At 40.5% G+C, this 144,179-nt stretch overlaps 3 protein-coding genes across 7 annotated transcripts; 2 read left to right on the top strand and 1 right to left on the bottom strand.

Annotated features, from left to right (window-relative positions):
• The first annotated feature begins 16,139 nt into the window (after positions 1–16,139).
• LOC127353771 (G1/S-specific cyclin-D1) lies at positions 16,140–23,896 on the top strand. Its single transcript, XM_051383329.1, has 5 exons — positions 16,140–16,694; positions 18,718–18,933; positions 19,317–19,476; positions 22,029–22,177; positions 22,270–23,896. The coding sequence occupies exons 1-5, from the start codon at positions 16,491–16,493 to the stop codon at positions 22,429–22,431; spliced, it is 891 nt and encodes a 296-aa protein (XP_051239289.1). The 5' UTR covers positions 16,140–16,490; the 3' UTR covers positions 22,432–23,896.
• A 3,847-nt stretch (positions 23,897–27,743) lies between these two features.
• Positions 27,744–37,686, top strand: zgc:158868 (uncharacterized protein LOC791147 homolog). Its single transcript, XM_051383334.1, has 7 exons — positions 27,744–27,996; positions 29,519–29,573; positions 30,715–30,911; positions 31,009–31,066; positions 32,284–32,402; positions 35,804–35,914; positions 36,219–37,686. The coding sequence occupies exons 1-7, from the start codon at positions 27,850–27,852 to the stop codon at positions 36,330–36,332; spliced, it is 801 nt and encodes a 266-aa protein (XP_051239294.1). The 5' UTR covers positions 27,744–27,849; the 3' UTR covers positions 36,333–37,686.
• Positions 37,687–38,213: 527 nt separating this feature from the next.
• Positions 38,214–143,861, bottom strand: bcar1 (BCAR1 scaffold protein, Cas family member). 5 transcript variants are annotated; one of them, XM_051383153.1, is made up of 9 exons: positions 143,339–143,858; positions 115,901–115,969; positions 73,334–74,074; positions 51,732–51,881; positions 44,917–45,012; positions 43,583–43,969; positions 42,033–42,914; positions 40,805–40,903; positions 38,214–40,376 (listed from the first exon to the last, which is right to left on the bottom strand). In XM_051383153.1, the coding sequence occupies exons 1-9, from the start codon at positions 143,348–143,350 to the stop codon at positions 39,831–39,833; spliced, it is 2,982 nt and encodes a 993-aa protein (XP_051239113.1). In that variant the 5' UTR covers positions 143,351–143,858; the 3' UTR covers positions 38,214–39,830. The 5 variants fall into 5 exon arrangements, with proteins under 5 accessions (XP_051239113.1, XP_051239114.1, XP_051239117.1 ...); XM_051383154.1 differs by having other exon boundaries at positions 40,817–40,903; positions 143,339–143,857; XM_051383157.1 differs by lacking the exon at positions 51,732–51,881 and having other exon boundaries at positions 143,339–143,861.
• Positions 143,862–144,179: the final 318 nt, after the last annotated feature.

Below are 144,179 nucleotides of genomic sequence, written 5' to 3'. Positions count from 1 at the left end.
ACACTAAAACCGGAAAAGAAGCCATGGAGCATGCACTGTTTACAAACAAGTAGTAGTAGTTCGCCATTGTTGTTGTTGTTATGACACGTCTAGCGGCAGCGGCTGAGGTTAAAGGCTAGAGAGGCGGGGCTAATACGTCATTGTTTCGGGAAAAATCAGTTTCGCCGTCCTGACGACTCCGGGCAATCCGGCGTTTTTGGATTTTCCCACTCTGGGACCCGTTTCCAAAAAATGCCGTTTAGAAGTCTCTATAACTGAAAGGACTAGTGTAGGATTGAGTAGCATCTAGCAGTTAAGATGCAGATTGCAACAAACTGCTGGCGTCTGTATTTTGTCGGCCTGGGAATGAGAACGAGCTGTGAAGTGTGCAGGATCTGATTGGCTGAAGATCGCAAATGTGATAGACGTGATACACAGATGATTCATCTAATAACCTGCTGAGTATTTTTTAAAAGCGCCAGCTGTTTAAAAAAACACTTTCAAATGATGACTTCCCAGCCGTGTGTAACAGACCATCTGAAGCAGTCCAACAAATGAGTCCTCATTCTTGAAAGGCTTTCTCTTGTAAAATCAAAACAGACTTCTAATTTACCATATTACAGTTTTATCATAGTTAAACTTGCATTTTGTAATAACCACCACAATATGTAATCATTTATTACAAAACACAGGGAAATGTATTACATGTATAAAATTTTGTTGAGTTATTACATGTTGTGGTGTTGTTACAGTTTGCTTTGTACCATCTGGGCCCCAGCTTTCAGACAGTTCAATTCAATTCAATTCAATTTTATTTGTATAGCGCCAATTCATAACAGAAGTTATCTCAGGACTCTTTTCAAATAGAGTAGGTCGAGACCAAACTCCTTATAACATTATTTACAGAGACCCAACAGTACCACCATGAGCAAGCACTTGGCGACAGGGGCAAGGAAAAACTGCCTGTTAAAAACAGTATGTTTTGGTTTTGCTAGAGAAAAGACAAACATGAGGACTGAGTGGTTGGTTAGGTCAGTAGTTCCCAACCTCGGGGTCAGGACCCCCTCTATGGGTTGCCAAAGCTTCATGTGGGGTTGAGAGGCCTTTTTGTTTTTAAGGTGTGTAAGAAAGCTTAAAAAATATAGAAGGTAGGCTAATATCTCAGCATCTGGTTCATTTCTGTAAAGAAAAGTAAATGAAAAGTAAAATAAATAGGTAAATTGTCTAATAGAAAAATGGCCAAGCATCAGGGACAACAAAACACTGAATTTATCAAAATAAAACAAGCCCATTAAGTCTGTATGATTGATAAACATTATAAAAAATACTTAATAGAGATTTGTATAAAACATTTCCTAAACAGGAAATAATCTGCTCAAAGTTTGTCCAAATCACTTATTTTACGCAAACTTTTTACAGTTACTGAGTTCACAATTTGGGTTAATTGTGTAGTTTTTTATGCAATACATTTTTTGAAATATATTGTATGAATAATATAATAAAATAAAAAATATGCCACTTAGTCAGGGTTGTCAGTTTACTAAATGATAGAAATGGGGTCCCTTCAGAAAAAAGGTTGGGAACCACTGGGTTAGGCAGATAACAACAACCCAAGAACCTCCCTGGCAGAATTCCAGAGCTCTGCTGGATGGACATGAGTCAGTGTAGTTCTGCAGTGCCTTTTATAAAGTAATGCACGCTTGCATATTACTTGGCTCGCTATCAAAAGTTAGATGATATAAGTGATATCAGACTCCAGAACAGACACACTGTAGGTCCATGATGCTGTTAGGTTTAGCAGAAAGGGTGGCAGCAGTAGCTCTGTCAAAACAGAAAAAATATAGCTTACAGCAACTCCGACGCTGGTATTTTTGTCCTATCTAGTTATCCTCTGTTAGTTACCAAAACACTAATGAGTCATATAAAGGAGTTAAAACATGAAAAGTCGAAAAATGTGGATTTCAGTTCAGTTTTATGTCCTATGGTAGTTTAAGGGCTGTTTCACAAGATTTATTTGGGAATCAGATTCTCATATATTCAAAACCCTGTGCAACCAAACTCTACCACATGCTGTAACTGGGAAAATAGAAGGAGAGAGACAGACAATGATGAAAAGGGGGGTTGCTGAGAGGTTAAGGCAGAGGAGAAAGAGGTGAGAGGGAAAATGGAAGTAAAGGGTCATGGGGGAGGGCCAGGAGGGGATGAAGCAGAAAGAGGAAGGAGAGGAGTAAAGAGAGAGCAGTAGAGGGCTGATGAAGGGGGTTTCCAGCCATGTATCTCTCTCAGCTCCTAGATTCATGGCTGTCAAGGATTAGACAGAGAGACAGAAGGTCAGAGGTCACCCCCGTCCTGCCCTGACCTACCATTTGCTTCTGGGTTGAACTGCAGGAAGGGAAGGGAAAGGCTCCTTCACTCACTTTATCAAAAACATCAAACCTGGGGGACTACAAATATGGTAAATGGTAAATGGACCTGTATTTATAGCGCCTTTCTAGTCTTCCGACCACTCAAAGCGCTTTATATAAATATAACAGACACTGACAAAAGAGCAACTTCAGGGTTAATATTTGCTAAAACTATCCAGCAACAGATAATGTACAAATTACACTGCCTATCAACACACTATATCTGCCTTTACTGAATATCCACTCAGTGTGGTTCATTTCAAACCAACTATAGAATTGCTAGATTGTATACACTGTAACCTGAATTCATTTAACTAAGACATTTCATTACATATCATAGTGTTTTATCCTCTTCATGCAACTTTAAAGGTCCGGTGTGTAACATTTAGGAGGACCTAAACTGTCTGTAAACAGTACTGATGTATTATTATCTAATAATGTTGATAGTAACCAAACAGTCTACACACAGAGCAACATTAACATTCATTTGGAGTCATGCTTGTATCCACTGGATGAATGTAAGTTCAATATTCACTCTCTGGTTCGGTCTCTCCAACTCCTTAAACAAATATCTGACTATCTAGCTGCTAATAGCTATACTTAGTTTACCAGCTAGTCTCTAGCTCTGTCTGTCTGCTCTTTGCTGCTGTGCAGGTAGTGTACAGCAGGTTTAGCAAAGTGTTTTCAATGGAAACCCCTGAAAACAGCTCCCATGAACTGAAGGTAACTGCAGTGTTGAGTGACCATTCTGAGTGGGTTCATGTTGTTTGATGCAATTTTAACAAATCTGATTAGTGCTGGTTTAAAATAATAAGATTCAGTCCTGGTTTATTATGTATGTGGTTACTGGTGGTAACAGAGAGTGCATTTCAATAATACAGGTAAGGTGGAAAAGGGTAACAGGAATGGATGGTAAATGGATCTGTACTTGTATAGCGCCTTTGTAGTCTTCAGACCACTCAAATCGCTTTTACACTACATGGCACATTCACCCTTTCACACACATTCACACAGTGATGGCAAAGTCCATCGAACAGAAACTAACACATCCATACACATTCACACACCGATGCACATCATCGGGAGCATTTTGGGGTTCAGTATCTTGCTCAAGTATACATAGACATGTGGCGGGAGGAGCCGGGGATCGTACCAACAACTTTCGGATTAGTGGAAGACCCGCTCTGGCTCTGAAGTTGACCTTCCAGTGCCAGTATCTTTCCTTCTTCAGAAAGCACTGATTGTGGTACACAGTCATCATTTTTTTGCAAGACAACATAACAGACACACACAAAAACACACACCCACTGGATACCTGTCGTGTTTCCCATGATGAGAACATGGTAACCAGAAGCATTTGTAGTTTGGTGATGAGAAGGAATCCTATATAATAAAAAACGGAGGAAGACAGAGGACGATTAAATTTTACGTCGCCATTAGATCAAACATTCCTCTAACCCAGAAAAGAAAACAACAGTTGCATTCTAATTTCTATGTTGGCTTTTAGAATTGTTGTAGGGTCTCTTTGAGGGTACCTGTGCAATCAACAGCTAATTGTTTTGAAGTGCAATAAATCCCACTGAGCCTTGATACCTGAATTGCAGTGATGGTAACTGACACCTCAAGTCAAGTGTCACTAGTTACTGGTCAAGTGCTGTGCCAGTCACCAAAACAGCAAGCCTTAACAACTCAAAGAACCACTTTATATAGTAAAGTCAAATGGGAGAAGGAAGCAATCTTAACCCTGAGGAAGAGTGGCTAAATATATGTAATAAACAATCCACCATCTCCAGTTCATAAAATTTTGATAGAAGAACAACATCATGTTTTTTATTACCCCAAGAAGAAAATATTTACAAAATGGTAGACCAGATTCTGGACAATGCTGGAGACAATGTAATAACTTAATGGCTGTTTCACATATTTTGGAATTGTAATCCAATATTGGCTAGAGATAAAAACAGAAATAAAATTAATAATGGGTTTGGAGATGGATTATAGTTTTGGCACCATATTAATATGGTAACAGATAATTCAATTCAATTCAAGTTTATTTGTATAGCGCCAATTCATAACAGAAGTTATCTCAGGACTTTTTTCAAATGGAGCAGGTCTAGACCAAACTCCTTATAACATTATTTACAGAGACCCAACAGTACCACCATGAGCAAGACCTTGGCGACGGGGGTAAGGAAAAACTGCCTGTTAAGAGGCAGAAACCTAGGACAGATCCTTCGGCTCTATGTGGGTGGTTGTCTGCCTCGACCAGTTGGGGTGAGAGAGAGAGAGAGAGTGAGAGAGAGAGAGAGAGAGAGAGAGAGAGAGAGAGAGACAGGGACAGAGACAAGAGAGATTAGGTCCCACCAACAAAAGGAGAGAGGAAATTTATGAAATGGACAAAAGTATTGGTCCAAATGGTGTATACACATAAATATATATATTTTATAGAAAGAAAGGAAAGGTAAAACCTTATATTGTGAAACTAGATGGATTGCAATACTTGATACCTTGTTGGCTTTGTGTACTATAGGACTATTGGCAAGACGCACCACAAAGACACCAAAATAAAAATGCAGCCTCTGTGTTTTTTGGTGCAAACAGACTGGATCCGTTGATTTATGTTAAGTCAACAGATTTTATTTATTTTCTATGGAGAGCAGGGGATTCAGCTGCGCAGTGCATGATGGATACTGTGCGGTTAATTATGTGACGTCACTTGCAAACTTTTCCTAAATGTAAGCAACTAGTTTTTATGCCTAAACCTAATCAAACTGTAACCGTTTCAGAACGTTCATGAAAGCTTAATTTTGAAATTGAAATATAATTTAGATAATTATAACTTTTTGTCATCTTTTCTGAAACTTTCATTATATCCTGACAGTAGTAGATGAGACAAACACTGTGTGAAAAAATCAGTTTCCTCTGGGTCGCTTTAGTGCACCTAATGGTATTTGCATGAATCTTCGGGCCTGAACAAAAACTCAGAGCCCAGAAAGATGGAAGACGCTTTGGGTTGGTGGCTTGAAGATAGTTGATTGTTGAGTCTCATTCCCAGCATTGAAATGTTTACGATCTGGGCACGAATGGGCTCTGAAGTGTGTAGAAGAAACTCTGGTGGCTGCAAGAAATGTGAAAGGCGCTATAGCCAGTGTTTGGTTTGTCTGTTCTGGGCTATTCTAGAAACATGGCGGACTTGACCTGTGGTGTCTGTAGATAAACAAAAACATAACAATGCCTTTATTCTGTTAATATAGCCTATATTAGGGATTATATACTAATGCAAACATATACCTTTTAATTCTTATATTTCATTTCTGCCAATAGATTGTCCTAAATGTTACACACTGGACCTTTAATAGCTTTCTTACATTCAATCTGAACATATTAATATTGTTCTAAAAGTAGAATTTCTGGCTGAGAAGTTATGTTGTATTCCTAATAAAGTGGCCACTTTGTGCAGAATCATTTCAGGCAACAATTTCATCCCACAATATTTACCTAGACACATATAGTAGGCTACTCAATGAAACTGAATCACAGTATATTTGTGGTGGACCACACTGACTGACCAACCAGTCCTCTTTTGGAAGGTAGCGACACAGTGTGGGGCACCCATTGAGGAGTGCATTGTCTTGGGGTTTTCCTCTTGTTAGCACCCTTGGCCTCTCAGTGTGCTGTGTCACACACACACACACACACGCACACACACACACTCACTGAATCACACACTGGCGTCCACTCCACCCCCTCCCTACCCTGTCTTTTCGGATCACTTAACAGGACAATTACTCTATCCATCTTTTCATTATGGCCTATTGTGTTTGTACCCTCGGTTTAGAAAGCTTTTATGGGGAAACCATCTCTTTCTCTTCTTTTAACTCTTTCTTCTCGGCCACATTCACATTGTACCGTTTAAAACTGTGATGATACCGATTTAGGTTCAGGGTCAGTGGCAGACTTGTCAAGATTTAGTGTTTGTGTTGAAGGCATGCTTAAATGATTAGAAATTTTACATTGTTGTTTTCTACCAGTCACCTCTCAATTCATATATGAAAATAAATAAATACTGTATCTCTTGTCGGCAGTATTGTTATTATAAAATGCATTTCTTTGGTAAAGCAGTTGCTGCTAATGAGGACATGTTAACAGGTGTCTTTTGGTTTTCAGTTATGTATGCTAGCAATAAAAATTAGTGAACAATTTGGTGGTGAGTTTGGTGAAGTTCTTTATACCAAAAAGGTAACCATGGACTTACTAAAAACACTTTTTCAAAATCAACAAGAGAGTTGCTAACAATATATAATTTGTTAATGTATCAAAGTCCAATAGTTAAATTAAATTGAGGTCATTAAATTGAGCCTAAAAATGTATCTAAAGTAACAGTGAACTATTAGCCACACACGCGCTAACTGCTGATAAAACTCATACAACAATTTTTAAAACTAAAATCACAATGAAACTTCACCAGTTGATTACTTACATTACGATGATTGTGATGTATTACAGGTTTTCTAAAATGTAATGTTTAAATATACAAATGATGCATTATCTAGCTTAAAAACTGGAAGAAACTGGGAACAACTTGGACATAGGGCAAACAGCTAGGTTAGCTTCATCAAAAGATAAATGCATCTCCAAATAAACTCCAAGCTGTTTGAGTTATAGTCTTGTTTTGTAGAAATTAAAAATAAGATATTATGCTTTTTTAATTTTATTTTTATTTTTTTTTTTTTTTTTTATAATATTTTTGTTATAGCGAGTGCTTGCAACATCTCAATAAGAGGCTTGCTATAGATACCACCATAAAACTTCCCCAGTTGATTACTTACAATAAGAGCTTTACTTACTCAAATTATATGTTTAAATATACAAATGTTCCATTATCTAATGCTAACTATAGGAGAAATCTACAGACACAAATAGACAAAGTCAAGTAAAATAAACACCTAAATGTGTATTTTGGGCGTTTTCTTTCCTCTAGTGTGAAAGTTAAAGGAGCAAAAAAATATCCTGCCTGTAATGTCTCGCCTTAAAGCATCGTTGGGGTGTGTGCATCGAATGCATTGTATTTTGTACAAGGTGAAGAAGTTAATAGTGGTAGATAAGAATTTAGCTTAAAGACAGTGAAGACTTTATCTAAAAAATACCTAGAAGTGTAAGGCACCTGGACTTGCTTTAGAATCTTGAGGATGTTTTGCCTCTCATCGAAAAGGCCTCTTCAGTTTAGAATTGGATTTAGCAAAAAGAGTTTATTTAGTGGGTGGTGCAAGGTTTTACAACACATATTTCACTACTAATAGAAATATAATAATGGCACTGCCTCTGGTTCCAAATTAATTCACATAACACTTTTTTTAAATTGCTATCAATTGTTTCCTAACGTGTTGCAGTAAACTGTTTAAAGAGTTTAAATCCCCAGTGGAAAAAGCACAGTACCATCCCCCCAGTTAAGACAGGAGCTGGGGGCTGGTGGTGAGGGCTGAAGGGCAGATTCTTTGGGAAGAAACCCTGGTTCTTTCTCTGTCCTGGTGTCCAGACTTGATAGCCGTGATACCAGGCCATTGAAGGACTTAAAAGGCGCTGACGCACTTGAGAGCCACTGGGAGCGTCCTTCCTTCCCTTCACCCATACACACAAACACAAACTTTGTAGAGTGTGCAGGACACTGTCCGTTGTGTTGCACTTCTGCTTCATTAGCAGCTAATTCTATGAGCTGTTGATGCTACTAACTTCTCTGATAACTTCTCTATTTCTACAGAATTATTTTGCTGATATTGTAAGTTGCAATTATCAGTTGCACAACAAATCTTCTACATTACTTACATTGTTGAAACTGTTTTATGACGTGACAGCAGTATGGTTTAATGTTTGGCCAGGACTAAAAAAAAAAATGGTTTGGTTTTTGGGAAGAAGCATTCTGTGGATTAATTTTTGTTGGTCATGGCAACAATAACAACCAGGTGATTAAGGATATGGAAAGATCATGGGCATAACACAAACCCAACTGCAAGGCCCGAAGTTTTGCTGGTCCATCCATCCACTCAAACTTCCTCTTTCAGCGGACTTTGTGGCTTTATAATAACACCACTTGACTTCCTCTTTTGCTACCACTGGACAAGAGTAATTGACCCTTCCTGAGCCCCGCCCCTTTTGGGAACTTGGTCAACTTTCCTGTACTTATGTATGCTATGTGCTAGGCTGTCTACGTTGAAAAGACAACCACATTTGAAGATGATTAGAAGACAAAATTTATATATACAGTATAGCTATAATCACATCTTAAGTTAGCTCATGTTAGGAAAACGCTAGCTAAGAATCTCCATCACTCATTAGCTAGCTAGTTAGCTTCCATTTAGCTAAAATTAGCTATCAGATGGAACTAGCAAGCTAATGATTAACGTTTATTAGTTAGCTAGAACACTAAGCTAACTAGCTAACTAAAAAGATCATTTAATTCAATTTTATTTGTATAGCGCCAATTCATTACAAAAGTTGTTTCAGGTCACCTTGCAAGTAGAGCAGGTGAAGACTGCTGAAAACTAGCGGCGCCAGGATTTTGATTGTGAAAACTGGATGGGCCAGTTAAAATATAGCCCTATTCACACGGAACTAGTAGCCTATTACCTGGGGACTTCATGTTATTTAGTAATAATTACCCCACCACGTCTGTGTTTCGTGCGGCGCATTCGCACGGGATAAGCGAAGCCTATGCCTATGCGTAACAATAAAAAACCTAATAACTGGTGAGCTTGTTGAAAGATAGAGAAATGTTTCTTCCCGCATGCTGCCATGCATGTAATCCATCTAATTATCTTTCGAGATTTCGCTCTTCTGATGGATTTGAGCTTGCTCGTTCTGCAAATGGGTCTCCATGCTGTGTACCTAGATGAGCCTCCTGAATTTGCACCCAAAATGCTGTCAAAACTTTAATTTATAATTGCCAACGCAGCCTCCATAATTCTCGACCGGGAAAAAGGCAGAAAAAAGGCGTGGAAAACACAATAAACCTTAAAAAAAACAAAAAACGACCCCAAATCACAGAGATGCCGATTCACCCGGGACTAATATGATCGCATGACCTCTGTGTTTGGCGAAATATGGTAGTTATTTGCGGTGGAATTTTTACTTTACAAATTATGGACATGGCAGATTCTCACGGGATTAAGATCACAGACGACCTCTGCAATTATTACAAATTACTAGAGGTCCCTGGTAATACTAGTCCCGTGCGAATAGGGCTTAAGCCAAAAATGCACTGAGGACAGCGACTCAGTAGCCTACCTGTGTGGCTCTTGTGTCGCTGTCCTCAGCTCAGTGCTGAAGCGGACAAAGACATAAATAAAACGCTATCATAAGTTACCTCTGCCTACTGCCAATATTATTGTTCCCTCCAGAAAATGTGCATACAGACAGCCAGACACTAATGTTAACGTTAGCCTAACTGTTACTTGCCTTGCTGGTGTGAGGGGGTGGCTACGGGAGGACTTGATGGGGAGAGGGCGGCCGAGCTGGATCGTAACTCGTCACTCGTAACGTTACTTAAAATGGCAGGAGTTTCCTCCTCCTGCTCCTCGGAGTGTTTCTTGGTGAATTTAAATGAAAACAAGCTGCTTTGCTTTGCCATGTTGATGTTTTCATATTAGCTAATAGCTACGGTCTGCGTCTGTCTCATTGAGCTTGCTTGAAAAGCTTGCGCGCCAACGTCATTCATTTCATTGGATCACTTGCTGGTGACGATGCAGCCTGTGGGCAGGCTTAAGAGTCCACACGTGGGGTAGAAGCCGTTGATTGGCTGAGAAGCTTTCACTCAAAGCTTTCCTCAGGCTGCTTATTGGATGAACAGCTAGAATGAAAATCACTCACTACTCACTATAGGCCTGAGTCAAATTGGTGGGCCCAGGCCCCGGGCACAATAGTAACGCCGCGGGTGCTGCTGAAAGGTCTCTATCTGCATTATTTCAATTTTCAATTATTTAATTTTTTCTGTTTTGACATACTTTCATCTACCCAGCAATAAGTGCATTTTGGTAAACAGTAGAAAGATGGCGCTCAGTTATTTCTGTCCCTGCCATGTTCCTTGCTGCCCTCTCCAAATAAACATGATGTAAACGTTATATGCTCTTTACACCAACTGTGTGGTTGGCTACTTTACTCAGAAGACTTTAAGTGTCCCATTAAGTAAATTAATTTTTTGAAGGTTATAGAAGGAACACTGAATATTTGTCATTGTTTGCATGTAAATCATGTAAATTTGATGACAAGGGTTATTTGCAAAAAAGACATATCAGTTGACAGCTTCAATTCAAAAGACCCCACACCAGTGGTAAAGTAACTTTTCAACCATTACTCTCCCTTTCTGTCTCTGTAAAGTCATTCTGTCAGGTCCATTTCTTTTCATTTATCTCCAGTGAAAGATGGTAAGGTTAGATTCCTCAGCTCGGAGACCTCTGTGTGCTCTCTATAGCTGCCACCTCATTCATCTTCAGCATTATAACTAGGTTCACACACTCGCCAGCTCTGTCTCTTTCACTCTCCACCTGCTCTGGTCTTAGTTAGCATCTTTGTAAAGCTCAGAAATTTTCATTTATTCAACCTTTATTTACTTCCCAGGAATACATTACGGGATGAACCCTTCACATTAGACAACAAAAACAGAGATAAAACATAAAGAATAAAAACAATTAAAGCTGCAAGCAGCGTTGGGCAGGACCTCGCACTCCACGCAACTCAGGGCGTGCTGCGGCTGCGTCACGTGCCGTCGTAACACGTGCGGACCACGACATGAAAATGTCACGTAAATCAGCTCAATATCACCACGCAGAGCTTATTTCCTGTTCCCAGTAGGTGGCACTATCACTATGTCTGAATATTGTCATGTAGACGTGTTCAGGGCGGGACTCTTATCAAACGTGAAGTTTCGTTGAGATCAGATAATGTACACTGAAGTTGTGAGGATGTGTTAAGGCTAGGAGTGTTACAGAATATGTGAAGTTTAGTGGAGATGGACATAGTACTCAACTTCAGTGTACAATCTGTTCATGGTGAATGGTTGAAATTCAACGTAACGCCACGGGCACGCCGTTTGACCGAATGTCGTAAATAGCACAACTTTTAATCATGAATGTCTTTAGATTGTGCTGATTAAATTTAAAGTTGATCCGATAAATCACAGAAAATGAGCACGGAATTCAAAATGGCTGACTTTGATGTCACGCCACGGACACGCCCTTTAATGTACATGCACAAATAGCAAAATTTTTTGACTGTACTGACAAATTTTGAAGTAGATCCGATGAATTCCGTAGGAGGAGTTCGTTCAAATACAACGCGAAAAGTTCGCAGAAAGTGAAAATGAAAATCAAAATGGCCGACTTCCTGTGGGGCGCTACAAACACGACAAACACGAGCGCCACCTAGAGGAGGATTGTTGACACATTTTTAGCGTGCCTCAGGGAGTCATGGGCAAGCATCATACCAATTTTCATTTTAATCACACGTGCCGTTGCAGAGATATAAACTTCTTCATTTTAAAGAGTGCCACCTAGTGGTGATGGCCTGAAACTGTGCAAGATGCCTAAGGAAGACATGGGGAACTATCGACCCAAGCTTGGTGTCAATCAGACATACTAATGTGGAGAAATGGTCCACTTCCTTTTTTGACGAAAAATCTAAAGGAAGTGCTAATTTTATAACGTCCTTGATTTGGAAATATCAAAATTCTTTGAATTAGTTTTTTATAAGGACAGTCCCCAGATGCTACGTGAAATTTTTTGTGCGAATCGGATAAAGCGCATGGGGGAACACGGAAAAGTAGTTTATGGACATTTCGCGCTCTAGCGGAGAAAAATTATAGGCGGAAGTGGGCGTGGCCAATATGGGGAGATTCAGCTCTATTCACCGAACGCGTGGATACGACAAACTATGCAGAAGTTATTAGCCTAAACGCATTTGTTATGATTGTAGCGCCACCTAGTGGCCAATCCGAAAGCGACGCATAGAATATCCCCATTTTCACCATGCCTGACAACTCTGCCAAATAAAATTTAGTTTTTGTATATGTTCAGGGGGCAAAAATGCAGTCAAAGGGGGCTAAAAATAATAATAGATAAGAAGAAGAAGAAACATAGCAAATACAATAGGGACCTCCAGCAGCCGCTGGCTCAGTCCCTAAAAATGAAAAAATAATTTAAAAAAAGAAGACAGACAAACATCAACATTAGTTAAAAAACTGTTACATGCAAAATCATTAAGATTAAGAAGCTTATTTCTAAAATCTCCCTTTGTTATCAGGGAATCAATTTTTAAAGTACATCCAAAGTAAATGTATGTTTATTTAGACAATAGGTGGAATGTGATACAGAACATTCAGTTTTAATGGGTCAGAGGCACATATAAGCTAAGCTATAAGAATTTTGATACAACCATTAGAAAATTTTTTACCCTACTCACCCTAGCGTCTCCCTTTAAAATCAGCAAGTGTGCAGTTACAGTATGCATATGCCAGCTAACTTACTAACTCAAAATGTTGATGCCTATTTCCTAAAGAGAACATTATTGGAATCATTATGATGTATTCAGTAAGTCCTGGGTTGAAGCTCTGCAGGCCAAAGCTCACCCAGCAACATGAATGGACGACACAGCAGAAGGCTAGCGAAGCTGATCACCACAGATCACTCTCTATTGTAGGAAGGATCAATCACAATGAATCAATAGAATCTATAGACTGCTATTGTATGCAGTGTCCAGAGTATGACCCAGGACCCGGCCACCCTGAGAAACTGAGGTTAAAGGTCACACAACACAGACAGAGAGAGACATGGCGACATAGATCTCTGTCTCCGTCTCTCTCCCAAGACGATCTAAACCTTGAGATCAGTTCTTTCTGGTCTACAGACTGTAAAGACCAGGAGTAAAACATTAAAGAGCAATGTTACAATAAAACTTGAAGCTCCCCTCCAGTCAGAAATCAGTGTTTCTTCTTGTCCCTACACTGTGCTGTTTGAATGATGTCGGTGCAGAGTTTGACTCTAAAAGGATGTTTTCACATTCATCTGTTGAAAGTGGAAAGTTTCTCTGTGCTCAGTGACAAGCTGATTTTACCTATCTCAAATAGTTTGGAAGTCAGTCCTGGTCCAGTATCAACTTGTACAGTGTGATGTAGAAACTTGAAGCCACCAGTGCACATCCACTGAGAATGGACTTTACAGTGAAGTAAGAGACATCTTGTGTCTTAAGTCTTAAAGGGACACTGTGTAGGAATTTCTCCCATCTAGCGGTGAAATTGTATTTTGCATTCAAACGAATAGTGCTCTCTAGTGCCTCGGGTTTTCAAATGCGTATTGCAACTACGGTAGCCGTTATGTACCAAGAAGCCTACCTGTCGAGGAGAAAGCAGGCAACTTCAGCGTCCCTTTGAAAGTCTTTCTCCTTCATTAGCTTTTTCCACCTGGGAAAAGCTACCCCGATGTTTACCCTCGTTTTTTTAATTTGCCGGTCAAGTTGCCTTTTTAATTCCCTTTTTCGCTTTTTTGGCGACGAGGATTCCTTCTCCTGTGGCTCGGCATAAGGATGATCCTCCTTTATTAACTAAAGTGCAGTGCAGACTTTCGCCTCTCATTGATCTCCTTCTCCGTTATAGCTGGTTTCAGTCACGTGACGCTGGCTCTGAACGAAAACGCGTTGTGGATTAGCTAGACAGGTAGGCTAGTGCTTTATGTCCCTCTTGGCGATTATAGTTTTTCAAAAAGGCGGAACGACATGGAAGCCTCCATGGACTTGCCCATCCAATGTATATACAGATAAGAAATTCTTCGCTCACGAGGATAAGTCAGATCATTGGCAGAGGTAATTTTACACCAATAAGGACACATTTATTTTAGCTAATAAAATACTTTAAACACTACACAATGTCCCTTTAATAAGGTAGAAGGAGGAGATTACCTATCTTTAAGGGGATCTTTACTACAATCCCCAAGATGCATTTTGGTAAGAACATCCAATCTCAGAGATACAAATTCTACTTTACTTGAATATTCCCTATTTATGCTATTTTATACTTCTACTTTTCTACAATTCAGACTTTTTATTGTATTATATCTATCTAACAGACATAGATACTTTACACACAAAACATATAATCAACCAATAAAATATGATGCAGTATTCTACATTCAAGGCCCTGCACACTCACACAGGTGTTTTGAGTTATTTGGCTGATTAGACCTGATTGGGGTAGTGTAAAGTTACATATGCAGGGAATTATGTGAGATGACAGTGTACTAAGACTGATAAAGTTGTTTTGCAGTGGTAATACTTAGTAGTTAGTTAATAGCAGTTTTACTCAGTTAGAATTGTGAATGCTGGACTTTTACATGTAACATGTTACATGAGTATTCTAACATTGTGGTATTGGTAAATGAACCTGTAAATTGGTAAATGGACCTATACACTTGTATAGCCTTTCTAGTCTTCCGACCACTAAAAGCACTTTTTACACAACATGTCACACAGCAAAGTCCATTGAACCGAAACTAAGTCATTCATGCACATTCAGACACAGATGACACAGCATCGGGAGCAATTTGGGGTTCAGTTTCTTGCTTAAGGATACTTCGACAGTAGCCTCTGAGCCACAGATGCTACTTTTACTTTAGAAAAAGATCTGAATACTTGAAGACCACCTGTACTGTTAATAAATGGTTAATGGTATACAAAAGTAACTCAATGAGAGAGACCATTGTCCTTCTAAATCAAAGCAGCACACTCACAAACTGCCCTTCATAAAAAAATGGTTTTCAAATTTAAAGCCCCTACAAGGAACTTTCATTTTGAGTTGATTCTGGCAGCCCCTGTAGACAAAAATGGTAATGTTTCAACCGCCTTGTTTCCAAATTAAAGAGCAGTCTAATGATACCAGGAAGGAGGGTATTGCACAATTTAGGGGCAGAAGGCAGTCTATAATAATGTTCTAGCTGGAAAATACAACGAGAGTCATTTTTAATGACTGGTTGAAACCGGCTTGAAACTCTGCAGACTATGGCCTGCTACGTAGCTGTAGCCATTCACTCCCCCATTGACACCGGAGAGTTAGCCTCTCTGAGCCACTAGCTTAGCTAATGTCACAACACAGGTACCACTTAGAGTCTGACAGCAGCTGCTCATGGCTGGTGACCCCGATCGCCTGCTGCGTCACACACTCTGAAGCTGTGGTGTCTTTTTTAATGCTATGTCTGATGTTTTTATGTATTTCTGAAGCCTGAAAGTTATATACCTAGTGCCTTATTCATCAAAGCATCAATCAAAGATTATATTAAAAAAAATCCAGGTTGCTTTCTGCCCCTCAACTGTGCAATACCCTTCCTCTTGATCTCATTACACTGCTGTTTAATTTGTAGCTGTAGGGGGTAAAACTAAATAGTCCGAACCTGCAATAAGTTTTTCAAAATAAGTTCTCATTAGTATGTGTAACGGGAGTACAATTATATGCACCTGTTTGTGGTGATGTCAGAAATGTAATATTTAAATCTCGCACAGACCACCGAAAATATTTACATAGCAATATCACAAGTGGAAAAGTTTGTGTTTCTGTTGACTAATGCAGATGAACCAACCCCTTAAATAGACTGTATTGAAGTCATCTTCAGCGATTGATGAAAGAGGAAGCTGTATTTTATTTTGAAAGTTTGTGGCCGGACGTATTGTCAGTTTACGGTGACTTGACCCGGTCCGGTAATAAAAGAGCGCAGCAGCGGGCTGTTGATGGTAACTTCCCTCACACTGCCGGTGGAAGCACCGCTGCTGCTCTGGTTTGTCCTGTAAGTCTTGTGCAACAAAAGAAAGTAACTTATAACCCGGTGGAAAAGGAATAAACTAACCCATTGACAAAACGGAGACAAAAAAGGACATTTTTCATTCACTACATTTTCCATAACTACTCCAACCGGTAACTACATGTGCCACAAGTAAAAAGGAAGTGTGCTTTTGTCTACAAAATGTGGAGAGGCTGATAGTTGTTAGCTAAAGTCGAAATTTGTTTTAGGGTTTGTGGCACGAAGAAAACAGCTGAAACAGACAGACAGACAGATTGTTAAAGGCATAGTGAGGTAAATGGAACCTCAGTTGTTGTGCTGCGAGGGGGACAGGCCTGCTATCCGCAGGGCCTACCGGGACTCCAACCTGTTGACTGACCGGGTCCTGCACGCTCTGTTGCGGGCAGAAGACAAGTACCTCCCCGCTCCGAACTACTTCAAATGCGTCCAGAGAGAAGTAGCCCCGTATATGAGGAGGATAGTGGCTACCTGGATGCTGGAGGTGAGTTAAAGCCAATGCATTTCATTACGTGTTGTACGAACAGAAATACGTTTACAGAACTGCTGTTTTAAAGCTCCCCTGCTTGTAGGGAAAGTTATATGTACGTATTACAATAAAGTGTTGTGTATTTGTGAGTAATTGAAAGTCGCTGGTGAATTCGGCACACACGCTATAATGTGCATATATATATTCAGATGGGGAAGGGGCAGATATATGTAGTTTTTGTTCCGTAATGGATGCCGAGTTGAAGTTTTACTGCTAAAGACTCAGCAGTGCTTAGACAAGTTACATGTAATGCAGTCTTAACGATAAACAGAGAGCATTTTGGATTTTTAGTGGTATTTTTCAATGGAGTTTGGAATGAAGTTGTCAGTGGAGTAACGTGCTGGAGTTGCTATCTAACACGTTCACCATGGGCATACATACTTGTAATGTATATATCTAACTACATGTAGCCTGAGAAAGCAAAAATTACGTTGCTAAGTGTAAATGTCGTTTTTATGCCCTTTAAAAAGTACTTAAACAAACGCGACGCCGGTTTTAAAGTTAACCTTAAAATAAACGATTTCCACGCGCTCATATGCACGTTAATGGCCCACAGTGTAGAAAGGACATTCAAATCCTCAGACAATGCATAACACAATATAAAACTAAACAGCTTGAGGATATTTTTGGAAAATGGTGCGAGCTGCAGTCTGTGCAGACCACGCGCTGCCTTTGTGTTGGGGGGATCGTGAGGAGACCTAGAGCCAACAGGTCTTCAGCTTCATATCATACAGCCTCTGTGACACCTACTGTAACAAAAACACTATAGTATCACTTTAAAGAATGACTATAGAAAGACAAGAAAAAGCAGTATTACTATAGTATTTCTTTGTTTTTTACTAGTTAGTTATGTTATAGTGAAATGATATGTACACGATAGTGTTTTTATATAAAAATCACTATAGTCATTCCTGTAGTATTTCCAGGGAATTACTATAGTTCTACTATATTTTTGATACAGTATTACTATAGTATGTTCTATAGTCTTTCTGTGGTTTTTCATTCACACTATAGTAAGTGACCATAGTAATACTATTAAAATCAATATAGTAATACTATTAAAAACACTATAGTAATACTTTACATTTACTAAAGCATCATCATAGTATTACTATAAGAATGTTCTATAGTACGTTCAAAACCAACAACAGAAACAATATACAATAGTAATATTATTTCAAATAGAACAGGAATTATTACTAATTTATTTAAAATGACTAGTAAAAGCTGCTTAATCAAGTTTTTAACTAAGTTGAGATAGTGTTGCTTAAAAATTTCAGTTTACATTTTTTATTTGTCAAATTAACTCTTATAACCAATTATATAGAATTATCTTGAGTTTGTCGCCTTACCTGTTCTTTTGCTTAAAGGTTTTCATGTAATGATATGAAACCAAGAAAAGCAACAAATTCACATTTCACAGTGTTTAATTTTAGTTGCTAATTGACTTGAATTAATCAAAATTGTCTTTGTTTTAAGGGTTTTTGTGTCAATTCATGGAATTCTTCCAGTTGGTCTTAATGTTAATTTCTTAATTTTCTTCTTGTTAGGGGCTGCACAATTAATCCCAATATTATGAAAATGGCCATGTGTAATATCCAAATCGCAGAAGTTGTGAGATAAAATATGTGATAAAACAGCATTATAATGAAGTACTCTAGTGCTGCCCCGGTCCAAATTTGAGAAACAAATTTGTTTGGTACTCCAAAAATTAATTTCATGATTTTAATAGTTTTTTAGTGAATTCCACACTAATCATGAATCATTTCGCAATATCGAAAAGTCTCATCCCCAACCTGTATCCCATTCACACATTGCCATGAAAAAGTGGTAATACATAAAAACTGTATGTAAAATTCTGCAGAATCTTACACATAGAACCTTTAAACCAATGTAACCAATCATATTAACAGTACATTTTATGACACTATCAAGTAAACTTTTAATGACAGTATTGTTGTCTGATTTGCCTGTGTAGGTGTGTGAGGAGCAGAAGTGCGAGGAAGAGGTTTTCCCTCTGGCTATGAATTACATGGACCGTTTCCTGTCAGTGGAACCCACCAAGAAGAACCACCTGCAGTTACTGGGAGCTGCTTGTATGTTCCTGGCATCCAAACTGAAGGAAACAATCCCACTCACTGCTGAGAAACTCTGCATCTACACAGACAACTCTGTCACACCGTCTCAGCTGCTGGTAGGTCATTCACTGCTGACCGTCACATGAAAATGCTTTGTCTTAGTGTCCATCAGGCAGGTCTGAAAGGATTTGATGCTCCCTTGAGGATGATTCCTAATAGTTTTTTAGGCAGACAACAATGTTAGATTTTCCTGTTGACCAACAATTAGACCATGACTTGGTGGAAATGGCTGTGGACATTTATGAACCCCAAGAAGAGGATTCGTAATGGTTTTGATGACCCCACTGACCTTTTCTCCAGTGCCACCTTAAATCCAAAAATCCCATAAGTAGACACAAAAAATATCCATCCCCATCTTTGGTAACCTTGCATTTGTCTGTCTGGATCACACTTAAACCTGTCCTTCTGTTCCCATGTCTCTGTCCTCATAAACTCACAGCAAATGGAGCTGCTGGTTCTGAACAAGCTGAAGTGGGACCTGGCTTCAGTGACTCCGCTTGACTTCATTGACCACTTCCTGTCGCAGCTGCCTGTCAGGAGAGAGAACAGACCCATACTCAGGAAGCACGCTCAGACCTTTGTGGCGCTGTGTGCCACAGGTATGCATGGGTCTATACTATATACATGACTATCATAAAAGGGTCAAATTTGTCTTGTTACTCTATTTAGATGGTGCGACTTAAGGTCTTATTTGGACTTATTTGTTGTGCAGAATACTGCACACTATAGCAGGGTTACACATTGACCATGCAGCAGCATTGTTAATTAAATCAAATATGAGTTAAGGTGGAATAATTGAATAATTTGACATTTGCTTTAGGTTGACCTAATAAATAGGGGTGTAACAAAAACGAATTGAATCGGAAAATCGATTTTGATTTAAAAGATGCGAGTGCATCAGTACACGGACTAATAAATCGGTCTTAATGTAGCTTGAACCGGCCGATGGCCCGATTAAAAAGTTATAAATCGGTTTATGCAGCTGATGCAGCAGCAGCTGCTGAAAACTGCATCTCTCTCTGACCGCGAGACTTGTCGCAGTTACGTCAGATAGCACTGTGAGTTTGTGAGGGAAAGTTTAAAAAATGGCTGACTTGGGCAGGATTCACAATGCTCCGGCAAGTTTAAAGTCTAAAGTGTGGAAGAAATTCAGATTTTATTTGAAGAATAGAGTACTGGATAAAAGCGTCGCTATAATCAAAGACTGTAAAACTGCGATAAAGTACTCCGGTAGTACGACAAATTAAAAGCATTAAGCATACCTGAACTTCTTCACTGCGTGTATGGGATGAACATATAATGGTCAAGTGTGTGTGTGTGTACGTGTGAGTGCACCAAGCATACAGTGTTGGACACTGTCTCAGAAGAGTGAGAAAACTAATAGAAAATGAACGAGATGTAATTGTTTTTGATAGTTATTTAGTTTACATGTGGCAAGATGACATTTAAAAAAAAAAGAAAAAAGAAATACACTAGTAGTTACTAGTGGGGATTTTATTAAGCAGATGCATGTTAAAACAGCACTTTAAATGACTGACAATCTGCTTACTACTTACAATTAGCCACTTTGTGTTCTCTTTTCAGAAAAAAAAATGTACAAGGGATGTCTTGAAATTTTATGTTCTACCTCACTAGCTCATTGTGCCTCGATCTGAGGCTACACATATCTCTCTGTTGTTTCTTTGAATTTAATTAACGTTGGAGAGCTCTTACGTGTTGTTACATGTTAATAAACATGACAAAAACTACAAATACACTTCTTCTTTAGTCTTTGATAAATCTTTTTGAAGGAAATGCCACATTTACAAGTTAATTCATTTTATGAAATGATTGTCTACTTTCAACAAGAAATCCATTGCATCATACCCTCTCGAATACCCTACTTCATGGCTCAGAGTAGGCAGTTTGCTCTAATTCATTTTACTGAGTAATTTTGTAATTGCCATTTTATCTCAATTTACTTGAAACAGTGTTGGCTATTGAAAGTGGAACACATGAATAATGTCCATTAATTTAACATATTCACAACGTATTTACAACACTTAAAGCACCAGTGATTGTAACTCGTTGCTCCACCCTGCCCTTCCAAGCATGAAGGAGTGGCTGCAAAAGTGTTTTGGTTTGTCCCTTGTCCGCACCAGTTGGGGTGAGTGAGAGAGGGAGACAGAGACAGATAGCAACAACTACACTAATAGTAGTGACTGATGATGATGATGATGATGATGGATGAATGAATGAATGTTATGTGTTTCATACTGTCTGACTTAAGGTCCCACTTGGTTGCTTCTTAACCACTCTGCTCGGCTTTGTATACTTTCAAACTTACAGGAACCTTGGGAGTGGGGCTCAAAGCACTGAACATTTCAAATTGGTCCAAAACTCTCAGCATTTTATTTCAGCCACCATTTTTAAAAATCTGCAGCCGCAAATCAGTTTGTTTCTTGTTTGTTTTGTTGTACAGATGAAAGCGTCAGACAGATGGACCGACAACCACATTGCCTTATAGTTGCAAACAAAATGATGTGTAAAAACAGCTGTCACTTTTTCATACGTCAGAGGAATAATTTGGCTCATCGATGCCCAGGCAGTGGAACAACTGCAGGCTTTTCATACTTATTATATTATACTTATATTTCCTGGTACTGAAAGTTCGGGGTACTTTTGGCAGGGTTACCATGAGTCCTGGTAAACCTGCATTTATAGAGATGTGTTGACACCTGGAAACTGATTAAAATGACCACATATCCTTGAAATAATCAGTTTTCTTGGCAAATGTTAATTGTATGTTAGCCCCTCAGTCAGATTGCCTACATTAACCTGTACTAGAGGAGAGGAAACCTGTAGTAAACTGTAGTCAAATCACTTGAGACGCTGCAGGAAAAATTGGATGTATTTAAAACAGCTGACCACCTACCTGTGATGGACTGCATCATTAAAAAAGGAGGAATAAAATGTAAACTTAAATGTGTGCTGTCCTGTATTGTGAAGAAAAACTCCTGGAAAATAATTTCTTAAAAAGAAAGCTTTGTTTTGGTGGAGAAACGTCTTGTAAGTTTGAATTCTGAATGTTTTTATATGGTCCTCTTTATTGTTATCGGCTTTTTTAAAGGTGCCATATTAACATTAAGTTCCATTCTGATTCTCTCTTCAGATGTTAAGTTCATAGCCAGCCCCCCGTCCATGGTAGCAGCAGGCAGCATGGTGGCAGCAGTGGAGGGCTTGCAGATGAGAATGTTGGGCAACGCCATGATGTCTCAGAAACTGACAGAGCAGCTGGCACAGACCATCAGGAGCGACCCGGTGGGTACATCAGTCTGGGACATGATGGGTACATTCACACTCAACTAAAACGATCTCTGATTCTCAATCTAACCCGATCCATCCCTCTTCAGGATTGTCTCAGGGCGTGTCAGGAACAAATCGAGTCGCTGCTGGAAACCAGTCTCAGGCAGGCACAGCAACAACATAATGCAGTTACCATGGAAACTAAGAACATCAGTGAGGGGCAGGACCTCTCAACTACGCCCACAGATGTCCGAGACATAAACATCTGATTGCCAGTCATGGAGTGGGGTGAACTAGTGAAGTGGATGGTCATTTTGGACATGCTCAAATAACAAAAAGACTCGTGGCTTTTGTTTGACATGATGTAGTGTGTGTTTTCAATCGCTCCGAAGTGACTGGACTCAACAGTGTGTCAGAACTGTTAACATGAAGTCCATTATGAACTGTGGCGGAGAGGCTGACTGGACATCATCACGTCCAGGACACTGACAATGTTAAGACTGGAATTCAGCTCTCACTGCAGAAATGACTCTAAGAGTAACATGTGTTCACCTGTGGGTGACAGCTGGTGCCAGCAGGCTGCACCCACCAAGGCGTTGAAGGCCTATAGGCCGCTCTTACCCTACATCTCCTCCCAAATTGAAACCATCTAGCCTCAGAAACTGATTGTGATGTTAGACATCCATGGGCCTGTTTTTAATCAAACACATAAGAGTTACACTAAGAACGCTTTCAGCTCTGGAGTAGAAAAGTTCATTAAAAGTCTTATCAGCTGATCACTGCCTCTGCACTGCAGAAGTCGAAGACCCCAACAGGTTACTCTTAAGAGACTTTTTTTTTAAGGAGTAAAAGTGAGGTATTTCTAAAATTTGTATCTTTTATCATTTTTAGCAGTTTGATAAATATGGGCCCAGACAGTTGCCCTCTTACGGACAATAAAATGTGTTCTGTGATATAGTTAACAGTATGAGCTATGATGTTTTGCTGAAGACATGATGCACAACTGGCAAAAGAAAAAAAGAACAACAGTTGAGCTTTCCAAAATGGACCAAGAAAAGCTATTTGACTAATAAAATATACCTTAGATCACCTTTCGTCATAAGGTGCAAGTACCTAGAACAAAGTGAAACCACTGTTCTAATGTAATGTAATGCAGTGTAATGCACACTTTATACCACTAGAGGGAATGCAGATCTATGCTGATGGTGTTGTTGTTTTTGGTTGCTTGTCCCATGTCAGTCCATTGACGAGTAATGTCATTAGAAGCTATTGCAACTCTGAATGAATGCATAATGAACTGTTTAACAATCAGACTGGACAAAAATAACTTTTTAACTGCACATACAGTCTTTCTGTTCTCCAGGAAAAGCGATGAAGCAGTACTAGTTTTGTAAAGTGTACTACTGTATTTTGCCTCTCATATTTATTATTTCTCATCACTTGACTTGTACAGTGCTAAAAGTTCTTCTCAAGAGTGGAAATACTGTCAAAGACTGCTTTTCTGGATTCAGCTGCTCTATACATAAACACATAACAATGGTCCTGAATGGTCTTGAATAGAGAAGCCACAACTAAATACCTACACAGTGGAATGAGTAACATTTTATTTTTATTTTTTTAGGGTACTGCCCTCATGACATAAGCTCGTATGAGGTTAAGCTCTGTGTTGATGCACTGTTTGTCTGTCTTAGCACAGAGCATAAAGATGAATTAAAGGAAAACTGTCTTATGAGAGCCTGTTGGTGTTATACTTGTAAGAGGATACTATTGTGCAACTCTACAAAATTAAACAGAATTAAAAAAATAAAAATAATAATATTCTGGCAGCTTTTCTACAATTAAATATAGTATTAATACAGTTTACAGTTTTACAGTTTACAAAAAATCTATAATTTCTTGGCTTTTGGATATTTGCACATATAAAAATAATGAAATTACCGTGCTATAATACAAATAACCAAGCTTAAATTCAAACAAGTTATTGATGATTGATTATTGTTGATTTTTCTTATCTTAATCTGTAAAAAGAAAATTTCTTTTCTTTTTACAGTTATAGAACTATAATAAACATCATTATCTTGAAAATTACAGTAACTATTGCTATATTCAGTGATACAAAAAAGGGCTCCCTGAAGGAGAAAAGTTTGGGAACCAGTGGTATAGGGAGCAGTGGAGGAGAGAGTGTTTGTTGCAATAAACATTTTTATAAGTGACAATGTAAAAAAAGTCTATTCATGTGTCCTTTGTTATGGCTCCCTCTAGTGGGGGCTATGTGAACCACTGCATTAGGATACCAGCCCGGGGCCATTTCCAAAACCCATGTACCTCCCTCCCTCTCTTATAGTTTTTTCATATCAATTTAAAATACCCCTTCATACAAAATAAAATCACAATTAAATTTTTTAATTTTTTTTTGTTTGGCAAAAAATAAGGCAAAGGTCAAAGGTGCCTGCAAATGCGTGCAAAGACTATAAGAACAGAACAGGTTTCAGCCCTTGTTTGGCTGCAAACAATAAAGATGCTACAAAATGAATAAAACCTGCTGTTTGCCTTTTGGTTCGCAGTATGATGTTACTAACTGATTGACTGATTAGATTCGTGTCGCTAATCTAGCTCCACATGTATTTCTGTATATAAGATATGGTTCTTCTCCGTGTGTTTGAAGTAATTGAATTGGCTTCAGCTTCTGTTACAGCTTAAAGTTCTTGACTGTTTTTTTTACTCCCCTCAATGGTGGAATATGGTTTTTTAATCTCCTTTAGATGTGTAACTAGGGTGTGGCCTATATTAGACATCAGTGCCTGTGTCTCACTACGATTGTTGATCAAGAAGTCATGAATGTCATCAGCTAAATTAGAGGGCCATATTTCTATTGTACTCTGGAGCTCATCAAGACAGGCTAAAATGATCATCACTGAAATAACAAACATTGGTTCTACATAGGCTTTCACATTTTTCACGAGTTTCATGGCCACTGTACTTTCTCCTATGCATATACATATATATACATATATTGTCCAGGCCTGGTAGATTCTTGTCAATGCTACTGTCTCATGTACTACTGTCATGACACTGTCAGTTATTTTTTATAAAGGTTACCTACTGCAGCTTTAAAGGAACAGTGTGTAAGATGTATTGGTGCCTAGCAGTCTAGTTGCAGATCGCAAGTCCCTCGTTTCACCCTCCCCTTCCATGTGTGAAGTAGAATTAATGGTGGCAGCAAAATGTGCAAAAAATGCAGCACCCCTATCTAGAACCAGTGTTTTATTTGGTGTTAATCCCTTCTGGGAAACTGTAGAAACATAGTGGAGTCCATGGGCATCTGTAGATAAAAATGCTCATTCAAAGGTAACAAAAACATGATTCCTTTAGGTGATTATACACTAATAAAAACATACCATAGGAATATTAGCTTCCATTTCTGATCTTCCGAATGGTGGACTTATAATTTGTGTCTTTGCTCAGACTCTGATAGCAGGGCTCTGTTTCAGTTGCTGATTAAATGTTTTAACCTTGAACACAGGGACTTTGCTCCTTATTTTCAGGAACCTGTAAAATCAATGATTTTCCAAGGTTTGTTTTTCACTTTAAAGATTAAGAAGTTAATGTGTCAGCTATCTGGAATTTTGTTTTCCTAAAAAAATTAGATTTTAGACTTTTAGTCTGAAGTAGTGTAACATACTGTAGGTAGTCTACAGTATGCCAGGCTGCTGGGTCACAGTACAAACTTGCACATTGTGTTGCCAGAATATGTGAATATTTGATCTCTAGTGGAGATCCCTGTTTCCAAAGATATTAAATATGCCAGACAGATTTTCAGGAAATATATTTTTTAGTGGCTGTATTCACGGCACACCACCCACTGTAATTACGACGGGGTTTGCGCAGGACTAAGTTAAAGGATCAAGGAAATGTATCTATCATTACACAACACAAGGTTGTACAATGAAAGGAAAGTTTGCAGTCCTGTCATGCTACACAAAAAGAACAAGATAATTACATTTATAGAATAAGATAGAAAATAAAAAAGAAACAAACCAACATATACAGTTGTTTATATACATATATACATACACATATTCACCCAGGAAATATTTCTGCAGTACATCTTTTGAATTTGTAGCAACAAGATAGAGATGATAATAAGGTTTCATCTTCACATAAAAAGAAACAGTGTCTATCCACGTAGTCTTTGTTTGAGCACCAAGCATCATCGATGTAAACACAGAGCTTCCTCCTGTCCTGCCTTCTGTTGGCTCTGAAAACAATCCGCCTGTTGAGTGTTGGTCTCTGTAACAACTCAGTTTCTGATTTCCCGTTGTTTGGCCAGCCTAATCCCCATTCTGTCCAGACCAGACTTTAGCCAGGAGCAGCCTTCAGTCCAAGCATGGTCCTCTTCCTCTCCTCTTGGGGTGACCAACTGGGCTTGTCTGGCTCATTTGCCTGGGTGGATTGTGTCAAGGTCCGCTGCTCTTTAATCCAAACCCCACCCTTCCTTTTCCAATGACTGCAGGCTACTTTTGTCATTGATAATATGTGTTTCAGCAAGAAAGCCAAAAACTGATTAAAACAAAAACAGAAATGTTTAAAGGAGCTAGCCTATCATCCACAGCATCTGAATGTGCAGCCATTGCACACAAAATCTCCTGATCCAGTCGATTTGAGCAATTTTGGCTAAGCCCTTAAAAATCAGAAATCAAACCCCATCAGACAACATTCAATTATATTTTCAGCAATTAAGCCCCCAAAAAATAGAGATTGAAACAAAAATGCAGCAAGTTTGTATTAGTACAAATTTTTTCCACCCAACTTCCAAATGGGATATTCAGTTTAATTTATTTGAGGCTCTGGTATTAAAGCCTTCTCCATCAACTATAAATAACCAAAACCAAAACAGTACATTGCAGCTAAGCATAAATGTATATTACAGCCTATTATAATAGTCCATTTAGATGCAACAACTGTGCTGATGAACTTTAAAGTTAAACTGCAACAACCCAGAATTTGGATTGACAAGATGATAGCTTCTTCTTCTTCAGCTGGCCGATAGTGAGTCTCTAGCACATTCTGTCTGTCTGTAAGTTGAAACAGTGTAGACAGGAAGAGGCAGAATTCTTTCACTTCTGGCAGTGTGGTAACCTCATATTTCTGCAGCTCGGTTAACCACACACTTTCCACATATTCTGAGTCTCGACATCATCACAGATTAACTCATTCTCTGTCCATATCAGACTGTCCATGGAATTTTGCGCACTCTGAATCACTGTGTTGCTTAATTAAATATGCACTGTCAAATGACGAAGACATATCAGCTGCTGGCTCGTGAACAAAGGATAGTTATGAGGCGAGCTTCCGATTTTAGTAAATATTTATTAACAGACAGAGACCTCAGCACTGGAAGTGAAAAATGTCACTTCAAGTGAAACAGGGACTATATTATGAGTATATATAAGCAAGATAAAGGTTGTCCACACATATACTATATGCGCAGTAGGCGATATGGTACATGTGTTGACACACACAGAGGGGAGAGGCTTACTCCTGCCTCCTTGTACAGTACACACCTATATTAAGGGCATGACGCACACAGGACTAGCATTACAGCAACACTGCTTTCACACATGTTCAGCCACTGTCACGAGAGAGTAGTCAGACAGCTGCTGAGCTTTGACAGCTGATCAGCTAACATGTCAGAGAGACTGAAAGGCAACATTCTAGTCACTGGGACAAACAGAGGCATTGGTTTGGAGCTGGTGAAACAACTGGCAGAGAAGACAGGAGAGGAGTCTCACATCTACGCCTGCTGCAGAGAGCCAGAGGGAGTCAGGGCTGAGGTGAGGCCGTCACACGTGAATACTTGAAGGAATCTATTGTAACACACACACACACACACACACACACACACACACACACACACACACACACACACACACACACACACACACACACACACACACACACACTCCTATACACTTAAATAAATGCATGGTTGCAAGATAAAACTTTTAGTAGAAATAATTATTGGAGCAAGTTCATTTTTAGGCCTAAACAACTTAAAAACTTGCTACCAATTATTAAGTAAGTGGTCATACATGGGGTTGTAGACGGAAAGCTAATTCCCCTAATTCAGTGTAGCACATTTGTTGAACATAGTTTCCTTACAAGTTGCCAAAACTTTTTGTTGATTGTTAATTAATAAGATTGACTTAAAAATAAGAAGTGCTGAGATATTTTTTAATGTGCTGTTGTTTGAATGTATCCACTTAAACCCATATTTATTGAATTAAGGTGTTTAAAATTCAAACAATTTACATGTTTACAATTTACATAATCATGTTACCTTTGTTACATATACTTCTCTTTGTTACAACAGTTTTATGATGCTTACTTAGAGTAAAATACTGTGTTTCCTAAGTCTAATATAGCACTCACAAGCCCTGTTACTCATCCAATCAAGAACAAATATAGTTCTATTTCTGACAGCTTGAGTGAGACAATTTTAACCTACAGAGTTGTGTATTGAACTTTGGCTTTGGCTCAGATGACTGATAGAATGGAGCTTTTGATATATAAACTTTCTGGCTTTACAGTTTTTTGACCAAGGAAAAACAAATGTCTTCAGTGAACATTTTGAGTGTTACGAGGTGCCTCAAAGACGCTGTCTAGGATCATTATTATTATTTGCCAATTGTACCAGTAATTTACCATTTCTGCTGGAAATTCACTCTATTTCATTTCAATACTACTACATGGTTTTCCCAAAAAACATTTTGATGGAAACATTATATACTGGCGGCAAATTCTCTTTGGGAGACAAGCAGGACCATGGCAGGAGGCACGACCAGGATCCATGAGAACCTGTGAGACGAGAAAGCACAAGAACTCCGGGGAAGACGTGAAGTTAATAACATGCATGTGTACAGAAAGAGAGGGCGAGGAAAAGAGAAGCTCAGTGCATTATGGGAAATCCCCCGGCAGTCTAGGCCTATAACTAAGGGAAGGTTCAGGACTCACCTGATCCAGCCCTAACTATAAGCTTTATCAAAGAGGAATGTCTTAAGCCTACTCTTGAATGTGGAGAGGGTGTCTGCCTCCCGAACCACAACTGGAAGCTGGTTCCACAGGAGAGGAGCTTGGTAACTGAAGGCTCTGGCTCCTGTTCTACTTTTAGAGACTATAAGTGTGAAAACCATCGGCAGAAATGTGGTAGCAAACAAAATACAAACTACCATGACGTGAGTGAATGAGCAGTGTATTTCTTTCCAGTCTCTGTCTGTCTCTGTCCATCCATTCTTCCGTTATCCCTTATCTTTCATTCAATCTCCATGTTTCCTTTCTTCTTTCTGTTTTCTTCAGGCCCTGAGAGACCTTGCCACTCAGTATCCTGGAAAGATCACTATAATCAAACTAGGTAAACACAACACACACTCATAAGTACATACTTACACTTACAGAATTGAAATGTTACAAAGCCAGATGTGTAACACAGGATGATCACAGGATCATGCAAGAATCCATCTGCAGTGTCCTATGCAGAACTACTGGTTGCTACAGAACGAGTTACGGGCGTATTTGAAGCTAAAGGTATGTGGCACAAAAGTTCTTATTCGAGAACAACAATGGCAGCTGCTAAAGATGTTGGCGTAGATGCTGTGAGCATCAGTCATATCAGAACTGGAGAGTGCAGTATTTTTCTCACTAAAGCTAGATAATTTTACTTTACAGTGGACAAAATAAGAAGCTGGTTATGTCACCTAATTTAGGGTTCATTTCCAGATACTTTCAACACTGGTCATACCACAGAGATGACACATTTTTTATAGGGGAAGAAAGGGCAGTACCTTCCAGAAGAGTATGGTCTAGACCTGCTCTATTTGAGTGTCTATCTAAGTGTCCTGAGATAATTTTCTTTATGAATTCGTGCTATACAAATAAAACTGAATTGAAATGAAGAGGACTGGTCGTCTCCATCACCCATCCTCACTTGTGACTCTTAGTATTTAAAGGTTCCATATGTAAGGTTCTCAAGGATTTTCTTTATTATTTTTATGTATGAAACATGTTTTATTCCCAATGAGTGAATGGGTTGTAACATAATAAAATTAATTGCTAAATGGACTGTACTACTGCCTTTCTAGTCTTCCAACCACTCAAAGTGCTTTTACACTACATGCCACATTCACCCATTCACACACATTCATACAGTGATGGCAAGCACTCATCACAAACAGAAACTAACTCATTCATACACATTCACACAAATGATACTTGTTAATGTTGGTAGATTTTTTGACAATGAAAAAATAACAGCCATTAAAGGTGTGCATTTAGTAGCATCTAGCGTCTTCACCCTCTCCTTCCAAGAGTGTGATAGTGGCTGTGAAACTCGCGAAAAAACGCGAACTGCCCTACCTAGAGCCAGTGTTTGGTTTGTCTGTTCTGGGCTACAGTAGAAACATGGCGGTTCAACATGGTGAACTCCATGGAAGGCAACCAGCAGCATCTGTAGATAAAAATGGTAACAAAGACATAATGATTCCTATATTCTACAGACACGTCAGATGAGGACAGTATCTCAGGTGCCGTCCGAGCTGTGAGCAAGCAGATCGGGGCTGCTGGGTTGAACCTCCTCATCAACAACGCTGCGATCAACAAACCGGCCTTGCCTGGGTCGTTGGCTGCCACTGGTAAAAAGGACATGATGGAAGTATACGAAACCAATGTGGCCGGACCATTTCTCCTTGTAAAGGTTGGTTTGTCTCACTCATCTCTGTGCTTATAGTGTGCACTAAATTACAGTATAATAAATATAATTTACTAATCAGCTATCGCCTCCCTCTCTTCAGATGTTTCTTCCACTCCTCCAGAGAGCAGCAGAGAGGGACACACCTGAAAAGGACAAGGGTATATATCTGTTCTTTCGTATCACGATAGAATTCCAATGGCAGATACAGGCATTGAGGCTGTGGCTCAGAGGCAGAGCGGGTCGTTCCTTAATTGGAAGGTTGTGGGTTCGATCCCCGGCTCCTGGTGCCACATGTCGAAGTATCTTTGAGCAAGATACTGAACCCCAAATTGCTCCCGATGTCGTGCATGTGAATGAGTATGAATGTTAGTTTCTGTTTGATGGACTTTGCCATCACTGAGTGAATGTGTGTGAAAGGGTGAATGTGGCACATAGTGTAAAAGCGCTTTGAGTGGTCGGAAGGCTAGAAAGGCGCTATACAAGTACAGGTCCATTTACCAAAATGTTAGAGAATCAATAATCACTTACAGTTTCATGCTCTATTGCGCTGTGCTTTTGTACTTCATGCTCTACACCTGCTGTCACATTTTCCGTGATTTCCTGGTAACCTAGTAACAAAAACACAATGAATCTGGGGTCCCCAGTTAGCTCAGTGGATAGAGCTGGCGACCCATGTACTAAGGCTGAGTTCTTGCTGCAACGGCCCAGGTTTCAAATCCGACGTGCAGCCTTTTGCTGTGTGTCATCCCCTCTCTCTCTCTACCCCCCTTCCTGTCTATCTTCAGCTGTATCTATCAAATAAAGGTCCAAAAAAACCCCAAAACACAATGAATCTTATTTTCAGGTGATTATACACTAAAGAAAACATACATACCTATGAATATTATATTTCATTTCTGACAACATATCCTTCTAAATGTCACACACTGGACCTTTAACAGACAGACAAAAGTCTTGTCAGAAGAACTAGCATCAACAGCAAACATGTTCAGGCTTTAATTCAATTCAATTCAAATTTAAAGGGACAGTTCACCCCTCAAAAAGTACTGTTGTAATGTACATGTTCTTCCTCTGACCTGTGGTGCCATTTATCCATATAGATTGTTTGACTGTGAGTTGTTGGGTTTTGGAGAGATCGATAGAGATGTCTGCCTTCTCTCTGATATAATGGAACCAGGTGACACTCAGCTTGTGGTGCTCAAAGCGCCAAAAAATAAATTTGAAAAAGCATGAATTGTTATGGTTTACACACGATGCACATACATGTACAAAAATTATTTGTATCACATGCCAATTACCAGTATTGCATTATAGTAGTTATTACTGGTATTCCTATTTCATGAGACAAGTTTCTTTGTCTCTCTGTGTCTCTCAGGTGATAAAATGTCATGCAGGAGATCAGCCATCATCAATATCTCCACACTCATCTCATCCATAGAGAAATGTCCAGAAACCTTCCATATGGCACAGATGTATCCTTATAGGACCAGCAAGGTACCGTTGACTTACAAAACCTGAATTTGATAGGCCTAGTATATTATTTAGGAAGAATTTAAAAAACTAGCACTGTTGTTCTATTTGTAATCTGCATGAAATTTCTCTGGAAGACTCAAAGCTCTATAATTTGGTTTTAGGATCATACCCATATGGAGGCCCCAAAACGCCAGAGAAACAAAGTTCAGTATCAAAGTCGTTATGGTTGAAACTCTAAATAAGACCCTATTTTTCCTATCCTCTAAACATATTTACTTGGTGTGTCCTCATTATTTTAAGGCTGGTATTATTGTTTATTTTTTGTCACCAAATCCCATGAAAAGACCAAAAGTGCTAAGTTGTCTCACCTCCAAGCCCATTGGCCCCCTAATGAAGACGTAAATCTTTAAAAAATACCTCACTATATATTAGATTTTTCTCAAAGGCTCAGTAATTTCAGCTGCTCACTGTAGTTTTTATCAAATGTTATTCAGACAGGAGGAAATAGTGCATTTGTTGGGGACTATTTTCAGCAGTGGATTGATCAGTGGGTTGCTGTGTCTCAGAGGAAGAGCGGGTCATCCTCTAATCGGAAGGTTGTTGCTCCCTATGCTGTGCCTCAGTGTGTGAATGTGTGTGAAAGAGTGAATGTGGCACGTAGTGTAAAAGCGCTTTGAGTGGTCGGAAGACTAGAAAGGCACTATACAAGTACAGGTCCATTTACCATTTACCATCTACATTTGGTGCAGCAAGACAATGATGTGGGACTGAGTCAAAATAAACTACAGTGTGTGGACGACAATAGAGCTCTATGGCATAGAGGACTGAGATATGTCAGGCTTTTATACAAACACAGTACTTGGTCGTAGGATTAATTGGTTTGGCTCTGCACACAGGATGTGTTGACAACAAAAATATAGAATATCACCAGACTTGTACATTTGCCAAGTAAAGTACCAAATACATCTTTTAGGATGGAAATATTTGCATCCATCATGTGCTGCTGAAATTGAGTTTTTGAGAAAATAAACTATGAGAAGAAAATTCTGGAAATTTGCACAAAATCAGAAAATCAGATGAAAGCTTAAAGAAATCAGCTAAGATTAAAAACCATTTTTAAAAAAAAAACAGACTCAAATGTTGGATTTTTTTAAAAAAAAATTTCAAATTAGTATGTAAATAGAAACGTACTTAGAATTAAAGGGGAACTTCGGCAGATTTTTACCCTAGTCTTGATCACTAGAGGTCACCGAGTACTGTCTATAGGAAAAAGAACGACCAGAATTGGTTCTAGCAAACTAGAGATCCAGCAGCTAATGGCCAGAGCTCCTAGTTAGTTATAATACACTTCTTGGGGGCATATCCTAAAGAGTGCCTTTTGCTCCTCTTAACAGACACAAAATGCAATTAAAATGTCTCTGCAACATGATCAGGGCCCTTACGTGACAACAACATGCCTTTTCAACTCATACGTTGTGCAGATACCGTACAAACATTACTGTCGCCTACCTGTTTTTACACCGCTCGCTTCACCGAAAGCCCAGAATAATCGATCACGGAGATAATGCCTTCACGACGGAAAAAAGTTTATTTCCCCCTTAAAAATGTCCATGTCTTCACACACTACTCTCCGATTTGCACACTTCCTGCAACAATTTCTTCTTCTGCGTTTACCTGCAACAAGTGAAAGTGACTCGCGCTGAAGTCCCGTGGGATAAACGCAGAAGAAGAAGAGATTGTTGATCGGAGGTGTTTACAGGGGAAGAAGCTTGGAGTAAGAATAACGTGTGTTGATCTACTGTGTAGAAGAAATGGTTTGCGTTTGTGCCTTTCCAAATGGTGGCAACAGAATGAGAAGGTACAAGTGCCTACACTTTCATCGTCTACCTTTCCATGACCATGAGATACTGCAGTTGTGGCCAGTTGTTCTTCAGCTGGATGTGCAAACTCCCATACAAGTTCTATGTGATCACAGAGATAATGCCTTCGCAACGAAAAAAAGTTTATTTCCCCTCAAAAATGTGTTGCTGCACATCCCTTCTCAAGCCGTGTCTGCCAAAACGCAGCTAAATGAAGTTATGAATATAACATTACCTCCACAGTGGTTGCAGCAGTCTTCATCCTCGGAATGGCATTTCTCTTCAGCCGGCCCCGCTGTGTTGTGTCTCTGTAGTCATCCTCCTCAAAATGTTCGCTGCAAATGCGGTGATCATTTTCGCATAGTACTTGTATGGGAGTTTGCACATCCAGCTGTACAACCATTTCTTCTCCACAGTAGATCAACACACGTTATTCTTACTCCAAGCTTCTTCACTTGTAAACACCTCCGATCTCCACTCATTTCTTCTTCTGCGTTTACCTGCAACAAGAAATCCCACGGGACTTCAGCGCCAGAGCAGTCCCGAGGATTTCACTTGTTGCAGGGAAACGTAGAAGAAGAGATTGTTGCAGGAAGTGCAATCGACAGTACTCGGTGACCTCTAGTGATCAAGACTAGGGTGAAAATCTGCCGAAGTTCCCCTTTAAGGAAAAAGTCTTCACAATGGAGCTTTTATTTAGGTGAAAATTTTCACAACATCCAGTTTTTAATTGCGCCATCAGTTGGATTCTTCAAAATGCTGTCGGGCCAAACATGCAACAAAGGCTTTTGGTATGGTGGACACTATGTTCTAGTTACAATGACGTGTGTCTGCACATGGCCCACCCACACAGGTGTGTTCTCTACTTAATGTACTGCACTGGCATCTTCCTGTCTTTCCTGTTAGTTCTGTTGCACCTGTTAGGGCAAGACAACCTCCCTATTTATCATTCTTATCTCCTCGCATTACCTCCAACCTGAGCAGAGGTTAAATAAAAAAGTGAAATTACTCATGTAAGTGTTCAGACTCTTGAAGATAAGATAAGATAAGATGTTCCTCTATTGATCCCCTGTGGGAGAAAATCGAGTTTGACACAGCAGCTTTGTCTGTTTACATCTGTAGATTTCTCCTACAGATATCATTAGATAATGCCTATTTTGCATATTTAAATATAACATTTCCAAAAACTTGCAATAAAAGAAATTATGTAATGTAAGTAATCAACTGGGGAGGTTTCATGGTGATATCATTTAGTTAAATTATTTTCCCTATTCACCTGTAGTGTCTTGAAATGTATGGAATTTCACAAAACATCTTTATAGTCCGTTTTCTCTAAGTTAATATTTTCTCACACAGAAATCTCCACTTCAGTAGCACTTACATTTACATACACAAAACCTTCCTGTTTTATTTGTAGGATTTATTTACCCTGTTTTCTATAACATATATATAAAATATGAAATATTGTAGATTATGCTAAAGTATATTAAATTGGGTGTCATTTTTAAATTGCTGGTTTTTTGAACAACAAAGCTTCTGTCCTTTTCGGCTGTTGGTCACCAGGCAGCCCTGAACATGCTGACACGCTGTCAAGCTGAGGAATTCAAGACACACAACATACTGGTGACCTCAATCCACCCTGGCTGGGTCCGCACTGAGATGGGAGGAGAAGAGGTGAGGTGGTTGAGAGGGTAGTGCTGTAGGCCTTTTAAATACATGACGCAAAAGGTCACACTTGTAATTTCAGAAGGTTTAAAGCACATTTGCTGAAACAAACAAACAAAGCCCATTTCACTTTTACTACTACTTTTAAGTAACATTTTCAATGCAGGGCTTTTACTTTACATATAAAATCTTAAAACTGCAGATAAAAACTTTTAATTTCAAGTATCTCGGCCTTCCAAGAACAAATATCTTCTTACGAAATGTTCCAGTTTCTATTAACATTCCTCTCTCTGGTGATTGTTGTCTCCCCCAGGCTCCTTTGACCACCCAGGACAGCGTAGTTGGCATGCTCAGTGTGATGTCATCACTCAGCAACAAAGACAGTGGGATGCTGCTGGACTGGCAGGGCAACATGATCCCCTGGTAGCAGTCACCATGACAACCTCACCAGACCCTCCAGACTAATGATTTTGCATATAAAGTATACAGTATACCAGGGAGATGCTGTAATCATTCCTCCTGTTCATACTGGCCATGAAGCAGGTCGTTCGTAGGGGTTCTCTAACTGATGGGAGACAAAATGCCTTGTTTTGTCAAAAATGTAGTTAGACAAATCACAGTTGTTTTAGTAGACATTTCTCTCTTTGTGTTCCATCAGAAAATAGGATACGTCCTGGTAGTTGCATATACAGTATGTTTGTTGCCTGGTCACAGCACCCAGCAATCAACCTACACACAACTGCCAGGAATAAGATTTGTCTAACTCAGACTGCAGAAGCCCTTCTATTTTATTTATCACACATTATCACATTTTATAGTGGCATTGCTTCATAGTGAGCATGGACAGGAGGGATGATTATAGACAAATAATCATTTTAACATACATATGAATATGTGACTATTCTGTGAAGTTAGAGGTAAAGGATGAGAGTATAGGATTCAGTGGCATCTAGTGGTGAAGTTTCAGATTGCTACTAACTGAATACTGTTCACTCTTCCAAGTGTGTAGGAGAAACTATGGTGCGAAAAATGTGAAAGGCCCTCTCTCGAGCCAGTGTTTGGTTTGTCCATTCTGCGCTACTGTAGAAACATGGCAGTTCAGAATGGTGTATTCTGTAGTGACCCGGTCCCTCTGTAGATAAAACTGCTCATACTAAGGTAACAAAAACGATTTTTGTTCTGTTGATCACTTCTTCTGTGTGAAGAGCTGATTGTTTAGTCTCATTCCTGAGGTCCCAGAACATCTTGTCTTTGATTGGTTGTTTTTTTCACAGATTATCTGTCTCATAGTGAGTCCATATAACAAACTTTGGTTACACACAGGTGTTCATGATGAGCCCTTGACATTTGGCACAAGATCAAACACCGGATGTGTTTATACTTTGGGGGATAGCCTGGGGCCCGAAACGCACTAACTTTACATTTTCAAAAGCCAGTACTGAATAATATGACATCTGCTAGTGCCTTTCAGGGTGGCAGTAGCTCAGGGTCGCTGGTTCAAATCCCACAGACCACAATATGGAGTGTGGACTGGTAGCTGGAGAGGTGCCAGTTTCCCCTCCTGTGCACTGCTGAGGTGCCCTTGAGCAAGCAACCTAACCCCAAGAAACTGCTCACAGGCGCCGCTAATGTGGCGAGCCCATCACTCCACCATCTCTCTCCGTTTGTATGTCCACAAGTGTGAAGTGTGTATTTCAGCCTGTGTGTGTGTGTGTGTAAGAATAAAAAAGATTGAAAAGAAGAATTTCCCCAATAAGGGATTAATAAATTATATATATATATATATATATTAATTATATTGTCTTCTTTCAATCATTTGGATCTCTTGTACACCGTCAGTGACCTTGCTTGAGCTTGAGGAGCTACACTTCTGAAAATATTGTGTATGTACCCTAAAAATGGTTTCACATCCAAGACATCTTTTAAGAAGCAAAAAACTATGCAAATCTGAAAATTCCGCAAAAATATTTTACAGAATTTATTTTTTGCACCTTTAATGTGAAACGTCCACTGTTAGTTACCAGCCATATTTCACTGAAAACATTCATTTCACACAAACCCACAATAAAATAAGTTGGGTCATATTTTTTAATTCCGTGAGTTTGCTTCTTCTTTTCCTTCTCTTTGCAATATAAATCAGATAACAACTTAAAAGCTTCCTAGCAGTGAGACTTAGGTTTCTCGCTATGTTGAGATAATCACTGGCACAAGGTTAGGAAATTAGGGTGATACACAGATACCTGTGCAGACTGACTTTTCACATCATGAATATTGAAAAAAAACACCATAAAAAAAAAAAAACACTGTGTCAGAGAAAAGAGGAAAAGCAGGTTTAATTTCATTTGTGGTTTTTAACCTTTTACACTCCTTTTCTCTAAAACATGCGTCTTACAAAACAACCTACGCATAGTTTTCCAAAAAAAGCAACTGAGATGGCACTGAGATCATCTTTAATAACTTTAACTGTTCAGTCAGGTGGACATCTTTTGGCAGCAGTGCTGCCTGCACTGGTGGATTGAAATCAGTGTGGTTCAACGTGTTGAGCCACAGGCCGTAACGCACCGCTCCAACACAGAGGCAACAGGGCAACATGTAGAACTGTCAGTTTGTCATTGAAGTTTAAAGATGGGTGTGTGCTCCAGTGTTTTTTTTTTGTTTTTTTTTGGGAAAGTGTGCCTTTGTCAGGGATGGAGAGGAGCAGAGAAGTACTACAACATACAGTCATACATATCATCTGGAATTTACACATCCATAACAATAATGATACAAGGATCAAGAATCAGAGCCATAATTATACGGTATAGCAATAATAATAACAACTGACACCTTTCTAAGTCCCGCCCCTTTTTGCTCTGTGCTCCAATAACAGTTGAGCAATCCTCAGTCAGAACCTCGATCAACTTCCTCCTTTCCTGTACTTAGATATGCTATATGCTAGGCTAATCTATGTTGAAAAGACAACCACACCTGATGGTTGAAAGATAAAAGATAGTTAATGTACATCAATTCATTTGTCAATTAACTAGCTAGCTTTTTGTGAACATTAGCTATCAGATGTAACTAGCTAGCTAATAATCATATATATTGACATCTTTAATTAGCTATGTTACCAAGAGTAGCTAACAAGCTAATTAACAATTGATGTAAACTCTATGACTCTTCTGTATGTCACTTTTATCTTTTAAGCATCTTCAAAATGAGGTTGTCTTTTTAACTTAGATTAGCCTAGCACATAGCCTAAGTACAGGAAATGATGAAGTTGAGGTTCTGACCGATGTTTGCTCCGCAGAGCAAAAAGGAGTGGGAATCAGGAAGGGTCAATTATTGATATTGTCTAAAAACTACACTTATGTTTTCATAGTTTCTTTCTTCTTCTTCTTCTTCTTCTTCTTCTTCTTCAAAAAAAAAGACCATATATTTATATTTATATACTGGAAGTTCTCAAGTCTTTTTTCTGGTTTTCTGACTAAATAGGTAACTTAAATATTTACAATGATTATTTTACAACCATTGGCCCAGCCCACTGAAGATGAATGTTCCTTTTAGCTTGTCTAGAATAAAAAGCGCACAGAGAAATAGAGGAATGGTCCTGGTGAAAGGCGAGGTAGGGAGGGAGCAGAGGATGGATGTGAGGTCAGCTTCCCCATTCCAAGACAGGGTCCTAGACCCCCAGGATCCAGGGCCACTGCACAGGGTTTCCCATGCTACATATCAGGAGCGCAAGGGAATGGAAAGCCTCACCCTGTCAAGGCATGCAGGGCCTCCAACCTCACACTGGAAGGGTGTACAGGGTTTCCTGCAGCATTCTGCAGGGCGTACAGGTTCGTCTGCCCCTTGTTACAGAGAGGATTTACTGCCCCGTGTTCCTGGGACTTCTCAGTTTGTGTCACTGTTTGGTTTGTTTTCTTCCTCCCCCCTCACCCCCCTACATCACCAGCAGCTGCCCCAACACCATCCTGAACTGCTGCGTGCACCCTGCCAGCTCTCTCACCCTCTCAGTCATCTCTCTGACAGCTCCAGGGGACGGATACTGAAGCGCCGCTGTCTTTGTACTGATCACGATGTCTTTGAGTTTTTCGCAGAGGGTGTTGCTGCTCTGGGCCACCCGGGCCCTCACGTCAGGGGACTTGGCCTGGCGAGACAGCGTGTCGCCAATGAATACCAACTTATGCGCGCTGAGGATGACAAACTTGCTGTGCGCCACAAAGATCTTGGGGGGCTGGTTGGAGTTGACAGAGGTGAAGAAGGCGTCGATGGCGTTGGTCACAGTTGTGACGTTCTGCTCACATTGCTCCTGGTAGAAGAGGAGGAGCTGCCGGTCCCCATGGCACAGTTTGGAGGAGGAGGGGCCTCCAGAGCCATTCTGGGCCAGCTGGTTGGCCAGAGGGTGGTGTGGGGACGGGACCCAGCCCGTCATGTCATTGTTGATTGGCCGGCTGACTTCCTGCTCTAGCCGCTCAAACTGTTTAATCTGGAAGAAAAGGAAGAGCAATGACACTTTTAAATCATTGTAGAGCTGTTGTAGAGTCATTGTAGACAAAAAAATTATCTGCAACAATTTACGATCGATTAATGGTTTTAAGTCATTATCATTCAAATCTGTTAACATTCTCTGCTTCCAGCTTATGAAATGTCTGGATTGGCTGCTTTTCTCTGGTTAGAGAAGGGTATCTCTGCAGACTGGAGACTTTGAAAGAGCGGGGTAACTGTCAATCATTTTTTAATTTGGTCAATTATAGTCCACTGTCAGCCAAAAACTAATTTCACCAGTACCCCGCCTGAATCAGCTGGAGGGTGAATACAGGATTTGGGTTAGGTTTAAGGGGGGTTGAGAGCTGGTCCTGGCATGGAGAATGTGCTGGAGGAATATCTTTAATTCAGAAAAACAGAACAACCTACGGTTCTAGGTACCTGTTGGTGTTCCAGTTGTGTCTTGTGTCTGATGATGTTGCCTTTCTCCAGCAGCTGTCTTTGGTTCTTCTCAAACTCTTCCTTTCCCTGACAGATCAACACACACACAGTTGTTACACCATGTGCACTCACTTAAATTATTTGTTTAACAGCAAACATCTGTGTGTGGATCAGTAGGAAAATCACAAGTAATAGACGGCTTTTCTCTCCCCCTAGCGGTGACCAACAGGAACTACAACAACACACATTTCTTGCTCAGACTTTTTGTTAAAAAGGGTGCTGACTCTTCACAGGCCCACGTATACTGTAGGTGTGTGTATATGTATCTTACCCAAACATTTTCCAAATTGAGTGTTTCCCTCTGCCATGTTCCCACATACACACAGGCCTCACACAGTGAGCTGAATTCATTCATTTAGGGTGCAGTTCTTATAGTTTATTGAAACAATTTGTAATGACACTATGCTTTTCCCCAATACTGTTTCCCTCTGTCTGAGCTGTTATCGCATTAACCCCAAGAAACTGCTCATTGGCGCCGCTAACGTGGCGAGCCCATCACTCCACCATCTCTCTCCCTGTTTGCATGTCCACAAGTGCATTTCAGCCTGTGTGTGTAAGAATTAAAAAAATATTTCCCCAATAGGGGATTAATAAAGTATATATCTTCTTCATATCCAGTCTACTCCGTGTGCAGCTGAGTAGAGTGACTGAAACTGCTGTTTGTATTGTCTATGTCTGTGAATTAAGGATTTATTTCCTCCAAATCAGAGATTGTGATTGTTGGAACAGTGGAAAGACTCACAAAGGTGGTTATGGTGAGTTTTATTTTGTTTCTGTCCACTTTGAATGAAGTTATGATGTTACGATGATATGTGAGGTAAAATTACAGTTTTTCTCTATGGAGTCTGGTGGAGAGTGATGGTGATATTACTGCTGTTTCTGGTTAAACTAAAGGTCTAGCTCTGTAGGGATCCTTTCCATAATGCTGTCAGACTCTTAGAATAACAATCTGAGCCTGTCAGTGGCAGAAACAATTCATTTAGTTCACACTGCTCCTCAACACACCACCTCCAGCATTAGGTGTGGTTCCATAATGGTAAAACACAGCCACAGGGTTTCTTATTAACTTGTGAGTCAATGAAATGGCCTAATACCTATATAAAAAATGTGTGTGTGTGTGTGTGTGTGTGTGTGTGTGTGTGTGTGTGTGATGTACCTGTAAATGTACGTAGTCGTAATCCTCCATCCAGCCTTCCTCTGTGGTCTCATACGGCCTGTCCTCACCTTCCTCTTCCTCTGCAGCTGTAAACTTTGGCGGGGAGGGGAGGGGCCGCGACTGAATGTTTACCTTCTCCCCTCCTTGATAGCTTCCACTTCCTGATCCTGTCATGTGACCACTGATCTCCCCTGGGATCGGAGGAAGCGGCAGCTGCTGCTGCTGCCGGTTGGTCCGTTTGAAGAGCAGGGAGGCGTTACCGTGTAGAAAGGATGCAAGCTGCTTGGCGTCGTCGGGGATGCCTCGTGCTGTCATGATTAGTCGATCTAAGTCATCCCCTCCCGGTGGCGGTGCCGTGAGCGCCGAATGCGACCAGGAAACAGCATCTAAGCTCTGACTGTGTCGAATCAAGCTCTGGAACACCTCCTCCATCTTCCCCACCTGACGGCCCAGTTTGGTTTGCAGAGAGCGGTCCGTGGCCTGGGCAGCGTTCGCCACAGCGCCCCGGGCAAATTCTAGGAAGTCTCGGACAGTGGCGCGCACCCGGTCAGCAGCTTGATGTATTGCCGCGAGGTTCCCTTCCAGGTGGGCGGGGCTTCTCCAGTTGCCTGTGATGAAGGACATCATGAGGGAAACGCTGGACTCAACCGCTTGCTGCAAGCGAGACAGACGCTCCATGGCCTGCTCCAGGTCCAAGATGAGGGGCTTCCCTGGAATGGAGCCAGAAGCCGGAAGTGAGGAGGAAGAGGGGGTGTCGCGGACAGGGACCATGTCTAAGGATGAAGCGGAGTGGTTGCTTCGTGTGCTTCCTGTGCTCGAGGCAGACAGCCGCTTAAAGGACATGGTCAGCTCCTCACTGGTGGACTGGGCATCGCGCACGACCTGGAACACACATATGATCATTAAAAGAGACTGTCTGTCTGAATGAAGGCAGGATGCACTTGATACACAGATACAAGATATACTTGTTTCTGAGGTCCGAACAAACACAATATACGAGGCAGCCATCATGCGAACGCGTAGTTAAAAGCAAGTATATGTCTGGCCTTGGTAGCACTTTCAACATGTCTCTTCCTTCCTCGTCCTTCCTGTGCTAAACTAGCAGTGTTCATTTCATCAATAAAATCTATGATATAAAGTATTTGTTAATGACCTTAGATGAAAACAAGACAAAACCTAAATAAAAAGCAACTTTGGAAATGAGTTAAATTTTTGTCAAGAATCAACAACTTAATGAAAGGGACAAGATTGAAGAGATAAATGAACGATACTGTACTATTTTTAAAGCAAAGTCTGCACACCAGACACTTCACAACATAAAAAAGGTAAGCAAACATTATTGTTACATTATCATATCAACAGTAAAGCCCTTGTTCTTGTCTCAAATTAAACCCAGACAGTAGAGAACGGATAGCTGCAGTAAAGACAGTGAGTCGGTCTGTAATTACAACTAGACTAAAAGTAGACCTGTCTTTACACTGGATGCACAGAGATGAAACATAACATCTGAATATTCCCTAGAATGTGGACTTCCCCTTTAACTGTCCTACCTGTGGTGGGACATCGTAGACATAGTGGTCTCTCCTTTCTCCTCCTTTCTCTTCCCGTTCCCGAGGGAAGTCATAGACATCCTGGGCGGGGTGACCTCCGGTCCGCAGGCTCGCCGGGATGTCATAGATCTCCTGGGGGTCCTGACTGACCCCGGCCCTGTCTCCGTGATAATGCTTGTCGGTCAGGATAGGGGGTGGGACGTCATACACGTCCTCCGGAATGGGCGGCTCGTCATCATCGTTGAGATTGTTGTGCAGGTACTGGGCAGGAGGGACAGGGACTTGTGGCTTGAGTTTGGCAAAGTGGGGCGGTACATCATAGGTCTCCTCTCTGATTGGCTGAGCATCAGGGACGTCTTTACTGACAGACGGAGGGAAGTCATAGACCTGAAGAGAGAGAAATATCCTCTATGACAAAGTGTTTTATTTTATTGTTTGTACTGTATGCTGTGTGTTTACAGCATAGTTACAGTTACAAATCCACAGTTTTAGTTTCCAAGTCTTCCCTGACATAGCAATGTAACGTGTGAATTTCCCTAGTGTGGGATCAATTAAGTCTATATTATCTTATCTTATCTGACAGATCAACACACCTATAATTTCTGAAACAATTTCAGCTTATTGTTTACTGATAGCTATCTCTTTGCTGTTATTTAAACCTGATCGGTCGTAATCACACTATTAAACTGGCTTTATTCTGTCATTTCTGTTCATATAATCATATTCAATTACATTTATTTTGTATAGCGCCAATTCATAACAAAATGTCCTTTTAAGAGGCAGAAACCTTGAGCAGACCCCGGCTCTAGGTGGGCGGCTGTCTGGTGATATGAGGTGCACACATGATTTGATTATCTAATATTTTGGTTAATGACCAAAATCCACTGAGGCTGATGTGAATACCATTAGGTCATCTTTGTGATGATATTTTGGTGCAGTGTTTTGCTGTTAATGTAACATTTTGCTATACATGCGTGAAACAACCTGATAAATGCCCTGTGCCTTACTGCATTTGTTAAATAAGAGCACACATTTTTTCATATTTGATTCAATGATGTGATGTGATATGGGATTTTCAGGTTTTTTTTCTGATATTAGGAAATTTCTCTTTTTTTGTAGTTGTCTACAATGGAAATAAGTCTTTATAGTTCTGTCCCTGAAAGTCCGATATGTTGCATTTTACAGCTATATGTTCAAAAGAATGTTCACAATAAACCAAACCAACTAAAGATTACCAACACAATCTTCAGATTGCCAGTATCTAGCAGTTATCTATTTCAACAAGATTGTTGAAATAGATAAAAGCACTGGAACTCCCAAATCCAAAGCCTTACCGTCTGCTGTGTATTCTTGTCTGCACTTGCTGGGGTGTCATATATATCTTGACCACTGGAGGGGCCCTTCACCACCATGGGAGGGGTGTCATACACCTGAACACAGAGCAATAGACAGAGATAAATAACATGTTATTAACACACATCACATTGGACAGACACACACACACACACACACACACACACACAAACAAACATCTGTCCGTGCAATGAAGTGCCATACACACAACATATAGGCCCATATCTTATACTAGACTCAGATTTAATTAGTAGTTGTTATGAAGTCCACCTGTCTGTGAAGGATAAAGGGCTCTGTAGGGTTCAGAAAGTTACATAAAGATCCTCTCCAGTCATGTATTAGGACACAAATACAAATAGTCTGCTAGGAACAAAAATGTGTCTGATATGTTTTTATGCAAAAAGTATAATTTCCATGTGAAATACTTAAAAAGTAATCTTCTACGTCATTAAGAATTTCAGAATCTGTGAATATGCAAAAGTTGTTCATTTCTAAAGTTTTCCTGCTGGACACAAGATGTCCATTCTCAGTGGATATACACTGGTAGGCTGCTTAAAGAAGTTGTACCCTTAATTGGCACTGTTTACTAGATATGATTAATCTTTCCTTATTGTCAGGATATGTACCACAGTCCTTTAAAGTAGCTGTAATTAAACCCCTTCTTAAAAAGCCCACTCTTGACCCAGGGGTTTTAGGCAACTATAGACCGATTTCTAACCTCCCCTTACTCTCTAAGATTCTGGAGAAAGTAGTCACCAAATAGTTGTGTGACTTTCTACATAGCAACAGCTTATTTGAGGATTTTCAGTCAGGATTTAGAGTTCATCACAGCACAAAGACAGCTCTGGTTAAAGTTAATAATGACCTTTGATTGCTTCTGACAATGGACTTGTCTCTGTACTTGTATTATATTAGATTAGCTGCATTTGACACCATTGACCATGATATTATTTTAAAAAGACTTGAGCATCAAATTGGCATTAAAGGAACCGCACTAAGCTGGTTTAGGTCATACTTATCAGATCGTTCTCAGTTTGTACACGTTAACGAATCTTCCATAAATACTACAGTTATTCATGGAGTTCCACAAGGTTCTGTACTTGGACCAATACTGTTTACTTTATATATGCTTCCTTTAGGCAACATTATTAGGAATCACTCCATTAACTTTCATTGCTATGCAGATGATACACAGTTATATCTATCGATCAAGCCCGATGAAATTACTCAATTATCTAAATAACAAACATGTCTTAAGGACATAAAATCCTGGATGAGATCATGTGGAGAGGGTATAGGAACCACAAGTAGCCCAGCATTCAGAGAATGCAGTGTTCTAGAGGGGTTATAGGGTACTATGAACTCTTTAAGATATGAAGGGGCCTGACCATGAAGAGCTTTATAGGTGAGGAGGAGGATTTTAAATTCTATTCTACATTTTACAGGGAGCCAGTGCAGAGAAGCTAGTACAGGAGAGATGTGATCTCTTTTCCTAGTTCCTGTCAGTACTCGTGCTGCAGCGTTCTGAATTAATTGGAGCGTTTTAATGGACTTATTGGGGCAACCTGATAACAAAGAGTTGCAGTAATCCAGCCTTGAAGTAACAAATGCATGGATTAGTTTTTCTGCATACGTCTGTGACAGGATGTGTCTAATTTTTGTAATATTACGTAAATTTTCATCATCATCAGTCACTACTATTAGTGTAGTTGTTGCTACTGTTGCTACAGAAAAGGCAGAGGTGGAGAAATGGAAGTGAAGAGCCATCCCAGTAATCAGAACCAGTGTGGTCTTGGTCACATGACCATCTAACACTGTCCCTCAATCATTCATGTCCTTCAGCCAAGTCCTCTTTTTGTCCCACACATACTGTAAGACTACCTGCTCCTGTCGCATTATTATGGATTCCACTGCTTCTCAAATCTCAAACCAGCCTGCAGTCGCTAGGATTGGCCAGGGGCCCATGCTTACACAAGTTTCTGCCAGAAAGCTTTTCTAACAAGTAGTTAATGTTGTAAAAGCGTCTATTTTAATCCAAAGCATGATATTTTCCTAAACCTAACCAAGTAGTTTTGTTGGATAAACCTAACCAAAGTGCGACTGAAAACTAAAGATAATAATAAATAACATGAATTATAAGGCAACAAAGTATAAAAAGTCTGACTGGGAAAATCCCAGTCTTAATCAGATACAAGTCCTGTGCTTAGCCCACTCATCCACCACTACTTTCCTCATATAGTTGGCTATTTATAATACAAGCAACGAAGTGTTGGAATCGGACCCAGGCAATATTATCAACAACAATAAAAATAACAATACATTAATTATATCTCATCTTAGCACATATACATACACTGTATATAGTATAGTATATATATTATACCTAATTGTGGTCATGCCAGGAAAAATAATTTGAATATGAAAGAAAGGTTGAGTTCAACCAATACATTGATTTATTTAACAGTTTTCTCAATTTTAATATACTATATATTCAATTCAATTAAATTCAGTTCAGTGTAATTAATATATATATTAATATTACAGTATGATACAAAAGAAATACTGTGATATAAGATTTGTATCCATGCACAGTGTTGAACTACAGCAAAGCTACCCTAGGGAGAAATCGAGTTTAGTTAACTAAAGCTACTGTAGTTATAAGTACTTGACGTGATCAAATTGACAATGTACATGTGATAGAAAATTATAACAAAATATAACACAAAAAGTCACATCAGCAAAAAATGCCCACTTATTCTCAGGTCATACATAAACAAAGCACACAAGTAGATATGTAGGTTTTGTAGGTGGAGCTAGTCAGTCATGTATTTATGTATTAGTCTAAAGGTCCAGTATGTAACATTGAGGAGGATCTATTATTCAGAAATGGAATATAATATTCAAAGCTATGTTTTCATTACTGTATCATCACCTGGATATAAGAATCGTTGTGTTTTTGTTAGCTTAGAATGAGCTGTTTGTATCTACAGAGGGAGTGGGTCGCCTTCCACGGAGGCCACCATGTTGAATGTTCTACAGTAGCTCAGAAGGGACAAACCAAAACGCTGGCTCTAAATAGGGGCATTCGTGCTTTTTACAGCCACTGTTGTTTCACCTTTTTGTTTTTGGAAGGGGAGGAAGCAATGGAGTTGTGATCTGCAACTTCACCGCTAGATGCCACTTTATTTTTTTTTAAGTATGGCCATGGCGAGTCTTCCTCAGGCTGAGATTCCAAAGCTTTTATCCACATGAGCACTGAACGCCCGCCCTTTTGCACAGAGGTCAGTTGTGTGGTATTGGCTGCCTGACAGATGCATCGTCTGAGCATGCTCACAGCGGTCAGGACCAAAGAAAAATGGGGCAGGGTTGGTCAAGGGGGTTCAATTACAGTAGAGAACGGAAGTTCCAGAGCTGCCAACTCTCACGCTTTCACCGTTTGACTCACGCATTTGCCTGTTTTCACACGCACTCACGCCACACATCCAATTTCTCACACTAAAAAAATCCGATGTTGGGCCGTTTCGGTCCCCTGCAGTTTGTACCGTCCAAAAACAATGTTACGCTATAGTAAACAGAGACTCGTCAAGCACTAGGACCAAGAGGAAAACGGCCGCTCCAGCTGAAGCCTGTTACCCTTAGTTTAGACCCGCCCACAAGCTCCTCGATTGGCTCTGCCGTTTCTTGTGTGATTGGCCGTTCCCGCTGTCACTCCATCTTGCTTGCACACCGGTCTGCTGGAGTTGCCCAGGTAACATCAGAGGTTTCATTTACATTAACGTTTGAATCGGTGTCCATGTGTGTATGTGCGTGCGTGTGTCCAGAATGTTTTTTCTATATTTACATTTACATGCTTTACAACCAGTCAAACCAAAAAGGGAACAGTAAACGTAACAGTAACAACAGAAAACTAGAAGAACTACTATTGTGTGACAGGGCGCCCGCCGGTTAGCTCAGTCGGTAGAGCTGGCGACCCATATACGGTAGTCGCTGCAGCGGCTCGAGCTCAAATCCGACCTGCTGCCCTTTGCTGCGTGGCTTCCCCTCCCTCTCCACCCACCATCACTGTCTCCCCACAGCTGTCTCTATAAATAAAGCCATCAAAAGGCCAAAAAAATAAGTTAAAAAAAAAAAAAATACTTGTGTCCCCCCCACCTCTGAAATCAAAATGTTGTCCTTGATCTGAGCTGGGACTAGGTATGTAACAATGAAATGTCGTCCAATTGAGTACTCACTCACTTAAACTTTAAATCTTGATATAAGTTATTTGTTTGTGTTTGTGCGTGTGAACATGATTTAGTGTGGTGAAAGCTGTCATAACAAGCAGCAGGAGAGCACCTTGTTAACCTGGTGGTATACTGCATGCTCAAAATATCAGCTCATTGCATTGTTTATTTACGCACAGTTTAACACCATTCTAATCAAAATATCAATCAACCTACAGGTACCTAGGTCCAATCTTAAACACTGGTCTATGAATAAGGCTTTATTGTGATACAGGCAGTCATTTAGGCACAACAATAGTTTTCTGGTTGAATGTTCAGCTCAAGTCTAGAAAGCCCTACGAGTCATGATGCCGAACATGAATCAGAATAAGTTCAGGTAGTGCATATCTTTAGCAGACCACCCAAAAATCCACTAGAATGCAGGAAATCACATCTACTTAATTTCCTGGGGGTGGACCTTCAGCTATGTCTGCTTCTCAGAATGTAACCAATATTGTCCATCTCCAGTAGGCTGCCCCTATCAGCGGCTTTGGGTCTCCCCACAAACCACCAGAATGCAGGGTACAACATGGGTACAACATCAAATGAATTCCAATTCTTTTTTTTTTTTTTCCCCCCCACAAAATTCTCCCAAGGTTTTAATTACATGGCAACTACCTTGATTACAATATTATAGTGGCAAGCTGGCAAGAAGGTAAACACAGTAATACACCGTTTTTAGGGGGAGGTGTATGACAGAGAACAGCTTGTACACCATTACACCTGCACAGTTGGACAGATAGAGGATTACTGTAAACTCATCATTCAGTGCTGATGTTCCAGTGCAAACATTTCTGCACAGACGTACAGTGAGTGTGATACACTGCGTTATGAAACAGCTCTGTACCCTACAGCTGTACTCTGAGTGTGTGTGTGAGTGTGTGAGTACTTGTAACGGTCAGAGCCATCTACCATGAGCCGTCTCCCACACAGCAGACATTTTGATGAAGTGCCTTGTGTCGCGGCACCTTCATTCTTCACTTTTTTGATTGCCCACTTCAAAAAAAAAAAGCCCAGCAGCTACACCTGTTATTGCAGCAACACATCTTCTTCCTGCTCTTCCTCATCTTCCCAGCCTTCATTTTTCTCATCATTTATTGTCATCTTGTTTTTCTTCATACTCCATCCTCTCTGTGCTCCTCCCCTCCTCCCTCCTACAGCTCATTTTCTCCTCCTCTTCCTCCTCCTGGGACTCCAGCTCTCATTTTGCTGTGGTTGTACGTGAGTGACCTTTCTCTTTTAGCTCGTCAGCATCAAGATTCTATTCTTTGTACATTTTGTGTGTGTGTGTAGGTGTGCACATGGTGCCTGCTTATTAAGCAGAAAACATTGTGAACAGTATGTGTGGAATTACTCAGGAACAAACTGACCTGTGTGTATGTGGCATTCAATGGAAAGGCACACACACATGCTTACAGTACACAAACACATCAATTCTCTGCAGCGGAAAAATACAGCTGAGTCTTCTTGTTGCCACGGGATAGTCCAAGTGTCTCGTATATCACACACACACACACACACACACACACACACACCCTACACACACAGTTGCACATCACGCCAGCCTGTTGGGTATGAATGACTGTCACTAAAGATAGATCTAATATTTAGAGAGGGAGAGGTTGATTGTTACATCACATCAAATATTAATATTCAGCAGACAGAGAGGCTACTTGGTGCCAGACAGTACCTGTGTGTGTGTGTGTGTGTGTGTGTGTGTGTGTGTGTGTGTGTGTGTGTGTGTGTGTGTGGTGTGTGTGTTGTACAAGACATGTTGATGGACAAGATTACAATCCTCTGAAGTGTACATAACCTCTCTCATACAATCACTAACACATTTACAGCTTTACAACACAGGGCTACTGTCACAACATCCACATACACACTGCAGCAGCTGCATTACTGCTAAGAATAGCCACAACACTACAGGAAAAATCCGCTCCAGACATGGATTAAAGCTGCAGTAGGTAACTTTTTTATAAAAATATATTTTTGTCATATTTGCTGAAACTTTCACTATATCTTTGAATATGCAAATTATGTTCATCAAGTTTTCCTGCTGGACACAAGATGTCTCCTACTTCACTTGACTTCCAAATTTTTTGTGATGTCACAAATCAGGCTGGTAATAATGCTCCTTAAAATTAGCTTTTCAATGAGCACAGAGAAACATTCCACTTTTAGCAGAAGAATGTGAAAACTCTGCACAGACAGCATTCAAACATCACACTGCATGAACAAGAAGAAACACTGATTTCTGACTGGAGGGAGGCTTTAAGAATTTAGATAATCATGTGGGTTTTTTTAAATACAGAAACACTGTGAAAACTGAACCAAAGTAATCATGAAATACTGTGAAAGCAACATTAATCCATTTTTTGTGCACCAAACTGTCTTTATGTGGCACTGATAGATTATACAACAGATATGTGATTAATCACACTGAATCCTATCCATCCTGTCAGATGGATACACACCCAGTCCAGAAGAATCACACACTCTGTCTCTCTCTCACACACACAGAGCAATCTGACCTGTGTGTTGTACTGCTGGCGAGTGGGCGGCACGTCATATATGTCCTGCTGGGTCGGAGGCTGATGTCTGGGTGGGACGTCGTACTCATCCTGCTCTAGTTTCACTGTGTCGTACACATACACCTGTCCAATCCGAGTAGGAACTACCACCTGGACATAGACACACAGAGAGAGGAGAGGCAGGTGAGAGTCAATCAGTCAGCCTGAAGGTATGAGGGTGTATATCAACCCTACCAAGGGTTGTTACAAAGAGAAAAAACACTGACATTTATGAACAGAAAACACAAGATTAAACTCCTAATCTTTCTCTGAAAAAAGGCGTTAAACCTGTGTTAATGTGACTATTGCAACCTGCAAAGGTCACAATGCACCACCCAGTCACAACAGCCTAAAACTAAAAGGCTTCTTCACTTTGAATGAGAATTTATTGCTTCTTCACACTAAATGAACAGAGACTTAAGTTTGTTCAGTCTCATTAAAACAAAAAAAGCTTGACACACACAGGCAGTAAAAACAAAGCAGGGGTCCTGTCATAGTTGTCGTGGGAACCAGGCTGCCCTATTGTGTGCCTCTTTAAACTGAGTATTATCTGGTTTGAGTGTAGAGTCAACCAGCCAGCCTGGGAAAACACAACAGCTGTGGTATACAACACATACAACAGACTTAGCTACTTCAGCTAGCTCACTCCTTTCATCATCCTCTCTTCTTACCTTTCCCTGTCATTTCCATAACATTGCCATGTCCTGGAATGTAAGGCTGCTCAATTATTCGAAATTTTGTCATGATTACGATTTTGGGGCCAAACGATCTCAAAACTAATAAAATCGAGGGGAAACGATTTTTTTTTTCTGTTGTGAAACGAAAAAAGCTGTGTCCCAATTCAGGGGCTGCGTATTTCGCGCATGCATATTTCCGTCCCTCCCCCACAGCATGCACTGCACATGCGTCATGTGCTCGGTATACTCGCCGTTCCCGACCTGTCGCGCGACAATGTGAAGTCACGGGAGCGCCTTAACTATTTATACTTGCGCCGGTGGTCGCGACACTAGTTGCAGTCTTTTCCTGTCACGTTGTTTTCGTTTGAACAGGTAACGCAGAGACTTACAAATGTTTATGGGGAAAGGAAAGTGTAACTGAGGACTTCCTGGCAAAGTGTTTTTGACAAATGTCCACTAAATGCAGCATGTTTCTGAAGTTTAAAAAAATAATCGTTTGAATAATCGTGATTTCAATTTTGACCCAAATAATCGTGATTATGATTTTTTCCATAATCGAGCAGCCCTACTGGAATGTGGAGAGGGTGTCTGCCTCCCGAACCACAACTGGAAGCTGGTTCCACAGGAGAGGAGCTTGGTAACTGAAGGCTCTGGCTCCTGTTCTACTTTTAGAGACTATAGGAACCACAAGTAGCCCAGCATTCAGAGAACGTAGTGTTCTAGAGGGGTAATAGGGTACTATGAGCTCTTTAAGATATGAAGGGGCCTGACCATGAAGAGCTTTATAGGTGAGGAGGAGGATTTTAAATTCTATTCTACATTTTACAGGGAGCCAGTGCAGAGAAGCTAGTACAGGAGAGATGTGATCTCTTTTTCTAGTTCCTGTCAGTACTCGTGCTGCAGCGTTCTGAATTAATTGGAGCGTTTTAATGGACTTATTGGGGCAACCTGATAATAAAGAGTTGCAGTAATCCAGCCTAGAAGTAACAAATGCATGGATTAGTTTTTCTGCATCTGTCTGTGATAGGATGTGTCTAATTTTTGTAATATTACGTAAATGAAAGAAGGCAGTCCTAGAGGTCTGCTTCATGTGGGAATTAGATGACAAATCGTGATCAAAAATAACTCCAAGATTCCTGACAGTGGTGCTAGAGGCCAAGGTAATGCCATCTAGAGTAACTATATCTTTAGACACTGAGTCTCTAAGGTTTTTGGGGCCAAGAACAAGAATTTTGCTTTTTTCTGAGTTTAACATCAGAAAATTGCAGCTCATCCAGGATTTTATGTCCTTAAGACATGTTTGTAATTTAGATAATTGATTAATTTCATTGGGCTTGATCGATAGATATAACAGTGCATCATCTGCATAACAATGAAAGTTAATGGAGTGATTCCTAATAATGTTATCATCATCATCATCATCATCATCAGTCATTTCTATTAGTATAGTTGTTGTGCACCTTCCTCTGTCTCTGTCCTTCTCTATTATAGCATATCTAAGTACAGGAAAGGAGGAAGTTGACCAAGGTTCTGACGGAGGCTTGCTCAACTATTATTGGAACACAGAGCAAAAAGGGAGTGGGACTTAGGTTAATGGTCAATTCTGTGGTATGTGGCATTGGTTCATGCAATGTAGTCCAACAAAAACCAAGCTAGGGCACAAAAAACCTTCCGTAAATTTCATTATATGAGCTACATAAATGTAAATATATAACTAAATTAATTGAATAATAGTGTTTTATAATGTATGCTATAATATACTGTGTATCTGTAGACATAATTGTTTAATTCCAAATACTGATCATCAGTATCAGACCTAACATTCTGTGTCAGTCTGTCTGTTTGCAAGTCAAATCATTGTTTAATCACAGCTCCAGCCCTGATTAATGGAAGCTCTCTGATAATATTTGCTCAGCTCCCCAGCTGTCAGAGGTACGCTGTGTGTGAGACAGACAGAGACAAATGATAAAACCATCCATTTGACAACCTGTCTGTACTAATCTGCCTCTGCCTCCCCACTCTCCCTCTGCCTTCAGCTAAAACGCCTCAAAACACATTCTCTCTATTCCTTCCCAGGGGGGGAATTACAACAATTATTTTATTCTAGAAGACTAATTTCACCATTACCAAAAGAACCCACTCCTGAAAAGCTGAGAAACATTCCTTATTTAACATTTCTGTCTGGGTTTTCTCTCTAATTCTCAGTCTGTGGGTCACACACGTACACACTCATGTAAACAGCCCCTCATTGTCAAAAAGCTTTCAACAGTATTGACGACACTCGGCTAAGTGCCAGATGCGTCCTGCAGAGAGAGAGAGACACACACACACACACACACACACACACACACACACACACACACACACACACACACACACAAAGCATCCACAGCGCTGTGTCAGATTAATAACCCATGTTATTGATTACCTGTCTGTGTCCACCCTAGAGAATAGACACAAACTTGCACACTAACACTGAGTGATCTGTTTGTGTGTGTGTGTGTGTGTGTGTGTGTGTGTGTGTGTGTGTATGTGTGTGTATAAGGTCTAGTAATAGTAATAGCCTCCTGAGCCTTTTAATCCCTTTGGGAGATCAGAACTATGGGTCAACTACTGGGTTCTACTCTTTTTATGACTACGTGTGTGTGTGTGTGTGTGTGTGTGTGTGTGTGTGTGTGTGTGTGTGTGTGTGTGTGTGTGTGTGTGTGTGAGTGAGTGAGTGTGTTAACTGTTAACTAATAACCTAATTTAATATAATCACAGCATGACTGCTTCATGTCTCCATTGTGATTTGTTTCTCTTTAACTGCCAACAGCACTTACATTCCATATCTCCCCTCCATTCCATCATCAGAACAGCCAAAAAAAAAGGATCACAGTCAGTGGATCCACATCTGGCTTCCAATGACTTCAGCCTTGGTCAACTTCAGCATGTGAATTTGTGGTTATTTTTACTAGTGGTTGACCGATATGTATTTTTCAATGGCAGATGCCGATATTTAGAGAGCAGGGTGACTGATGGCCGATATATAATGTCGTCATGGATAATTCCATTATTCCATGCGCATTGTAATCTAAAATACAATTGGCTAGTAATATGTTGTTTTAGATGGGATTTGGAGATGATTTTATAACTTTATTTTAGTTTTTGTGAATAATATATAAATATATATGATAATATCTCTGCTTAGCTATCACAAAATGTCACGGCAGCTGTTTCCTCATAAAGCCCAACAATTGTGATGTGGTTGATAAATGTTGATAAAAGTGAGCACACAGATGGTGTTCAAATTTTCTCTCCATGCCTTGATTAATGTATAATCTGTAAGTTCTGTATATTAAATGTTATTATGATCAAGTTTTTTTAAAATATAATGTTTATAAGTAGTCTATATGTCTCATTACCATTATAAAATGAAAATGATGAGTAATAATAGATCAAGAATTTTTAATGTCAAAATGAAAAGGTCTACCTCTGGTTGGACTGCCTCTTAAATACCTTCACTGTAAAACCAGATAAGTTAATTTAATTCAGAAAATTGCTTTTACTTGTAATTTTAAGTAACACTAACTTAGTTTTGTAAGTTAAAGAAACATTCCTCATTAGTAACTTTTTACTAGGTATTTAGTTTACATGTCGAGTACCAAAAAAATGACTAAAACTACTTTATCAAGAAAGTTTTTCTTTTACTTACAAAATTTAGTTAGTTTCAGTTTGTAACATTTTTTTGAGTTAAATTAACTGGTTTTACAGTGTTGAATTGACTGTCTTGATACTCTGACAGGCTCAACACACACACCCGCTCTCCCATCACTCACCAGGAATGAATGGCAGCGAGCATGCAGCTGTATCAGGTCCCTGCACAGCCCTGTTCCTTATGTCTCATCACAGAACTCTGGCCCGAGGATGGCTGTATACTTTCAGATTTACTGACCTACATATCCACCAAAGAAAAACCTCTGTGTGTCATGTTCTCAAAATAAATCAGTGGCCTCATAAAAGCTGCAGCTACTCCGACCTACCGACAATAAAAATGCCTTTGACACACATTTATTTATGAGGGTTCAATGAGGGAGAATTCCTCTACATGCAAATGTGCACACACACACTGACGGAGGGCCATGTGTGGCACAAGCTGTGATGTTCACTCTTTGTTCCTTGTGTACAATTACGTCAAGTCATTGTTCAACAGATGACCTTTGCTCCTAGCAATGTCCCTCCCTCCTTCCCAGCAGCAACGCCACTACCGCCCCATCTTCCACTCCTTTTCTTTCTTTCTTGTTTCCTGCTTTATGACAAAAGGACACAGAAACCAGGTGTGAGCTTGGTCTAGAACTCTGATTCTCTGATTCCGGGCCCAAAAACTGCTGCCGTAGGTCGGGCTTGGGTCAGATTTTTTGAGCCTAATCAAAGCTCTACTTTGGTCTAGAAAGAAAAGGCAGGATGAAATATATATAGGCCATGGTCACATTCTCAAATGAAGCCCAATCCTTCAAAATGATCACTGTAACCACACAGAGAAAAATAGACTTTTTTATACGTGAAGCTGCAGCAGAGAAAAATAAATCTCTACAGCACAGATGTGAAGTTCAAAGAGAGACGGCGGTAAAAATAGAGAGAGGCCTAATTACAGTAGGAGGGTTGGGTGGTTTGTCTAAGCTGGTGGACCTCAGATCCTAATCTATACTGTGCTCTCACTCTGCTCTGTGTTTTAGTAGAGAGATCCACAATGCAGTCGGCAGGGTGGAGAGGCTTTACCAACGACCTCCATTGTCCCAGAAGTCTGGTCATTAGAGAGTGTATGTATACAAACTGCTTCTTTTCTCAACGGATAGAAACTACTGTGTACTACTCATACACTTACAGTACTGCATAAGAATGTACTAGTACTTTTCTGTATGTACAAGTTTGTTTGTTTATGCATTTTTTGTTGTGTTACTATCTCTATGTACTGACAGTGAAGACTTTTTTTGTTTTGGATAGTGTCTTTGGATAAGACTTGGTATAACATTCAACTAAAAGATTCTGATATATATATATATATATATATATATATATACATTATAGATATATACACAAATGTGCAAATAAATATACATTTGAACATAAATATGAATAGAAACGAGAAAGAACACTTACTGTATATATCATATATATATCTCATTTTAAAGATACATGTATAGATGTAGTCTATAGTCTATGCATACTAATATATACATTACAGCAGTATGTGCAGGGGAACATACTGAATGCATACATTATATAAACATGCGTATGTGTATACAGGGCTGTTTGAAGCGATTATATGCATATACATCATGCTGCCTTAGATTTTTATTTGGTGTGACTGCCGACCTGTCCAGGATTGTATCTTGCATAGTAAATTTTATTCTTGTTTTTTTTTTTAAATTGTAAGATCACAACAAGTTTGACACATTTTAAATCAAACATAATATTTTGTTGTATATTTGATGATCTTGCCGACTACATGGAAGGCGACCTCTGGCGTAGATAAAAACAACTCATTCTAATGAATTGAATTGTTATTTTCATTCTGCCATTAGGAACACTAGGAGGAACCAGAGGAACCTGATTTTTTCACAGATTATTTGATTTAAAAAAAAAAAAAAATTACCTACTGCAGCTTTAACTTTACCAACTGCTGTAAGGAGTACAGGACTGTCGGTGTAACACTGTTGGTCATGAGCACAAACCTGCTAGACAAAGAAGTTGAAACAAAGCGAGAGCAGCTAGAGGGAGAAAGAATGAATGAGAGAGAGTTGGAGCCACAGCCTGTGAATACCATGCCCGCTATGTGGGGCATGTGGCAACACACATGCACGCACACACCCGCACACAAACACGCACGCACACGCACACACACACACACACACACACACACACACACACACACACACACACACAGAGGCAGTGCGGGGGTCTTAACAGATTAGTGCAGGGGGAGACATGTCTGCAGGAGAGCACCAACACACTCTACCCCCCACTAAACTGGATTCCAACACCACATGGCATGGCTGGTGTGTGTGTGTTCTGTCCATGTGTGCGTGCTCAGACTGGCTGTCTGGCAATGATGGCAAAATCCAGATGGACTGACTCAGCTTGGGGCTGTAGGACTATGGTGATGAAAAAATAATTAGTTGTAAAGTATTTATTCTTCAGGATGTCATATGATGCATTCTCTTGGTGATACAACTACAACACATATTAGGAACGGTTGACTGTTGTTGCAATCCTCTCTTTGCAAGCTCTCTCTCTGTGTGTGTGTGTGTGTGTGTGTGTGTGTGTGTGTGTGTGTGTGTGTGTGTGTGTGTGTCATTTCCCCCGACTGTGATGTTCGTTGGTGGAGAAACAATCTTCACAACCCTGACACATTCAAGGAGAAAACTCAGCAAAGAGTGAGAAAGCAGTGGGAGGCTATGAACGTCACATTCAACAACGTCCCTGCACCAGACTGTATTGTCATTTACTGGGTTTCTCCAGCTCACCTTTCTCTCTTTGTGTACCCACACATACAGTAAAAGAATCATGAAATTCCTGTAAGTTCAATAGAATAAAAAAAAGTATAATTTATGTCCAACACTAACCTACAGTTAGACAGTAGTAGTTAGTAGTAGTGGTAGTTACACTGACTGACCGTAGACAGTAATGTTTAGTAGGGCTGCACAATTAATCGCAATATTATCAAAATTGTAATATGCAAATCACAGAAGCTGCAATATTTTGATAAATGTAAAATGTGTGACAAACAGCATTATAATAACCTACTGGAGTGCTGCAGAGATACCCTGCACTACAAATATTTTACCCTTAACAAATGTCACATAATCATTATTTGGATAGTTTTTTTCAGTGAGAATGAACTTTGTGATGCACAAATAATCATTCTCACTTATCATAAATCATATCGCAATATCAGTCATAATAATCACGATAGCCGTGCTGCAATTCCAGGAAGTAGCGCTGTTGCCATCACAACAATTAACACAAATCCAACCAAATCTTGTGAATTCCACATGACCTTGAAATTTTGTCCAATCTCTGCAACTTTTCTGTATCATAACAGTTCCCTGCACAAAACGTCAACAAACTATCAATTTTATTCTCACCTTAACAAGTTGCCCTCTGTTTTTGATGAATTATGGAAAAAATGAAATTTCTCCTGCAATTCTTTAGCAAAAAAAAAACAGCCTAAAGACTTCTTTAGGACTGAGTGTCTATACTGTAATGTATACATCAGTCAACAATAACTAATCTTATTAGGAATAAAGCTGCCTCTGTGTGAACTGTCTGTAGCTGAACACGGTCGACCTACACTGCTGTATTTTAACCTCGATCATAATGGTGGTACTTGGCCTGATATTTTCTGAGGTGGTACAAGTTGTAGAAAGATTAAAATCTAAACAGAACTTGTGAAACCAGGTCTTGAAAGTAGACTTTTTCTGGTGAGCACAAAGCACTGATTTTTCTTTCATTGTAAAACAGCAGACCTTTTAGACTTTAATCGTGACGACTGACTACGAAACAAATAGGACAAAGAAATGAGATTGGAGGAGCAAAACAAAAGAGCGTGTCTGTGTGAGCATATTGATATGTGTGGGAGTGTGCCAGACCGACGTGTTGACTTCATTAGTCTCCAGTTAATCTCAGCACGTGGTGCAGAATGCAGCCTTACATATAAACTGAATATCATCTGCTTGTTTAACATATTCCATGTGGTTTTGTATTATAATATGTATTTATATTTAATGCTATTTATATTTCTTTGCTGTAAGTGCTGGATGAAATGTGTTCTCTAATGCAGTGCACTGACAATGTAACAGTCACCCATATTATACATTAATGTTTCTGTAGTGGTGACAGAACGTTAAGAAAATTTCACAGCAGTTTGAAAAGCTCCCTGTGGTCTCCAGGGAAACTATATCACCAAACTCCCTTTAAGAAATATCACATTGTAACAATTCCTAATGTGTCTGTACAAACACAAAACAACAGAAACACAAGATAAAGGGCGTCATATGTTGTCTTCTTGTCAATTTGGCATTAATATAATCTATATAGATAAACTGTGTTCTGGACAAAGTTTATATTTTGCTGCTTCAACTCACTCAGCCTTCATTGGTTAGCTACAAGACCGTGGGAATGAGAGGCAAACACTTTCAAATGTTAAGATTTCTCACTAAAGTAAGTGCTGATTGGTGGATAAGATAAATGGCCTATTAAACGCTGACTCATAACACTGTTTATCCACCATCTATTATTTGTGTCTTTTGGTCCATGGCTATTCCTGATTAAACCCTCATTGTGCAAGCATTACATAAGGGGAAGTAATTCTGAATTTTTATATATAATCATTTAATTTAATTTGAGATTTATAGATCACACGTGCTTAACTTACAAATGGGCTTCTGAGAACCTTCGTGAAGGTGGCTCATGTTCTTATTCAGATGTGAGACCAACATAATTTGTAGATGCCTATGGTGCACTTCTCCTGTGGAATCAATACAATATTTTAGGGACTGTTTGATTTATATGTCAAGTTAATTCTCATTGATTTTATTGCAGTTTATAAGAACACCTTACAGTGTGTGTGTGACTGTTCTCCAGCTGTTCCCTCTTGGATGCGTCTAACACAGGTGGTAACACACTCAGCACTATGACCACACTGTCAGTGTGCCACCCTCAAACTGAGTGTCTTAACACCTCTACACTGAAATCAGCTAACTGTATTATGGCTGCTGATTTACATATTTACAGAAATGGTAAGCTATAGCATTCTAGATGTACAGACGTGTACACCCACACACACAAAAGTTTAAAAATAACTGAATACAACTTAAAAGGAAGGAATATGCTTTTATATTCAAAGCCCTATTCAGAGCGCTAACTGGAGTATATAATGTAGCTGTGTGTGTGTGTGTAGATGATGACAGGGCTCGAGATGGAGCCCACACACAAATACACACAAACACACACACACACACACACACACACACACACACACACACACACACTTCAAAACAGTACACCAATATGCCCCTGACTTTTCAGTTCCTTAATACAAATGCAATTTCATCACACAACACACATCTTTGCTCTTTACACGCTACCAGAGCAGAAAATGAGTCCGCTGCAGGTAATCAAATGGACCCCAAAGGGCACACACAAACACACACACACACACACACACACACACACACACACACACACAACAGATTGTCTTCAGCTGTTGCTGTGTATGTGTGTGTGTGTTAAGAGCTGGGAGTTGCTGTGACACGTGGCCGCTGACACACCCCTCCTAACACATTGATGCCTTTGATGACAGCTGTGTCAGCTGACAATACTGCTTGACCTTGTGACACACACACACACACACACACACACACACAACACACACAAATCGTTGTGTTACTATGTTCATGGGGACCCACCAAATTGACTCTGTCAAAAACAAATTTGAGAAAATTGCCCCTCAAGTCCTGTGTGTGTTGTTGAACAATAAAGAAATCGTCATTGGGGGCCCATGATGCATTTGGACTGAGAGGATCGCTTTTGCCAACCTCCCTCTTCCTCAGCTGACAAATTTAATTTATGACAGACTAAACCTCAATTATTTTGGCTACATTTGCTGGAAACATGTCCGGCACTAAAGGGAATACTAATCCACAAGAGGCACCGCGTAGAGCTCGTCCAGAAGCAAAAAAGTTGCTCGCAGCTAACACAGAGGCTAGCATGGATGATGGCGACAGCACGTCGTTTGAGGAAAAAGTGGCTAACACAGTTTCCAAAACTGTTACTAAAAAGATTAGCGCTCTCATGGAGCAGAAGTTAACCGAACTACACTCTATTCTGGACAAGCTGAGCAGCCGCGTCGAGGACAGCACGAAGCCTGAGAACCGTATATCTGATGGCGAGGACCGCACAACCACTCTGGAAAACAAGCTAGCTGAACTTGAACAACGAGTGAAGATCTTAACCGACCGAGCCAAGGACAGAGAGAACAGGAGCCGCAGAGATAACATACGAATTATTGGACTTAAGGAAGGTGTAGAGGGGAACCAGGCTGTCAGGTTTTTTGGGACCTGGCTTCCAGACACACTGAAACTGGAGACCAACCAAATTGACCGGGCACACAGAGCCTTAGACTCGCCGAAGAAAAATTTGAATCGTTATTAGCAAGTTGCACAATTTTAGTGACAAACAACGGATCCTTGCTGCTGTCCGAGAGAAAGGTGAGATCACCTATCAGGGCGGCAAGATTTACATCTCCCAGGACCTATCAGCCCGGATGAGGGAAGCCCGGCTTCAATTCAACGGGGTATGTGAACGCCTCATCCCCTGCGCTTTCCAATAGCAAGAGGTGTCCGTCAGGGGTGCCCTCTCAGTCCGCTCCTCTTTGCCTTAGCATTGGAACCATTAGCCGGAACTATTCGACTACATATCAATATAAAGGGAATAACAATAGAACATACTGAACACAAAATTGCCTTGTACCCTCAGCTATACATTTCTGCAATTATGGATATTTTCAATAAGTTTAGTAACATATCTGGCTACAAAATAAATTTTAGTAAATCTAAAGCTATGCCACTGAGAGCCCTAAATGCTACAGATGTTCGGGAGAGTTTCCCTTTGGTCGAGATCTGGCTTTACTTATTTGGGGATAAAAGTGTCCTCAGACAAATTACATTTTGCCCCAATCTGTACTTCAGTCAAGAGAGACCTGGAGCGATGGCAGAACTTAACCCTTTCCCTGTTTGGTCGAATCAGTCTCATTAAGATGAATGTGCTCCCTCGACTCTTATACCCTTTGCAAATGCTCCCCTTATATCTATCAAAGAAAATCAACCTAGACATAGAGAAGGCATTTTCCAAATTTATTTTGCAAGGCAGAAAACCTAGGCAGAGGCTTAAGATATTATAATTACCCAGAGACGCCACAACGGGGCAGGCAACCCCGGCAATTGCCTAGGGCCCCGAGCTGAAGGGGGCACCGAGGGACGGCTGACGTCACAGGGCCCTTTCCGAGTTGTCACTGGCTAGTAGGGGGCCCCGACAGACAGCTGATATCGCTCCATATCAGCGACACAACTTGAAACCCCCGTAGACACTGCAATGACACGTCGGGAATCTCCCTAATGGGGCCCCCTTACTAGCCGGTCAAACACACAGATGAAAAAATGAAGTGAACATATCTCTCTGGGCACACGAAAATAAAAAACGTGACAGTGGTAAGTGGGAATGTAAGCTATGTGTGTTACATTATAAAAAAATAGTGGTTCCAGCCAGCCTGCCACTTTATCCCAAACTCCCAGTCATCCACCAAGCACCAAAAAAGTTTACAGCACATTCAAGTCTGTGTAAAGTGAATTCAGCCATTTTCTTCTAAACACATTCATAGCCACACAATATGTTTGTATATGTTTCCTTTGCTGCCAATGCCTATGATATTTTCTCCCAGAATAAAGCATTTGTTGTCAAATGTTAAAACTGATACCAGCATCAATTCTGCTGTCAGTTTAGTCTGTCTGAACTGGTGCCAATTTGTATTTGGAATTATGTTTTTTAAATGTGAGCTGCTGGACAACTGAATTTCCCTTCGGGGATAAATAAAGTATATCCCATCCTATATATCCATACATTTTCTGCTATAGCCTAAATGTTACATTAAATAAAATGTTAACATGAAGCATTAAAGTTGTTACTGCAAATGGATGTTCATTAATTATTCCATACAGATCTCAAATGTTGTGTTTGTGTAGCATGCACAGTTCTTTACTTTACGCAAGCCAACCAAATACATTGTGCTCTTTTCTTTTTTCTTCCTCAAGGTGCTTTGTTGACGTTTTTTGGCCCACAACAACAACAACAACAACAACAACAACAACAACAGCAGCAGCAGACCTATACACATCAAAGTAGGAACTTATTTAGTTTCCTTTTTAAAGTTAAGATTACAGTGACTTGCTCTCCCATTTAAAATATATCATGGGATCTATCTGATTTAATATGACTACACAAATATTTTCTTAATGTTGTAATGATGTTCAGGGGTCCTTAGATATGGAAGACATAGTGGCTGCATTTGCAGAAGCCAAGGCCCGCAAGCAGCAGTTTAAAAAAAAAAAAAGACACTACTATTGGACTGTAGATGTAGGACCAAGGTGTCACAGCAAGTCTTAAGTTATTCCTTTCCACTTCAATTCCTTGTTTGTTTGTTTTCTTGCTCGGTTGCGTTTTTATCATTCTGAAAATGTTGCACATTTCAGTTATGTTTGTTTTTCTGTTATTTATATATTGTATGTAAAGTTTGCATTCAGATAGTTATGTTATTTATTATTTATTTTATATGTTAATTGTTTAATAAAAGATTTCTTTCATTCCTCATGATTCTGGGGGGCCCCATGGTCCTTCTTGCCTAGGGCCCCCAAGGGGTCTAGAAACGCCCCTGCAATTACCTACAGACATGGGTGGTCTTTCTATGCCTATTATATTGTTTTATAACTGGGCCTGTCATGCACGCCACTTCTGGCTTTGGTTACATTCATATGTTAAGAGAGAGACCTGTATTGATTCCTGGGCTTGCCACCCTTACTTCCCATGGAGCTTAATCACATGTGAAACAAAGAAGATAAATCCAGAAGTAAAAGGCAATCTTATCATTTACAACAGTATCAGAATATGGCATGATATATCTAAATATCTGGGAAGGAAAAATGTGAAGTCTTTACTGTGTCCCACACCTCAAAATCCTGATTTTTATGCAGGTGTCAGCTCACCCATTTTCCTCTCTTGGAGGGACAAGGGAATTCATGTAATTGGTGATTTATTGAGAGATAATACCTTACTGTCCTTCCAGCAGCTACAGGAGACATTCAATATTTCTAAGCACCATTTTTTGGGGCTATTTACATATTAGGCACTTTGTGTCTTCACAGATCACCTCATTCTCTACTAACATCTCTTACAGTGATGCTGAGAGATTTCTTCTAAAGCGCAAAAACAGAAAACATAGCATAATTTTACTCACTTCTTGGTTCTTCCATCATATACCATTTACCATCTCTCATAGATGGGAAAAAGACTTGAACAATGAATATATTGAGAATGATTGGCAGGCAACTATACGCCTGATCAGGTCCACATCTACTTGTAACCCGTTACAGCCTGTGAAGTACAAGATACTTCACAGGCTGCATATTACTCCTGTTATTTTAAACAAAATTGACCACTCCATTTCTCCTCTGTGTAACAAGTGCAACTTAGAAAGGGGGATGTATTTCCATTACTTTTGGGAATGTAAACTGATTTCCAGATTTTGGACACTTATTTCAAAGTTAGTCAGTGGGATATTTAAAATAAAACATAAAGAAAGACCCTGGGGTTTTCCTCCTAGGCCTTCCCTCTAGGGACTTGCATCTCACTGCATCACATTGTAAGCTCTTTGAAAAACTCCTTCTAGTTGCTCGAAAATGTATACTGCAAAACTGGATCAAAACTTTTCCACCTAGTGTCACCCTTTTTTACAGGGAGGTCTTTAATATCCTTCCTCATGAAAGGTTACAAGCTGTTGTAAAGGGTAAGGATGAGTTTTTTTAAAAGTTGGGCCCTTCCTAGATTATGGTAAATGGTAAGACCTGTACTTTCTAGTCTTCTGACCACTCAAAGCGCTTTTACACTACATGCTACATGGCAAAGTCCATCAAACAGAAACTAACCTTCATACACATTCACACACTGATGCACATCATCAGGAGCAATTTGGGGTTCAGATACAGATAAAATCTGCTATTGATGGGCAGACAGTTTTATGAATGGAATTAGACATCCCCTTGCAATGGCCCACAGATAGGCTGCTGATGACTGGTTACCCTCAACTCATGATTACATACTGCGGACTGGAAACAAACTAGAACTGTATTTTTTTTAAACTTTTTTTTTATTATTATTTTTTTTAAATTACTATTCATTATTATTATTGTCTTGGTCATTATGACTATTTTCACTTTTTTTTGTTTAACCCTGTATAGCATGTGCTGTCTAATGGATCGGGTTGGGGTCTTGTTTCTGTGTTTTGTATTATCTCTGTGTTTAAAAAAAATGAAAGAAATCATCATTGATTGTTGTTCCTCATAGTATTTTACTGGCTTTTCTTCTCAGTTTCAAATTCCCCTCACATTATTCTCATCAGCACCTCTGTCTGTCTATGCAGGGTGTAGACAGTCATGTGTCTGTCTAAACAGTCTCACAAAGGGACATTTGGTGTGTAAATCCGAGCTGGAGCCTTCCTCGGCAGCTGCAGCTGGAGCTCACTCTGCCTCTCTGCTCGGTCCTACCATCATCCTCTCTCCATGTCGAAACAAACACTGCCGTTTTCATCACTCTCCAATTACTACTCGTCCGTCTGTGTATGTGTGGGTGAAAGAGAGAGAGTGTGCGGAGTCTTCTCTCAGCAGGAATTCCTTATCTCGTAATGACTAACTGGCAGGAGTGACGTGTGTGTGTAGAGGGAGGCAAGGGGAGGTAAGTGAGCATAAGAGCAACTCATTACAATGAAGGGCATTGGCAAGGTAAATACTAAAAGCATGTGGCGCACACACTTTGCTCATGCACTGACAATAACAGATCCAATACTAAACTATAACTGTGACTAAAATGTCCCCAATTCCTAACTGCCTGGCCTTAACCTTGGTGAAAAACATGATCAATTCAGAGAAAGATTTAAAGGACAATTTATCAATTATTCATGTTTTCTGGTATCCTGGTGACACAGTGCATGACTACACATACACCAAAACTGGATTTTGAAGCAGATACCATAATTGATATTTGAGGGTTTTCAATGCTTTCTGACTGCTGTCTGACCATAAAAATACCTCACAAATAAAGAGTTTTCCCTAAAAGAGGCGGTCACTATAGTTTTTATTAAACATCTCAAACTGCCGACCCGGTGGACCCCCCCCCGCAACATGATGTCAAAGTACAGCAGTAATATATAATAAAACCGGCCTGCGAGATTATTATTCTAAAAATACAATTCTACTTTGCAAAGGTCAAAGTTCCTGCAAATGTGTGCAAATGGTTGATAAGAAAGATCAGGTTGTACAATTTTAGTTGTTGTTTGGCAGCAAAATAGGATATATAATGAAAAAAGGACAGAAACAGCTGCTTTGTTAAGTATGATGTAAGTAATGGAAATATTTTTAGAATACTGGTCTTTCTTGTAGTACTTGAAGTGGCCCTCCTATGAGATGACAATACCAGCAGTGGCCCCAAGACAATTTGAGTCTGAGACCCCAGATATAGTGAGTATTTGGATTAGATACATTCAATGTTGGTTTGGGTCTTTTCATGGGATCTGTTGAAATATAAAATAAGTGAAAATAGAGGGAAAATTCATGGTTTGATCTAAGCCCCTTAGTTCCGATAATTAAAAAGATATCTTAATATTATGACCAAAAATGTGTAACTTTTTCACAGTTTCACGGTATACATTAGTATTTATTATTTATTAAAAAAATGTGTATATCTGTGCCTTTTTGTATGTTTATAGTGGCTTTTTGCCAATCCACTGCCAGGAGTACATAGTATATAAAAAATTTAATTTCATCATGTACATACAATAGTTTTATAAACACTAATAATATAAATAATATAAAATTCTCAAAATATATAAGTATCAAAGAGATATTTCTCAAATGTTCTACTGTACAAGAAACAAATAAGTTACAGCAGTTGTTTCAGATATCCAACAGTATGGCGTTATGAAAACATTATCAAAAACTTGAGTTCATCCGGTATACCGCCCAGCACTACTTGATACTACAGCATACAGTGATATAGCCAGGCCTTATCCAGTATCAGCGTCACTAATGCTCTTGTGTCTCAATGGAAGCAAATCCCTGCAGCAGGAAGAGTCCGGGCTGTTTTAGCTGCACGTTCATTTTCATGTTTTTGAATGACTACCACTTATGGCTGGAAAGTTTGAGTGGCCACACACAAACAGGCATGCAGAGTACATAAACATGTGTATATATATATATATATATATATATATATATATATATATATATATATATATATATAAAATTCCACACTGAAATAAACTAAAGACTAAAGGCTGCCTGGAAGGTAGAAAATACAGACATCTACAAAACTGCAGCATACTGTGATGGTTGGTGGAAATGTAAAGTATGTGTGATTTGTTATGTAAATGGGCAAAGAGTGTGTAAAAAGACTGGTATCACCCTTTAACACACAACTGTGACTAATAGATGTGGAGGTTGGAAACTGGCAGTGCTCCTGTCAGTGTATCCTCCCTCTTAATCAGTTTATATGATACTATCTGACAAAATATTTTTTTAGATAGACGCCTCCCTCTGTTATCTCACTGTAAATACTGTAGTGACACAACATATACAGTCTACAGAGACACCACTCTATCACTCTCCCATGTGAATTCCTGGCTATATGTAGACCCAGAGTATGACCTTACTGCTACACAAATCTCCCTTTAGAGTTAATTAGGATGACTCTGTTAGAGTAGAGCAACATGGAACACTATCCAGCTTCTACAAACAACAGAGTACTGCGTAACATTACACCCTACAATATGAACATTTTAGAGACACACTGTACTAATAATCTTTGTATTCTTAGACCCCTAGCAGAAGCAGGGCTGAAACTAGGATAGTCTTAGTTGGATGCCAATAAATCACCAAATTCTAAGGGCTTTTTCCTCCAGGCAGCATGGCTGATCTCAAGTGATGTGATGGCATTACATCATGAAATATCTATGTATGGACAAATGTAAATTCTGGTGAATCACCGCAATCAATACGGACCATCAAGACCTTTTATTTATTAGATTTCTGTCCACTCCAGGTTTCTGTTTGTTCAGCCCACCTCAGCTCTACCCACCAATGGATTAGCCGGGAGCCAGTAAGGTCCGGACTGTCACGATGGCAACAACCGGAGCCGACCAGACTGAGCTTCACAACGGCTCTTCAGAAACCAACTGGTGACATTACGGCCATTTTTTATTATACAGTCTATGTATGAGTCTCGTAAACGTGTTGATTTCCAGTACTGTCCGTTGCCTAGCATTGGAGCCAAGCCCTGACGGACTCATCCCTCAACCCTTCCATGTCTGACAGTAAACAACACACGTAACATTGTGCAGGCGAACAGAGAGAAAGCTCCACATTTTTGTATATTCGGCTGTGTACAGATTAAGGACACAGCAATATGATACACCAAATTGGTATCTGGCCTGCTACTGAACTTATTAGGCGGATCCGGTATTGGCCATGATGTGAACAAGCCACAATAAATACAGTTTCTTTGTCAATGTCATAATGAAACTGTGTTTTTGCTATCAGTAAAAAGTTTTACAGACCAGTTTTAGTGCCACAGCAATCCTTTGCCTTATGTTGCCTTACATTTGTGTATGCAGTGTGTGTATGAACATGCAGACTGATTATAAACATAGAGACAGTTAGAAAGCAAGTCATGGATATTAAAAGAGACGCAGCACTGTCCAACCTGCAGTCCACCTGAGAACTGTTCAGTGGCTAATTTCACTTGCGCCTTGGTGGCTTTTGCTTATTGAGTTTAGTATTTAATAAGGTAGGCCACCTTAATGGACCAGTGTTTGGTTTGTCCATTCTGGGCTACTGTAGAAACATGGCGGAATCTGTAGAAGAGAACCCACTCCCTCTGCAGATAAAAACAAATGATTCTATATATCTTTAGCATTCTATGACCTTGTTCTGAGACACCACATGTCCACCTTCAGTGTGATGCTCCAGTGCTGCAGAACTTCACTAGATGTAACATTTCAGTTCCTGCATATAAATTTATTATGAGGCAGTTGGAGACATACAGAGGAACACAGATGAGGTCATATGTTAAGGAGCAGGGGAGCAGCTGGACCCAACATCACCTTCATCACCAACACACACACACACACACACACACACACACACACACACACACACACACACACACACACACACACACACACACACACACACTCACACACACTCCCGCTCACAGTGGTGCTTACACATATGGCTCAGTGCACCACAGCAAGTCTGGAGGGGCTTCCCCAGAGTACACGCACACACACACACAGACACACACACACACACAACCTGTCACCTGCTGGTGCATTAAAGTGCTTACTCATCCAACCACAAGATCAGAGCTGAATTATTAACAATCTTATTATTTCACTGGTCCTTCTCTGCACATGCACGCACACGCACACACACACACACACACACACACACACACACACACACACACACACACACGCTTTGAGTGGTCGGAAGACTAGAAAGGCGCTCTACAAGTACAGGTCCATTTACCATTTACCATTACTGTTTATTCTACCAGTGTTTTCTCCTTCTTTTGTCATCCATGCTGTCTTTTCCTTCTCTACCTTTTCTGTCTCTCAGCTGCTTAGTATTCCTCTCTTTCTTTTCGTTCTCATTGAGTGGAACTGTTGTGCAGGTTGTGTGGGTCCAGCGGGGCACTGTGATGTGGAGTGTAAAGACTTATATTCATTAAGGTAAAAGCTGCTATGGGATTTTATCACAACAATTCATGTCCTAGTTTTTTCACGGTTTGTTAGGTAATCCCATCATCATCTTTATCTTTCTCACCACCACTGATGATACTAATGTCTCATTGGCTGGCAGGTGTCTGTTAATGTAGATCAGGACAATTCACACATAATCCCTTTTCAGACATCCACCTGGGAGGGAAATTAAATGCATGTCGTGTTCTCCTGATTAAGATCGCTGTCATAAATCTAAGATATAAAATAAGATAAGATATACCTTAATTAATCCCCAGTTTCAGGGGCTGTATTAGGCTCTGTTCATTCATTGGTACCTACCAATGCTAGCATGTTGACAAGGGGGCTAAATAACAATGCAAAGTTAGGCAAAAAATATCTGAATGAAAATGGATTCTATGAGTACCCACAAGTTTCCCCTTGTAGACATGCCCATTGTATGCTAATCCCATGCAGTTTGGGGCAAAAACAATGTAGTTTTTTGCATGTGGAAAAAATGTGTTAGTTTCTCATTTCAAACATCAAATTAAAACTGAATGCGTCCATTATGTGTAATAAGGGAGAGTCTTTCCTGGTTGCAACCAGACCAAAAGTAATTAAAAAAACAAACTTGTACAACCATAGTAATAGTAATAATAGTAGTAATAAACTGCATGGACAAATATGAATATCTAGCCTAATGCTCTATATAAGATACAGCATGTGAGCGAAGAGGAATTAAACAAAAGCTACAACTTAATGTTTTGTCTATACTTTGCACTGCTTTATATTATACATTATGCAGAATTATGAGAAAATGTACAAATTACTAGGTGATCCACAGGAAACGTGGGGGTGAGTGTCCCTATGGCATTAATGGCAAAATAAACTTTCAGCCTGTGAGAAAACAGAAAATATTCTTTTCTTTTTTCCCTTTAAGCCCCCCTCCATTCAAATTTTTTTTTATTCTTGTTCCTACAGTTTGATGTTTGAGTGTTGGAGAAACAAATATTGCGCGCACAAGTTCCCTTCTGTGGTCCTGTCATGTCAGACAATCAGGAACATTAACATAAAAACACCTACAGTGTCTGAACAGGAGCCAGAGCCTTCAGTTACCAAGCTCCTCTCCTGTGGAACCAGCTTCCAGTTGTGGTTCGGGAGGCAGACACCCTCACCACATTCAAGAGTAGGCTTAAGACATTCCTCTTTGATAAAGCTTATAGTTAGGGCTGGATCAGGTGAGTCCTGAACCATCCCTTAGCTATGCTGCTATAGGCCTAGACTATCGGGGGATTTCCCATGGTGCACTGAGCTCCTCTCTTCCTCTCTCTCTCTTTCTGCACTCATTCATGTTCTATTAATGCATGTTACTAACTTCACTTCTTCCCCGGAGTTCTTGTGCTTTCTCGTCTCACAGGTTCTTATCGATTCTGGTGGAGCCTCCTGCCATGGTCCTGCTAGATTGCCATTGCTAATATCACTGATATTAGTGTTGTTATTATTATTATTACTATTATTATTACTACAGTTACTATTATTGCTGTAATCACTGCTCATTGTCCCCCATAGTTGTTGTCATTGTCGTCATCATCTTCATGTTCATCATCATCATCATCAGTCACTACTATTAGTGTAGTTGTTGCTACTGTTGTTGCTGTGCACCTTTGTCTCTGTCTCTGTCCTTCTGTCATTACCTCTATTCTCTCTCTCTCTCTCTCTCTCTCTCTCTCTCTCTCTCTCTCTCTCTCTCTCTCTCTCTCTCTCTCTCTCTCTCTCTCTCTCTCTCTCTCTCTCTCTCTCTCTCTCTCTCTCTCTCTCTCTCTCTCTGACGACCACCCACCTAGAGCCGGGTCTGTCCGAGGAACCTTCAGGAAAACTGTAATACACAACTGCAGATGAGACTCCAATAACAGTCAAATATCTGTAAACCATATCACACAGCACAGCACCAAGGACAACCTTGAGTTTTGGTCTGACAAACAATAAGACACAGAGGTACCAGCAAATAGTGAAAATAGCAGGAAGTGGGTGTGTGTATGATACAAAAACACCCACAACTCAGGTCAGAACAATGAAACTAAATGTTTTATTCTCATCTGACATCAGCAACATATTCTCTCTCTATTTCTTTCTTTCTCCTTAGGGTTAGGGTTAGGGTCGGTTTATTTTCCCTTTTTATCATTTGCTAATTTAAAGCTTTCTCTCTTTCATCCTCTACTCCTCTCTTTTCAGTTTCTGTAAACTAAGAGCATATATCCATCCAATAATGGTACGTTACAGAATCAGCTCCTTCCTTCCTTCCTTACCTTGGCTAATGGCTTGTTGCTGCTCTCCCAGTTTCTCTTATCCAGGGAGGGGGGCACCTGGTACACATCCTGCCCAGCTCCTGGCCCCCCGGCTGGGGCTGTTCCCTGGCCTGGCACTGGGCCTACAGAGGGGGGGACTTGGTAGATGTCCTGCCCAGGCAGCTGGTACTGTCTCTGGGCTAGAGCTGGGGCCTTGCTAGGGGGTCCTTGCTGGGCCTGTGGAGGTGGTCCACTTGGGCCAGAGGGGATCTGATACAGACTTTGGGGACTTGGTTTGGGGCCATGGGATGGGGGCATCATGTAGACAGAGTCAGGATTGGGCTGTGCCGGGCTGGGGGTGGAGTAAGCCGGGTGCATAGATGTGTACTGAGTTGAGGGGAGGGGCTTGTTGGCAAACCCGGAAGTGGAAGTAGCGATGGCAGCAGATGATGGAGCAGGTGTTGGTTTGGCATAAGCGCTTTGAAGGGGCAGGGGTCGCTGCAACAGGGAGGCGGGACAGGAAGTGGCTGGATCTGGCATGGAAGGCGTGGCCTGTTGCTGTTGCTTGCTGTCGTACATGCCGACCAGGATCTTGAGACGGTTGCCAGGGACAATACCTTGGCGACCATGGAGCGAGCAGAGCCACCAGCCGTCCAATCCCTGCGTGTCCCGCTCCAACACCGTCATGATGTCACCCTTGCGAAAGGACAGCTCGTCCGGAGACTCTGCCACGTTGTCATACAACGCCTTGGCCAACACATTCTGTAAAAGGACAAAGAGAAATATATAAGAAAGACTGAAGAAATATACTCCAATTGGTTCATGTTGCCATCTACTGTTAAATGTGGCTTTAACAAATCAAGGCAGTCTCCATCTGAGCTGTTAGTGTGTAGAACAAGAAAAACTGCAGAGAAAGCAACACAGTGTACAGACAAAATAACTTATTTTGTGGTGTATAGCTGCCTATTTAAAGTGTCCTGTCTGTATTGTTTCTTTATAATTTTTGTTTAGCATTTGTTTGTCCGTGTAGTGGCAGATCATGTGACTGACACAGTCAAAACTTCAATTACAACTGATTTAGTGATGAGCCATAAATATGATGGTTTTCTATGTATGTATATATGTTAAACCTAAATCCAAATGTCAATACATGCCTTAAGGAACCTTCATTTCCAATCATAACTTTTCATTTCACCAATGTGTGGGGATGACTTTGTCTTATGTCATAGCGGTTTTCTGATGTGCTGCCCTTATGTTTAAAAGTTATATGTATGAGATTTAAGAGATGAATTTAGCAGCAAACAACTATTCTCTATGTAAAGATATAGTGGAGTCATGGCGTCAAACTCCCGCTGCCTGTGTTGCTATCACAGCCTCTCTGTGGTTTGTTTCCATAGCCGGTGTGCAGCTGAGTTGAGCGACTGGAACTGCTGTTTTTATCATCTACGTCTGTCAATTAAGGATTTATTTCCACCAAACCAGAGTTGCTGATTGTTGGACCAGTGAGAAGAACAACAAAGGTGGTTTTGGTGAGTTTTATTTTGTATCTGTCCACTTTAATGACATTATGCTGTTACACTGATAGGTAAGGTAAAATTACCATTTTGTCTCTGGAGTCTGGTGGAGAGTGATAGTGATATAACGGCTGTTTGTGGTTAAACAAAAGGTCTATCTCTGTAGGGATCCATTCCATAATGTTGCCAGACCCTTAGAATAACAATCTGAGCCTGTCAGTGGCAGAAACAAGCACTATTTAACATACTTTGACTACATTTGCCCCCAAGGATTAATGTTACGTTACGGCTATTGCAGCACTGTTTGCGAATATCTTCATATGTAACTCAGGGAATTAAGGGTTTACTTTGACCAAACCTGTATTAGGGATTATTGGAAAGACTAACAAAGACGGTTTTGATGTTTTATTTTATTTCTATCCCATTATTTTGGTCTGAGATGCTGGTGCTGTAATGCAACATCCAGTGGCTCCAGTTGTCTCAAAAGCAAAATGGTTGTTTAAAGATTTAATTTCCGAGATCTTCCTGGAGCTGTTTCACAACCAGTGACAAGGATTTTAATTTCTTGCAGCTGTGAGTAGCTCCTTTATTTTCCTTAGGCAATACACGATGGCTCAATATTGTCCATCAAATAAAGCACATTTAGTCTGCATTCTCTATTTTAAGATTCTTCTTCTGTTACTTTTCCAGTTACACACTCAGAATGAGTATGTAGTATGGAACTGGAGCACAGCAGCTATGATAAAAGTTCTTGTGCTGAGCCATTGACAATGTGTGTGTCCTTCCATGTGAGAAAACCTGAAAAATGCCAGCCACAGCTGTGCACATAATTAGGATAGCAGCTATAGCACTGAGCCATACTGTCATTCATTTTCATAAATGACATGCTGTTACATGTGTTACCATGCAGCCAGAGAAAGGGCAAAGTACAAGGACACTGAAGTGCTCCTACTGTTTGATCATGGATAGTCTGGGACAAACCAGCAGAAAACCATTAACACAATCATAACGGGTGGAGAAATTCTACATTATGGGAAACATTCAATAATAGAAGCAGAAAACAGGCAGTTCCGAACTCCATTTTGGTTGAATCTTACCAACACACATGCACATATGCGGCCATCTGTGTGGAAACCCAGCGTGCAAACAGAAACACCTCCCCTTAGTCTCTCTGGAATTCTTTAAAACTAAACCAATATTTGCCGTCCACATCTGAACTCAGCCCACTCTCCTCCCTCCCTGTGTGTCTGAGTTCCATCCCAACTATCACAGACTGGTACAGCCTGTACTGGCCCCATTCCAGCTCCACACACACACACACCAACCTAAGCACAAAGCACTGCCCATTTAAATGAGGCCATGTAATTGGCTTCCAGATTAATAGTCAGAATTTTCTTTCACTGAACTGAAGGCCTGTTCATGGCTTCAGAGTGGGCTGGGAACCAGACAGAGAAAGACACTCGAACACATACATACAATATACTCACTTCATCAGATTCACTAGCTGTGTTAACACGCACAGAAAATACCTGCCAGATACTCCTCCATATTTCCGTGATATGGTAAATGGTAAATGGACCTGTACTTGTATAGCGCCTTTCTAGTCTTCCAACAACTCAAAGCGCTTTTACACTAAATGCCACATTCACCCTTTCACACACATTCACACAGCGATGGCAAAGTCCATCAAACAGAAACTAATGCATTCATACACATTCACACCGATGCACAGCATCAGGAGCAATTTGGGGTTCCACATGCCACAGCCCCCTGATATTCAGTTACTATGTGATCAAAAAGTCTAACTTATTTTCTAGATACCTGCTGGTCATCTCATACTTAAGTCCCCCCTCCAGTCGAAGTGATTTTACCTTCACATTTTATCACACATGTTTGAGCTTCACTGTGCAGAATGATGTATGAGCAAAGTTGTTACTGTTTATACTTTCATCTGCTGAAGGGACAAAGTTTCTCTATGCTTACCTTAAATCTGAGTTTGAAACATCAGAAGGACTTTGTGACATCATGAGCCAATCATGGTCCGTTATGTAACTTACTTTATCCAGAAGTGGGTAGGACAAAGCGGAAGTTGTAAACTTAAAGACTGATATGGGTTGATCAGAAGTTGCTATATTTATTAGAAACTATTTATAGAATTTAGCAAGAACAATGTTTTTGATCACAAGAGTAAGAAAACTACTTACATTATCTGTATCGGATACTTGTTTCAGCCCAGGTAATGACTCAACCCTAGTCTGCCCTTTAGGTACCCATCAAGATCAATATGAAGCACATGTTAGGAAAAACAGCCTCTGAGCTGCAGTGGTTTTAATGGTAGATGGACTGTACTTATATAGTGCCTTTCTAGTCTTCTGACCATTCAATGTGCTTTACACTACATGTCACATTCACCCATTCACATTGATGACAGATGCTCATTGGAAAGGGAAAACTGAGTACATTCACACACCGATGGCACAGCATTTTGGGTTCTTGTTCAAGGACACTTTGACATGCAGCAGGAGGAGTTGGGGATCTAACCACGAGTCTTCTCAGTTTTCTCCCCACAGGAATAACAACAACCCAACAGTAAAACTGCTCCACATTATGACCTTTGAACTCTGGAGAACTTTCAGCCTGAGGCAACATAATGGAGACCTTTACCTGTCAACACAACATAATTATTGCATGTTCTAGTTTCAGAATTAGGCTCTTTTTGCTGCACACACGAATGTTGAAGTATGTTCTAAAGCTGTCAGAAGCAGAAAACCATCCGTGCACATCAGTTTAAGCTGTCATCCTGCAGCAGTAATATAGAAGTGTGCTCCAGGGTGTCTCAGGACACTGTGACATCACTGTTGGGTGTGGCTTCAATTGTATCAGAGCACACTCAAGATCATACCAAACAGAGGGCAACAGGCTTGAAACTTTCATCTTAATGTTCTATAGTTGAGTGTAATTAATTTGCCAAGAAAGAGACAAAACACACAATAAAAGTTCAAGATGAATTTTGACTAGCATTACTTTTTTCTTTTGAATTTTCTATAGATATTACAGTACTGTGAATTCTTTTGGTCATGATAATCAGGTAGTGAAAATCTGATATTGTGACAGCTCTACTTTGACCCGGAGCAGTCAGGGAAACACTGGTGCTAATTTGCTCGTTATTCTTTACCAGATATTAAGATGTACTCTTAACTGGTTTAAATGTTGATGTTTACCAAAATCCCAAAAGACAACAATCAGGAAGGACTATCAGACGTATAATACAAAAACGTATTCTCAATTATAGGTGTCTTCTGGTAAGTTCGGCATTAAAAGAAAAGGTTTTGATGCATTTCAAGAAATATTTATCTTTTCATTATTTGATTTTCTGCTTTTTGCGATTCACCATTTCTCACATTTGAAACATTATCACTCTGTGCTGTTCTTTGACATTTCTTTTCAGTCCTGGTTCATAGTTACAATCCAGGATTGTCAGTTGTTTGGGAGCCGCCAGGACTTAACTATTAGGATCTTTAAGTGTTTCATCTATTTAATAGTCAGTACGATAGCTGGGTTACTCTGACATGGAAGTCAGTGATACACACTCCTGCAGTCATTCAGATTGTATGTGCTTTATCTCTTTTTCTGTGTTTTTGTTCCTCTGGGTGTAGAAGTGTATGCACTGTATGTGCACACACTCTAGAGCCGCTGCCAACCAGCTCCGTTCCTTCTGTGAGTGCTGAGTGGATGAGGAATGCACTTCTCTGTCTGTTTTCTGCGCTTTCTCTCACTAAGTCTAAAGGAATACAGCTACTGAGGCCAGACTGAGGTCACTCCTTGTCACACACATGCCCCCCCGCCCCCCACACACAAACTGTAGGATTACACCAACGTATCAGGTCAGTATTAGAATTTTCTATCTATAAAATAAAGACATGGATGTGATTAATAAAACAGCTGCTTATGAAGTGAAAACCTAAGCAGGAATCTCTGTGGCTTGAAAAATCTGACTGTTTTCACACACACAGAAATCTTCTTCTTACTCCATTCTAGTGTCCAAAGAAACAGGAAGTGCAATGAGGATGATTCACACACCCTCCTGATTGGACGATGAGTCAGTGACTTGACCCAGAGGTCTTAGAATCACCCTGAATAGGTTCTCATGCACTCTCTATTTCTGTCTCTTTGTGAATCCCACTCGGGTTTGTCTAATCCACATTAGTCCAAGTTTTAGAATAGGTTGCTCCCCAAATGTCGCTGCCATAGAAATTACAATATATAATGATAATTAGCTTTCAATTTGTGTGTTATCACACACGATCTGTCTTTCACTCACTCATTCTATGACATTATCTTCTAGTCCTGGGTATTGATAATTTTAGAAAAATATAATAAAATATTGTGATTTTTCGAACCAATCTAGCGACTGCAATTTAAATTGCGACTATGTCTCATAATCAGCTTGCTTTGATGCATGCCCCAAAACCCCACTGCAACCCTAGCACTTATACTGAACATTTTGAAGCCAAGCAGTTTCTTCTTCAAGGCACTTTCTCCCCAGACTAGAGAAAAAAGAGAGACCTCTATAAAATAAATGCCTATTTCTATGGTTATACTGACTAAATTCCACACCTGAGTGACCGAACAACATCCGCTACGTGGGAACTCAGGTATGACTCATGAACAACTGCTACAGATTAACAAATCAAACTCCAGCAAAACAGCAATACAGTTGGTGTCAGGTCATGTCATGCCGACATGTTATTGGATCCAGGATGTCCCTTTGTGAGCTTCCAATTTGGTTGACTTGAACCCGATACCAGAAGAAACTTCTGACAACTGCAACCAGTGGATAAATGATCCAATAATCATTTTGTTTTTTGACCTTTTTACTGACTTTTGTTTCAGGATTGGGCTGTGACTGGTTTGAACTTTCCCAAAGGACTCTTTCAAACTGGTCTTTTAAAAAAATTATGCAAGTTGAGTTTGGGTAAATATTCCGTGGGTCCCTTTTGGATCAGATACATAATTTTAAATGGACGGAATGGACCTGCACTTGTATAGCGTTCTTCTAGTCTGTAGCGCTTTTACACTACATGCCACATTCACCCTTTCACACTTATTCACATAGTGATGGGGAAGTCCATAGAACAGAAACTAATTTATTCATTCACATTCACACACCGATGACGCAGCATCAGGGGCAATTTGGGGTGTAGTATCTTGCTCAAGGATAATTCGACATGCAGCGGGAGGAGCCGGGGATCGAACCAACAACCTTCTGATTAATGGATGACCTGCTGACACAGATTACATTCTCCAACACAAAGCAATGCTGCACACCAATAACACTGGATGCTTTGACTTGCAATGTGTAGCCACAAAGTCTTTCACTTTCACTCAAGTCACAGTGCATGTACTGTAGACAGCACAGGACAACACAGTTTGTCCTGATGAAGAGCACCCATAGTGGAGTTAGGGGGTCGCTAGCAATCTGGCTAGTAGGTAGAGATACTTTGCTTGATGGACAGACCAGTGCAGAGTAAGTCAGTAAAAGTACCAGTAATCAAGGTTTGAAAGTGTACTACCTGACATTTTGGCACGTCAAAAAATAAAGCTACTGTATAGTGGAAGTAAATATTAGTAAGCACTTAGAGTGCTAATCCACAGTTTCAACTTTTAAAAAGCCTGATCAGCTCTGTGTAGACATGGCTGGAAGCTCTAAAACATCCTTATCTGTTAATCAGCATGAGAAAGCCATCAAGTAGACACTTGTACATCCACTCTACAGAGGCTGTCTTAGAATGTAAAGAAATGAGAACACAGTGGGGGCTAATCACATTACCAAGACCTCTCAGGATAAATCCCAGCAGCAACAGGCCCCAACAAAGTGATACGGCGGCCGCTGCCAGGACAACCAGCTTGCCACTGAGCGACGCCAAAACTTCAATGGTGTCGTAAGGATGAAAGAGAGTAGAGGATGGACAAAAGAGAGGGTGAAGAGGAGCAGAGGAGTTTAAAGGCATGAATGTTAAGTGAAGCACTGAAACGTCTCTGATGATGATTTCACAAAATGCTTCAAATTCCACTAAATAACTCTCAGAGCATTATATTGTGGTTTGCTAATTTTGCAAGCAGAGCATGGGTTAAGGAATTCCATAGTCTTTTAAGACTATTCTGCTTTGTATTGTCCTAGTAATGTTTGGTCATTGTGTGATTGGAAGTAGGGATGCTCCATTTACAGCACTAAACTGTGGCCATCAGCCTGATTCAGGGATACACGGTCCCAAAATTGTCAACAGGCTACCTAAACTGTAAGGCAAGTGCAGGAGATGCTACCGACCTCCGTCACCTCCCCTAACCCATTTAAGTGGATCTTTCCATAATGTCAGAGGTAAAGCAGGAAATAATCAAAATCAATCGAGACAGAAAGAGTTTGAGTAGAAAATACAAATGAAATGGCTATAAACTGCATTTAATGCTTCTTTGGCCAAGGTTGTTATTATTCGGTTACAAGAAACTTTTACAACAAATAGACCTTTTTCAAAGCAGCCATTTTGACATGAAGTAGAAGGGTAAACAGTGTTACCGATAATTCTAGTTAAGATTCAATTCATATAGTGTAGCACAGCCTTTTCAGTCAGCCAACATGCACCACACTGACTCTGTTTGACCTGAATGGAACAGAACCTTAATCAGTATCATTGGTAACACCTGTGTTTACCCTACTATTTTATGTTAAACTGGCTGCTGTGGAAAAGGGTCTATTAAGAGGTTATTGTTAGCTCTGTTCACTATAACTTTCATTTTCTCCCTTTAAAACAACCATTTTAGGGGGTTTCCTTTGTTTTAATCCACTTTAGAACATTGGTGCTGGCCAGCCATTGATTTCCATTTATTACATTCCAAACCATTTGCATAACTTTGAAAACAATTAAAGAAAACATGATTTCCCCTGTGTATGTATGTATACGTGATGCTTTTGCAGTTTAATCATTATAAAAATAACATCTTTGGGTTTTGGACTGTTGGTCAGACAAAGACATTTGAAGATGACCTTGACACTGTTGTTTTCTGAAGGGTATTTATTTGAAAAAATGGCATGAAATTATTTAAATGATGTGACGTGCTAGCAAATGGGTAAAACAACTCCAACCACTAAAACACAAAGAAGAAAGAATAAGAGGATGGGAGAAATGGAGAGATGTCCACTGAAGAGAAAGTAATGTGAACAGCTGGTGGAGTGAGCTTAGTATAGACAGGTCGCTCATCTGTGTGAGTGAGGGTGCGAGTGTGTGTATGTGTGTGCTTTGCTTAATGTCCTTTGTCTCTTGCCTCCTGTTTGACCCCTGGGGACAAATAGCTTGCCACAAGAGGTTTTGTGTGTTTCTCTCTCTCTCTCTGTGTGTGTGTGTGTGTGTGTGTGTGTGTGTGTGTGTGTGTGTGTGTGTGTGTGATGATGGCAGTACAAGATTTGCAAACGAAGTGTCCTTAAACAAGACTCCACATGACAGAAGAGCACACGAGAGCATGCACTGCTCTGATAACATTCCAATTTTTCCTGCAGCAGATCTTCAGTTTACAGAAACTGCAACCCGAAAATGTTGCACAGGTTTGCTTGATTATAGCACACAGTTATCTCAGTATCCAAACTGTTGCATAGTACCCATGGCATAGCTTTAAAAGAGTATTTTCCACTCTGTGTATCAGCTTTATGCTGCTCATCTGATGTTTACACTGAGTGAAATCTTCTGTGGTTTTATGGCTGTACCATTTTATCTGAAGGAACTATTCTGTATCTTCTGTGCATCCTTTTAGACACATTTACCAAAGATTCAGACACTTCTCCTGTGTAAAATGTCCCATCACATGGTATTAGTACCTGGTAATACATTTAATCTACAATTTTAAGGAAAGAGAAGGAAACAACCCAAAAAAACACTGAGGGTCATGAAGTCACCCTGTGTTTAGCACCGTTTTGAGAATTTTTCTGATATTTCATTACCAAACAACTAATCAATTAATCAAGGAAATGATTGACAGATTTTTATTACAACTAATTTTTAAGAGTTTTTCAGTCTTCCAGGACCTGCAGATGCTCTACTGTCTCATAGCAGAGGTGTGTGTGTTTCATTCCTGCTATTGCTTAAGCGAGCCTGGGCCTGTCTCTTGTCCCCCCCGCCCTCTCTCTCTCTCACACACACACACACACTTACACTTACTACAGCATTCCACAGCCTCCACATCCAAACACACATCTCTCCAATTACCTCACATTCCAGAGGTGTCACAGCACGCACGCACGCACGCACACACACACACACACACACACACACACACACACACACACACACACACACACACACACACACACACACACACAGAGATTCTTGCATTTCATCATAGAGATGAGAACCCAACAAACAGAACCAGAGCAATCCTTTTTTTCCTTCCTTTATTTGCGTCCTTCCTTCTCTTTTTTCCTACGCTCTACCCTCCATCCCCTCCTTCCCCTCTCTCCCAACCTCCACTTCTTTCGCCTTAAAGTTTGTCCTCCCCCAATCCTCAATTTTTTCCTGTCTTGGCATGTTGGATTGTTCTTGAGAAATAGTTGTGAGTGCACGGCTGATTCGTACAACAGCAGAAAGAATCCTCCACCCAGCTGAGCATCTGGGTGGAGCTGGGACTGACGTTTACAACATATTTACAGGCCCAGAGTACATGACTAGGCTCTATATATTGGTCATCTATCACTTCTTAGCTAATAATACTACTGCTGCTCTGTGGGACCAGTTTCAATAGTGTGAAACTATGTGTTATATCTTGTTTCAGCAGAGAATTGCAGTATTCAATCATCCAAATGCTTTACAGTACTACAGTTACTGAGGTAATCTTGCTGTGAATTTTTGCCATTAAACCTGCAGAAGGTAACTATTATAAAAAATACTTTTTGTCATATTCACTGAAACTTTCACTATATCCTGACAGTAGTACACGAGACAGATAATCTGTGAAACAATCAGGTTCCTCTGGCTCCTTCTAGTGCTCCTAATGGTATTGCAAGAATTCACCGGGCCTGTATGGAAAGAAAATAATAATCAGAGCCAAGAAAGTTATGAGGAGGCTTTAGGTTGGAGGCTTGAAGATAGTTGATTGTTGAGTCTCATTCCCAGGGTCCCAAAGCGTCTGTATTTAACACCCTGGGACTCAACAATCATCATTCATCAGAGCCTTTGAGGTTAGTGGTAGATCCTCATTTGGTTGATATCCCCCAGTTCCTTGGTCATTTCCTTCAGTAATTCTGTTTCTATGTGAGTTTTTGGGAACATTTTACATAGCATCTTCCAAAGATTTCTCTAAAATCTGGAGGGAGGGGTTCCTGGAAGAACAACTACACTACATTTATATATAGATAGTGGTGCTTAAATACAAAGTAAATGTTCAAAAGGTTCCGATACATGTAATGTAATGAAACTCTTCAATGAAAGGTGGGACGGATTCAGACATTTTCTGTTACTTGATTAATTCCTATAGAACACAATGAAATGTTCCCATTATTACTGGGGCTTCAATGTACCCCCAAAAAAAAAAATATTTCGAAGCAGTGTTCCAAGAGATACCAAAAGAAGGTGCTCAGTTTCCGTTTTCAGTCTGACACAATATCCTTGGGAACTGTTCAGTCCCTTTGAGTTCTCTTGGGAGTCTACTCTTTCCAAATGGTCCCTGAAGGCCATCTAAAAGGTCCCCCAGAGAAACCTTTCATTTTTAGGGTTCACACTATAAATATGCCAGCTTCTAAATATGCATGCTGTGATGGATCATTCTTTGCAACAAAATCTGGATTTTCCAAACAGCCCCAGCTTTATGTGCCATGCTAAGTGCTAGTTACTGTAAGGCTGCTACCTTAACGAGTGATGATGCCAGCTGAAGAATTCCTGCCCTCAGACTATGACTAACAGCAGAAACAACAGCAGCGATTGTGTAGCCTCAAGCACAGGATAGACTCACAAAGGGGTGTGGCCTCACTGTTGCTTAACCTGTTGACAGACAGCCCTTGTAGAAACTTATGAATAGCTGCCACACAGACACACACCACACACACATACACACACACACACACACACAGACACACACAGACACACACACACAAATAGTTGCTCATTCAAAGCAGCTCTTCCTTGCAAACAACAGAAAGAAATGGAGGGTGGAAGAATCAAAACATCTTACACAAGTAGAAATGCTTTTACTACTGATAAGCTCTGACTGAAGTACTTTTAAATGTTTCCTTAACTTATTTTGCCTCCCATTTCATTTAAAAGACAGGAAGCTTACAGTTCTGAAAGGCCCCTGGAATGTATTACAACGAATTGTCAATTTATTAAGCTCGAAATCGTGATCATGTTAGCCAATTACTGTTAGGGAATTTGGAGGCAGTATTTTGTTCTGATATATCCAACATGCTGATGTCATTTTCTGTTGACAGGGAAGATATAGTAGGGGTTGCTAAGCGCATTTAACGTTTTTCACATTGATCAAATAAATAATGTCAGTTCAACAGTTATTAGTAGTCGACTTAACAACAACCGCATTGAGCTACATCCATCTCATTTAAGCTTGTTGGCAGTGTGTGGCCATGTTACTGAGACTGTTTTTAAAGAATGTAGCTCAGCAGCTGGATAGCTACTGTATGTAGAAAAGGGACTTCCCCAGTCTTAATCCTGCCTACAAAGCCCCGACTGGTCAACTCCAACTGGATGAAATGGCTATCATTGGGCAAAACATCAGACTTGTGTGCAGTGATCTGGAGGTCTGGGACCAGGCTACTGCTAACAAGCATTGTAACTAAACCAGCCAGTGTAACTTTAGTTCATGATGTATTCAGCTTTATAATTCATTCATAATTAATTCTGTCCTACATAGAAAAGAAGAGAAAAGAGGAAGCTGTTAGCTGTTTAGCTAGCCAGTAATTCTATCAGGTGACCCAACACTTTCAGAAATGAGTATGTGCAATACACAACAAAGAATCTGAATGCATGTCCACAGAGCTGCCCACACCTGTGTTTAAGAGCTTTACTAACCTGCACTTACACAGGTAGCAAAGACTGGAGCTAAAACCTGCTGACACGCCCTCTGATCACTGTGTGAGTGTGAGTGTGTGTGAGTGGGTGACAGAGAGATTACAGTCTTTATTTCTTCGATCAAAACATACTTAATATTTACACTGGAATACAATGTTCAAAACACAAAGCTCTAAACCATTGTGGCATGAAGCTGCATGAAAAGCATCAATATTTTGGAATTCTACATCCCCACAGAAATGTTAGGAACAACGGCAAAGCAAAGGTGTCTGGTTTAAAATGGTTTCACAACCACAGGGGCATAAATCTCCACACTGGTGAACTTTGACAATTTGATCACTCACATAAATCTGTTGAGAAAGCTGCAGCTGAGACTGCAGTGTTGGCTCTATGATTCAGCACTGAGCAGTGGGGAAAAACATCCAGTGATTCATAGCTTGTTGTTTGTCTGCTAACTGTACTCTACTACTGTACTGTGAAACCAATACAGATATATACTGAAAGCAGTAGCATAAGTGAAGTAAACATACTCTAGTTCTGTGCCAGTGTCTTAAAGGGATAGTTTCGGTGTTTTGGTAGGGTTGTATGAGTTACCATAGTCAATGAATCACCTACAAAAGACGATGCTCAGCGCACCCCCAATACGGAGAAGCAGACAGGAAAGCAGCAGAAAAACTTATTTTGGCCACTAAGGATGGGACGATATACGATATAATCGCAATAAAAAACAATAATTTATCGTGCTGATCGTGAATATTCTCATGTGACATGACTTGAAAAAGTTGTCTAGCTGGCCAGCATACAGTCCTATATTGATTTCCTGCTTTATTTTGAACAAGGGGACAAGGGGGAGCCCACATCTTTCCAGTCATTCCAAAATCTCAGGCTCATAGCTGAAGGCTTGGCTTGCCTGTTGTATCCTCCACAAAAAAAGTGGATGCGTAGAAATAGTATAGAAACATACAGTACATGGAGATGAGATGTCTATCTGTGTTTCTTAACAAAATGTAAGGTCATGTATGGAAGTGATTCCAGTATGTTTTAGTGCCATTTTAAAAGTATAGCATTTTCATGATTATAGCAATAATATCATGTATCACAATTATTTTGACCAAGATAACTGTCCGATGCCTATTATCCACATTGAAAAAACAAAAACAATCTGAGCAACCTTGAATTTATATTAATTTGTGCCTCCATCAATTTAGAGATGTTTCATGGTATTTGCAAGGGATTTCACCTGGTGCATGCACAAGTCTTACACTGTATCAAAACTACCCTGCTGAATCTGAAGTTTCCAAAACGCACATCAGAAAATTATTTAATTAGCCATAAACTGCAGTTTAGAATGGAAGTGAAAAGAATGTGTAAAATGAATAGCTTTTCAAAGTTTTCACTTTGATAATTGGATTAGATTAGATTAGATAATTAGAACACACATTAGAAAATTGTTTCCATGTTTAAGTGAGGTTTAATAATGACTGTAGAAAGCGAGCCACATGAACAAGAAAAGAATAGACATTCAAGCCAGGAAGCTCGCTGTAACCTGACAGTGCTAACTACTCAGCCACCATCCATTTCTAGACTAATCAATATCTAAAAAAGGGGAATGCTAATGCTTACGATAAAACATCCTGGGAAAACAATGCAATCTATTACTGAGTGATGAAATTACATTTGATCCAGTGTATTCACATTGTGAGAGATGACTACTGACCACAAAGAATGTTGATTTGCATGGGAACGTTCTCTCTAATGGGCAGTCCATGACCATAATGAGTCAGTCCAGTACAGGACAAGGCCTTGTCTTTTAGTACTGGTCCAAATCTCAACGTGTCTCATAGACACTGCAGCCTTTATGTCCAAAGTGACAGTGGTCAAAGTGTGGCAGTTTGCACAGACTCAAGAGACTTGACGTGACAATACAATTATCATTTTTCACACTTTGTTGGTTTGGAGTAGTTACTGAAATAAAAGGAATGTCGGACCTCCTGGTGGCCTAGAGGCTTAACATGCTGACAATGAATCAGCACCGTTGCAATTACAAGTCTGGTTGGAATCTCATCTGATTTCCTATCACCTCTGTCCACTGTATTTAAAGTAGCTGTAATTAAACCCCTTTTTAAAAAGCCCACTCTTGACCCAGGGGTTTTAGCCAACTATAGACCGATTTCTAACCTCCCCTTCCTCTCTAAGATTCTGGAGAAAGTAGTCGCCAAAGAGTTGTGTGACTTTCTACATAACAATAGTTTATTTGAGGATTTTCAGTCAGGATTTAGAGTTCATCATAGCACAGAGACAGCTCTGGTTAAAGTTAATAATGACCTTCTGATTGCTTCTGACAATGAACTTGTCTCGGTACTTGTATTATTAGATCTTAGTGCTGCATTTGACACCATTGACCATGATATTCTTTTACAGAGACTTGAGCATCAAATTGGCATTAAAGGAACCGCACTAAGCTGGTTTAAGTCATATTTATCAGATTGTTCGCAGTTTGTACACGCTAACGATGAATCTTCAATAAATACTACAGTTAGTCATGGAGTTCCACAAGGTTCTGTACTTGGACTAATACTATTTACTTTATATATGCTCCCTTTAGGCAACATTATTAGGAATCACTCCATTAACTTTCACTGTTATGCAGATGATACGCAGTTATATCTATCGATTAAGCCCGATGAAATTAATCAATTATCTAAATTACAAACATGTCTTAAGGACATAAAATGCTGGATGAGCTGCAATTTTCTGATGTTAAACTCTAAAAAATGAAATTCTTGTTCTTGGCCCCAAAAACCTTAGAGACTCACTGTCTAAAGATATAGTTACTCTAGATGGCATTACCTTGGCCTCGAGCACCACTGTCAGGAATCTTGGAGTTATCTTTGATCAGGATTTGTCATTTAACTCCCACATAAAGCAGACCACCAGGACTGCCTTCTTTCATTTACGTAATATTACAAAAATTAGACACATCCTATCACAGACAGATGCAGAAAAACTAATCCATGCATTTGTTACTTCAAGGCTGGATTACTGCAACTCTTTGTTATCAGGTTGCCCCAATAAGTCCATTAAAACGCTCCAATTAATTCAGAACGCTGCAGCACGAGTATTGACAGGAACTAGAAAAAGAGATCACATCTCTCCTGTACTAGCTTCTCTGCACTGGCTTCCTGTAAAATGTAGAATAGAATTTAAAATCCTCCTCCTCACCTATAAAGCTCTTCATGGTCAGGCCCCTTCATATCTTAAAGAGCTCATAGTACCCTATTACCCCTCTAGAACACTACTTCTCTGAATGCTGGGCTACTTGTGGTTCCTATAGTCTCTAAAAGTAGAACAGGAGCCAGAGCCTTCAGTTACCAAGCTCCTCTCCTGTGGAACCAGCTTCCAGTTGTGGTTCGGGAGGCAGACACCCTCTCCACATTCAAGAGTAGGCTTAAGACATTCCTCTTTGATAAAGCTTATAGTTAGGGCTGGATCAGGTGAGTCCTGAACCATCCCTTAGTTATGCTGCTATAGGCCTAGACTATCGGGGGATTTCCCATGATGCACTGAGCTCCTCCCTTCCTCTCTCTTTCTGCACTCATTCATGTTCCATTAATGCATGTTACTAACTTCACTTCTTCCCAGGAGTTCTTGTGCTTTCTCGTCTCGCAGGTTCTTATTGATCCTGGTGGAGCCTCCTGCCATGGTCCTGCTAGATTGCCATTGCCAATACTGTTGTTGCTGTACACCTGTCTGTCTGTCTGTCTGTCTGTCTCTCTCTCTGTCTCTGTCTGTCTGTCTCTCTCTCTCTCTCTGTCTCTGTCTCTGTCTCTCTCTCTCTCTCTTCTCTCACCCCAACTGGTCGAGACAGACGACCACCCACCTAGAGCCGAAGGATCTGTCCTAGGTTTCTGCCTTTTAAAAGGAAGTTTTTCCTTGCCCTTGTCGCCAAGTGCTTGCTCATGGTGGTACTGTTGGGTCTTTGTAAATAATGTTATAAAGACTTCGGTCTAGACCTGCTCTATTTGAAAAGTGTCCTGAGATAACTTCTGTTATGAATTGGCGCCATACAAATAAAATTGAATTGAATTGAATTGAAATTGAATTGAATTGTATGCTCTTTAATAAAAAAGAAATAGCTGGAATGTTTCATATCAAATAAGAAATTGAGTTTGTCCAAGTATACTTAACTGACTGTTTTGTGACCATCCTGGTTGTTGTTGCTTAGTGTCTTGTAAGCCGAGACAGTCTGAGCACCATGTGGTGCAGACACTTAGAATCAATCAATCAATGTAACTAAATGCTTTATCTGTTTTGGCCATGTCCACACTGATGGAGATGAACGTTTTTAAAATGCATTTTTTTCTCCACCATTCCCCCGTGAGCTTTTCAAAAACAGCATCAGCCCATTAATCAGTTCATTGTCACCTATTAAATTAATTACCAACTATTTTCATAATCGATTAATCGCTTTGAGTCCTTTTTTTTAGGTGACTGTAAAATGAATATCTTTGGGTCGTAGACAAAACAAGACATTTGAGGATATCACCTTGGGCTTTAGACAATTTTTCTGACATTCTATGGACCGAAGAACCAATCGATTGAGAAAACGATTGAGAGATTAATCAAATAATCATTTGTTGCAGCCCTACAATATACTGGATACAGTCCCACCAAGATTTCACTGGCTTTTTTGGGGATTGCTATGGCCCAAAATGCACGATTTCACAGCAGTTTTTGGATGTTGGGATGTTTTGAGGTATTTTTATCCTGGAGGGACTGGTTTTAGTCAGGAAAAAATCTGTACCAGCAATAATCAAGCCAGTTTTTTGTAACATTGCTTTCTTTAAATATAACTATAGTGAATAACACAATCATCTAGATCCTCAACATGCAGCATGGTAAATTCTGGGTCAGGTCACTGTTAGTTAATGAAAGACAAAGAGATTATGTCGAGCATGTACCTGAGCATACAAACTTTTACACTGGTAGCATAGAAGGTAAATCTGCCTTACAGCTGCTTAAAGTTAACGATTTCTCAAAAACATCTAATTAAAATATTAAGAAATATATATTTAAAATATCAATTTGATATGATAAGATTAATTTCTCATCTCAATGACTTGAATCTTCCCCCTTCTGAACACAGGCTCACATGAAGATGACCATCAGGTGCAGACACTCTTAAGCAGTTCAGTGTGATCACTGAGGCTGAACTGAGAACTGACTGTCCCTCTCTGGCTTCTCCAAAGCCTTTTCAGGTGCTCTGTGCAGAGTCCCAGAACACCGTGGTATCTGGGTCAAAGGTGACTCTGTCTACTGAGTTACTGGCATGTATGAGTCACATACTGCAGGAGTCTGTATTGGGACAAAGGGTCAGGTAAAGCCAGGATCTGGTGTCTAAATGCGAGAATATAGTGCACAATTTCACTGTCTGTCTTTTTGCTGACCAAGTGGCTTGTGTTCTGATTGGCTGACTCACTGCTCCACTGACTTTATGGGTGCCACCTTTGTGTGCTTTAACTCAGGGGTCAGTGAAGACGGCCGTGTCCCATATTTTCCGTAAGTGTGTGGTTTGGTAGATAGGGGTGGGGCAGTACACCCTAGGTGGGGGGCCAGTAGATGGTGAGTGGTGTGTGTGTGTGTGTGTGTGTGTGTGTGTGTGTGTGTGTGTGTGTGTGTGTGACTGTGTGACTGTGTTTGTCATGCAGGAGACAGAGGGGATTTCCTGCTATAAGCCAGGCCACCATGAGTCAGTCAGGAGAAATACACGGGCAAAGAAATGTGCACTTACACAATGAGGACCACCTAGAATTCTTATTCCAATACTGACTGTCCTTCATTTTTTTATAGTCATGATGCAGTGCACAACAAGGACCTGTATGCAAAACAACAAGGGGTATATGGGATTGTGATGTGGTTCTAACTATGGCGAATACAGAAACCCCTCTCCCACTGACTCCTCTGTGCATTAATGAGCCACACTGTACTTTTATTTGAGTCCTGCTGCCCCAAATACTCACTAGAGCACCAAATGTGGATTAATCCACTGCTGAAAACAGTCCCAGAGAAATGGATTATTTCCTCCTGTTTGAGAGACGTTTGATAAAACTACAGTGAGCAACTGTTTTAGGATTTACTGAGCCTTTTTATTAATATGAAACTATACATTTGGCTTGGGGCTGAAAGCCAGAGACTAACACATTGTTTTCTTGTTTTTGACATTTGCTGACAACTAAATGAAAAAAAGGTTTTTATATAGTACCATGAACCTCATCTATAAAATCCAGACCAGGCCTCTAATTAAGACCTGCTGTATTTGTCAAAACCTGTGGACACACCAGGCTAGTAAAGGAGACCTGCTTCTATTTGGGACTGAGTTTTACAGTATATTCGTCAAAGCAAGGTATCAATGTACTGTTTGTATTGGTGCTATCATTTTCAAATTTTAAATGAATATCCAGTTCTATGTGCTGGAAGACCATGGCTTCCGTATCAGCTTTTGTTCATTATAATAGACCTGTCAAAATAAATGTGGCACCACATGTATTTTGGCCAATTTTCCTTGCATAGTTATTATTCCGAACTTTACCGCGGAGCAAGTGACGCCAATGGCTACATACAGTGTCATATTTAGAGAACGTTTCAAAGTGAAAACATGTTGAAAAAATGATAAAACAGTATCTCTGAATCCTCATACACTACTGTAATACCACCTTTGCACTTCCAAATTGGGAAGTCTCTATTGACATAAGTTAGCATGCTGGTATTTCTGAGTGTACTTCATTGTCCTGCAACATCTCAAACCACAGTTTAGTTAGTGTGCAATGGGAACACATATATCAGTCTAATCCTGTTGTCAACACCCACTCTCCTAACATTTAATCCATCCAACAGGTCAACAGGCGAGATTAGCAGTGTGTTTTAATTAGCCAAGCTCAAGTAAGAGTTAGGGGAACTTGATTCTTTGGATGAATGAGTGAACATGACACACCCACACTTACTCGTTCATGGTATGGAGGGAATCTTCTTCATCTATTTAAAACCAGCACCGTTCACTGGCCCTGTTACCTCCCCCTCACTCCTGAGATAAATTATGTGTCACTGGTTGTCTCTCTGTTTAAGCCCGGGACAAACGTGAAAACTAGCTGAAACATACAGATTGGATGAAACACATATGCAGATCTATTTGCACAGATTGTTTTAGTCTTTGACAGTGAGGAAGGAGCTGACACTAGACAGACTGTGGGATTACTCTTTGTGAAAGATCTTGTAGCATGTGACCCCTGCTGCTGATCAGTCACGTAGTGTGAAAACCACAACAAGGCAGATAGTTGTGTAGTGCCAACAGTACGGAGATCTGACGACTTTGAAAGGCATGTAGTGTGACCAGGCCTTTATAGTCTTCTTTCCAGCAACGTGAACCCCAAAGTTTTATGTTATAAATGTACAGTATGGGTCCCTAGCATTTAGAAACTGCAAGATGCTAGCATTACTAAGCATAATTGCCTAAATGGACAATATTTCAATTTACCGATATAGGAGTGGTTTTAGGGGTTATTTAAGGATGCTGTATACATTTCAAAATGAAAAACAATTTTGATTAATTTTGTGGTTATCTATTATGCATATAAATATTGTCAAAACGGACTCAAACTTAATCAAAATTAGCCCACTAGGAGTTCAAATATGGGCACAGTTTAAACATCACTTTTTTAAATGTCAGACATGAATTTAGCTTCCTTAACCACTTTCCCAAAACCACTCTAATATTGTCCAAAATGGCCAAGCAGTTCCTGAAATATCATCCATATAGGTGATTAATGCTAACTTGCAAGTTAGCATATGTCAGTTTCTAAATACTGGCATACTGTACATCTCTAACATAACACTTTGGGGTACTCAGGTTCATAATAGACTCTATTTGCTGGCATATAGACAGACTATTAGGTAAACACTGGGCTCAGGTTCAGGAATGGATGGATGGATTGGTTCAGCACTTCTTTGATTTATCTTTACTTAGGGACAGATCTCAAATACTGTAAATATTTTTTTACTTAATCATTTATTTATTTTCTAGTACAGTAATGTCTGCTCTTGTGATCCTGAAATGATGCACATGTTGTCACTGATCTTAATGTTTTCTTTCTTTGTCTGCTTTTCTACAGAAACCAGCTTCACTTAGTTCCTCAATTATTCCCCACTAAATGTTAAAAATGCACATTATATGTGAATAAACTTGTTGTACAGTCAGTGGGAAAGCTTTGACATGGCTGTCTCTAAGTTCCACAACAGTGGAAAGTTATTTTATATTAATTACACACTAATTACGGGCATGTAATTACTAGTTACACACACAGCGATCTGCTCTGCACTGCCTGCCACATTCCTGACTGTGTAGTTACCCCAAACACACACACACACACACACACACACACACACACACATAAACACACACATACACACAGTAGTATGACATGAGCAGTGAGCCAACACTGACGCAGAACCCTTTCAAACAATGGCAGGGAAGGACTGTTGCTGCCAGTTTCTTATTCTTCTTCTTTCCTCCTCTCCTGCTTCCATTCTAACTTCATTTTCTCTCTCTCCTCACCAAACTATTCCGCTCTTCCCCCACTCAACCAGTCTTCCTCTCTCCACTTTACTAAATCGATGTCATATTCAATACTTGCACATATCATCTTGCCCTGCCTCTCTTTTTGCTCTCCTTCTTCTGTTTTACTGGAGCATTTTTCCTCTTTCAGACGACTGATCGCCTCCCTCTGTCCTCTGGTCATAAAACCTTCATTTCTCTCCACTTTCCTCTGAGTCAGCAGAAAGGCAGACCACAGCCCCCCCACCCCACCCCCCACCCCCCACCCCCCCTTTCTTTCTTTCTTTCTTTCTTTCTTTCTTTCTTTCTTTCTTTTCGGAGCCATAAACCGGACAACAGACTTGTGCTGTGTGTTCTGATTCTGTGCAGCAAGTTTAAAAGAAAACATGCGCAGTGTGTATCGGCAGGGAAAGCTCTCAAGAGGATTATAGGCATCAAGTGACAAACTTTTACTGAAGTACTATGAAAGTGTTCAAATATGCAACCTAGAAATGTCATGTCACAACTTATTTCTGATGTTTTAGGTATTTCTTACAGAATATAATTCCTTGTTTGTTATATTCAATGGACTGACAAAGAAAAGTCTTTTAGTGTCTCTTTCCATGGAAAACTAGACACAACAGAAGAAAAAGCGGAAGAATCTCTCGCAACTTTGTCCTTTTGTCCCTTCACATTCCTTTACAGGACAATGAGGTCCCATCTCCTCGACCCGACTTTAGACCCTTCACCACAAACACGGACACACACAAACATACACACACTCCCCGCTGAGCACCAACAAAACCTTGGAATCTGCAGATAAAATGTTAACTCCAATTCCCCTCTCCTCCCCCTTCACGTTTTTCTTCTCTTCATACTCCAGCCCCATTTAGTCCGTGCACAGCTGGGTTATAGCAGGTCCTGCTACAAAACTCACACACTCAACCACAGGGGATGATTGCCAAAAAAGGCACAGATTTTTTTTAAAAGCCAGAGATTTTGCATGGACACACAGAAATCTCTCTCTCTCTCTCTCTCTCTCTCTCTCTCACTCACACACACACACACACAAACACAGACACACTCACCAGATAATTCATCTTGTCCCTGCTGCAGTGAGGCGGCTGTGGTAACTCCGGGGCAGGGCTGTAGCTCAGCCCCTGTGACACACTTTGCCAACTAGATCCTTTTGGGAAGCGTAGATCCTAAAAGATCCCAAAAACTCTTCCAGATCTCCTCCTCCACCCCTCCTTCCTTCCCTCCCTCCTGTGTCCTTCTGTCCTCCCTTCCCTTTTCCTCTCTGTGTCTCTCCTCCCGTGTTGTTCAGTCTTGTTTTCAGTAGTCAAGCAGATCCCGACACATTCTGCCGCTCCGTGATCTCACGCAGCAAGAATGAGACTGCTGCTTGGCCCATTTACTTCTACCCCGCTCGCCCCTTCTTTCTCCCTTGATCTCTCTCTCTCGCCTGAGGAAAAGAGGGAGGAGTGTGTAACCCGACACGTCACTTCCTGCTGGATCCTAATATTCCCTCTATCCATTCTGGCCATTGGCCTCAGGAGCTCTTCCCATGCAAATGCGCTTTGCCCCCCCCCCCCCACACACACACACACCCCCACCCCCTTGGCTGTGGCAGAGTGTCAGTGCATTGCAATATGCTGCTGAGACACATAAAGTACACTGCACATGAGCATAAGGCAGCATGACCTCATCCAATTGTCTTTACCCTAAGATTGGTGCCTTAAAGAGATGCTAAGCCAATGGTTTGCAAACTGGGGTCCGGGGACCAACAGAGATCCTTGAGTGGGTTGTAGGGGGTCCTCAGCAAAGGAAGGAGGAATAGACTTTCATCACAATTTTTGGAAGTTGGAACAAGATGGGAAGAAACAGGGTTGGTTTTTATTGATTGTAATTTATGGTGATTGATTGACAACAAAGACTTCAAACCTAAAACTAAAAAAGATTACACAGTTCCCTGAAACATACCTATTACTACTCACAAGATACATACATTACTAGACAAGGTCAGAACTTTACTCTTTGCTGTCTATTGACTCTTAACTTTCACTATATCCTGACAGTAGTACATGAGACAGATAATCTGTGAAACAATCAGGTTCCTCTGGCTCCTCCTAGTGCTCCTAATGGTATTTGCAAGAATCTACCAGGCCTGAACAAAAACAACCAGTGTTGTACACTGGACCTTTGAAGGAGAACTGGATACAGCGTTGGAGGCGGGGCTCAGTTCATTCCTAGATACGTTTTTCAGTGGCACATTAAGCCAAAAAACAACTTTCTGCTGTAAAGAAATTACCAGATTAATGCATACTGTGCATGTTCTATGGGCCATAGTGGCTGAGCCGCTAACTTTCAGTTTAGCCCTCCACTAACTTAAACAGAGATAAAATGATTTAATCGTGCGGCTCTTCTAAACATTCAAAATGTTATTGGACAGAATAGATGAAATTCTGATTATGAAAATTTGCAGAGGTTGTATCAAATATATCGACTACTACAAGTATTTCTAGGCCAGTGTGCATCCTGTGACAGACGCCATTGCTGTAATTACATGGTTTGGCTTCCTGAGGGCTTGCTCTGCTCTGCTCTGCTGAAGTTGAACAGGTCAATGAACAGGTTTGGCTCTAAACATGGGATTTGTTGAGAAGGAAAATACTGAATATTGCCAGCCTTAAATGACTCAGGAGTGAAACCATTGGGTCCTTCACCATTACACGATAAGATTTTATATCCTAACTGTCAACAGTGACTGGCCTATACTAGAACTGACTCGGACCCAACTTAGTCCAGTCAGTTGTGGTACCAAAATTACAATCAGCCCAACAAAGTTTATGTGTTTACTGCTTCAGTCTATATGAAGACCGGTGTGACATGTAAGCAGTGGCACCAAAGAAGAGGAAGAGAAATGTACCTCTGGTCCTCCCTGCGTCTCCTCTTATATCTGAAGGACAGTACTTACATTGTTTGTGATGCTGACCAGCAACTCCCCAGCAGAACATTCCACACACCTACACACACACTTCACCCTCCATGACCTGGGCACTGCCCTCCCTGACCGCCACACTCGACAACAACAGCCTCTGTCACACTGACCTACAAATGGCAAGTGGATACCACAAATACACACACACACGAATAGAAAGCAGTCATTGAGGATTAAGCGATGTAGGGCAATGTGAATCTGAATATGGTAATGGTCTCTGCTGGGGAAGTGATTCATGAACACTCAGTTTCTGTGTCTTCACTCTCAGTTCTGGTAAAGGACATCGTCTATTGTCTCACAACGATTTAGCCTCTGGGGGCAATGGCCAATGTTTCTGGGCTTCCGGTGTGGCCAGCAGATATCTGGGCCAAGAGTTGCTCTTCCATACCCTGGTCATTGTTTACAGTTCAATTAACAACTTGACACGCAACCCAGGCAACATTTCGTCTAATCTGTATAAACAGGTATCTGCATAGAAATGTAGAAATAATAATAATTTTTAAAAAAGCTAATAAAAAGCTAAAGAAGTAAGAAGTAACTTCAGAGACCACATTTCGGCCAATATGTTTTGCCTCTTCTACTCTCCACACACACTGCATGCAACCAAAGCCTGCTCAAACATGATTGGTCAATAATACCACCAATAGAACTGTGGCACAACTTTTTCCTTTAAGAAACTTCCTGTGTTTTTAAAGGTACATCCATGATCCTGGAAAAGTCTTGTATTCCCTCTAGTGTCTGGACCACATCAAAGAAGGAAAATTAACAACTAAGCAGCTTTGATTTCTGGCTGCCATCTTTTATTGGGTCAAGCACTGAAGAAACACCTAGTATCTTTAATGGGAGTGATGTGTTCAAATCCTTGTTGCTCCTGGTGGAAAATCTAAGAATGCAACATAGAAGGTTTATGGGAAAAGGTTAAGTGGCAAAGAAAACCTGCTATATGTCACCATGTCCATCTGTACTTTCTGTCTCCACTTCCTACCACTGCACAAAAAAGTTTCTGCGCAGCAGTAATCAGGGTTGGTGCCGCAGTATTAAAGTCCTGCCCATACACCTGGGCGACTCAGCTGTCAATCATGATGTGAAACCCCCCTTTTATAGCTTTGAATTACTAATTAAAACCGAACTTATCAGAAAAATTGACACTTGAAGATACATCAGTGTGATAAGAATGACCTAAAATAAAAGAAAGTATCTTTGGGAAAAATGTGTAATCTTTGTGTACTTTGTGTTGTGTATGACAACATTTTTGTTTTCATTTGTTACTATTCACCTATTGGTTTTTTTTCCTGGTCCTGGTAAGAACACGCTTCCATAGTGTCCTTTAGCCAAGTCGTTGACTCTAATTTGTCAGAAGACATACATTTGTTGAATTATCATTTCCAGGCTATGTGTTGCTGAAAGGGGCTTTCTACTTGTGTCTTGCCTGACTAAAATTAATTAGTTATTCTTTTTTTCTGCATCCCAGCCCTTCAGTCCAGTGTAGATTAGAACCCAGTCTTGAATAAAAGAAGAATCAGAAGAATGACAGTGTGTGTGGATGAGCATCTCTTCTCCTCTCCCATCTTCACTCACTTCACTCTTCTTCCATTCTTTCTCCATTCACATGCTTAATAACTTCATTAACCCCTGTCAGCTCTCTGCTCTGGTCCAGCAGCTGACACACACTAATTGATTGTGTGTGTGTGTGTGTGTGTGTGTGTGTGTGTGTGTGTGTGTGTGTGTGTGTGTGTGCATGGGACTGTGTGTTTATCATTTAGGCTGCTTATTATAACAGCAAGTGATCTCTCTCAGCCCCCGAGCGCAAAATACAAATGGCTGCTGCTGGGTGAAAACCTTGTATGTCAGATTTTTCTGTATATATATATATATATATATATATATATATATATATATATATAATTCATTTTTAAAATATATTTCCAAACAAGGAAATGAAACTGGGTTGGTCTTCTTGTAAAGCTCAGGGTTTTGGAGATACAAGGTTTTCGCCCAGTGAAGTGTTTCTCATTCACCACATGCAGGCAGAGCTAGTTTCACAGAAACTCTAATGACTGTGACATTTGGTGTTAATACCTTAGGCCAAACATTAGGGCAGTTATTTTTAATTTCCTGTGATTGTGTTTGTTGCGTCAGTGACTTAAAAAAAAAAAATTAAAGCTGAAGACAGACAGGAAAGGGGGACAGAGAGAGGGGATGACACGCAGCAAAGGGCCAGAGGTTGGATTCAAACCCTAGGCCGCAGCAGCAACTCCGTACATGGGTCGCCAGCTCTACCGACTGAGCTAACTAGGCACCCCCGTCAAAAAAAATTTAATACTGCATTGTTGTCTACCATTTGGGATTCCAGCTAATGCGCCAGACAGACATAGTGTGTGTGTGTGTGTGTGTGTGTGTGTGTGTGTGTGTGTGTGTGTGTGTGTGTGTGTGTGTGTGTGTGTGTGTGTGTGTGCGCGTGGGTGAGGAGTATGTAATCATGGCTGGTGAGGCAGCTGCTGTTACAGTTTATGATCAGTAGCTCATTTGAATTTTCTCTCTTCACTGTCTAAAACAGATGTATTTTCTGAGCACTGCTGATGAGAGATGATCTTGCGAGGCAGCTGGACTCATTCCTACAGCGGCACTATTAAGAGGCTAGAGGATGCTTACCATCCCCAAAATTATCACTGACAAAAATAAGTCAACTCATGTAACTATAGTGCTGTCCATACCTGCCAACATTTATAATGCAGCAGTGAGGATGGATCTATCTGTCGGTTTCTCACTGTTAACAGAGACTCACGCAGTGTAATAGTAAATGGTGAATGGACTGCACTTGTATAGCGCCTTTCTAGTCTTCCGACCACTCAAAGCACTTTATACTATGCCACATTCACCCTTTCACACACAATCATACACTGATGGCAGACACAAGATGTGAACGGCTCATCAGGAAGTAACAAACCATTCACACACACTCACACTGATGACACAGCATTGGGAGCAATTTTGGGCTCCCTATCTTGCCCAAGATCACTTCAATTAATTTCACTTAAATTCTATTTGTATAGCACCAATTCATAACAAAGTTATCTCAGGACACTTTTCAAATAGAGCAGGTCTCCTAATAAAATTACTTAGTACTTAATTATTTAGCACTTAGGGTGCTTTCACACCAGCTTGTTTGGTACGGACTTCTGGACTTTTCAATTTATCCAAACAAAAGTTATAGGTGTGAAACCTCCCACAAACCATGGGATCAAACTGAATCATGGTTCGTTTCGTTTCAAGTGTGAAAACCTTTTTTGGTTGGTTCGGACTTTCGGGCCAATTACAGGAAGTTAGATAGGCTATCGTCAGAACCACGAAGAACCACACAATGAGCCACATGGGGATCGAGGACATCAAATTTTAAATCAAAATATGGTCCGACTACTACTACTACTACTACTACTACAACAGACTTTTCAGGTGTGACAAGGCCCTTAGACGTGCAGGGGGAGGAGCTGGGGATTGAACCACCAGCCTTCTGATGAGTGGAGGACTTTTTGGCATGGTTACAATGATTAGTGATAGACCGATTAATGGGTTGGCTGATTAATCGGGCTGATTAACTGGCATTTTGAGATAAGCTTTGGGAAGCCTCGTCTTAATGGTTAAAAGAGACCAATTTAGAACTAACCTCTAATTTTAACCTGCTTTCAGCAACACCGACTTGACTAAAAACAGTCAACATGCTGTGACTTCATCATTCCACCATTTTAACTGCTAAAAAGGAGATTGTAGGTACTTTTAAGAAGGATGACAGAATGTGCTGAAATAGACTTCCTGCGGAAAGTGGGGGGTTGGAAAAGTCCAGAGTGAGGGTTCATCCACACACACACACGCATGTGCAGATAGAGAGAAAGAGAAAGAGAGAGAGAGAGAGAGAGAGAGAGAGAATGGGGTTTGCACAAACAATCTCTCTGTGAGCGAGCTGTCAGAACTTGGCTAAGGTCAGGGGTCAGGCACAAAACTTTTTGGGACCCGTTAATTAAATGACCCCAGGACAGAATGCTCACACACAACTCTCTCTTTCTCTCTCTCTCTCTCACACACACACACACACACACACACACACACACACACACACACACACACACACACACACACACAAACACACACACACACACACACACACACACACACACACACACACACACACAGCAGAAGTTACACATTTTTTCAGACAATAAGAAGAACTGAAAAAAAAAAAGGAAATGGCTTTATTCAGAGCATAACACGCATGTGAAATCATAAAAGCTTTTTGTCTCTTGTGCTTCCATCTTGGAGGTCGACAGTCTTTTTTTATCAGCTGTAATCTCTTTCAGTATAAGACCGCACAGTGTGAATGCATCCTATTCACTGCACAGTAACAGATGCTCAGAGCTGTCTGAGCCCTTATCATAAAACTGCAGCATGAATGCCACCCTGTCAGTGCAACATACTGGACACCTATAGACAGATACACACTAAGTTGTCTTTATAAACGGCTGCAATCAGGTTCCTCTGGCTCCACCTAGTGTTCTTAATGGCATTTGCAAGAATCCACCGGGCCTGAATGAAAACAACCAATCAGAGCCAAGAAATACAGTTGATAGTTGAGTCTCATTCTCAGGGTGTCAAATACAGATGCTTTGGGATCCTGGGAATCTATATTCAAACTTTCAAAACTCAATACTCAAAGTATATTGGAGCCTATTGGAAATGCCGTTAGGAGCACTAAAACAAACGACGGGGACCTGATTTTTTCAGAGATTAGCTGCCTCATGTCCTACTGTCAGGATACAGTGAAAGTTTCAGCAAATATGACAATTATTTTTATAAAAGTTACCTACTGCAGCTTTAACACAATTCCAAATTACTGCCATCGCTAGTAGATATCATACTGAACTTGTGTCTAAGAGCTTCAAAAAGCATATTCCACATTCTCACAGGTTGACACAGTGGAGAATCAGTCATGCCAGAGGCAACACTTTGTTCTACTGTGTCAGACAATCAGCTCTTTAACAGTCAAGTAAAATGACAGCAACTGTAGGGAACACCACACACACACAGTGTGTGTGTTCACCTTTCTGTCTCACACACACCCTCTCCTTTTTCTCCGTGTCTCTTTCTGCAGCCAGTATATTTGAATCAGCGGGGGGCATACAGAAGTAAAGGACTGCTTCTGTCCCACTTTAGTTACTTCTGCAACTAAAAGTCTTATTTCTCCAACAGCCCTCAGTACTGCTGCTTCTTAAGCCTGGAACATATTTCTCCACCAGCCCAAATGTGCATGGGGTTGTAGGTTTATTTTATACTTTATTTAATTTAGCAACCTTAACTGTCAAAGAGCCACAGATCAAGCAGACAGCAAACAAATCTGTCCACGCACTATTAAATTCTCTATAAATTGATTAATTTTAGTGTAGATTGTCATATCCTAGAAATAATCCTACCCATCCTCTCCACCTTAAATTCAGAGGGCTTAGCAGATCAAACAACAGAATATCATGTGCGTTTGTGTGGGTGCATGGGTTTGTGCACATATAGTCTAACTTTATGTGTGTGTGTATGTATATATGCATGTGCCTTTTATTGTTTAGTAAAAATAAGAAAAAAACTGCAACTAATTAACAAGTCCATGTTTAAAATTAAAAATTTTAATTAAACATTTTTTAAAAAGAGTTTGAGTATATTAGGCCAACGGCACTGACTTTTTCAAGTATCACTCCGTGCGGCTTCACACATGCAGGACAGAGACAGAAGAAACAAACATATATCTCCTGGCTTCGGCTAAAAAAGTGAACAAATGCGCTTTTGAAAATGTTGCACTATTCTTTTATGTCATCTATTGTGACTAAGGCTGCATTCACACTGCAAGCCTTAGTGCTCAATTCTGATTTGTTTCTGATAAATCTTTATTATTTGGCTGTTCACATTATTTTTTTAAATGTGGACCATATCTGATTGCTGTGGAAACAGGTCCTAAAGTGACCTGCATGACTACCCACCTAGAGCCGGGGTCTGTCTGAGGTTTCTGCCTCTTAAAAGGAAGTGTTTCCTTGCCACCATCGCTAAGTGCTTGCTCATGGTGGGAACTTTTGGGTCTCTGTAAATAATTTTATAAGGTCTAGGCCTGCTCTATTTGAAGTCTTGAGATAACTTATAACATAATAATAAAACTGAATTGAATTGAATGACGAATGGCAGTCTAGAGCAATGTAACAGTCACATTAATTCTGATATGACTGTTCACATTGAAGTTACATACCAAAAAAAAAAAAATCAGACGTGTATCTAATTTTGACCACATCAGAACTGAGAAGATCAGATTCAATTTTTACCCCCTTCAACTGCATTTTTGCCCCCCCCCAGACAGATTTGATTCTGCCTCTTCTCCCTCCCTCACCTACTCTGCTCCCACTTCACAATTTCCCTGGCAAGCTCCCCCTGCCCCTCCACTACTCAGCCTGCCATCTTCAACACCTGACCTCCACCAGTCCACCCACCCACCCCTCACCCGTTCACCACCCCTCACCAGTTCACCACCCCACCCCTCACTAGTTCACCACCCCCCTCTCACTCCCCCAGAGACTTTAACCACCCACCATACCCCCCACCCCAGTCATCCTCCACCCCCTTCTCCATAACAGTTGATCAGGTGAGGTGTCAACTTAACAAGATCAAGGCAAGGAAGGCCCCGGCCCGGACGGCATCAGCCCAAGACTGCTTAAAGATTGTGCAGACCAGCACATGCGCTTGTTCAATCTGAGCCTGAGTCTGGAGAAAGTCCCAGCCCTGTCGAAGACCTCCTGTGTGGTCCTGTGACTGAAGACACCGCGCCCCAAGGAGGCTAACCACTTCAGACCTGTTGCCTTGACCTCCCACCTGATGAAGACCATGGAGAGGATCATCCTGAGACACCTGCGACTCCTGGTGGGCACACAGCTGGACCCCCTGCAGTTTGCTTACCAGCCTGGTATTGGGGTGGACGACGCAGTAATCTACCCACTGCACAGATCCCTGTTACACCTGGAGGATAGCGGGAGCACGTGAGGGTCATGTTTTTTGACTTCTCCAGTGCTTTCAACACTATCCAGCCGTCACTGCTCAGAGTGAAGATGGCAAGTGTGGGAGTGGACCAACACCTGGCTGCATGGACAATAGATTATCTCACCAACAGACCACAGTATGTGAGGCTCCAACACTGGTAATGGTAAATGGACCTGTACTTGTATAGCGCCTTTCTAGTCTTCCGACCACTCAAAGCACTTTTACACTACGTGCCACATTCACCCTTTCACACACATTCACACAGTGATGGCCAAGTCCATCGAACAAAAACTAACATTCATACACATTCACATTCATGCACGGCATCGGGTTCAGTATCTTGCTCTACTTCGACATGTGGATCGAACCCACAACCTTCCGATTAAGGAACGACCCGCTATGCCTCTGAGCTACAGCCGCCCTGTGTGTCTGACGTTGTGCTCTGCAACACAGGCGCCCCTCAGGGTACGGTGCTCTCTCCCTTCCTCTTCACCCTTTACACCTCAGACTTTACCCACAACTCCACACACTGCCATATCCAGAAGTTCTCAGATGACACAGTCATTGTTGGATGCGTTTCTGAGGGGAACGAACTGGAATACAGGACTGTTATCAGGGACTTTGTCAGCTGGTGTGAGCTCAACCAGCTTCAGCTAAACACTAGCAAGACGAAGGAGAGGATCGTTAACTTTAGGAGGAAAACATCCCACTTTTCCCCCCTGTGAACATCCAGGGATTGGACATTGAGGTGGTAGATAATTATAAATTCATGGGTGTTCACCTCAATAAAAAACTGGACTGGACTGACAACACCCATGCTCTCTACAAGAAGGGCCAGAGTCGCCTCCACCTGCTGAGGAGACTGAGATCCTTCGGAGTGTGCAGGGCTCTCCTGAAGACTTTTTATGACTCTGTGGTTGCTTCAGTCATCTTCTATGCTGTGGTCTGCGGGAGAGGGGGTAGTACGGACAGGGACAGGAAGTGACTCAATAAACTGATCAGGAGAACGAGCTCTGTCCTGGACTGTCCTCTGGACTCCATTGAAGAAGTGGGTGAAAGAAAAAAAAAAAAAAAAAAACACCTCTCACCTCCTACATGGCACTGTGGGGTCCCTGAGTAGCTCCTTCAGGAAATTTCCCCGTTGTGGGATTAGTAAAGTAATACAATACAATAAACTACTTTTTTGTGTTCCTCCTATGCGCTTTGTCCGATTCCCACATTTTTCACGTACCATCTAGAAAAGCCTCTAGGACCCATACCCCAAACCCCACAGGAAGTCGGCCATTTTGATTTTGATTTTCACTTTCGGCGAACTTTTCGCCTTGTATTTGAACGAACTCCTCCTAGTGAATTTATCGGATCTATTAAAAATTGGTCAGTACAGTCAAAAAACATTGCTGATTAAAAGTTGTGCTATTTGTGACTGTATGTTGAAGGGCGTGTCTGTGGCGTGCCGTCAAAGTTGCCTAGGTTGAATCGAATGTCAAACTGTGATGGGCGGCTGTGGCTCAGAGGCAGAGCAGGTCGTCCACTAATCAGAAGGTTGTCGGTTCGGTACTGAACCCTAAATTGCTCCTGATGCTGTGCATCGCTGTATGAATGAGTTAGTGGGCTTTGCCATCACTGAGTGAATGTGTGTGAAAGGGTGAATGTGGCACGTAGTGTAAAAGCGCTTTGAGTGGTCGGAAGACTAGGAGGGCGCTATACAAGTGCAGGTCCATTTAACATTTCCGGCATTTTGCAGACTCCTCCTAGAGAATTTATCAGATCTGCTTCAAAATTGGTCAGTACAGTTACAGTCAGTTTTTCACCATGACTGACGTGTGCCATAACTGACATGTGTGCCTTCGCAAGTCAGTGCTCGGGCCCTAATTGGTTAGTCAAATTCTGTTCTCTCCTCACACATCAAATTCCTTATTAGAGCAGACCTCTGGTGTTACACTACTCAACTCCATGCTGTCAGACCTACCTCTACCTGTGGCACCCCCTGCAGGCAGTCAAATATTCTACACAACACCTGGAGCAAAGAGAGGGACCACAGAATATACAGCACATACATCAGAAGACATACAGGCAGAACTTTGTGTGAATGTTCTAAAATATATTCTTTATCACTGTACATGAGCTTGAGGTGCATTTGACCGGGACAGTGTTTGACACATAGCATCTGAGTGAGCCTTACCTTCAGATCATATATTGGCGGAAATCTGGCCCTACCTCCCTATCACATACACGCACACATAGGGAGGTTGCTATGGCAACCGAGCCCGAAGGGCCAGTGAATCAGTCTGGACTGATCTAGATTTGCTGATAACACATATGCAGGACACACACTTGCAGTTGCACAGCACACACATCTTCACATACAGTATAACACAGGTTAGCTGCAGCTGCATGTCCACACAAACAAACACAGATGGTACACAATAATGCAACCAGAGAGGAGCTAACCAAGCACACACTAACATTTAGAACATAGTGAAATGCTTGTTATGCTGAAATTTGTACATCTGCAAGGATGAAGAAGGCTAATTTATTTATTGTAACATATTCACTACATGTAGTAACACTACACTGACTGCCTGTAACCTGTATTTGAATTCATTAGATTTAACACAAAATACCACACCAAGGGAGGTGTATTGAGCTACTGGCATGGAAAAGAGAGAGAACCTGCGCTCTAGAGCACTGCAGCCTGTTCTGTTACAGGAGCTGTGTGTAAGTTCAAACTTACCCTAGTTATAATGTAAATAATTACTAAGTTGTGATTTATACAGTGCTAAAATCCTAAAATGTTACAGAATTATACTATATACAGAATTTAATGCCCCAAGTAATCGAGGTGCAACCAATTGTATTAGCTGATTTAGTTACAAACTAACTAGTTACTAAGCATCTAGTATTAACATTACACCATAATTTAGGAGAGAACTTACACACAGCTGGTGCAACCCAGTCCTAGTTCCCAATCTATGGAACCCTAGTCAAAACCTTTGTAAAAAATATATAAATATACAGCCAGCCTATATCTCAGCATTTCATTCATTTATGTGAGGAAAACTAATGGAAATTGTTATTTTTTAAAGTAAGAAAAGAACCTTCACTCTCTAATAAAAAAGAGAAATAAAAATTAGAAAAGTTCATACAACCAAAGTGCTAATAGAACCATGACAAGAAAAAAAATAATCTGTCAAAAATCTGTCCATCCATCCATAAAATATATCACTTAGACAGGGGTCTGAAAAACTGACTGCTCCTCCCTTTTTCTGTAACATAAAGCCAGCATCAGGATTATATGATGTACTAGAGGTCTAACTCCAGTAAATACGCAGATCCAGTTACACCATCACATTGCAGAGGAGAGGAAAAGCAGAAGGACAGAGTCCCTCAAAGTTCTCCAGAGGCTGTGCTGTCTTTTTATAGGCCATCAGAAGTAGAGTAGGCTAATTAGCATTCAGCCTTAATATAGACCAGCAGAACACTCAGCCTTGGTCTGCACTGTCTCCTGCTGGAGTACCGTAAATCTTTCAAACAACACAACAGAAAAGATCATCTCAGCCTCGCTGCAGCAGCGTCTTCACCCCGGGGCCTGGTAGCTTTAGAGCTGACATTAATAATCGACTGATGAGTTTCAAAGCATCAAACTGCATCGGTGACCTTTTGCCCCCACAGGAGCCTGATCAGCAGCTCCTACTGGCTGCTCTTGAATCCACATAATATGTATATTAGAAAAGATTTACGTGGATTACAGATGGATTTTCACTTGGATTTTATTGTGTAATTGATGACTCCTACACAATCTGCCTGAGGTGTTTAGCATGTAACATGTTACTACTAATCACAACAATCTTTTTATCCTTCATCAACAGCGGACACTTTGGTCCAGAACATGACAAGTAAAGAACAGGGGGAATTTATGTTGGTTTCTTTAAGCAAAGTCTAGACTTAAGTGATTTTTCTGCTGGTCGTTTAGGGGTATTGCAGTGGTGATGAACTTTACATTAGCTTTATGAATGATGTGATAGGAATAATGACCGCCTAGTTATAGTTAAAAGTGGGGGTGCAAGATTATAACAGGAAATTTGTTCTTTAATTACACCTGAAAATGCTATTTTCTGAAATATAGAGCCCTCAGTCAAGACCAATAAAGCTGGTCTTTCACTATGAAGCTCAGTTTGTTCCACTATTATAAAATAATTGTATTTTTCATTGTGTTCTATACCTTTAGCAGTGAGTGATAAACAGAGCAACCACTTATAGTCACATATAAGGTAGATGATGTTAGCAAAATGTCAGTTTACTAGCTAAATAACAACTGATGTAGATTAGCTAGGTAGTTAACAAATGATTGATGTAGATTAGCTGGCTAGTTTGCCAGTGATTTATGTAGTTTAATCACTGATAGAATATATAATGGACACAGCTTCCAGGTCAGATAAGTGAAGCCAATGCAGAAGTGTCTTAAACCTGCATTCTATGTAAAGGCCAGCAGGGGGTGCTCCATTGGCTGCAATAAAAAACGATATCATCTAATGGCGAAATTAGCTTACTTAACTTATTACTTGATTTATTAGCTCAGTAAACAGTTTCCTAATGTGTTTAAGGTCTCAATCTCTAGTTTTCAGTCTTCTTCATACATTATAATGTTCATTTAGTAAATGATGGTCCTATTTAGAGTAAAACAGACTATAAACCCATGTATGCCTTTGGGCGTGGCTACCTTATGATTGACAGGTCACTCTTAGTGAGTCTGTTCAGCTCAGTGCACGAAACTCAGATCAAACTGTCAAACTAGGTAGCGCTGAGGTCCTGCTACGGACGAGTGGGTGACGTCACGATCAGTTTACACTTGAATTTAACTAGCTAGTTAGGTAGTGTTTTGCTAACATTAGCTTTCAGGGCGCCTGGATACTCATGTACCGAGGCTGAGTCCTTGCTGCAGGGTTCGAATCCGACCTGCGGCCCTTTGCTGCATGTCATCCCCTCTCTCTCTGCCCCCCTTTCCTGTCTGCCTTTAGCTGTCACTATAATAAAAGGCAATAAAAGCCCAAAAAATATACTTAAAAAAAAAACATTAGCTTTCAGATATAACTAGCTAGCTAACGATTGAGGTAGGTGAGCTAGCTTGTTGACTAATGATTGATGTACATTCTCTAGCAAGTTAGCTAACGACTGATGGAGTACCTAGTTAGCTAGTGTTTTACTAACTTAAGATGTGACATATAAATTAACATATATATATATATATAAGAAACTAATTTTAATTAGAATTAGAAACCTGGGAACCCCGACGAATACCGAAGCTGACTTGTTAAGTACCTTCAGAAGATCTGCTAGTGGATGTGATGCTGCAATAACAACAATCCCTACGGGAACCATCATTGAGACCAATAAGCTGATACACAGTACAGCAACAGTAATCCTAGAAATGCTTGGATATAAGATGGGCTCAAACCATAACAGGCAGCATCCACCATGGAGAATACAATTAGAGGCCAAGATAAGGGCAACATGGAGAGAAGTTAGCCAGCTAGCAGAGCTACAGAAAGGCAACATGGTGAATAAAGGGGCACCCAGGAAATATACCAAGCTCTCCATACCTGAAGAACTCGAAACTGCCAAACAGAGACTAACAGCACTGGCCACCCGGTTGAAGAGATACACCAAGGAGGCAGAGGCCAGGAGAATAAACAAGCTGTTCTCCACTGAACCAGCCAAGGTGTACTCTCAGTGGCAGGGAGGAAATAACAACAGGTCAGACCCACCAAGAGCTGAGGTGGAAGAATACTGGAAGGCCATATGGGAAAAAGAGGCATCACACAACCCAGATGCCCAATGGCTAGTGGACCGAAGAGCAGACCACAGCAACCTCCCAGAACAAGAACCAGTAACCATCTCAATGGCAGATATCCAAGAAAGAGTGTCAAAGATGAAGAGCTGGACAGCACCAGGCCCCGATATGATCCATGCCTACTGGCTGAAGAAGCTAACAGCATTCCATGAATGCCTAGCAGCACAGATGAACCAGCTGCTAAGGGATGGGTCCCACTCAGAGTGGCTAACCCAGGGCAGGACGGTCCTAATCCTGAAGGACCCTCAGAAGGGACCCATCCCATCCAACTACCGGCCAATAACCTGTCTCTCCCCAACATGGAAGGCCCTGTCAGGCATCATCGCGGCTAAGATGAGTAAGCATGTAGCTCAATACGTGGGCAGGGCTCAGAAGGGAATTGGTAGCAACACCAGAGGAGCCAAGCACCAACTACTGGTCGATAGAGCAGTCGCCCGAGACTGTAAGAGCAGGAAGACCAACCTGTGCACTGCCTGGATTGAATACAAGAAAGCTTACGACTCAATGCCCCACACGTGGATACTGGAATGTCTGGAACTGTATAAGATCAACAGGAACCTAAGGGCCTTCATCCAGAACTCGATGAGAATGTGGAAGACAACCCTAGAAGCCGACTCAAAGCCAATTGCCCAAGTCAACATCAAATGCGGCATATACCAAGGAGATGCGCTATTACCACTGCTGTTCTGCATAGGCCTGAACCTCCTCAGTCAGATCATCACAAAGAGTGGTTACGGGTACCAATTCCGAAGTGGAGCAACAATCCAAGACAGCTACAAGTACCTTGCTACCCCACAGGCTAATGGAAACCATGAGGAAGCCGCAAGGAAATCAACCACAACCAAATACCTCCAAAGAGTAAGGCAGGTCCTGAAAAGTCAGCTGAATGGCAGGAACAAGATCCAAGCCATGAACATGTACGCACTACCAGTCATCAGATACCCTGCTGGGATCATAAGCTGGCCAAAGGAGGAGATAGAGGCCCCAGATAATAAGACAAGAAAGCTCCTCACCATGCACGGAGGGTTTCACCCCAAATCCAGCACCCTGAGAATGTACGCTAAGCGGAAAGAGGGAGGCCGAGGACTAGTGAGCATCAAGGCCATTATCCAGGATAAAACATCAAAAATCCAAGAGCACATCAGAAAAATGGCCACAAAGGATGAACTGCTAAGTGAATGTCTCAGGCAACAGAAACACGATAAGAGTGCAGAGGAAGAGGAGCAGACAACCTGGAGGGACAAGCCCCTACATGGCACGTACCACAGCCAAATTGAAGAAGTGGCTGATATCGAGAAGACCTACCAATGGCTGGAAAAGGCTGGACTCAAAGACAGCACAGAGGCACTGATCATGGCAGCACAAGAACAGGCCCTAGGTTCAAGAGCCATAGAGGCCAAGATCTACAAGAGTAGATCTGACCCAAGGTGCAGACTATGCAAAGATGCCCCTGAGACAGTCCAGCACATAGTAGCAGGGTGTAAGATGCTAGCCGGGTCAGCGTACATGGAGAGACACAACCAAGTGGCTGGAATAGTGTATAGGAACATCTGTACCCAGTATGGAATAGAAGTACCCAAATCCCAATGGGCCGCACCACAGAAGATGGCTGAGAACAACAGGGCCAAGGTGCTGTGGGACTTCAGCTTCCAGACTGACAAACAGGTCCTGGCTAACCAACCAGACATAGTGGTGGTAGACAAGGAGCAGAAGAAGGTGGTGGTGATAGATGTGGCCATACCAGCAGACGCCAACATCAGAAAGAAGGAACACGAAAAGGTTGAAAAGTACCAAGGGTTGAAAGAACAGCTGGAGCAGATGTGGAAGGTCAAGGCGAGCGTGGTCCCCTTGGTAGTAGGAGCACTCGGGCCAGTGACCCCCAAACTGGGGGAGTGGCTCCAACAGATCCCAGGAACAACATCAGAAGCCTCAGTCCAGAAGAGCGCAGTCCTAGGAACAGCTAAGATACTGCACAGAACCCTCAAACTCCCAGGCCTCTGGTAGAGGACCCGAGCTTGAGGATGACACAGATACCACCTCAAGAGGGTGAGAGGGAAGTTTTTATATATACACACACACAGCCTTTATGTCAGAAAAACACTACCTAACTAGCTACCTAATTTACAGAAATCATTATTTAGTCAGTTAGCTAACGTTTTACTAACATTAGGAAACTTATATCTCTTTTATCTTTTATCCATCTTCAAGATGTGGTTGTCTTTTCAACTTAAGCCCTATTCGCACGGGACTAGTATTACCTGGGAACCTCATGTGATTTAGTAATTACCCCACCACGTCTGTGTTTCGTGCGGCGCATTCGCATGGGATAAGCAAAGTCGGTGTTTTAACTTGAATTTACTGACATTATCCCCCGGATTTGATGTCAAGGCTCGCACCGGAGCCCTCCTTGGAGCAGCACAACGGTTAGATATGGATATCTTTAATATAATAATAACTGGTGAGCCTGTTAAAAGATAGAGAAAAGTTCCTTACCGCATGCTGCCATGCATGTAATCCATCTAATCATCTTTCAAGATTCTGCTCTTCTAATGGATTTGAGCTTGCTCTTTCTGCGAATGGGTCTCTATGCTGTGAACCTAGATGAGCCTCCTGAATTTGCACCCAAAATGCTGTCAAAACTTTAATTTATAAGTGCCAACACAGCCTCCATAATTCTCAACCGGGAAAAAGGAAGATACAAAAAACCTTAAAAAAATAAATAAAAATGACCCCAAATCACAGACATGCCGATTCACACGGGACTAATATTATCACATGACCTCTGTGTTTGGCGAAATATGGTAGGTAATTTGTGGGGGAATTTTTACTTACAAATTACGGACATGGCAGATTCTCACGGGATTAAGATCACAGACGACCTCCACAATTATTACAAATTACTTGAGGTCCCCAGGTAATACTAGTCCCGTGCGAATAGGGCTATAGATTAGTCTAGCACATAGCATATCTAAGTACAGCAGTGTTTCCCATTAATTACTTAGACGGTGGCGGCCCGCCATGGTCTAATTTGTCCTGTGTCCTGCCACAGTCTCAGAATGAACAGAAAAAAATTCTTACACTTCTCATAATAACATAAAAGATCTGTAACTTGTGTTTTGTGCCGCTGCTTCAGCAAAGCATCTCTCACTCCCAGTCAGTCGGCTCTGCCTCCCCCCCCCCCTTGCTGTACGCGGCGTGCGCACACTCATACACACACACGCTCGCACTGGAATATATAAAGTTACCTGACAGCATCCGAGACGTCAAGGCATTTTAGGACACCACATCGTTTGAGGTAAGAAACGTTAACAAAAAAGAAAGAAAAAAAAAAAAGTATCCACTAGTTCCTGATCAATGTACGACAGCAAACAGATAACGTTACTGCAAAAGTTTATTATTGATAATTAACGTTAACGTTCGTTAGGTAGCGATGTTAGCGGTCAGTCGACTGATATATCCGGCTGCTTGCCGTAAAAAAGTATGTAACGTTATATCTAGCTAGCTAACGTTAGCTAATTATCTAACGTTAATGTTATCACCAGAGACTGTTCAGAAAGTATAAATGTATATAGAGAATCTTTGTTATTACCAGCGGCTCTGACAACGTAAGTTAACTTAACGTTTACAAGGCGTCGCGGACGAGAGCCCCGCGAGCCTTGTATTTTCATATTTTCAGCATCTGAGGAGCAAGTTGCCTCACCATGTAACGTCAGGCTATTTTTGTTAATAAAGTTGACGTAACACTAACGTTATTGTGCTCAAAATATTTTCATTCATTTGGCTAATTGTAGTTACCTTCATTTTCAGGTGAAATCAGACATTCATAACAGGCTGCAAGGAGAGCACCTGGCTGGCTGCCTGAGGGTCTCCATCAATGGGCCGAGTCCAGAGGAATTTAACTACCAAAGGGCATTAGAACTGTTTTTTTCAAAGCCCAGGAAAATTAAATGTCCAAATTCAGGGTGCAAAGTTTGTAAATAGGGATGTAGGGAGAGTTGTAGAAATGTGTATTTTGGATGTTTTCTTTCCACTAGTCTGAAAGAAGACAAAATAACCCAAAATGTTTTTGCCTACCATGTCTCCCCTTAAGGCTGCAACTAACAATGAATTGATGATGTACCCTCCAAATCCAATTTATTATTTATTTAGCTTACAGTTTAATTATTTATTATTTTATTTGCTAAAAAATAAACTAGTTCAACACAGGTAACCACTTTTGCTTAATTTATTTGATGGCTCAGATGTATGCTCTAGTTGATTTTGTGTTTTCACCATTCATATCTTTACAACCAATGTATTTATGATTAAATTGTTTACAAGAGCACACAGTTCTTCATAGATCTAGCCTCTTAATTTTGCTTTCAAAGTGCACCAGATTGATGCATTTAACTTCCAAATGTAAAAAAAAAAATCTTCCGGGGGGAGCATGCCCCCACCAAAGTCTCACAAAATCCTGTGGGAAACACTAAGTACAGGAAAGTAGAAAGTTCCCCTAGGTTCTGACGAAGGGTTGCTCGACTGTTATTGGAGCACAAAGCAAAAATGGGCAGGACTTAGGAAGGGGTCAATTGAGTCTAGTGTCACTAACAGGACAAGCAGTAATCTTCCTATCTCCAGTGGTCCAGATTTGATTAATGTGTCTTTCATTTTCATTTCAAGAGTATTCTATATGACAAACAACTGTATGCAGTACAACAAGCAGTACAGTACATTTTTGTTATTATTTGTTGCTATTGTTATTTGCACAATTCTTTAATACACACAGCCTATCTGAAATAAATAGATAGTATTTAGAGTTTCTGAATTGAAGGATGAAAGGGAGGAGTAAACAACATGTCAGTTTGGATGAGGTGCACAGTAACATGACTGACCTACATTATTGTAATAGACCAGAGGGAGAGGACACTGAAGGAAGAATTGTGATGTTTTTTCATACATGGAGCGAAGCCTGCGAGCTAGTTCAAGTAGTCAACTCAAGCTGCGCTGATATACACACGACATGCCTCACTCCATAATCACTAACCAAGCGCTCCCTTCCAATCTGGCGGTCTATTTAAACTGCACAATTTCCCAGCTCTCCCTCTGCTCTGTCAATGCCGCGTTGCCTTGCATCACATCGCTGCTGTTCTGTAAGCTATTGCTGCCTGCTGCGCTGTAAGCCCCACCACCATCCCAGCATCAACCTGTAGGCTCTGGCTAGGGTTTAAGGTATTTGCTCATCACTCCCCAATATCTTTACGTAAACATATCTGCGGGGAGTGATGAGGTCGGAGCCTAGACGCCAAAATCTAAATATGCTATACTAATAAACATTTCAAATGTGAGTAGGCTGACTGAAATTCATTCATATCTAAATATCCATTCACACTATTAACAAAGAAGCCATCAGAATTCATTGAATGTTCATTTAAACTGCTGCTAGCTAAATGTTTCTCTATACAGTTCTTGCTGATGACATGACATGACTCAATTACATTTTTCCACAACTAGCAATCTCTTAATGCCTAAAATATCACCTCATTTGACAGTAGATGGCTTTGGTAGGTTACTGTCCTCTCATGCCAGGTCAGTAGACTGGAAGTGAACTGAATGGAAGAGGGAAAAAGAGAGGAGGAAAGGAAAAATAAAGATTTATTTGATCAAATGAACTACACAACAAAACTATTGCAGTGTCTCACTATTTTAACAGATTCTGATCTTTATAGCATCTCATCATTACAAAATAATGCTTAGCACAGCTTTAAGAATTTAAAGCATTATTGTGTATATAAACAATGAATAACATGGCTATGTGTAATAGTCATGTTATCATGTCAGTGATGATGTCAGTCATGTAAGGTATCACTTCTAGTGATGAACCCACAGAGAATAATGCAGCTCCCCTCAGCCCTACAGAGCTTTTTAGTGTCTTTCAGCTCATTGTTTTGGTCTAATGTCCCACAAAGTACACACTCATTAACCTGGTTTCCAGCAGCAGGTCACTTAACTGTTCACACTACACAGTTATCTGTCTTGTAATCAGGCATCATGAAGAAGTGGTGGGTTTTTTTTACACTAAGTGACTGATCAACACTAGGGGGTCACTAATCAGGAGTCACCCTTAATAACAAGCACATCATGTTTAAGGAAAGAAGTTTAAAAAAAACATTTACAGCATCCTGACACAAGAAAAAGTGTACAATAAACTGATAATCAGCCTGATCCGCCAGCCAGTCAGTAATCAATACATAATTAATCAAACTAATAACTAACAGCAGTCAAAGTTAGACAGTCTTATCATTCTTTAGCAGTTACCTAGTGTTTCTGTAGTGGTGACAAAACATTTAAAAAATCAGCAGTTTGAATTAAGCTAAAAAAGCCTCTTGCGCCAAAGAAATATAACATTTGAACAATTCCTAACATAATAACACGTAACTCTAGAGCACAAGTTAAAGGATGTCATATGTTGACAGTCTTGTTGTCAATTCGACATCAATATAATTACAGTGTTTCCTCTATGTTGATTTTGGAGCGGGGCTGTTAAATTTCTGCCGCCATGGTATCAGAAATGGGGCAGACGCACAATGTAGTCACGGTTTGCCTTTTAAATGATCCTGCCGACATAATGCACCCCCGCTGGCTGCCGCTCACATTGCAATTTAACAACAAGTAGAACTATTCAGAGGTTATTGGGGCTGTCCAGTTTAACTCCACATACTGTTGTGTTGATGTAGCTTATTGTCAAAACGTTTAATTGGACAACGTTCAACTTGTCGTTCACAATGTCCTGATATCAAACATCTGGAAACATTAAAACGGTAAATATATTTGTTTGTGTCGCAGCCAAGTGTCACTTCTGTTTCATACGGGTGGGGGGAGGGTGTTTGGACGGGCCTGCTGCTGCTGCTAAAAAAAATCCTAGAGGAAACACTGAATTAATATAAAGATAAAGTGTATTCTGTACAAACTTTTCAGCCTCTGTTAGCTGCACTATTTGTGGGAGAAAACTGCGGGAATGAGAAGCGGACAGTTTCAATAATTAAGATTTCTCACTAAATTAAGTGCTGGTTGGTAGATCAGATCACACAGATGCACAATGCTGTCAGTTCATCTATTATGTGTGTTATCGCTGCCTGGTGAACAAAGTGGAGCATTTGTCAGCTAAAGAGACATACCAGGAGTTGGTGGAGAACAAAAACAGAGCTAAAAGGAGAGTAAATATTGGACTTACAGTACATTTACCAGGTTGACACGAGCATGAATCTCAATAAATACTCAAGTCACTCAATGTTAGCAACTTTCTTAACATGATCATTATAACAACTTTATGAGGTGATATGTCAGTGTTGTGTTTTCAGATTTTTCTGTTGCCCCCAAGTGGCTAAAAATCTGTCAGTGCATTTTTAATGCAGCACTTCCTGCATTCCCCAAATCACCACAAAGCCTGCCATGACTGAGATATGCAGCTCTCATGACAATCTGTCCATTAGATTAAAAGATATGTTGTACTTAAGGCATACTCATCAAAATCAATAGTCTTCATTCTCTGGGGATCATGAACATCCACTGCAATTATGATGGCAATCCAGCCTATGTGCACAGTTGACATTTTGATCTGAGCCACAGGAAAGGTCAGGATCGTGAAAATCATTAGGATTCATCCTCTGGGGAACATGAATATCTGTACTAAATGCCATGACATCTGGCCAGTAGTCGATGAGATACAAAATCTTGCTGTGGATCAGACTGACCATCTGATACCAAGAGTTTAACCCTCCACCAGTGTCTGGAGTAAAGCAGAGAGGATATATACAGTACAGTAGGCAGAATCTGAACCTACTGTATGTGTGGGGACCTATTTTGAAGATATAACAGTTTGAGGAAGTCAGCCTCTTCTTACATAAGGCCTGTTGGGAGAGTACTGTAATGTGAGCTGAAATAATCCTGACCTAATTTCACTGCTACACTCCTCCAGCGAGGTCAAGAATGTGTTTGAGAGATGTACGAATACACAGAATCCAACAGACACACCGCAGAAGTGGTGCATGCATAGTCTGGCCTGTCTTATTCCTTCTCTTCACCTCTCTCTGTCTGCATACACACACACGCACGGTGCAGTCTGGCATATGTCCCACTTCCTCTTCTGTCTGGCCAAAGGAATGCTTCGTTTCCTGTGTGTTGTGATCAGTGCACATTGACTGCTTCCCAGTGGGCCTCCTAACAGATCCCAGCAGCTTGTTAAGGAAATGGCCTTCTTGGGAAGTAGATACAACAGCTACTGAAACCACTACACTGTTTCCCATTTAAATCTACATTCTAATTTCAAGCCATTTTCACACAACCCTGCTTGGCTGTCAACGTTTTTCAAGTGTACTTTTCCCAGAACTAAATGAGAGCTTCAGTGACGTGAATGCAGGATGTGACACAATTTTGCACAGCCCATGAGAGCTAACTCATAATGAACGGCTCTATCAACTGGTGTGAAGCCAATTGAAGTGAATTTGGGATATATCTGACGCAGGTTAAAGCTGCAGTAGGTACGTTTTATAGAAATAACTTTTTGTTATACAACCAATTAGAGCCAAGAAAGACAGAAAGACACTTTGGGTTGGATGCTTGAAGACAGTCGATTTTTGAGTATCATTCCCAACATCGGTAGCTGTCAGGATATAGTGAAAGTTTCAGCAAATATGACAAAAAGTAATTTCTATAAAAGTTACCTACTGCAGCTTTAAAACTAAAGATTTGACTTATTTGAAATGGTGAAGAGGTCATTCAGAGTTTCAGTTATGTCTTTATAGTTTAGATTAGATTTTTTTTATTCCAGTACCTACCAAAGACTCTCCATGATCCCCAGCAACTAAAATATGTCTCACGGAAGTGGTCGGATCAGATTTCATTAGTAAGAACAGTAGGTGAAAGAAAGGCTCAATGCAGAAAATATAGCAATGTGGAGCAGCACTTTAACTCTCTGTTAGAAATGCTACCTAAGATAGAAGAAGCTGACTTTAGCAATGCTGTCTGTGCAGGCTACTGAATATAGAGACAGAGTGGTACAATTCTTAAATCAGGAGCTTAAAGAGCAAAATCATGTTTTAGCTTCTTTTAGCTTTTAACTCTCCATTCACATATTGAAAACATCTATTAAACTCCAAATCTAAAACACTCACGTATAACTGCAACCCTACCGTTGGTCGCATGTTATTCCTTTTTCTTATTACAAATTACAAACAATAAATGTATGTAACCACGGTTCTATGAATTCTGGATAACAGCGAGAGACAGTATGTGATACCTGGATTTCCACTGTCTGCAGCGGTTAGGAAGAATGAAATAGAACTCTCAACACTACAAAGAGTTGATTTCCAAGATCCGAGAGAATGTGATGTTGTTGTGGTGTTGTACTTTGTAGGCACGGAGTAAAGGGACGGATATTGTTCAGTTTATTCTATATATTTATATACATATATTTTGAGCTGGAAGCTGACTCTCACAAACAGATAGTGAAATGTATGTTAGGCCCTCTTGACACAGATGCAAAGAGTATAATGTGTGCTTTAGACACAGTCATTGAGCACACAGCAAGTACAGGTAAGGAGAAAGTTGAATGAGGTTCTAACCGAGGCTTGCTCTACTGTTATTGGAGCAAAATGGGGCAGGACGTAGGTTTGGTGAATTCATCCAAAATGCTGGTCTTGGTGCAAAACCAGCTGAAACACGGTATAAAGTCCCTTTAACAGTCCAGTTCAGTCCTGCTATATATTACAGTATGCAGTTCCATGACACATATGCATTGATTTTGTCCAGAAACATCACTTAAAACATCACATAATTACAGAAGTCAAGTCTCAACGGAGTATAGTTCTGATTGTGTGTGTGTGTAACATAATGTTGACTAAGTGTTTGCCAGCACGCTGACTCAGTGTGTTTTCACTAAGTCATCATTCTATCAGCACAGACACATATTGTACGCCATCTTTTTATGTCTTCCTCTCTCTCACTGTCCATTGTTACAAATATTAGCGGTGAGGTGCCCGTATACAGGACACACACACACACACACACACACACACACACACCGTCCTAATGAATGTAACATCTGAAGCTAATGTGCAGTGCTATTACTAGAGCAGTCAGCAGAAAATCTCTGTGCTAAAAGCTTCACTCTACTTATGTCGTCTCCACTGAGCCACAGTGCCTCCAACGTTTGGCTACACAGGTAACCAGAGCTTACTGAGATACACACACACACACACACACACACACACACACACACACACACACACACACACACAAACACACACAATGGGCATTATGTATATAATAATCTCTCTCAGTATATCCTTTTATCTCAAATTACAGATCTATGTCATGATATAGTACATTTTATGTAAATGCTTATAGATAAAATAACCAGTTTTGGCTAGTCCAGAAGTTAAATACCAGATTCAATTCAATTTATCTGTATAGCACCAATTTATAACAAGAGTTATCAAATAGAGCAGGTCTAGACCATACTCATAACATAAAAAAATAAAAAAACATAAAATTATTTAGAGAGACCCAACAGTTCCCACCATGAGCAAGCACTTGGCGACGGCGGCAAGTAAAAACTTCCTTCATCAAAGTACTTTGTCACAATGATGATGATGATGATGATGATAATAAAAATCCAATATTAACAATAAAACAATAACCTCACACAACCATAGTAGGGATGTGCATTGCCAACGAGCCAAGATACATATTAGGGATGCACGATATATCGGCATTAATATCGGTATCGGCCGATGATTTTTTAACATATCGGCATCGGTCCGATGAGTAAAATTGGGCCGATATCCACAACCGATGTATATCCTCTAGTTGCTGTTTGTGTGTCGGGAGAGGGAGAAGGAGGGGGAGGGGGATTTGGCCATGTGTATTTGTTTGGGCACGCGACAGTGGCAGCACAGGATTGTGGGATGTTAAACTGAAGAGGAGAAAAACTGTCAGCGGTGTGGGCGTTTTTCACGGTGTCAAAAGAAGACACTCGAAAAGCAGTATGCAACACCTGCAAAGTCGAGGTAATGCGAGGAGGATGCCGCGTCAAGTCATATAATATTATTTTTTTTTTAAAAAACCCCCCCCCAAAAAAACCAAAAAAAAAATAAGAGAAAAAAGTTTCTAATCTTTCCCCCCAGGGAAAAAAAAAAAGAGGGGCGGGGGGGGGGCCCATACAGGGGGTACTCGACCAGACCAAGGAATTCCAAGGCAGCGCAAATCAGCCAGGTCAATAACCAACAAGGTAATGGAAATGATTGCTCTTGACAACCAGCCATTTTCCATAGTGGAGGACCGAGGATTTCGGCGGTTGATAGAGCATATTGAACCCCGCTACAGCCTGCCAAGTCGGCGCTACTTTTCCGAAGTCTCCCTCCCTGCTTTGTACGAAGTCGTGACCACGCATATCCACAAACTGTTGGACAGTGTGACTGACATTAGCTTCACTACGGATATATGGAGTTCGGACGTAAATCAGATGAGTATGTTGAGCCTTACTGCTCAGTGGATTGATGGAAACTTTGAAATGAAGAGAGCTGTTTTACATGCGCAAGAGTTTGCAGGATCGCATACGGGGGTCGCCATCGCTGGCGCATTTGACTGCATGTTTGCTATATGGAAAATTACAGTGCAAGTTGAAAAAATATGCACTAACAGTCAGGACATGTTTTGGATATTTTGATTTAGCCTTTTTCACAGATTTGAGTTTAACTGGAGAGAGTTGAAAACATGTTGCCATGAATACTGGCATGTTTGATAAGTGGTAAAGGTTGGTTACTTATGTTTTATGGTAGCCCTGTAACTTTGTTATTTGGAAGTAAAATACGTTCTGAAAATAAAGGAAGACATTCAAAAATTCAGTTTGCATGATTTTCAGTCTGTACTAAATTTTATCATCTCAGAAACTTTAAAAAAAAACATATATCGATATCGGTAAATATCGGTTATCGGCCATAACAGCAAAATTAATATTGGATATCGGTATCGGCCAAAATTTTCATATTGGTGCATCCCTAATACATATGAAACAACAATCAATGCTATATGTAACAATTCACTCAAGGGGTTAAGCCAAAACCTAGGGGGGTCTGGGGGCGTAATGTTTTCTAGCTATATGCACTGTTTTTCAAGCCAGTTGAGATATTAGTATTTAATTTGGGAAAAACATGACAGCTGCCCAGGTAAAATATCATCCTATAGGGCAGGGGTATTCAACTCGTGGCCCGCAGGCTACATCCGGCCTGCTGAATGGCAACTGAAGTATTTCAATATTTATATATTCACAGTATTACGAACTAGGTATCTGTGGAAAAATACCTGGATAGCAATATTGAGTTACTGCTAATGCAAATATATTATTTCACATTAAAACAATTTAACTGGTTGAAGTAGTCTTTACAGGAACTTGTGTATTAGTAAGCTTGACGCTGTTCATCTAAACAAAACAACTCGACTTCGAGTCGAAGAAGAGGATGCCTTCACAGCCACTGAGGATCAGGGGGGAGGTGGTGGAGGAGGTGGAGGACTACAAATACTTGGGAGTGGTGATTGGCAACAGACTGGACTGGAAATCTAACACCGAGGCAGTGTACAAGAAGGGGATGAGCAGACTCTATTTCCTGAGGAACCTGAGATCCTTCAACATGTGCAGCAAGATGTTGGGGATCTTCTACCAGTCGGTTGTTGCCAGCGCCATTGTCTTTGCTGCTGTGTGTTGGGGCAGCAGCATCAGAGCCAGCGACACCAACAGACTTGATAAAATCATCAAGAAGGCTGGCTCTGTACTTGGTCTCAGGCTGGAGTCTTTTGAGTCCGTGGTGGAGAGGAGAACGCTGAATAAACTGTTATCCATCATAGACAATGATCAGCACCCTCTCCATCACACAGTGGTCGGACAGCGGAGCACCTTCTCTCACAGGCTGCTCCAGTTCCGCTGTCGAAGGGACAGATATAGGAAATCTTTCCTGCCACATGCCATCACACTGTACAATAACAGCTAAAACTCTGGTCATAACAATACAGCATCCAAGCACCTTATATGTTTTTACATAATCTGTTCACTGCACCTTATATTTTTACTTTGCACTACAAATATACTGCTTTTTTATACATTTTTATACATTTTTCATATTGCATTTTATATTGCTTTTTTTATGTCTAGGTTGTTCTCTTTACTTCATTGTGTTTTTACTGTGTGTAATGCTGCTGCGTCACTGCAATTTCCCCTGCTTGGGATCAATAAAGTATATCTATCTATCTATCTATCTATCTATCTATCTATCTATCTATCTATCTATCTATCTATCTAACTTCATTTTTGACATTTTTTGACAGTGGATCAGTTAAAAAAATTGCAGGAAGTAATGGAACAAGAAGGAGCAGCCACAGTGAGCTGTTATATGAAGAGCTGCAGGTGATATGCTTGCACACCTCCAATATCTCAGCTAGGTTCCAGGTTCTAGTTAGCATCTAGTTATCATTATGGATTTTCCATGATTTTTAAGAGTCTGTTCACACCGTTATAGGCAAATAAAAATAACATTACTTTTGCAAGAAAGGCCTAAATTGTTTTTATGTAATTAAAAAAAAAATTGATAGTACAGCCCCTACATACAAGCCTTCATTCTATTTTGTATCTAATTGTTTTCCAACTGTCTTCATCCTTCTGAACCAACAACAAACACAACAAATATTAAAGATCGCTAATTTTCACAAACTAAAAAGAGGCAAAAATAGTACTTGCTCAACGAGGTGACAACTGAATGAAACATGGCACACGCACACATGCAGGTATGGTAAACGATAAATGGACCTGTACTTGTATAGCACCTTTCTAGTCTTCCAACCACTCAAAGTGATTTTACACTACATGCCACGTTTGCCCTTTCACACACATTCACACAGTGATGGTAAAGTCTATTGAACAGAAACTAACATTCATACACATTCACACACCAATGACACAGCATCTGGAGCAATCTGGCTGAAGGACCTTCGACATGCAGCGGAAAGAGCCAGGGATCGAACCAACAACATCTACCTCTGAGCCACAGCCGCCCCAGGACAACAACCCCCCATGACAATGTTATCCTTCATCCTTGTTTATCACAAACATTCAAAATCAACACATCTGGAGACACATGGTTTTAACTGGACAGAAAGGGAATGGAAAAACTGTAAACTGAAAAGTAAACAAAAACTGAAGCTGTCAGTAGTAGTAGTAGTCAGTAGTAGTAAAAAGTACCTCCAAGTACAAGTATAAAGTTACATAAAATCTAAACACTGAAGTAAAGTAGAAGTACCTTGAATTTGGATTTAAGTACAGTGTTTGAGTAAATGTACTTTTACATTCCACCCCTGCTTGGTCAGATACATCCAATGTCCATTTAGGTTATCACATGGGATTTGCTGACAAGAAAAATATAGTACTATTAATAAAGGACAGAACTACAAAAAAAGAAATAATAAACTAGATTTATCCTTTAAAAAGGTGAACATTGGACGTAATAATGCAACAGGCTGGGTGACAATTAGTTTATGCTGTGCAAGCACTCTACAGTTTACTGTCTACAGTGCAGTTGTTTTTTGGTTGTTTGTTTTTTTTAAAGATTTTTACCTTAATATAACAGCTTCGAAGTCATTTCCATGGTAAACGAACTTGTAGTATAGCGAATCATCCCGATAGCAAAGCTGGAGAGGGACGCCATTGGCAGAACCAGCAATGCAAGTCTGAAAGGTGGCGCCCCGCCAAATCTCGCGAGAATCACGAATTGCTTCACATACATCAGCAACATAAGAAGCAACCTCAATGGAAGACACTAGCAGGCATTCACTCAGACGTTACCTGGTCAGTAGACATCTTCGGATTCTATCTTTGCCTGTTCGATGTCTGACGCTTCACTCCTACTGAACACGTACCGGTATATGGGGGGGAGGGGATCAGAGAGGCAGAGCCGTATATAGAGACGGCTCTGGTGAGTGGTATTTATGACAGTTAACGTTAAATACAAGTACTCCGCAGCGACTCTAGGGGTAGCTGTTTGACAAAACCGGAAAACTGCATAGTATGCCTTTAATGACTCGGAGGGACTGCAGCTGATCAGTGGAATAATCAGCAGCTCATTTCCATGGGTCTACTCACTTTCTATTATTGGAAGCATATTCTGAGCTGAGACAACATACAGGCAGACAGACATAAACAGACATTAAGGTGACTGCAGCTTGGGTGGTCAGCCATGTACACACTCTCACTCACAAACACAGAGGGAGCTGTGAGTTTAATCTGCCCAGCTGCCATCCTGTGAATTGGTTGTGAACCAAGAGGCCAAGCAATTTACTCCTCAAAAAGGCCATTCCACACCACTAAACAGTGTGTGTGTGTGTGTGTGTGTGTGTGTGTGTGTGTGTGTGTGTGTGATGGAATTGAGAGCGGGTTGGAGGGGAGGAATAGATGGAATATGTGTGGGATAAAGAGTGCTGTAGTAGAAAGATGTGGAAGACTGGACAGATGATGGGGATACAGAGGACTGGAAGGATAAGAGCAAATGAGAGAGGGATGCTGGGAATTGAGGGAGGGGAAATGCGAAGGAGGAAGTGACAGAACTATTTACAGGGAGGTGAAGAGAGACTGACAGATTGTTTTTGACAGAGAGATAAAGGTGGAGGGGATGAGGAAGTGCTCAGCTCTTGTCTGATGTTTATGAGAGGACAACACACTGTTCGATAAATCTGTGATTCCCACACTATTAGTGTCAAATAATTTGACACTAAAACTTATGAAATAAAGTTAATATTAATATCAATATTGTTACTATTATATGAAACAAATAGACAGTACAAACCTCTGACCTGTATGCAGCACTGACCTCTCTCCTGTATCTGTGCTATCCTCTGTAACTTAGTATTATTGTGGACATATTGTCAGTATAATTGTATGAAATGCAGTGTGGCGTTATGTAAAACATTTCCAAATTTGGTAACCAATTACAGACGAACAATAAGTAGTACCCAAACACAAAACTATAAGTCTTGTTTGGCTTCATCTAAATATGCTATGTACTGATTTTGCTAAAGATTAGATGAAATAAGTGCTAAAAGAAGCAAAAAAATTCGACATAAAAAAAAATCCAAAATGGTGGTGGTGTTTTTAAGGTACAAATGGGCGTGGTCTACATTCAATTCAATTCAATTCAATTTTATTTGTATAGCGCCAATTCATAACAGAAGTTATCTCAGGACACTTTTCAAATAGAGCAGGTCTAGACCGAACTCTTTATAACATTAATTACAGAGACCCAACAGTACCACCATGAGCAAGCACTTGGAGACAAGGGCAAGGAAAAACTGCCTGTTAAAAGGCAGAAACCTAGGACAGATCCTTCGGCTCTAGGTGGGTGGTCGTCTGTCTCGACCAGTTGGGGTGAGAGAGAGAGAGAGAGAGAGAGAGAGAGAGAGAGAGAGAGAGAGAGAGAGAGAGAGTTGAGACAAAGATGCACTTACTCCTACAATGTAAAAAATTAAATAATACTAGAAAAATGTATTTGAACAAGTTCAGCTCTTTGATACCAGATTTCAAAGAGCTGAACGACCTCTCCAAATTAAAAATACTCCTCTGAGAAGGAGAGCGGGCACACCTTGCTGCCCAGTATATATTAACATGCCACAACCTGAGGGACAGTGAGTGATTGAGGCACACACACACACAGACACACACAGACACACAGACACACACACACACACACACACACACACACACACACACACACACACACACAGTATATAACTAATATAATGTTCATAATGTATATATCTTTGATTTATTGTATTGTATTTGAATGCTTTGCTTTGGCAATATTGTTTTTTAAAAAACTTTCATGCCAATAAAGTCCATTTTGAATTGAATTTGAATTTGAATTTGAGTGAGAGAGAGAGAGAGAGAGAGAGAGAGAGAGAGACAGAGACAGAGACAGAGACAGACAGTTGCACAGCAACAACAGTAGCAACAACTACACCAATAGTAGTGACTGATGATGATGAACATGAAGAAGATGATATCAGTACAATTAGCATCATCAAAAGGTACCCACCGTACGTTTCTTCTACTGGATTTGTGAGTCACTAGCCAAAGTGTAAAATATTTAATACCAACCACATGGTGGTAATATTATTTTCCGGAAAAAAAAAAATCACATGCCATTCTGCTGGTGTTCGGTGTATTATCAAAGATTTTGATGATTGGTCAAATATTTTTGGATGTGTGTACAGTACTAAGTACTGAGACATTTATAGTCACTGCGGACTGCTGACTGAACATTGTTTGAAATATGTGATATCTAGAATCCAAAGAATGTCTGTGTGGATTTTGGTAGCATTTGAATGAAGGCTTGTGGAGATGCAGATGTTAGTTGATTAAGCACATTTTGGAAAATACAGAGTGATGGACTTTTGAATAAAAATGAACTTCCAGGTGATTCATTTAGGTTTTTTGGAACTGGAAATGTTTAATAACCGGCCACATGGTGGCGCTACTGAATAGATGCTTCAATATATTTCCATTGGGCACCTGGGCACCAGATTAATGACTTTAGCATATTTGAGATTTTGAAGAGAATATGTTAAAAAAAAAGTACAGTAAAATATAAATTTTTCAATAACTGTAAGAGATATCAAAAAGATGTATAATAGCCAGAATGACATTAATAGGCTTTATATGTGAACATCTGAAATGTCTGAAGAAAAAGAATAACTGAAAAATGAATAAAGTGACATTAACTGCCTGAAAAATCTGAGAGCAAACTAGTTGAAATGTAAAAGTGTCAGAACTGGAGGCTGAAAATGATCAACAGATTAATGGATAATGAAATGATTCGTTAGTTGCACCCCTCATTGTCACAGACTACCAGCATATAGCACTGATGAATCCTACAATAGAAATGTAATCACACTGAATAAGTACAAAGCTGGACACCTATACCCCGTTTTTTTTTATAGAAAAAAGTTGATGTTAACCCTTTATTTTAATTCAAAACCAAAGAATTACCTAGTCCTACAAGTCTTCCTGTAATGAAGTGACAACACGCTGACATGACACAGACAGACTGACAGTGCCGAAAACACAGTAGGATAGCTGGCTGCATGCCAGTGTGCCTGTTGTAAAAATACAAAAATACTCAGCGATCTGTTCCTCTGTCTGTGCAGTAGAGACAGCAGGAGTCCACTTTCTGCCTCACAGACTGTAGCACAGAGCTGACAGGGCCTTTAAATGTAGCAGTGAGGTACAAGAGTTGTGTTCATGTGAGGCTTACTGTAGTGTAGCTATTTCTCAGTGCAGAGGAGACTTCTGATTGGATAGGAATTAGATACAATTCAAATTCTGCCTACTTGTTGTAGCCACTTCAGTCACAAATGTTCTTGTTGTCTTATCGTTTGTGAAACTGATTCATTTGAGGACAGTAACATGGATTGATAGTTAGCTAGGGTTGTTGTGAAGCATACTGTCAAATTATATTAACAGATTTTTACTGACAAAGGGCTCTATGAGCGGAGGGAACCAGAAATATCACCTGTTGCCAAGTCATATCCAAGGTTCGTCCTATTATTGGAGTAGTGAACAAGGTTTCCATTGTATTAGAAGGGGAATGGGATGGTAATAATTCTTCTGGGTTTTAGTCAAACCCTCAGGTGTTACTATGGAAACCATGGCTTGTAAAACACTGTAAAACAAATAAAAATATAAAATAATGACCATATTTTTTTCTTTGGCAAGTGACCATGGTATAAGCAGGATAATGGCCTTCAAAGTATCCATTATCAGAAATTAATGGACAACATGGAGTCAAGAACATTCCGCTGGGCATTATCCCTTACCTAAAGGATCTACTGATGGTAAGGGGCAAGACTGAGGAGGGGTCACTGACATCCTGTTCATTTGCAGTGCCTCCGCTAGAAGTACAGCTTAACCCTGGCTACACCTAGAGTTTTTGCAAAGTAAGTGCGGAAGAAACATAGCCATCTGTGTCTGGAGTTGGTGGGCGGTGCCTGCTCAGGTCCATGGGAGCTGACCAATCAGAGCAGACTGTGCTCCTTAAGGGGCTCTTAAAGAGACAGGTCCTAAAACAGACTGCTTCAGACAATTGAAGAAAAGAGGTGCTGCAGCAATGGCCCATGTGAGAATTTTTTTCTTTTGCCAGCATCCCAGTTAATCCCCAAAATAAAATCTGAAAATGAGAATAATACAACACCTTTACACCTTTAAAGGTATTCCAAAGTGTACATTTCTTGCCTAAGGCTCTTTAATTAGCTTAACAGTAAGTTTTCCCTCGGCAGGGAAACCTCGCCCATTGTGGTTGCCTGAAGGTTTCCTAAAAGCTGATTTCTCAAGGTAAAAATAGCAGAATAAACTTTTCACATGGTAAACAGACAAGGAACAATACATTCTCAAGGACAAAAGCAAAGACGACAAAAAAAAGGATGGTAACACAAGGACAGCACTGTGAGTATAGTTAAAATAAAACATTAGGACAGGGTATAAACTAGAGCCCGACCGATTTATCGGCGGGCCGATATTATCGGCTGATATTAAGCATTTTCCAAACTATCGGTATCGGCATTTATAATGGCCGATAAATATAGGTCTGAATTGTCACTGATCTCCCGATTCAATTCGATTACAATTATCATGTCAGCGATTCGATTCTATTCCTCGATGCATCACAATGCTTCAAATACATTTTTCTATTAAAGCCATGTAGGATATTTGGCTATGTTGGCGATACTCATTGAGTATCCGATGAAAAAAGTCCAGTGGCTTATTGACAGAACTGGGATGTAAGGTCTCCAGGTGCCGTCTGTGTGGTTTCATGCTGTCCGCTGCCAGAGTTTTTAAACATAAAACACACACCGGTCTTTCCTCATTTCCGACCGTATTCACGGTAAACCCAAAGGCTATGTAGGCTTCGTCGTATTTTCTGCTCTTATTAAGTTTATGCCGGTTACCGTCACTTGCTGTTCTTGCCTCTGACGTCTCCTCCGTTTTTGTTTTTACTCCTGTCAGAAACTTCCCCATCTCTCCTCCCCCATCAGTCCCCCCTGCCTGTCGCCTCCCACTATTTGAGAAGTACTGGTCTAGATGAAACGGATTTAGCTAGTACGTTAGTTGTTACAGTATAGCTGACTGACTGTCGGTTTAACTCTTGACAATGTGACTGAAGATGTATTTCTTTAATAGCGTGACAGTTACAGCAATGAGACGTATCATCTCTACCCGGCCCGTCACACGTGTGTGAAATCCAATGACGCAAGAGTGCGTTGCTGACTGTCATTCAGTCGCAGCATTAATGAGTCACATAATGGATTTAGTGCATCACTAAGTAGTAGATTTTAGAAGGCAGGCAGCAAATGATGATTGAAAACTGTTTGTTGTAGCTTGATGGATAGAATTAAAAGAGTGCAGGTAAAGGGATAAGCAAGTTGACATTGTAATTATAAGGTAGCTCAATAGGAACTATTACACATACAAAAAAAAACATTAGGAGTGACCTTTGTCTTGTTTAATAATAATACAATGATGATGATAATACTACTACTACTACTACTAATAATAATAATACTAATAATAATAATAATAATAATAATAATAGTAATAGTTGTGGCTGTAGCAGCAACAGAATATCGGATTTTTAAATCACAAAATATTTGTATCGGTATCGGCCTTAAAAATCCTTTATCGGTCGGGCTCTAGTATAAACCAGATGTTTTCCTCACATTACATGCGAATCCAATTATATAATATTAAAAAGGAATGACTGAAACACCTAATGATAGTGCTCAGTTTTTGCATGTCAGTACCTTCAATGAAATGCACTTCAACTACAACAGGCACCGTTCAGTTTTGACCCGTACTGAGCATTTCGACCAAAAATAAATTGGTTTGCATCATGAAAAGTTGGTTCACAGCTGGAACCACAAAGGAGATATTCATTGCAAACCAAAGTGGGCCTATCATATTCTGCATGACATTGTGCTGCTCCCTATGTTGATGATGCATCCAATTACAATGGTTCCACTCAAAACTGATGGAAACACGGGCTGGTTCGCTAGATAGCACAAAGGTTCCAAGAATCTTGAACAGAACCAGTTCAAGAACCAGAAGTAATTTAGCAGAAAAGGGGCCTGAGGGGCCATTTTGTGTCAGACAAATAAACTGTGGCAGCAGTTGAACTGACATTTTTTTCACATTGACTGATTTCCCAAATTTTTTACAAACTACAGCAAATTCCCATCTCTGGTAGAGCTCATCAGTCAGGAGCCACAAATCATTTGATGTTGAAATGTGATGGCAATTGCTGTATGTGAGATGTGAAGAAGAGGGAAGAGTGGGGACGGGAAGAACAGACGGTTGAACAGAAAGACTGGAATGCATAACGAGGGAGTGAGGTGAGTGAAAAAGTATCTGCAGGCGAAACTACATCAAGCCCTCCATCTTTCAGTCTGGGCAGAGTAATATCTACCTCTTCACATCATTAATCTCTCTCCGTCTTTCCCTTTCTCCTCCATCCATTTACCATTTCATTATCCCGCTCTCATACCCTCTCCTTCCATTTCTTTCTCCAGCCCCTCCCCACTCTCCCTCTTCCACTGGTGCCTCTCCACAGTGTGTAAATCATCCAATCAGGCCTGATGTAGACCCCATCATGAAAGAGGCCAGGGGTCAAGCACAGACAAACTGGGATGAGGCGTGTCCGACTGAGAGGATGGATGGAGCCCCCCTCCCCCCGGAAATGGTTGGATGAATGGAGGTATTCTGTGACTCAAGGAGAAAATGAGACAGGCCTCTGCAGTCTCAAAATGAGATTAATGAAAATGACTAACAGTTATTGATTTGTCTGTTGATTATTTTTCTGTTTAATAACTGTTTGGTTTATCAAAAACAGTCCAAAATAGACATCACCATTCCTGAACTGTCTGAAATCTAAAGATATTCAGTTTACAGAGATATGAAATTGAGAGAAGCAGAAAAGCATCATGTTTGAAAGGGTGGTTTGGCACATCTTAAAGAATTAATCACTTATCAAAACAATCGATTAACTGAGACAAATGGTTTTATAAGATAAGTACAGAGACAGCTGAAGCTTTTTTTTGTTATTTTATATTAAGAATGGAACTTTCAAATGTGTAATTCAGCTACCTAATAATTTTTTACTTCCATTGCATATTTACATGAAAAAACATGTAACATCTATTGTCCGAACAGGAATCTAATATTCATAGGTATTAATATATTACTGAAAATAAGATTTGTTATGTTTTTGTTACCTTAAAATGAGCCGTTTTTTAATCTTCAGACACCACGGGTCGCCTTCCATGGAGTCCGCCATGATGGACCACCATGTGGTCTACAGTAGCCCAGAATGGACAAACCAAAAACTGCCTCGAGATAGTAATGTATTCTGGGCAGCAGTATGCAGAAATTTTTGGGGTTGAAAATATAGGACAATAATTGTCTTGGTCATTTATCAACAGATTTTGTTGTCAAAGATGAGGATTTGCTGCTTTTCTCTGTTTTATATCCTTCTAAACTTTGCCAAAAATATCTCATGATTTTGGCACTTTCACATAAAAACAAAAACACATTCCAACTTTTTTCTGGGTTCATGTGGACACTGAGTGGATGCTGAAGGGCTGCAATGGCAGGGGAGAGAGTACTTAAAGATACCGTAGAGGGAGGAGATAAAGGAGGTTAGATTATACCAAAGTCTTGTTTACTGGAGTCAGAGATAGACCATCAGATAGATAGAGAGAAAGTAGCAGAGGGGTGATGAAAATGTGATGGGCAAACAGAAGGTCAGGCAGAGGGAATACTTAAGAATACCTATCTAAAAAGGCTTCAGGTATACAGAAAGGCAGCAAAAAATAATAAATAATTTTGTTATTATGATTTCCCTTATTTATCAGATATATTATAGATTATCAGATTTAACAGATCTTCCATTAATTACACTGACTGATTCATAAAGCTTTTCAATTTACATAAAAACATTATAGATTGCCTCAGACAATCAGGAGATGCTATCAAAAATGTTAATACACAAGAAAAGCCTTTAAATGAATGTCAGCATGAGTACACACACACACACACACACACACACACACACACACACACACACACACACACTAAAGCTAAGCTGCATTTAATGGAACACTCAATATTATAAACTGCCTCATTGCACAGAACGACCGTTATTTGCCAGCAGGGTTTTGCAAGTGTTGTCGATCAATGCCAGTTCACTATGACTGAGCCAGGCTAGCTACGTTGTAAGAAGGGGGACACTGCTTCCAACCTCTGTACTAAGCTGGGCTAAAGAGATAAAGCTAATATCAATCTTCTGATCTGCGCAAGACCACAACAAGCTGTGTTGGACCAATTCTTTAACAAAACAGATCAATATGTACAGTACGGGAATACTGCAGTAGCACATTTAGACGGATGTAAAACTGCAGTAGTAGCAGCAATGAGAATAATATTTAGATGGATAGCTGTGCCGCTAAAGGGCAAAATGATCCATATTGTGGATAATGCTAAGACACACAAGAACACACACTGAATGTAGATTTCAGAGACTGCTGTTTGGTTCCTGAACTGTACATATGGTCTACATGTCTATCAATCAATACAGCTCTATAGCAGCATACCGGCTAATCAATACTAAACCATTTACAGCTAATACAGGCGAGGAAAAGAATACAACATCACAACAATCAAAAATTCTGTATCATATACAGTACCAACAAGGTTTCTACTGTGTTTAAAGCCTCATATACATTATTCAAATTAGAGCCTAACAGATAAGCTGTTTTACGGCTCATATCAATAATGACATTTGAAATTTGAGAGGTTAGCGTAGATGCTGTTAGCATAGTAGTTGTGTGTCTCAATTCAAATACTTCCATACTTACGCTAACTGTTGTGAGTACATAAGTGTGTTCACACTGTCATCCGGGTACAATGGTCGCCATTTTCGCTACAGAGCGGAAGGACACACACAGGCAATACAAAGTAGAAGCAGGTTCGTTTTTGATTAATATTGTGAAGAAATGCAGTGGAAAATAAGCCAGTATTAGCACTAATAGTCCATCTAAATCGTTTTAAATCGGCATAGAAGACGCAGTAAAATGTTGTGATTATCATTTCCAGTAAGTGTGCAATGTCTTAATTGATACAAGAACGGCACTAAAGGCTTTTCTCAATGGGAAAGATCTTATCTCTCTTTTCCTGACTGGCTTCAGTAAGAGTATAATTACGTTATATGGTTCAATGATCTGATTGGTAAAGTTTACCTGTAATAACCTGTGATAGATGGTAAACCAGTAGTAAACCAGTCAAAGTGCTTCACACTAAATGCCACATTCACCCAGTGATGCAAAGGCCATCCCAAACAGAAATGAACTCAATCATTCAAATGCATATATCCGGGAGCAATTCCACGTTCAGTATCTTGCTGAGTGACACTTTAATATGCAGCGAGAGGAGCTGGAGGTCGAACTGCCAACCTTCTAATTAGTGGACGAGCCGCTCTACCCCCTGAGCCACAGCCACCCCATAGACAGATGGTTCATCCAATCACCTGAGAACATTTTGAAAGTGGCTGCCCTTTTCTGAACAGTTTCCAACGACAACTTCCCAGATGGTTCTGTGTAACAAACCATGGTTCTGTGTAACAAACCATGGTTCTGTGTAACAAACCATCTGGCGCAGTCAGGCTACCTCATTGAGTCTGCAAAGCCCAATCTGAGTTACAATAGAAGAAGAAATAAAGATTTTTCACTTTGTAAGTAAAAATATAAAAAAAGTGTTTTAGGGTAAGATGTAAATTTATATCTATCTTAGGCTAAATATCAGTGAAGGTTTAATTTGTCATGCTAGCCTATCTCTGGTGCAAGCCAGGAAGACAGAGACAGTGGATGGACGATGTTATACTGTGTTGAACTAAATGAACTAAATGTTCAGGCTCCTTGCTGGTTGTTCAGACACATTTAGAATCACATTTACCACTTTGCCGTTAGCATTGTCGTTGACAGAGGGCTCGCTTTGTGTTTGTAAAATTTTGATTTGAAAGTGTCATTATTATGGGTTACTTTGTCTCTGAAATGTTTTTATTCAGGGAAGTTTTATTGAAGTAATGCCATCTTTTCCAGGAATCCCCTGATCACATTCCCACAGCTACACATTCACAACTGGAAGCTGCCCAGTACAACCAAAGTTTGTCGGTTGGGTTAAGGCCTTTGCTCAAGGGCACCTCAGTGGTGGGAATGTGGGAGGAGCTATAATATGAAAGGTTAGCATTATTTTACACAGCGCTTTGTAAAAGGTACTCACAGGAACTTTACATCTTCATTTAAAAAAGACAATACTGTCTATTTTTCCATCGTTTCTACTGGGCCTGAATAGACAGAGATAGACAGAGCTGAACCATTTAAGCACAAACTGAGCAGCTCTGACCTCAGTGCATTTGTATCTGCTGTTAAACTACACACACTGATGGAATCCTAATTTCACTGCAGCCTCCACTAACTCTCATGCTAGCTTAATGATTTCTTTGACTCTTGTCTTCCTGTCCTTATATCACAACACAATGACTCCCTATATGAGACTGACACATTGAGCAGACCCTCTTGTTACCCGTAGCAACTCCCTGAGAACGTGGAGAGCAGGGGGAAATTTAGATGCGAGGTGTGTGTGTGTGTGTGTGTGTGTGTGTGTGTGTGCGCACTGAGATGTGAGGAAGGGCTTCTCTCTCTAAGTAACTGTGATTAATATTAAAGTGAGAAGCTTTACTATTGCGGAGACATGCACACAAACACTGTTAGTACTGCACTACACCAAGCAGTCCCTGTACTTAGCCTCAAGAAACCCCACCTATTCTACTAAAGGGGGGTGTTGTCGTGTGTGTGTGTGTCTCAGATGAGGATAAATACACACTGTAAAAAAAAAAACTGCCAGCTGTGGTTGCCATAACTTTACTGTAATAAATACAGTACTAAAGTAAAAGGATATTTGTACTGTTGATTTTAAGCTGGTTTTGGTCGGTTTTTACCACCAAAAGAAGCAGTTTTGCCATGAGATGAGGTGGTTTTCTGTACAATATACAGTCTGCAATATTAAAAAAAAGACTTTATTCCGTAAAAATTCCTTTAAAATGCCACATAAATAAGGGGTTTGCCATGAGATATTACTGTGTTTTACTGTTACAGAAACTGCATTTGACCTATTTAGAGTTTATGGTCTTTTACTGTCATGGTTTGACAGTTTTTCAATGTAAAATCTACATTTCTTACAGTGCACAAATAAGGGGCAGCATACATTTAGCATCACACATTTATGATATGCACATATTGAGATGCATGAACGACACACACACGCACACCTGTATCATCCATGCATACATGAGTGTAAAAACACTGCATTCAATTTAAAAGATCTCACACACTCACGGTGGAGGCAATCAGGAGAAAACACACTCAGCATGACAAACACTTAACCTCAACCCTCTCTCCTCTATGTCATCTAACACTGTACAGTGAACATGTTGCTTGCAATAATCCACACACCAATAGCCAGTTTGTAACAGCATCAGCTCAACACTAGTTCTTATTACTCACTATATACTATACATAATATTGCGAATTGCGATAAAACACAATCATATAAGTTTATCGGGGTGAATATTCATTATCGGAATTATTGTGGATATCCTCATATGAGTGACCTGAAAAAGCTGCCAGCATACAGTCCCATATTCATTTCCTGATTTATTCTGAATTGCCACAAGGGGGAGCCGCATCTTTCCAGTCATTTCCGTCACCATGGCTGAAGGCTCAGCAAAAGTGAAACCAGATGTGTGGAAATACAACAGATTCCAAACTAAAGAATGACAGGGTATGGAAGTCCATTTCTGACTAAATCCATTAAGTCATTATAATGAGAAACTTTCTTAAAATAATGACTTAGTATTTCAAAAAAGGTCTTAGTATGTCAAAATAATAAGACACTTTCTCAAAATAGTCTTAGTATCTCAAAAAATTACTATCTCAAAATAATGAGAAAATACCCTGCCTCCTATCAATAACTACCACAAGTACCAATTTAATGTGTTAGCGACATATCTGTGACAACCTGAGATTGGCCTAAGGGTTCAGCCTAATGTATGCTTCAGACACTACCAGTTAACCAGCAGCCCATCATTCACTTGGTGATGGACCAATGGATGGACTGGAATATTTAGATTTATATTTGGTTAAGATAACTTCTGAGTCCACATTTTCCATCAGTATAATGATTTCAGCTGTCAAACCCTCCAAAGCTCGATGTGCATTGTGTACATTTATTAATGTCCCTGTGTGCATATATGATGAACAAACAGCTCTCAGCCTGTGAAAATCAGACTACACTCTTCAAATTCTATATATATCTGACCCTTACCTGCTCTCTGCTGCTACAGTAGATCTGTGATGTGTGTGTGTGTGTGTCTGGTAGGTTTTGCTCCACACAGAAGCAGAGAAATCAAACACAAACAGAAACATCCAAGTGTGAACATCCTGGTATTTTTTAATGTGTGATCGACATATCAAGCCACATTCAGGTTAACATGCTGCACACACACAGGAACAAACCCGCCATGCTGGTGTATGGAGAGAGAGAGAGAGAGACACAGAGAGAGAGTTGCAACAGAGAGAGAGAGAGAGGGTGTGTGTGTGTTTGTGTGTGTGTGTGTGTGTGTGTGTGTGAGGGGAAACAGCGCAGATAAATGAGACATTGACCAGGTGGGAGGGATCATGGGAACGGTTGCTGTGGAAACTAGGAGGTCACTGTCTGATACTGCAGGTGTGCTGATGTCACTGATGATGTCAATAACGGCAATAGAACAAGCTAACTGAAAAACTGAGCGGACGCACTGCAAACAGACTGCACAATGCTCCTTCCTCCAAGTCACTGAGCAAATACACACACACACACACACACACACACACACACACACACACACACACACACACACACACACACACACACACACACACACACACACACACACACACACACACACACACACACACACCAGCAGTAAGCCCACTATCATGGTAGGTAAGTAATTTCTCTGTAACCATGGAAACATGCCGCTGAACTAATACCATCACCAGCATGAAATCCTGTTGTGTTTCTAATAATTATTATCTACACAAATCTTTAACAGCACTAAATGTACTCATACGAACACTATTTTCAATCAATAAATTGTCTGAATCCCATAAAATAAAATTAAAGCAGCAAACGACGTCTCACTGGACTTTCAACTAACCAGTCAGCTAACAGCCCAGTTCAGAAGTCCAGTTTCTTTACAATTGTGTGCAGGATGTATTGGCATCTAGCAGTGTATTTGCAGGTTGCAACTACCTCAGATCTACACTACAGTGGCCACGAAATGCATGTAAAGGCCCTATACGGAGCCAGTGTTAGGCAGGCCTGTATAAAACCAACAACCAGTTCCAAGGAAGATTGTTGAGTCTCATTCCCAGGTCGTCAAATACAGACGCTTTCTGACTCTGGGAATGAGACTCAAGAATTAACTTTCTTCAAGCCTCCAACCCAAAGCGTTTTTACATCTTACTGATTGGTTGTTTTTGTTTACGCCTTGTGGATTCTTGCAAATGTCATTAGGAGCACTAGGAGGAGCCAGAGATTTGTAGAGATTTTACCTTTAAATAATATGACTTAGAAACCTTAATCTTATAAAAAATAAGTTATACATTCATAACTGGAGCAGCCTGTAGTTTACACAGCTTTAGATTCATTTGAAACGGGGGGGGGTTATCTGATCTGCTTTATGTTTTAGGCTACGTGTAGACTGCAGTCAAAAGTGACGCAAATCAGATTTTTAGCAAATTATTACAAAAAGTTATCTTTTAGAAAAGTTACCTACTGCAGCTTTAAAGAACCACGTTTACAGGGTCTCTTTTGCAAAAGTTGTCTGTAAGAGACATCAAAGGACAGGAACCAATCGGTGATCAGTATCAGGTCAGCTCATTCTCATGACATTAAATCAAGTGAACAGTATCAGCTCCAAAAAGTCTGATCAAGGCATGCCTATAGTATTTTTTTTCAATGACCAATCAGCATATTCTATTGCCAAACAAGTTACGGTGGAGTGAAATTAGTGAGGTTAAGCTTTGTAGAACTCACTGGATACATGGAGCAAATAGGCTCAATATCATCAGTTATTTTTGGATCAGTTTGTTAGATTTCTCAGAAACTACATGAAACCAACAGCCTTAAAATAAGCTTGCAGTATGGTTCAGTTATCAGGAGACTGTTGTGTTCTGTCTTTTCCACTGAGGTTTCACGAAAATAGTTTGAGAAGCACCATGTGTACTTTCAGACAGCTGTGAGCAGACAAACTTTGGAGAATGCAGACCTACTTGTGTCCTCCCTGCTGAGGAGATGGTACAACCTTCTGTCTGTCTGTGTGACTCTGCTGTCAGACAGGATGGGAGTTGACTGGAAGGACACACACACACACACACACACACACACACACACACACACTAAAGGCAGTCACTTTCAACATCACAGTTTGTACCTTTGTGTTTCACAATCCCTCCTCCGTGGCAGGAACACACATGCTTGACACGCACAGATCTGAATCTCCAGTGTGTCTCATCACACAGCAGGAGGCAGCAAGTCCATGTGTGAATGCCAAGTATAGCAGATCAGAACACATCCTGCCACACAGAGAAGGCAACCGCAACCGTGTCCTATCACAGACGGATGCAGAAAAACGAATCCATGCATTTGTTACTTCTAGGCTGGATTACTGCAACTCTTTATTATCAGGTTGCCCCAATAAGTCCATTAAAACGCTCCAATTAATTCAGAACGCTGCAGCACGAGTACTGACTGGAACTAGAAAAAGACCCCTCTAGAACACTACGTTCTCTGAATGCTGGGCTACTTGTGGTTCCTATAGTCTCTAAAAGTAGAACAGGAGCCAGAGCCTTCAGTTACCAAGCTCCTCTCCTGTGGAACCAGCTTCCAGTTGTGGTTCGGGAGGCAGACACCCTCACCACATTCAAGAGTAGGCTTAAGACATTCCTCTTTGATAAAGCTTATAGTTAGGGCTGGATCAGGTGAGTCCTGAACCATCCCTTAGTTATGCTGCTATAGGCCTAGACTATCGGGGGATTTCCCATGATGCACTGAGCTCCTCTCTTCCTCTCTCTTCCGCACTCATTCATGTTCCATTAATGCATGTTACTAACTTCACTTCTTCCCCGGAGTTCTTGTGCTTTCTCGTCTCGCAGGTTCTTATCGATCCTGGTGGAGCCTCCTGCCATGGTCCTGCTAGATTGCCATTGCTAATATCACTGATATTATTGTTATTATTATTATTATTACTGCGGTTACTGTTGTTGCTGTGGTCACTGCTTGTTGTACCCCATCGTTGTTGTCGACGCCATCGTCTTCTTCATGTTCATCATCATCAGTCACTACTATTAGTGTAGTTGTTGCTACTGTTGTTGATGTGCACGTTTTTCCGTGCCGCCGTCATCAAGGTCTTGCTCATGGTGGTACTGTTGGGTCTCTGTAAATAATGTTATAAAGAGTTCGGTCTAGACCTGCTCTAATTGGAAAGTGTCCTGAGATAACTTCTGTTATGAATTGGCGCTATACAAATAAAACTGAACTGAATTAAATTGGCCGCTGCCTCTGCACCTTAGAGGGTGGAACCACCTATCCACAATGCATCACTACAGATCACTACAGCAATGCTCTCTTGACCATTGACTGTGACCATTCAACTTTACTACAGTGTGCAGCTCTGACAACTTCTGAGGGAGTTCTTGTGAGGGCTTTGATAAGAGAATGGCTTTCAATGAACCAAACACCTCAAAACACATGCCCCTGTTTAAGTCACAATATCTAAAATGCAATGAGCATTTACATTTTTAAAAGAAATATATATATTTGAGTACATTTGGTGTTTTCTAAGAGCCAGCACCTACTGGCTATTATCAGAACTACAACTCAATACACTTGCTCACTGCTCAGTTGAAGGGGTGGCGCTTATAGGCCAATAAAATCAATGGACAGTGTATTGCAGGACGTCCTTTGTCTGTCCAACAGCGTTGGAGAAGCAGTGATTTTTAAGGTGGAACTGCTTTATTCAGCGCTTTTAATGGTTTTAATCAGCCGGTCTGTTTTTTTTAGAGAAAGGAGACCTATACACAATTTCTTCCCAAATATTGACAGCACATTCTAAGAAAGCTTTAATAGCCTGTAGCCTGTGGCACAAACAAACGCAAGAGCAAACAATTGTAGACACTGAATCAGGACATAATAAAAAGTGAATATACGCTTGTGCGAACAGCATGACAGTTGAAACTAGACACAGTCTGATGCTCTGTTGATGAAAGTAAGTATATATTATCATCATCACATCTGACAAGGAAATCAATACTGTGCATTTCTAATAATGGAAGTAATACTATAAATGTAAGGCCTTTCCCATTTTTGGGTGTAGCTGAGTGCACAGACTGGCTTACACTGACACACACACACACACACACACACACACACACACACACACACACACACACACACACACCTCGTCATTAGACCCTCCAGGCAGAAATTGTGAAACAGATCCTTAGGAATGTGATAAAGAACAACACAACAAGCTCCATCAAGACCATTTCCAACAACAGCAGCAGGAGCCTGCACTGAAACATCTGGGACTGTGTGCAAAAGCAAACCCATCCCTTGAACACACTCCGGCAGTAATATCATCTGTCTAAATGTGTTGACAGGCCAGGCCTGCCAAGAATAGCTATATAGGCCCAGTATGTGGTCTCACACAGAGCACTGATAAACACTACCTTCACACTGCAAGCCTAAATTCTGATTTGTTGCTCAGATCTAGTTGTGTCTGTTGTTTTAAATGTAACCCATATCAGATTCCAGTGTGAACCTGAAGTGACCCGCATGACAAATGTCAATCTAGAGTGACATAAAAGTCACATGAATTCTGATATGACCGTTCATATGACTGAGGTTGCACTACAAAGAATCAGGCCTGTAATGTATGAAAGTGTACCAAATCTAAATTGAAAAGATCAGATTCAACTTGATCTGTGCTGTTCACACTGCCTCATATAAGTCACAAATGACAAAAACACAACAAAATGTGTGAACTTAGCCAGTGGCAGATTAAAGCTGCAGTAGGTAATTTCAAAATATATTTTTCTTGTCATGTTTGCTGAAACTCTCACTATATCCTCTCAGTAGTACACCAGACAGATAATCTGTGAAAAAATCAGGCTCCTCCCAGTGCTCCTAATGGTATTTACAAGAATCCACCGGGCCTGAAAGAAAACAACCAATCAGAGCTGAGTTTCAGCAAATATGAAAAATAAGTTATTTTTTTATAAAAGTTTCCTACTGCAGCTTTAAGATTAACATTATGGGAATATTTCCAGTTACAGAATGTAAGCATTTGCATCTTCTAAGGTCGTTTCCTGCTTAGTGATGTGCAGGATCAAAAGAATGAATCAGAGGGTGACAACAAGTAAGACTGTAATTGTATTGTTGATAGTTATCTTTTTGGGTGGTAACTGTAATATTATTACTGAAATCATTAAGTAATTAGCTACTAGTTAGTGGGGGAAGTGATATTATTACTAGTAATGCCTTACTGCCCAACACTGGTCATAAATTGTCTTATAAAATCGTATGGTGTATTAGTATGGAATCATGAAAGGGGTGCATGGTTCCATCCCTACTGTTTACTGGTTAAAGTCTCGCTCTGCCATGTAGGAGAATTGTCTGACAAGGAAGACTGAAGGGCAGGAAAGTGCTTCCTGAGCCTCAAGACTGACATACTTACAGGGACAGACATTTTGCTGGCGCTGTCACTCTCCTCGGCTCCTGCCTTTAAAACGCACGGTGCTCTTTATTTCTTTATTTTTCCAGATGCTACTTTTCCACACGGCTCCCCAACTGTCAGTCCTGCTGCATCCGTTGCATGCTGAGCTCCGTCTGAAAGGCAAACATCCAGCTGTAGAGCTCCGAGTGCGTCTGCAGTAATAGCGGGCTTTTGCGGCAACAGCAGCGGCGGTGCGGCCGCCTCAGTGTCCAGCAGAGCCGGCTGTCTCTCCTCAGGTCCTCCGCCTTTCCCTTCCCCCTCCCTCTCCTCCCCTCTCCTCTCCTCTCCTCTCCTCTGTCACGGATTCCTTCACGGACTCCTTCACAAATGCTCCAATAAAAGCTGGTAAACCGACGCTCAGACGGTTGGGGAGGTCAGGCCGCTGCCACCGTTGTGCTGACAGGTCGGTACCGTCAGGGAACGGGAGGAGAGCGCCGCCTCTGCCGCTGCCTGCCGCTGCCTGCCGCCGTCCCTCTACAGGGATCAACCAGTCCAGCCTTAAAGAGACCGTCTCACTACAACCACTTGTAATGTCTACAATTTATGAGAAATCCACAGCATGGTTCCCCCCGGGGCATTATTTTGGGACGAGCTTTTAAAGGACCATAGCGGTTTACCTCATTTACTACAAATCATTTTTACTTGTAAAACATTGGAGACAACTAACATGAGTGGATATAATACATACATAAATAAATTCGGACAGGAAGAAAAACAAAAAAGATAAATTAAAATTTAAAACAATTAAAAACAAAACATAACACAAAGTCACTTAAGCAAAGATGTTGGTTTTGAAGTGTAT

This window comes from Dicentrarchus labrax, unplaced genomic scaffold (genome assembly GCF_905237075.1).
Source record: "Dicentrarchus labrax unplaced genomic scaffold, dlabrax2021, whole genome shotgun sequence".
Lineage (NCBI taxonomy): Eukaryota > Metazoa > Chordata > Actinopteri > Moronidae > Dicentrarchus > Dicentrarchus labrax.
Note: the sequence above shows the minus strand (reverse complement) of the source record. Positions and strands in the feature narration are given on the sequence as shown.

Bases quoted from the DNA above. Each gene is read 5' to 3' on its own strand.
- bcar1 (XM_051383153.1), bottom strand. The intron at 42,915-43,582 runs GTAGGACAGTTA...TGTGTGTTCCAG, and splicing joins TCTACGATGTCCCACCACAG to GTCGTGCGCGATGCCCAGTC. The intron at 40,904-42,032 runs GTACATCACACA...TTGATCTGTCAG, and splicing joins ACGACTACGTACATTTACAG to GGAAAGGAAGAGTTTGAGAA.
- zgc:158868 (XM_051383334.1), top strand. From the start codon at position 27,850: ATGTCAGAGAGACTGAAAGGCAACATTCTAGTCACTGGGACAAACAGA. The intron at 29,574-30,714 runs GTAAACACAACA...TATATTCTACAG, and splicing joins GATCACTATAATCAAACTAG to ACACGTCAGATGAGGACAGT. The intron at 31,067-32,283 runs GTATATATCTGT...TGTGTCTCTCAG, and splicing joins CACACCTGAAAAGGACAAGG to GTGATAAAATGTCATGCAGG.
- LOC127353771 (XM_051383329.1), top strand. From the start codon at position 16,491: ATGGAACCTCAGTTGTTGTGCTGCGAGGGGGACAGGCCTGCTATCCGC. The intron at 19,477-22,028 runs GTATGCATGGGT...TTCTCTCTTCAG, and splicing joins TGTGGCGCTGTGTGCCACAG to ATGTTAAGTTCATAGCCAGC. The intron at 22,178-22,269 runs GTGGGTACATCA...ATCCCTCTTCAG, and splicing joins AGACCATCAGGAGCGACCCG to GATTGTCTCAGGGCGTGTCA.